Below are 142,758 nucleotides of genomic sequence, written 5' to 3'. Positions count from 1 at the left end.
TGAAATGTTCGAATTTAGCCACAATAGGACGCGGGCGCTGGTGGTCGGACCTTCTTCCTCCGAGGCGGTGAACCCTGTGGAAAGAGATCTTCTGCACCTCCTCCTTGGGGAGCTTCAGGTGGACCTCTAAAAAGGACCTCACGGTGGCCTCGGGGTCTTCCCCTGCCTCCTCTGGAACCCCCGCGATCACTAGATTGTCCCTCATGCTCCTCGACTGAAGATCCAGGAGGGTTTCCTTGATGGATCGGTTCTCCTCGGAGAGACGGGCGGTGTCATTGCATTCAGGTTTTATATGTCAAGAGTTTTTAATCACTTGCTTCTTACCAAATACACAAAATTTGACAACTTCTATCTATAAAAAGAATAATAAGAGTAGCCTTAATTAGGGTAAATGTTTTTTAGCAAAAAACAGACAACATAAAAAAAAGTGTTTCAAAGATATATTTATTGAACATACAATAAAAATGAAAGTCACATGGATTCAATAATAGCCGGTCAACCTAAATCGCTCTCCTTGATGATGAAGAGGAAATTTCAAATGCTATTGACAAAAATAAAATGTGCATCTGGAACTTTTGTTTACCCAAAAAAAACGTTTGACAAACCAAATCATGAAATCCTACTTCACAAACTGGAGGTATGTTAGAGAAGTAGTTTGAAGTTAGGCATTTAACTGGAAGAAAACAAATTTTCAAAGAGGGTGAAATTGTTTCTAATACCAAGGAAATTGTTAGTGGTGTACCTCAAGGATCAGTTCTGAGTTTGTTACTGTTTAACCCTTGTGCTATCTTAGATGACCCCACCCTTACATTGACGTGTTCTCCCCACCATAAAAAAGGTGGATAAAGGTGGAAAGATTTCATGTAATCCATGGACACCAGTGAAGATCACAAATGATTAAGGCAAAAAGGTTAAGAGCTCTGTCTAGTGGGTCTAGATGACCCAACTCCCAACGTTAAAGTGCCTAGGATAGCACAAGGGTTAATGCAGTAATGACACATTCAAAGTATGAATGATGAACTGATATTACGTGCTAATGATACAAATATTTCTAAATAAAACATTAATTCATGCAATTTTGGCAATTTTCAGTAATGTAAAGTAACTCTTCTGCTATCCTAGGCACTTTAACATTAGGAGTTGGATCATCTAGACCTACTAGACAGTGCTCTGAACCTTTTTTCTTCAATGATTTGTGATCCTCACTGGTTTCCATGGATTACATGAAATCTTTCCACCTTTATCCACCTTTGTCATGGTAGGGAGAACACGTCAATGTAAGGGTGGGTCATCTAAGATAGCACAAGGGTTTTAAGAGGGGAAAAACAGACATTTTTTGTCATTCAGAAAAGAATCCATATGTGTTTCATAGAAAACGTCTATGAGAATGTTAATCCTTTGACAAAAGTTTAATAAAGCAAACATAAAGTTATTGAGCTTTAGCAAAGTTAGATTGCCCGAGCTATGTTTCACAGTTCCTTTACAAAATAGTGACATCCAGCTTAGAAAAATCTGTTTTTTTATATATATTTTTAAGACCTTCAAACTACAGATGAACAAAAAATAAAAAAAAATAAAACACTGTCAACAATATTGACCTAAAATCTTTTGGGTAAAACTTTATTTAACGAGTCGTCTGCAGCCAGATAGTTGACAATTTTAACTAAAAAAAAAACCCCAAAACATCAAGCCTTTTCTGTGGAGCTTGAACCAATTTTACTGGTTGCATCTTGCAATAATAAAGTTTTTTTTGTTTCCGTTTTTACAATATTTAGGTTCCCCTAAACCATATAATGCAACAAAATTAAAAGGAGCCCACTCAAAAAATCTACATAAACAGTAAACCAGTGAGGCATTACCAGCTTTTGCACCTTTCTAACACTAACTCAGTAATTTCAGAAAGATGCAAAAGGCAAATTGATCATTTGGCTTGAAAATCTATCTAATAATGCGTTGGAGGTTCTGTGCTTCTATAATGTTGCCGGGCTGATTCCAGGAATCCTGCTTATGGCTGAACTTTCTCTCATCTATATCCCCTTTCACATCCTTCACGTGTCTGCTGTGGCTCAGGTAAATGTGATTCAATTGATGTGGTCTGTGGAAATATCAAACTAATCTTTAGCCAAATGAATGAATATAGAGATTAAGGATGGAAATTGCTTTAGTATGAAGCGCAATGTGCTGCAGACCCAATATGGGGATAAACTGAAGTCAGCAGTGACAGCTGGATACCGTATTTCTTCGTCATTGCATTATAATTGGAAGATATATATTTTTTTGTCTGCTGAGTACAGACAGATGGAACACAGTTCTGGAAAAAGGGAAAAAGAACTTTTCGAAGGACTGAGTCTAACTTCTATTGCTATATTTCTATTAGTAAAGTTTAGTAAAGTAAACTGAGTTTTAAATACATGCAAAGTTTATTTTTTTATTTATTTTAAGCATATGTCTTACTTTTAGAAGTTTTTTTGATCTATTCTTCAATGTACTAAGTGAAGGCTTTGGGAAATCTCTAAATAAAACTTAAGAAATGTTGTTTTGTAACAGTATTTAAAAAAGTTTTTTAAAAAGACACTTTTTTATAGATCATATCACTATGACACATTTTAAGATAACTTGCTTTTGATGAACAACACAACCACTATATTTCTAAACGTTCTTTGAGTCTGCAAAAACTTTTGGTGATGACATCCCGAACAAAAACATGCTAATCACTGTTAACATGCCAAAAGTAGGACTGGCAGCATCCAGGCGTTAAACAAATTCGACAGACAGGACAATAAAAAGACATGAATGCACAACGCCCAAGAGAAACGCCATGCAGTTGTTCATGTTTCAGTTGATGTTGAAGAGTAGGTGGATTAGAAATTCTGTTTTTGTTAAAGCGACTTAATCTTTTTTTTTTTTGGTATACACATCAGCACCTTGTTTCACACCCACCCCTCAACAGGAAGTTCACTGTCCCAGCTGTCAGAAACACAGTGAGTTCAGTGATTTTTGCTCAAGGACAGTTGGACAGTTTCACAGGTTTAGGAAGGCATCACACAGACTGACTACTCTGAATTATCAGATGTTGTTGAATCACAACAATAAACTGCATGGTTGTCAATTACTTGATGATTGCACATGTTTTTATTTTTCATTTATTTTTGCCTTTATCTTACAAGTGAGACTTCCTCCATTTGTGAAATGTATAAATGGTTTTGCAACGTTAGATTGTAGTTTTAACTCGCTTTTTTTGTCACAGTTTTTTTTTTATTAATTTCTTTTGTTCACAGTTTAAACAGCCTTTTAGCATAAAACAACTGAGAGCTTGCTGTCTTATCTGCACATTTGCAGACTAGCTGAAGATTCAGATCAGTAAGACACAAAGTGGCAACACTTTCATTTCCAACTTGATTTAATAAAAATAAAATAAAAAAACGTTTTTTCATGGTGTTTATGGTTTGGCAGCGGAGCCGCCATCAATCAGTGTGTGAATTTGTGTGTGCATAGGTGTAAGGGACTATTGTACTTTTGTACCTTCCAAAAAAGTGCTATACAAGTAAACACCATATACAGTGTAGTTAATAAAACAGGGCATCACCATTCAACCAGGAACCAACAACCAAAAGGGCCAGGTGTCAGTGTAATATGTAAGAAATTATTTAGAACACAGGGAGGACATATTGGTAAATTACTACTGAAACAATTATATGAATGTGGTGTAATATGAACTACTAAATCTGCTGCCTCCAGATGATACGATTCCCCCACAAACTTTGCTTGTATTACGTAAACAGAAGGATCAATTTGTGATATAAAAAGGAGGGATAAAAATTAGATCTTAATTCTGTATTAAAACAAATTTGTATTGATTCTTATTGGAGGAAACCCCAAGATAAGAAGACATCATATTAAGTCTTGTTCTACTCTCCTTTACTGTAGCCAACCATATCAATAACACAATTATTTCAGTACACTAGTAGAAACAGACACGTTAACAGTGAAATACAATTCAGTCTTTTTTTTTTAATAACTGTTTAGTTTGAAGTTATTTTGATTGTTGATGGAGTCAATAATTAACTTCAGGAAGATTCCTTGGAAACACATCAAGATCACTGAGAATGGAGAAAATTAACTGGCATAGTTTCCTTTGGTCTTCGATGGGATATTAACCTGTGCTGGTCAGTAAATACTGCTGCTGCAGTGAAAAAGGCCCAGAAGCTGATTGGTTTCATCAGGCTGCTAAGAAAAGATAGGGTGAGCCTTCTCCTCCTCCTTACATAAGTCTGCCAAAGGCTTGTGGGGATCATGCACACCACTGGCATCACTTCCTAGTATGTTAACGCCTCCCTGATCAGACATACACTAACCAGCTCACTTTTTTTTAACTAAGAAGCAGAAAAGCAGATTTGAAGAAGCTAGTAGCACAAACCTAAAATCATCTAAAAAAAAAAAAAAAAACAGCTATCTCAATCCCTGTGTAAATCTGCAACCTTCAATGTCAAACTAGGATGAGCAATTGGCACCAGTCAAGCAAAACTACCTTCCAAGGTGAAGCCTTGTCATCTGTCTGCAAAATTAACTCACAAAAGCAACTAATTTTACTGCATCTAGACTGATTTTTTTCCCTGCTGTTATATTATACGTGTTTTCTGAATGTTCTGCGAATAGCCTCTCTTTTTATTAATACGTTTTCACATTCTGATAATTATAAAAGCACTAAAAATAACACCTGCCAATGTAAACAATGTCATCAATGTTATTTAAAAATCTTGTTTATCTGTACTTTTACTGCGACATGACGTTTGTATACAATTTTTTTCCAAAGTTTTTTAAACTAATTAGACTTAGTTAAATTTTCCCTTTGAATTTTAATCCATGTTTATTTTGGATTAAGAAATTCAAATTGCCTACCTATGACAGAAAAAGTACAGAGCAGTATCGCAATTAAATATTGGGTCAATACAAGGCTTTTCTTAAAGTCAAAGTGCTAACCAATTCAAGAAAAGCAACAGAATGTGAAACTTTGCTTCCCACATCTGGCTTTGTTGACACTGAATAATTCGTAGGAAAAAGTGCCTGTAAAAGTTGCTAAAGTTGGATTTTTTTAAGCAAATAAAAAAACAGTGTAGAAAAGCATCACATGCTTCATCATGGGTCCAACTAAGTTGAGTTATAAGTAATATAAAGCTCAGGCACAGCAGGAGTATTATAACATACTTAAAACATACCAAAACAAGTATAAAGTCAAAGATTTGTGTCCAAAAACTGTCTGGAAAGAAATTAATAAAGTTATCTAATTTAATGTTATTTTAAACACCTTTATAACTTTTAGATAAAAGCACACATCTCACATGAGAGATGCTCATGTGTAATTTTGTTATTTTATGAATGCCACAATATCATGACATGTCCTGTGAATGAACTTATTTGCAAAGAATGTTTCATAATTCAATATAAAAATACATTCGGCTTATACAGGGCATTTGCTCCCTATTTGGTTCCCAACATCTCGCTTGGGAATAGTCTATAGCAGAAAGACAGATGTGGTCAATTCTTGGTGCATTCTGATAATATTTTGAATGAGAGGGTGCTAGCATATTTCAAATGTGATGTTTTGTTCTGACAAGGAAAAGGAAAAAAATCTCACAGATAGACTGCAAATATCAATATTCTTTATCCCTTGTGCTATCCTAGGTACTATAACATTGGGAGTTGGGTCATCTAGACCCACTAGACAGTGCTCTGAACCTTTTTTCTTCAATGATTTGTGATCTTCACTGGTGTCCATTAATTACATGAAATCTTTTATCCACCTTTGTCATGGTATGGAGAAAACGTCAATGTAAGGGCGGGGTCATCTAAGATAGCACAAGGGTTAAATAAGACATTCAAATAAACAACAAACATCTTTGCATGACAGTGAGGGTGTGAAATCCAGCGAAAATGTTCTACAGCTAAAGTTTGGCCTCAAACTGGGTCAGCTGCCTTTCTGCAGTGGTCCCCTGTGCGGACACAGCTCCAAAAGCTTGTTTTAATCTCCAACATCACACACACCTGCATTAAAAATACTACATCAAAGTGCACGATGTTCTCTTTTATTCTGTTACCTTTAAGACACCCCCCCCCCCGCCCTGACTTTTGTGCCTGTATTTGTGAACTGTTTAATACAAACAGCTATACAAAGATTCAGTTACCGAGCAAGAAGCTGATATGTCAGACTATCAAAGCTGAAAATTAAAAGTAAAAAAGTAAAATCAAATAGGGGATGAGAGGGTGCTAATGTGTTTACAGTCTCCAACCAGTTCTTAAGAGGTTCTAAATGCCCCAATAACATATGGATATTTCAGAATAATGTGTCTGACAAGCGTAATTTATTGCTGACCAAAGTTCCATAAAGATGTGTGATGCTGGCAGTGAAAGCTACTCTTGAAATCCCTTCTTAGGTCATTTCCAGGCCGGTCTGTTCCAGGCAGGTCTTTTGCTACAGTGCAAATGCTTTATTGACCATCAATACAGACAATATATCCCACTTTCTTCGAGCTGGCAATGTCTCAAGCCCTTATACTTTTATTTTTTCAATATGGACGCATCAACAATATCAACTGTTTAAAGGTTCAATTTAAAAAAAATGTCCCAATTTCATTTGCAGATGAAGTTGTCCTGAATACCAGTTTGAATATTTTAACCTTTTATTTAAACTCTCTCTGATCATATTTTGATCTGTTTTTAAAGCGTTCCCACTGGTCTTTTAAATATGAATATGCCATTTAATGTCATTTTCTAGGACATAGTTTCTGCAGAACGGCAGGAGTTTATTAGGAATTCATCTCTGAGTTGGGGGTTGATTCATAGGAAGCCCGCTTCCGCTTCCTGTCATCCATCTGTTTACACTCTCTCCCCGCCAACATGCAGCCCCTTATAACCCCAACCTAACATTACTAGAGCAACAAATAGCAAAAACATTGTAGCTATCCAGAAGTACAGTTTTGAGCCAGACGCCAGCTTGTATGAGGAAAACGAAGACTCACATGGATCTATTTGTCTACACACAGTTGCATCCCAATGGAGTGAAGCAGGAATCTTGTGACTTGCTGTTATAGGTCCTATGTCACATCTACCAGTTTTTTCTGATGGTATTTTTTCATCTGCATCTGTTTTACAATGATTTGAATAAAGAAATACTCAGAAATGCAGTTTAAATCTTAATTTTCTTGATATATGTTCTCCATAATGAGTAAAAATGCAATAAAAGAACATTAAAAACACAAAAAGCATGATTCTCATCGAAGTTGGTCTTTAAAGATCATGTTAGTGTTGTTAAATTCAGAAAAGGGTGTTGATGAAATATATTTGTCTGCTTGTTTTTCAAAGTTCTGGGCTTTAAAAATCCTTAAAAATGAATTTGTCCTGGTAACAGCCCCATTAGTTCTGCATTTAGTTAACCGTGAACTGTATTTTCTCCTTTCATCAGTACAGTTTAATGATCCCTGAAAATTTGTCATCTTTTTTGCAAATTCTTTAATGTGATCTACCCATAAAAACTGGAAGGACTGATTTAAACCATTCAGTAAATACGTTAAAGTTAGGTTAAAGTTGCATTAGCTGTCATACACCTAGGCGTGTGAAAGTTGTTCTCCACATTTGACCCATCCCCTGCCAGTGGTGAGCTTCAGACACAGCTGTGCTCTGAACCATTTGGTGGTTTAACCCTTTAGGTTTTAAACTTAACTTGAATAAATAACTTGATTTCTAGTAAATACTGTTATATAGAAAACATTCAAAAGAATACTCTGAGACTGTTTTTCAAATCAAACAATCAGAGGCCCTATAGTTCACGCTTTTCTTAAACCTTTGAGAGTAAACTATATATATATATGATCATATCTTTTGTTTAAATAAAATTCATAAATTAAATACGAGTTATTTTGACATTTAATTTTCCTACTCAAAAGTAAGACGACTCAATCTCTGAGGCACCATCTTTCCACGTGGGAGCCGCCCATTTCACGACTTCAACCTAGAGCCGGCCTCGGCAGTGTTTCTGTGTTCCACCAAACAACAAAGACGGATGTGCATATTGTGCATAAGAAAGGAAGGCATTTTTGCAAATCCCTGCTAGCTCTGCAGCAAAAGTGTATGCATGTGTGTTAGCCTGGGGATGGTGCTGGCAGCGCAAACTCTTCCTGGAAGGGGTCGTTCTCACTTGCATACATCTGAATGTGAGAAACCACTTGTTTTCCTGGATTGGGGGGTGCTGGTGCTCAGAGCACAGATTTTCAGAAGAATACTCATAAATGGATAAATGGGACAAAATACTGCTTTGGGGTTGTTTATGTTGAGGAATGTCTATGAAGACTCTCATTCATCCAGGTAGATTCCATCATAGTAGTAGGTTTAAGGCCCGTTCACACCGGGACGAATTTCGCCGGCGATTTTCGCCGACGTTTAACGCCGCGTGACTAAACAAAGGGCACCAATGAGAGTGTGCACACCGACGCGAAAAAACGCCACGCGTCAAAGCGTCAAAAAAAAAAAACGCCTCGGGTTCGTTTTTTTTTTTCGACGCGTCGCGTCGAAATCTATTCGACCAATGAGAATGACGCTTTTGCACACGTGTCTGGAGCTTCTGAAGTTACAGTAAAACACAACTTGGGGGCGCTCAAACACAAAACTGCCTTGCTGAGCACACATACCAGCGAAGAAGATAGACGCCAAGTAGCATCTACACTGCTGCGAAGAAATAATGACGGACATTCTAAAATATCCCCGAACCAAGCACCAGTTGGAGCTACTGGTGCTTGAAATATTCATGTTTTCTTTGTATTATTCTGACAAGCGGGTAAATACTTGCTCTCTTCTTCTGAGTAAAAAGCGACTTTAAGAAGCGTAAAGTTGCACAGCGCCACCTTGTGTACAGGAGTATTTCTGTTTACATTAAGCGCCATCTAATGTCAGGGAAGGAAATTGCATGTTCGCTCGGCTCATCGTCAGCGAAAATCGCCTGGGTGTGAACACCCAAAAAACGTGGCGAAAAACGCTGGCGAATAACGCCTGGCGAATATTCGTCCCGGTGTGTACGGGCCTTTACAGGTTGACATCTGGACTTGGTTTGTAAAGTTGAAGACGTTTCACCTCTCATCCAAAAGGCTTTGTAAATTATGTTGAGGAATGAATATTATAATACACTTAACAGCTAAAAAAAGTTGATTTGCATTAAATAGGTCCCTTAAGCCAGTGTTTTTCAACCAGTGTGCGAGAAGGTCAGGTGTGCCATGAGATATGGTCAGGTGTGCCGTGGAAAATTATTATCCATTTTCACTGATCTAAAAACATTTACCATCTCCAGGATATCAGCTCCTTGTTCATCCAAACAGGCCCCGATAAAACAATGAGTTCTTAGAAATATAAAAGATCATAAAATACTTTTTTCTTTCTGGTTTTTGGATTCTAGTAAAGACACTTTGATAAGAATGACGGTACTGCGATTTAGCCATATCTTCAGCTTTGTTTTCGGAAAAGTCCCCCCCCTTCAATTGTCTCTGCCAATAATTTTTGGACCCCTAATCAAACGTCATTAGTCTAACCAATCAGAAGTGGTTTAAATCCTTACTTCCTTGTTCCGATTTAGCTCTTTAAGTCAATCAGTTCCAAGAAAAATAACAGCTGAAACTTGTCTTTAGCGGTGTAGTTTTTTGCGGAATCCGGTATCAGACCGTAGAAAAGTGATCAAAGCAATAAAGCTCAGAGAAGCGAATCTATCTGGCATTAGCATCAGTTTTTGCACTTCATCTCCCATGATGCACTGTGTTAAAGTGACAGCATCTCTGCGCTACCATAAGTCTTCCCTGTTAAACGTCTTGAAACCACAACGAACACACATCAAACAGTTTTTATATCTTCTTGACGACATCAGAGGTCAACAGTTTAGTTCTCCTTTAAGGTTTGTGATTTTTAATAACAGCCAAACATCCTAGAGTTTGGTCCAAGTCATCTTTCTAACTGAAACACTTTTCTAATAAAAGGTCTGGATTAAAGGACAAATTAGCTTTCAGACTTCAGTCACTTTCGAAAAATTAAAGGTTAAGCTTAAATAGAAGAAGTAATAACATTTAAGAAACAAGATTAAAGTGACGAGGCCAACAGACATAATTAAACTAAATTGAAACAATTTAATCATCTAAAAAGAAATAAAACATTTTTGATAAATAAGATAAATGCCTCTAGACATTAAAGTAAAAAATCACAATTAGAAATAACCAACCACAAAAAGAATCAAGTTTTTCATGCACAAGGGAGAAAAAGCAAGTGTGACAAAAGACGTCCATCACGCTTCTCTTCTCCAAGGACTGCTTCTCCCTGTGCTGCTTTTATTAAGAATTCAAGCGGGATGTCACAATTTCCAAACAAAGAGAAGATAATGAACCATTTGGGTGGATTCTAAGTTCAAACAGTATCCTTATCAGCTAAGGACAGTGTGTCGTAAAAACCTTCCTATCCTAGCTGGGATGAGAAACAGATGAACAAACACACAACTGTTTTCTAAAAAGGTAAAAAGGTCAATCTGAGTTAACATTTAAACATACATTTAAACAAATACATTTAAACAATGATAATAATAAAACAATTTCCTTCACAGTGAGGTTATATAAAATTGCATGTTAATAAACTGGAGAGAAAAACCACTACCAGGGTGAAATTTCAAATAATTTAGTTGAAATTATTACTGAAAACTAACTTAACTTTTATTACAACTTTTAGAAAAAACAGCTGAAATTTCCAGCCTTTTCTGCCACAATTATCACAAAATTGCATGTGAGAGTGTGGAGGGACTGTACATCAATACAGACTATGAGTTTCTCCTTTTTTCATTTTTGGATGTTGGTGTGCCGCGGGATTTTTGTCAAGGAGAAAGTGCGAGATCATGTATTGTGGAAGGAAATTCTAAGTAACATGCATAAGAACAAGTGTGGCATAAAAAAAAACACTAAATGACAGTTTTATTACTGTTTTAAAGGACAAACGTATGGCACTACTGTATAGATACCAATACAGAATTGTTAAATCAAGAATTTAAATTAAATCAATTAGAGATCTAACCTAAATACCAACTTCTACAATACCAACCTAGAGTAATAAAGTCAAAATATCTTGATCAGAGTCTAACATTCTAATGAAGACTTTACGCTTGTCCTTAAAAGACAGTGGAAATCCCATGATTTGATGGATTTCAATCCCCACAACATGACATATGAGTAAACAAACACACATCTGTTACTCATCAATTCCTCGTTTCAGATGTTCCTGAAGCTTAAATGTTTAATCCAGTTAAATGTGAACTTCTCCGATTATTAAATCGAGAATGTCAGCTGAATGTTCAAGGTCAACAAAACATGAAAAGTAATTATCAGTCACACAATAACTTGCCACTCACTCATAGCAAAGATCTGCCTAAATTGCCCTTAGGAGGCTCTGCATTCCTTTACCTCCAAAATAAAATAAATAAGGCTTTGTTGTCTTTATTATCTGCCTTTGCTGAGTTTTTTTTTCCAACAACAGGAAAACAAAAATGGAGTGAAAACTTGACAAGAGGCTAGAGCAAGAAGACTCTTTGATGTGGCTGTAAATTGTTCATACAAACCAAGGCAACAAATCAATGAAAAGTCTCCTTGTATTCTTCAATTTTACTCACAACCTTCAAAAGTTTTCTTACGAAGCAATAGTTTACCAAGCTCTTTGAAAGCTCTAAAAAATATTTATTTGCTTTTGGCTCCCTTATTACACTTGAGTGAAGTCCTTGCAGTTGACCTCTAGGAAGTACATGTGCTTTCTTATTTGATAAGCCACTTGATAGTGACCCATGAATCATTCAAGCATGAAAACAGCCCTATAATATTTTTATTTTACCTCAAAGAGTGCATCTTTGAAACTTGTTTTGCACTCTGTTTTCACATGTGCATTGTGATTTTGAGTCCACGATCTGAGATAAACAAAATGTTATAATGATAATGTTCATGAATTTTATGATGTATGACTCATTGATGATCATATTTCATGGGCCAGTTGTTGTCCCAATGAAGGTTGCACATTAAAGTTATAATACACACACAAAACCTATCATTAAAGATATACAACATTTAGACAAAAATGCTTCATATGTGACACAAAGACAGCATGTCCAACTTCATTTGGTCAAAATTGTGAGTAGCAAATTTTGAAGAATTACTTTTTCAATTATCTAATGAACATTTGTGAACATGTGAACCTCTGGATTATAGATATTTACAAATGACATGTGATGGTAAGGGATCTGATTTAGGCTACGTTCACACTGCAGGGCTTAATGCTCAATTCTGATTTTTTGAAGAAAAATTGTTATTTTTGCAAGGCCGTTCACATTTCCAATTAAATGCAAACTTCTGTGACCTCCTGTGTGACTGTGAAATGACCCAGAAGTGACCCGCATGCGCAGAAGAGTACTCAACGGTAAACGACGTCACTCGTTGTTTGCGGAAGTAGCTAACATTAACAATGGATGTCAACAACAGTGTTGTCAACAGCGGAGCTCTTTTTGCATTATTAAATTTATTTTCACAAATGAGCCAGCACAATTACAATCTTCTCATTTTAAGAAGGCATTGGAGCCAGGATCGTCTGTATCCACTGTTGTGGAATGGGGATGTGAATGTGCTGGGTGTAAGAGACAGGAGAGAGCATGTGCAGCGCAGGAGGGAGTGAGAGGGGGCAGCGGAAGTGAGTTGGGGGTGCGCATTCATGTAGTGTGTTATGGAGGAAGGAGAACGATAATAAAAGGTTTCCCCAAGAATAACTGCTACTGACTCTTTATTAACCCGCTCTGGAGAATCTGAGGGTCAGAACGGGGAAGTGAACCCGAAGGAGGATCCGCCTACGGCCCTGGAAAAGGTCTCCCCTGCACTTCTGACCACGGTCGGAAAGGAAAAAAGTAATCGCGGGAAATGTTCAACACCATGCTTGGCCATGTCGCTGGAAATTTTTTCAAAAACCGCCCGGTTGCGATAAGAGCCCTCAAGTTAGGCCTGAATGGAGCTGTCACACCAAAAAATTAATCCAATCGGTGACCTCGCTTTCCTTCCACTGACTGGTCTCAGCAGCATCGTCTGGCATGGTTGATGTTTATGTTCTAGTTCCCACTACTTCAACACAGAATGATGACGTTTGTAGCATATTAATGATGTACGGGTCAGATACATGAGGCCTGGCCGTTCAGACGGCGTACGCATTTCAAAAGATCGGATTCAGGACCACATACCCAAGTGGCCTGGGTCACATTTGAAAAGATCGGATCTGTGGCGTACAGACTGTCAAGAAAAGATCAGATACAGGTCGCATAGGGGCAAAATAATCAGAATTGGGTCGTTTTGGCCTGCAGTGTGAACGTAGCCTAAGTTGATAGACAATAAACTTTTGAACAAAACCTTGGAACTTTTAGTCTAGAAAAAAAAACGAGGCATTTGTTTATTTATGCATTTAATTGTTGTGAAAATATATATTGTAAATGGTAAGTGTCTGTATGATTTGTGGAAGAAAAAAAACATCAGGGGTAAGAGATTGGACACGCATTGTAATTCATTCATGCTATAACAAGCTTAATATCATGTTGCTCTCATTGAAACTTGTCTCCCTCACTCATGCTTCATAAGACCTACAACTAACTGGACTGTTATCCTGTGTAGCAATGACATGATTATGCAGGGGAAAACTGGATCTTTATGTCAAACAATGAAATCATTTTACTGTCACTTGTGATATTTATCTCAACACGCTGTGGACTTGGAGAAAGAAGACAATGATCATCAGAGGTTTTTTTTTTTTCATTAGGTTTGCCCCTGCGGGCAACAAATGCTTCTCCTTGGTCTCAGACATATATTTCATGGTACATGGAAGCAAGTTCAGAAAAAAAAAGAGTAAGTGCAAAAAAAATGACTCCAAGTTCAAAAGGAAAATAAAAAATAGCAACAAAAAAATTCTGCCAAAGACAAATATTTTTAAAGGGCCTTTTTTTAAAAAGAACCATCAATAGAAGTTAATACATTTTTAAAAACAGATAAATATGTTTTCATCTTTACTTGATTAACGCTTAGTCATAAATTGGTTTGTCAGGTTGAAATGTGTGCATACTGAACATTTGTCATTCACTGGCACAGAACTTTGTGGGAGATTCAGTAAATGCCAGCCTCTCTAGTGAGTTGTTACATGTCCAGAGTCTGATCACAAAAAAATTATAATGTTATTAGAAAATGATCATAAACATAAGACTCATAGAGGTTGAGTTCCACATTAAAGCCAGTTAAGCAAACTGGTGTTAAAGTTAAGTAGATGAGATCAATAAAATTCATCTCTTTGTCAAAATGTTGTGTTTATGCATAAAGAGATTAGTTTACATTATTTAGAACATTAATTCTTGCAAAAGTGCCAACCCAAACAGAAGGAAAAAAATAGGATTTTGATGTTGATGTTATTACTTCACTGCTGGCATAAATGATAGATTTTGCTCTTGCAGTCAGCAGTTCGAATACATGTTTCTGTCCTGATCTAATGCAGACCTGGCAGAGTGCAGATAGTTTGGCAGATGGTGTTCAGCAGGGACATGTTGTTAAGGTGAAAGAGGCAGATCAATTCCATCTGCTAGCATTCAGTGTAACACACTCATGTCTAGATCTAAGGGGTTATTGCAACATGGCCAGGTGTGCAAGGGCAAAATAATACAAAAAAGTGGAAGGCAAAAAACAGCAAGAGCAGATTTGTATTTATTTGTTTAGTAGAACCAAGTGGAAAGTAAATTTTGACCTTAGCTGAAGGTCCGAGATGAGACTAAACTTCAAATTAGTGTAATCAATCATCACTTTTCATATACAAAAATATAAAATTGGAATATTAGTCAGAATATTATTAAAGATGCCATGGTGCGGGTAAATACTCGATCCTGATTGGCTGCTGGATGTGGATTAAAAGTGATAATCCACACGGCTAAAAAAGAAGTTCCGGTCACATAGCATACATGTTCTATATCACTGCGCTGGCTTCTGTAACCCTATCCTAGGCACTTTAACATTGGGAGTTGGGTCATCTAGACCAGTGTTTTTCAACCAGTGTGCCGCGGCACACTAGTGTGCCGTGGGAGATGGTCAAGTGTGCCGTGGGAAATTGCCCTCATTAACTGATTTAACAACATTTCCCATCTCCAGGATTTCAGCTCTCTGTTCATTCAAACAGGCCCTGATAAAACACTGAGGAGTTAGGAATATAAAAGATCGTAAAATACTTTTTCTTTGCGTTTATTTTATTTTATTAAAGACATTTTGATAAGAATGACGTTACCACGATTCAGCTGCAGCTCCGGCTGTATTTTGGAAAAGTCCCGTCGCTTTAACTGTCTCCACCAATCATTCTTGGGGAGCTTAATCACATGTCATCAGTCTGACCATTCAAAAGTGGTTAAAGTCTTCACTTCCTTGCTCTTGATTTAGCTCGTAAAGTCGCTCAGTTATAACAAAAATACCAGCTAAAGCTCGTCTTTAGCGGTGTAGCTTTGCACAGAATCCGGTGTCAGACCGTGGAACAAGTGAACAAAACAATGAAGCTCCGAAAAGCGATCTTTTGCCGTTTTATGCACTACATTTCCCATGATGCATTGGGTTGTGAGAGTGACAGCGCACAAGGAGATCTGTTGTTAAACGTCTTGAAACCAACAAACACACATTAAACTGTTTTTAAATCTTCTGACTTAACTTTTATTGCATCTTTTAGAAAAAAACAGCTGCAGTTTCCAGCTTTTTCTGTAACAATTATCTCAAAAATGCATGTGAGATTGTGGAGGGGCTGTAGATCAATACAGACTGAGTTTCTCCTTTTTTTTTTAATTTTTGGATGCTGGTGTGCCGCAGGATTTTTTTTAAGGTTAAAGTGTGCTGTGGCTCAGAAAAGGTTGAAAAACACTGATCTAGACCCACTAGACAGTGCGCTGAACTTTTTTTCTTCAATGATTTGTGATCTTCACTGGTGTCCATGGATTACATGAAATCGTTCCACCTTTATCCACCTTCATCAAGGTAGGGAGAACACGTCAATGTAAGGGTGGGTTCATCTAAGATAGCACAAGGGTTAACCGTTGTGAGGTTCACAAATCATTGAAGAAAAAAGGTTTAACGCACTGTCTACATGACCCAACTCCCAATGTTAAAGTGGCTAGGATAGCACAAGGGTTAAAACAACCTTTTACTTCATCATCTGGACAAAAACAAGCGGTAAGAGGTGAACTTTCTCTGAACTGACGCTTTATATAACACATAATGACAATCAGCGCATTTATCACCTTCTTTTGCTGCTGCAGTCAAGCCGGGGATCACATCACACCTGAGCCAGGGGTGTCCGTGTCCCTGTGGTGTGGGTTCTGGTCCTTGCCCCTGGGTGCTGGGCCTCGCCAAATTTCCAACTGTTGCCCAGCCTGGTCGGGCCATCTTTACAACACCCCTCGTGGGCCCCCATTTTCCCCTGGGTGCCCCCCTCCTAGGCGGGGACGGCTGGCCCCTGCCTTGCTCCTTCCTGGACCAACCGTGGGCCTGGTGGGTGGCTGTGTGGAGCGCGGAGCGGGTCACCCTTGGGGTGTCCTGGCTCGTACCTGGGGTTGGGGTGGGGGGATGCCCAGAACTCCTGGGTGGTGATGAGGTGCTTGTCTGAGGCTGTGGGCACACCCGGCGTTGGGCCCTCCCGGCGTTGGGCCCTCCCAGCGCGGCGGCTGCTCTCCTGGTTGGGGCGGGGCTGCGCTCTCTGTCCTCCCGTGCCTCCCTGCTCTCTGGCTCTGGGGGCCCCGCCGCGGTCCTGCTGGCCCCGGCCTGGGTGGCGGATGTGATCGCCCGGGGGGCGGTTGTTCTCTGCTTGCTGCCGTGTGGCGTTGGGGGGTTCTGGCTGCCGCGGCTGCTGCGGCGGGGGTCTTGGTGTGGGGATGGCTGGGCACCCTCCCTCCTTCTTTTCACATTCCACCATCCATTTTAGAAGAACATAAACACTCAATTGAGCACAGTTGTTAGCTCATCTTTGCACTAATAGTTTTTGTGATTGAATGAAATATTTCACACTAGTTGGCTTGAAGGCGTAAGTATGCATGTGTGAACACTATCTGTATTGTGTACATGTTGACATGTGGACATTTTTGCAGCTAACAGGTGGGTTTATAACATTTGAGTGTGTGTGTGGAGTGGACAGGCCCCGCCCTTTGAGATTTGTATTACATCTGAATCTTACCGTAATGATAAACATCCAGTAGCTTGTTGCTTTATGCTGCTTCTTGGTTTGACCCCCCCACTCCTATAATCACCCTCCTATCCCCCCTCTCTAACATCCCTCTCTTTTCTTCCCTTCTTTCCTTTTCCGTCCGGTCCAACACAAAAGATTTTCAAATATGATTAAAATGAATAAAGTTTGGCCTCGATTACAAAAGGGGTTTATTCAGATATACCTCTGGTTTGTCAGAAGATTAATAACCCCTGTTGTTAAAGTAAAATATGTCCAACACAAGAGGCCTTCAGCTCTCATCTGTTTGCCCAGCTGTTGGACAGGACAAAAAAAAAGGTCGGTGCCGGCTTAGCTGGCCAAGTGGCGCGTTGTCATGGTAACGGGACAATGCGCCAAACCACATAACAAATAGTCTGCTTTTTGTGAAAAGACCTATCCACACCGAAAAAATAAGAATAAAATCCTAAAAACTGAATAGTTTTTCTTTTATAAGTGACCATGATATGGGCGGGATAATTGTCTTTAAGTGTGCATTATCAGAAATTAACATAGGCTTCCACGGCGTGCATTATTTCTGACAATACAGACTTTGTCGGCCATCAACCCTTACTTATAAGATGAAAACAAATTAAAGACAAAATATCAGGGTTAACTAGAAAAAAATAGACTGAATTATCCAAGTTACAAGAATCCTGAAAGAATCTTAAATACTAGTCTTTTTGTGGCTGATTAGAGGACAGACCACATATGCCGACAAAAGTAAATATCTTATGCATGACAAAATTTCAGTCCTTACCAAAAAAAGTTCATATAAGTTTGGATCATTTCCTAATATGCTTGTTGCCATTGCCACCAAATTATTCTTATTATTCTTAATTTGTTTTCAATCAGAAACCATCTATATTTGGTGTTTCAACAGCCCTGAGTCCCAGATATTTGCTCTGTTTGCAAATCTCTAAGCAGGGGCTGGGGCTGTAAACAGCTCCGGTCTACTTCCCTGACGTGTCTGTGAGCCGCGACTCTAGTCTCGTGGGTCGCGACTCGCGAAAGCTTGAGCTGTGAGCTGTGACCCGCGAGCTGGCTCACTAAAGCTTCAATATAATTTTTGCCTTAAATTGAGCGTCGCAGCGGCTTTTGGGCTTGTAAATTCAGAATCAGAATCAGAAATACTTTATTGATCCCACATGTGGGTATTTTCTTTGTCACCATAGCAACTGACAGCAGAGGAAAAAAAAAGACTTAAGGCCTGTTCACACCGGGACGAATTTCGCCGGCGATTTTCGCCGACGTTTAACGCCTCGTGACTAAACAAAGGGCACCAATGTGAGTGTGCACACCGACGCGAAAAAACGCCACGCGCCGAAGCGTCAAAAAAAAAAAAAAACGCCTCGGGTTCGTTTTTTTTTTTCTACGCGTTGCGTCGAAATCTATTCAACCAATGAGAATGGCGCTTTTGCACACGTGTCTGGAGCTTCTGAAGTTACAGTAAAACACAACTTGACCACACATACCAGCGAAGAAGATAGACGCCAAGTAGCGTCTACACCGCCGTGAAGAAATAATGACGGACATTATAAAATATCCCCTTACCAAGTACCAGTTGGAGCTACTGATGCTTGAAATATTCATGTTTTCTTTGTATGATTCTGACAAGCACGTAAATTCTTGCTCTCTTCTTCTGAGTGAAAAGCGACTTTAAGAATCGTAAAGTTGCGCAGCGCCACCTTGTGTACAGGAGTATTTCTGTTTACATTAAGCGCCATCTAATGTCAGGGAATGAAATTGCATGTTCGCTCGGCTCATCGTCAGCGAAAATCGCCTGGGTGTGAACACAAAAAACGTGGCGAAAAACGCTGCCGAATAACGCCTGGCGAATATTCGTCCCGGTGTGTACGGGCCTTTAGAATGATATAAAAAAACAAGAACAAAGAAAATGTAGCATTAATGCAAACATCAAGGTAGTCAGCTGCGACCCACGAGTGGCTCTGCGCGCGGACTTCTGCCGTGGAATGCTTATTGATATCATGTTGACAACCACAGTTTATTATAACAGCATGACAGTAGAAAAGTCACGACTATAACCTCCTCTGCTGCAGTGCGTGCTCTGTTACCACGACAACGTATGCACTGCGTATCAAATAGGTAGTAGTCTGCTTTTCGTGAAAAACTATTTCAACTTAAAACATATTTATGAAAATACTAATATTTGATCTTATTCTTTTCCTTCTGCAATTAAACTATTAACGGAGTTAACCAAGTATTTAAGTACGATGCTGATATACTTTGTTACCTGAAGCGGTAGACAGAATGCTTTCCCCCCTTTTGTTGTCAGCAGAACTAAGAAACGGTAAATAACGTATCTATGGGTTCAAGACCAATGATCACATGATTTGGGGAATAAAACTGAATGCATAATGTTTCTCTCAAAAATGATTCCCCAAAATTAATACAACAATTGCACCACGCATGAAGTAAACAACTAAATAACTCACTATTACTAATTTAAACTGTTTTCTTAAATGTTATAAGTGTAAAAAATCAAATCTAAAAGATTCTGTCATTTTAGATGATAGATATTTTGGTTTAAATAATTGCTTTATCTTCAGTAGAAGCCTTTCAATAGTGTTAACGTTTAGTTCTTGATAGCACTAACACCCCAAAGGACAAAAGCAAATTCACAGAAAAAAAAGAATGATGGTGAAGGGTTGTGAACTTTCACACATTTGGTGTGAGGAACCTGCTTTCAGGTTCTGTCTCCTTTTCTGACACAATTCAGACTGTGAAAAACAAACCAAAAACAACTCTATTACTTCTCTGTAAACTGTTAAATTAACCATCAGCATACAAGATGTGTGTTCTATTAGGTTTAGGGAGGTCATATTCTTCTACACCAATTATGGACCATGATTTGTTATCTGATGTTCAGTCATGTTGGAGTAGAAGGGGTCCATCCCCAAACTCCTCCATCAGATTACCCGTTAAAGACGTGTGCTTTGTCTCTTCAGACAATATGTCTCTGATGCTCCAGTGGCATCTACCGGTAATTGAAGTACCACTCTGGAGTCATGTATCTCTGTTGATAGGACTGATCTGCCACAAATATTTATTGGGGCAATTACGGTAAGGGTATTTAAATACAAGAGAAAAAAAGAGAAATAAGATGAAGCTGGGTTCTTTATTTCATCCAGTATATTTGTGTCTGATCATCTTTTTTTTTATAACTTCTGTAATTAATGATTTATCTGTATTTAATAGGTGAGTTATGTTGATTCGCTGTAGCAACCCCTGAAGGGAAAAGCTGAAAAGAAAAGACAAAGTGATTGAGAGCAGGGTTCAAACTGTTCTACCATGGTTTGGATGGCAAGAGGAGCAGAGTTGGACTGATCCTGGCATTTTGCTGAAAAAATTCTGGAGGTGAAGAGAATGTCATGAGGTGAAGAAAAAGAGTTGAAGAATTGATGTTGATGGGAAAGTTTGTTTTTTAGGACAAACAGATGGTGGGAAGCTTTGATAAAAAGATGGAAATGTCAGTGGTGAATATATTTTCCAAAAAACAGAGGACAATATGATCTCAAATCAGTGGTGGGCGAAGAACACAGGTTGATCAAATCTCATGCAGATGTCATGATCTGAAAGAGCGCAGTGACTGCAACAATGTGGCCGGGGCAGTATAGTCAGCCGTGATAGGACGGTGGTGTGTAGAAGGACTCTGGTAGTGAGAAAGATGAAGAGCCACAACAGAAAAACAAGTTTTGGAAGCTAAATAATAAAGATTGCTGTTTGTTTTTTAGGGAGGAGTTAAATCTGGCTTTGATAAATCAGGGGATTCTCTCAGATGACTGAGCAGCAACACCTAAAGTGATCAGGAAGACTGGGAGGAAGATACTTGCTGAATAAAGAAAACAAATAAGGAGAATTGGTGGTGGAATCAAGAAACTTTGAAAGTATGTGAGAGGAAAATGTTAGCTGAGAAAGCGTGGGACACAGAGAGGACAAAAGAAAGAAAACAGGAACACACAGAGATGGAGAACAAAGTGAAGGGGGGGGGGGGGGGGGGGTCAAATGAAGGGCATCTGAGGACTTGATAGGTTGGACACAAAAGAGGTAAAAGTGGATTTGTACAAGTTGGCAAAACAGAGTAACAGAGATGGAAATAACGTGCAGCAGGTTATGGAGGATCAATGACAGGGATGGAAATGTAGTGACAGATTTCACAAGTGTGATGGAAAGATGACGATCTTTGAAGAGCTGATAAATGAGGAAAATGTTAGAAAGCCAGAGGTTTCTGTGGTGAAGCAGGAAATAGAAAGCATCAGTAAGGATGAAGTGAGAAAGATGTTGAAGAGGAGGAAGAGTTGAAAGGCAGTTGGTCCTGACAACGTATCAGTGGAGATGGGGAAGTGTTCAGAAGAGGTGACAGTAGGGACTGGGTTGTTTAACAAGATCTTGGAGAGTTAGAAGATGCTTTAGGCGTGGAGAAGTGCTCTGGTGTCCATTTTTAAGACCAAGGGAGAAGTGCTGAAATCTGGAAACTACAGAAAATAAAGCTGATGAATCACATGAAGGAAATTATGAGAAGTAATAGTAGAAGCAAAGCTGAAGTTAGAAGTGAGTATGTGTGAGCAGCAGTATGGTTTCAAGCAAAGGTGAGTCTGATGCAAAGACTGACAGATGAAGTTAGACAGGAACTGTGGACCATGATCAGCGTAAAAAAACATGTTGGGTAACACCATTACATTTTTTACATATGGGTAATCTATCTCGTGACAGTTTTTTGTTGTTAAAATGCCATTTTCTGAGTGATAAACCCACTTCATTACTATGAATTAATTAAATAAACTGTACTAACCAAACCCACCTCTGTTGAGCTGTAAAGGGACTGTCAGAAAGGGAAATATGGGTGGATAAACAGGATAAGGGATTATAATAGGTTAAGGCTGTGTTTTTTTCAAGGTAGCCAATCAGAGGCAATGTTGGTTTACATGAAAGTCAGGACACTCGTCACACACACATCAAATTGTAGAGGCTGCTGAAAGAGGTGAGAGCAGCTGAAAATCAAAGACGTCCCATGCAGTAGGACTGAATGACTCAGTTGTGTTATTCTGAATTATTTTTATTTTAAATTTACATTACACTTCTGAACAAATTATATACCCTTGAGTAGATGCACTTTACACTTTTCATTTAATTCTTTATATTTCATGACCCAAAAAAAAGTATGTAAACAGTATCACAGTGCATCTGAAAGATAACTGACAACTATTATAATAATTTAATAACCTTAATCTTTTTTTTAAATATTTCAAGTTAAACGTAGCTTTTCATATTTGAACATGTGCACATCACATTCAATCTTGTTTGCGTCTTATACAAAGGGGAGTCAGAGTCTACAAAACTTATGATGTGAGTCATCTGCTGTGGGTATAGTCATACAGTCTGCTCCAAAGCTGAAAATCTCCTGAGGACAAGATGTTTTCTATTCAAAAGAAAGATGTTTAGCGATTCAATAAACTTTCAATTTATTCCTGCGTCTTCCTGATCATATTCAGCTTTATAAATAGTGGATTAGAGTTTGTATTTAAACAGTATTTTTGTGCAAACGGATTTGAATTTGAATCTATTTAATTGTTACATAAATAGTTTGTCCTGATTTAGAGGCTTGCTTTCAAAATAAGATTAGGAAAATCATTGTCGAGTTTCCAGCTAATGTGCTGACAAATACGATTCTGATCCAACAAGAAGAAGACATTTGTCAAAGACTGATATAGGGGGCTTTTATCTGCACCGATGGCAGCAGCACAGCTCAATTCAAGGGATAATCATATCTGCTTCAAGCCTCATGAACACTCCTGCTACATCATCACTGTGGTTATTTAAAGTTATCTTAGCATTTTGGTGCCAAATACCTTTGCATTTCGGTAACAATACATGTTTAAATCTCCTAATTCAATTCTATCAACAAAATGCATTCTGGTATAAATCCGAACTAAACATATACTGATAATCGTATAGAGATGATTGACTTTTAATGAATTAAAATGTGGTTTATGTCTTTTTTTTCTTGTGGTTCTGCCAATATTTGCCCAAAATTATGACCAAAAGGTCAAGAATGCATTTAGATACTTTTGTCGCAATTTTTATTTGTTGTTGTTGGAGGGGAAAGCACAAAGGTACTTTTTTGGATTACATATAATGCTTCTTCCTCAAAACCATTGAATGAAGATAAAAACTTTTGTTAATTTGATGGGAATGTTCCTCAGTCTAACCCAGGTTATTGTACCAGAGCGTTTATAGAAAACTAGCTTTTCCAGATAGTGCTGCTTGCCTAGCTTGTGTTTTTACAGGAAACTGTACATGTGCAAAGGCAAATGGTCATGTCATGACAAATTTAAAGCGCTCAAGGAGAATGGATTCCAGCTCCAGCCTGAAAATTCAAAGACCCTGCAGCTATTTTGCACCAAAATGTCATAATGGGGAAAAAAAATGTCAAACCCTTTGAATGTGAACAGCCGGAAACTGAAACAACATTAGGAAATAAGACCCATCTTCCCCATTTCAAGACGCAGCAAGAATCTCTATTTTGGTTGGTATTTATGTATAATCTAGGAATTTGGCATTGTACAAGCACATCATATGTACATATTTGCAAGCAGGCAACAACAATATTAACAGCATGTCGAGCAACTGTAACAGCTAAAACCAGTGTAAATGACCCAGGTGGGAATGGCTAATATTACAAAATACACAGGTACATACTTTTCTAATATGAATAGAATACAATACAATAAAAAAAAAAAAAATCACAGGCAGATCTTTTCACAGTTTTTCTGGTTTGTTCATCCATCTTTTCCCACATTTTCCACTTAAAAGCCTCTCCAGCTCAAAACCTCAAGCCAAGTCTTTGATATGTATGCTCGGTTCATGTTGACCTGCATATTGGTAGAAAAATAAGAGTGTCCAAAACAGCACATTGGCTTTGATGAATATAAAGGTAATTGTAGCCTTTGGCTGCAGCATGACAAGCACAACGTTCTTGTTGCATTGCACTGGTCATTTATTCTGTTCCAGTCTGCATGAAATCATGTGAGGGGTAGGTTCAACCGTTCTGCACTTATTCTGGGAGGTTGGAATCATGTCTTGTACTGTAAGTAGCTTATCTCATCCTGTACCATCCGAACTGTTTCAGATCACAAGCTGTCAGATACATCCTGTCTATGAAAAGTTTAAGACAGCCATCCTGCTTTACTGCATTGACTAAAGCACATCTGCTCAAAGGTCTGTTTGCCTCCAAAAATGGTCCTTATTGTTACAGCAGTGAGATTTTCACAAGTAGCTCCATGCGTCATCCGAAAGGAACCCTGCCTTCAAACAGCCCGAGGCATCTTTCATTCTATCTCACATCCCAGTAATTCTCACTTGATTTTCACAAGTTTGCACTGAGGTTTGAAGAATGTTTATGGTAGATAACAGTTGATATCATTAGACTGCTTTTATACACCTGTCATTTAAACCTCTTTTTTGTTTTCTTTTTAAGATTTGAAATTTAAAAATGACAACCACAGGTTGAGTAGTTTACTTTACCAGTGAAGATCACAAATCATTGAAGAAAAAAGGTTCAGCGCACTGTCTAGTGGGTCTAGATGACCCAACTCCCAATGTTCAAGTGCCTAGGATAGCACAAGGGTTAAATCAACTGAGATTCTTTAATTAGTGTGAACACCCTGCTTTCATTGAACACTGAGGCAGTCTGTGAACATTGAACCGATTGAGTAAAAACACAGGTTATCAACTAAAAGTTAGACTTTATTTTTTTATTAACTTGCAAGAAAATGCTGGAAGAAAGACTTTTAGTAATGAAAAGTTCAAACTCTGACAACAATGATGATAGCAATAGTCTTTATCCTCCATTTAGAGCTAAAGAGGTAGAAATGATTCTTTGTGGTTGGCGACGATTTGCATTTGAGAGCAGGTCAAAAGTAATCTAAGTGTTGCTAGACATCGCTTTAATATAACTGAGCTGTTTTTGAAAATCTACTACTTAAGTGCAATAGCTGAGTGAAAAAAGGCAGCTTTATTCTTTATGCAGAGTTAATAACTGCTGGAGCACTTTAGTCCTTAGCAAACAATGATAAAAGCCCTGTACGCATGAGGATCTGACCCTCCAGCCACGTGCAGTGTTAAAAGCCCAAGTTGCCTGTTAGTTCAGATGATAATGATAACTTAGATTTTTCCACAGTCTCCTTGAGTGTAACCCAAGGAGTGGGGCAACCACAAAGACCTGATTGTTTTAGCATGATATATTATGGCAGTCAGAGAGTGAAAAAAAAAAAAAGGTCTGTGTTAAGGTAGTTTGTGGGAACTGAATAGAGCAGTCCTCTCCCCTCTAAACACAAAATAAAGAAGAATCATGAAAACCACAGTATTCAACCAGCCCATGTAATCGAATAGATCAGCTTTATCTTGTATGTCTAATCTCATTTTGTTCCCCAGTTTGGTGACTTATGCTGCCAGAGGAAAACAGAAAAAGTGCTTTGGGGCAAATACTGCCATGAAGCTCATTTTCCTTCATGGGCGTTTTCTTTCAGAACAATGTTGGCATGTGCTGAGGAAAAGCTTCCCCGTTGTTACAGTTTTAATAAACTACAGGCAGTAAAAGCACTAAAGGCAGGTGTTCAATGTTCATGCATAGCCGTGACATACTAGATCCTGCTCCTTTTTTTTTGGTGGGAATAAATAAGTGTTAAAAGCCCATTTTAGAGTTCCCTTTTGTGCTGAATTCTGTCAAAGAATTGCTGCTATTCTTTTCCTCATTGCTGCATATACGTAGTTATGCCAATAAAGCAAAAAGAAGCATTTTAGAAAAATGCACAAGATTTGAAAAAAAAAAGTTCCTCTGATCTGACTTTAATTAGTTAAAATTGTTGGACTGAGGAAAAAACCTCAAAATCTGTGGTAATATGTAAGCTATTAAATAAGCTATTTGATAGAATTTAAGAAGCTGTTAACCTTTTCCAGAGATATCAAGAAGATATCCCAATAGATTCGTAAATTGTTAAATCACATACTCCAACATGACTAGATTTAACTATACTTTTAATAACCCATAAATTGTCATACTGAGAATATCCATAAGCACAATAAATAAATAAATACATAAAAACAAAAATAGAATGGCATAATTACTACTATGCCTGCATGTTTGTCCAGCTCCATCTACCTCTTATTGTCTTTGTCCAGCTGTCTGAATGAACCACACTTCAGGCTTTTTTATATTTTATAAGAATTTTCAGGTTCTGTAAATAATTACAAGGTAATTTACTACTGGTGAGAGTTGCAAGTTTGTAAGTCTTTTTTTTAAGATTAAAAAAAATTAATTGACAGAACTGGCACGTCTTCTTTGTGAGGCATCAATACAAGCCTCTGGCCACACTTTACAGGTAACATGGGGGTGATAAAGCAGAATCTTACCCTGTATGCATTTTTTTTTAAATCTTCTCAAATCGGTTTCGTTTTTTCATTTTTTTATGAATTTCCTTTTGTTTAGTTCATTGCTTTAGAAAAAGGTGAGCAGTAAAAACTTTTTTCTGTTGGAAAATGAAAACAACTAAGTGGTCCTTTTAGTTTGCATGCATATTAAAATACATATACATCAACAATCATAAAAAGCACATAAAGGGCTGTTGAGGGAGTCAAAAGTGTCAGTGTCCCTTCCTCTATCTGAAAAAGCAAACATCAAAAATAAAAATGCATTGAAATTTGTCAGTCTTGTTTCCTCGATACTGATTGTTAAGATAAGATATTTCTTTTTTTTTTTTGCTTGTAACTTATTTAAACCCTAATGTTTACATTTGTGAACAGTTTGGCTTTTGTATTGTCCTATTTTGACTTTTAACTTCTTTTGTTTGCTGTTCTATCCTTTTTTATTCTTCTTCGGCACATATTTGAGGCATGACACAAGCTTGGATTTTCCAAAATCATGACACTTCTGAGGTCTCTGCTCATCTTTATGTTTGATATGTTTCACGTTTTTTTCTTCTATTTCTTTAAATGTCTTCATGGTTCAATTGTCTTGCAGTGTCTTTTCTGTTCACTTAAAGGAAGTCGCTCTGCATTTCATTAGAGAGCTGACTGACAGCCATCTCGCTGTGCAGAGATCCTTTCAGGATTCTGGCTGTTTGTTGGGGGCTATAGTCTCCACAATTTTCCCTGGCACCCGTGTCTGTTTCAGGGCAAGGACAGTGTCTGCAGGTCCTGTGATTCTCAGGTAGTCCATTGGACAACCGGGTTGAATTGCACTCTTCATTATGAGACTGTCTACATGTTCCCTTCTGTGCAGAGCTGTGCCAGCACACACATCCAAATAGTGTGCTTCTGCATTTGGCCACATCCCGACATAGTGACTTGCGAAAATTGGGTTTGAACGCCAGGTAAACAACTGGATTGTAAATGGTGGAGGACTTGGCAAAGATAGCTGCCAAAGCAAAAGCCATGGGTGGCACTTCTGTTGAGTTACCAAATGCTGCCCACATGGAAACCACAGCATATGGACTCCATGCTGTCAGGAAACCGATGCAAACCGCCACAGAGAGCTGCAAGGGTAGAACAAAATGCTCAAAAACAGTTTTCATATCAGTCAAAAACTCATTTCATGGCTAATACATGAGTGGTGTAGTATAATGCAAAGTCAGAATAAGTATTTACCTTAACAATAAGTGCATGAGCGTTGGTGATCTTGTTCTGTGGTGACATATGCTGCTGTACAGCCTGCCGAGACCCTCTTACTGTCAGCAGGATGAACGTGTAAGACAGAAAGATGACAGTGCAGGGCACAATGTAGCAGAAGAAGAAGAGGCAAATGATGTAGCTCATAGCTGCAGAACTTTGGCTGGGAGCATGCCAGTCAATGCAGCACGCTGTTCCATAAGGTTCAGCCCCGTACTGCCCCCAGCCTGACAATGGACCAACAGCAAACACTCCAGCGTAGCACCAGACACAAGCCACCAGCAGGCAGGCATGGCTGTATGAAAACTTGTTACCTGTAAAGAACATAATAATGCAGAGTTTCAAATGAACACCACACCAACAACAGACTGCTGAAACATGTAGCAACATGGAGACACATTCACCAAGAAATGTTAAAAAATGTTGCATTTGCTTTCAGCCATCGGATAAGCTTAGGGAGAAGAGTCAGTTTCCCGAAAAACAGAAAATTTCTATTGTCCATTGGCCATGCATATTTGACCTCAGGCATGTTCCTGATTAGAAGTCACATGGTCTGCAGAGATGTTCGAGTGGATTTAATTATTGAAATATATCTAGCAACTCAAGAACAAACAAAAGCACAGGACATTTGCTTGGGGGGGAGAACATGTGAGATAAACCACAACAGAAATACAGATAGAGAAGAAGAGCTCCCCACTGCTTTAGACCTGTGCACACAAAATCATAGCAAAAAGTCACATCTGTTCTATTGGGTGACCATTGCTCTAAGCATCTGCCTGAAAGCACATTTATCCATGAATGGAGCACCTTTTTATCTTTCTACATCAAAGCTTTTGTTTAAATTACCAATGTCAATGATTGTGTAGCAGAAATTGTAAAGAGTGAATCTCTTGCTCCTTGTATATTTTTTGGAAGGATTTCGTGATTTTCCATGTTTTAAACATTACAATCTGCAATGTTGTAGAGCTCTAACTTGCTATTGTACTTGTACCAAAGTATGAATAAGAGGATCCACGGGGAAAAAAAAAAACATTGAAGCAGTCCTCTCTAAATCTGCTGTAATTGATTTAAGCAAGGACTTCTTCAGTGCACAATCGGAGGAGGACGAGAACACAGGCAGTCTTATCTGACACCACCCAGCCTCTTCAGCAGGATGTCAGTTCCTTTTAGTCTTCAAGCTGTGGGTGAGAGGAAGTGATTACACCCAGTGGCACTCATGGAACTGTGTGGCGCTAAGGCAGCATAGTTAGTTATTATAGATGGCTTTTATTTGATGTGAAGCATCTCTGCTCTCATCAAAAAACTCAAGCTATTAATGTGGCTTATCGAGGATCCACAGAGGGAAACTAATTTCAAAGAAAAGTGTATTAAAACAGTATGCGCTCAGATATTTTAACGGGAGATACACCAACTCTTTCTGATTTCATCATCTCAGAAATGATCGGTTAGGCTCTCATAGAAACTGCTCAAATGATACCAACCCTCTCTTTTGAATCCATAAACCTTATTGCATTGAACTCGTTTGAATAATTGCTCATTTATACATTATCTAAGACAATAAATAACTTTTGGTGGCATGTTGCGCCTGGGGTAATACAATACATAATGGTGGTCGGGAACTTCAATGATGTTCGCCATCTAAGAGCCGTGAAATAAGATATTTTTATAATTAATACATAAATGTACGGAAGAGAATTAGGGCCACGGAGAAAGAAAAAAAGAAAATTCTGACTTTAATCTCAGAGTTCTGACTTTAATCTCAGAATTCTGACTTTAATCTCAGAATTATGCGCTACTGCCGCATGTGAGCCATCCTTCAGCACTGCAGAGTCCGAGGAGCTGCAGGAGTGAAACCAACAAAATTGAGATCTGTAAGTGTCTTTTTGCACGCTCAAGGCTTACCGGAGGAGGTCATTTTGCTAATGGATGAACGGAAGGTAAGTAAAAAAGAAACGGTTTTAAACTGGATCTTGTAAATGAAAAGGCAGCAGGCTATGCTAGCATTTTGCAACAGCCATGCGGGGCTTTGCATTGCTGCTGCAAAAAGGGCTGTGTCTAGATGTATTTAGCACCCCCCATTGTCATGCCTGTTTATATCAACAACTACCTTGTAATCTCGTTTTTTATAGCCTTCAGAAAATTCTTTCTACATTTGTCAAACAGATTGTCGTGTTTTACTATGCATGACACCCACCGATCTTTACACTCCATTAATAACATTCAGTTTTCAGCCTTCTCCTCGCGTGACACTTTCTCTCTTTCTATTATCTCATTGCCAAACAAACACTCTGCAAACGACAGTCCCCCGTCATTGAATCATACCCTTTCATAACATTTAATACGATATAGTTTTTGTTATTCTGTATCTGCGTGAGTTTAAATAAAGTTCAGGTGGTGGAAGTCACGTGACACCTCAGAGTAGTGTTGCGTATCCATGGCAACCGCCGTTTCTTCTTTGTGGAACAGAGAACCGCAGCAATGTGTTTACTATGTTCAAAGCACATTAGCACCCACATTAGCGAATCTATCGACACCGCTACAAACTTTACAGGGTACAGTTTATTATATTTCTACAGGGCGGGGTTTATCTGTTTTTTTCGGGAGTGGTTTTTTGAAGCACCGGAAAGCTTGAACGTCACGTCATTATGTTCGTAGTTCTGCAGAATCAGATGATTGACTCTTTTGTAGTCTACTATTTCCTCTCAGCTGCATTTTCATAGTCTGTTCGGATTACCTACGAAAACAAGATAATTTAACTGTTATAGAAACAATCAAGTTTTATTTCATTCTGTTCTATTTTATCCATTTTATCTAACTTTTGTTTTTTGTTTGTTGCTATCACTGCTGTCAAATGATCTTGATTTTTATTTATTTTGTCGTTTTTTTTCTAATTTATATATGCAATGGTACATATCTGAGAAAACCTGCAGATAACTGACATACCTTTTTTCAGTATTTCCATAATAGATGCGTCAAATGCATCTGTTATGGAAATACAGACCTACCTTTTTAATTTAGCTTTTAGTTGAATTTTAGGAATTTATTTGATATTTTAATTATTTATTTTCTCTTTTTACTGGTTTTATGTGTGTATGTATATACATTTATTTATTTGTATTTATTTTATTTATTTTTAATTTTTTAGTCACACCATTTTATATGTCTATTATGGTTTATGTAATTATTTGTTTCTTGTTCATGTTTTAAATATATTTCAATTTTAATTTTATTTCTTTTACATTTTATTTGTAACTCCAGTATGTTCCTCTGAGGGACCCTCCACATCGGTGACTGACTCTTCTCAGTGAACAGGGTCGTTGCAATAGGATCTCCCGGGTCTGACTCTTTTGATCGGATCTGGGGGGTTCTGTGGTAGTGTTCTCCGTGAACTTGGGTGGGGGGTCACTGATGTGGACATGTCCCCAAAATATTGTTTCCCCACTTCAGGAGGAAGCCAGGTCTCTACATTCCATAATTTTATCACTTTTTTATCATGGTGTGTCTCTGTGTGTGTGTTTTTTGCATAGCACTTTGAGTGACATGTGTTGTTGTTAAAGTGCTATATAAATAAAGGTTGATTTGATTTGATCAAATGATAGTAGAAAGTATTAAATCAACTAAATTTCCATTACATGATTCATTTAAATCCTTATGAAATATTCCGTCGCTTGCGTTACATGTATTAGTTCTGCCCTTGTAAATAATGTTTGCAACTCCTATTTAATTTACCCATATGGTAAAAAAGGTATTTTTGACGTAATACTTAAGTAACTCATCTTTGTCATGTGCTTTATCGATATCTTATGATTCTTAATTCTGTCTGATAAAAGCTAGGAACCGGATATTGATAAATCATGTAATAAAATGGTTATAGTATAACGGGGTGGGATTATATAAGTTCGCTTCCTTCCACTCCCTTTCAAGCAATATTTATTAATATGTCTAATTATCCTAAGTTTGATTAGTTACTGTATGAATGTATAACTGATGATTATATTGCTGTTGTGTATTATTTCTACTTAATTGCTTGAAATAAACCATTTCAAAAAAATTAAAATAAAAAATTCATACAAAAACATTTTAGAAGAAAAACCTTTATTCATACATTTTTTATAGAAATATTATAGTTTATAATTTTTAACATAGCAACCATTTATCATTGTTAAGTTATGCATATAATAATAGGGAACGAATTAAATAAGTTTGCTTCTTCCCTTCCCGTTTCAAGCATTAACGGTTTAGTTTGTATTATGACAAGTAAGATACAAGGATGTATACTCACAGATTGTGACTTGTTTTTATTTATTTATATTGGAATACTTTATACAAGTTATCTCATATTTGCTTTTATGCATTACCTTGCTATATAGGTGAGATCATCATGTTTGCAGAAGTGTGTGGTGTGTCCAACTATGTTTCACCGGAAGGTGGAGGTGAAACCCTTGGGGGGTAACCAACTATCTTTGCCTCTTCCCAGCATTAGCATGAGAACTTGCGTGTTAGCTGTGTCTAGACTTGAATCGAAGTACACTCTGTGTTAGTTATCCGTGACAAAAGGCTTTGCAGGTCCGAAGATTGATTTTTTTTGATTTATTGATTTATTTCAAGCATTGTAGTCAAAGCAATAAAAAAAAAAAATTTACACATATTTATCAAACTCATTACAGAAATGATGAAATGCATAGATTAAAAAGACAGAAAACAAAACAAAAATGTCATTTAAATCACATTTGCTTAATTAAATACAGTGATCATTAACTGAAGTATAAGTAGAGTTTGATTTATTGCTTGAAAAGGAGTGGGAAGAAGCAAGCTTATATAATCCCACCCAAGATGATGTGGGAAGGCTGTGAAAAGACAGACATGTCGCAATTAATGTTTTCTGATCGCGCTGAAGCTGTGCTTTTATGTTTCCCCCTCACTTTAGAGCACAGCGCATGTGTAACTTAGGGAAAACCCAACAAACGTAATAAAGGAGGAAGCGACAGAATATGTGCCAGAGTGGAGAGAGCTTGTTGCTGGGTATTATCTCTGTTCGTTCTCCTCGTAAAAGGTACCTTGGTCTGTTGTCTTTCTTTCCTTAAGTTGTTATTCTGATGTTGTATGTAGGTTGGTTTAACCCAACAATTGATATATGTGCTGTTCCTGTGTTGAAGGAAGCATGTTCCAATTGACCATGCTTGAAACAATAAACTGAAATTAATATTGTTTCTAACAACTGCTTTTAACTTAGAATGGTCTTATTTTCCAATATAAACTTGTCACAGCTGCACAATGACGTACTGGTTAGCAGGCGTGCCTCATAGAAAGATGGCTCTGGTTCAAATCCCAAAAGGGTCCTTTCTGTGTGGAGTTAGCATGTTCTCCTGGATGCATCAGTGGGTTTTCTGCAGCTTCTTCCATCAGTCCAAAAAAACGTGATTAATGTAAAGTGTGTGAATGGTGATTGTGTGTGTGTGTTGTCTCTGTCCGAGAGCTGCATCATCCTCCAAAGCGATGACATCACGGTCAATCTGCACAAAAGAAAAATAAATTGATAATACTAATCATTTTTAAAAAGTAAATAAGTATTATTTGATGTCACACAGTAAAAATATAAGAAAATAACTATCTACTTTGTCTTAAAATTAAGTCTTGGCACCTGGAGTTCCATCTTTTTTTTCCAAGAAAGATTTGAAATCCAGATGCCAAGACTCAACTTCAAGACATCACCTGGATAAATGAGAACTTTCACCAACATGGAGCCTCCATATTGCTGTGCGCAAACATTTGACATTTGATACCTGGGAGAAATCAGGTGCATCCAAAATCCTGATCTACACTGAGTCAATTATCGGATTTATTTTGGAGAACTACCTGATGATGTTGCATTGAAACTGTCCCTAACTCTCAAAACTACACCTGTCAAAAAATTAAAGTATATTCTCTGTAAACATTGTAGCAGCATTGATAGACATGAAGTGGTAACGCTTTCTTTTGCAGTACAGTACTTACAGTGTATACTTATAGTGTAACTACTTGGTACTTACAGGGTATTCATATGGTACTTTTTATGGAATTTACTGGGTACTTACAGGATATTTACATGGTACTTTTAATGACTATATCAAAGTTGTTATGCTTTTTATGTCAATTTGAGCTTGTATTGGGATTTTTATTGCAGTTACCACCCCTGAAGAAGTCCTGCACCGTTACCAAACTCTGCTGAAGGAATTTCGACGGACAAACAACACGACCCTCACATGTGGCCAGTGTAATATGGACAAAAATACAATAGATTTGACTGCAACTATTGCAGAAATGACTTTGGTTGGAAAAGGTGAGAATCTGGGGCCATTTCCTGTTTTCACGGTGGGTGACAAACTCATGAGCTATGCAAAGGAGTGTGAATCATTTCTGGAACAACACAAAACTCTGGAAGAAAAGATAAATAATATGAAAAATAATCTGTTCTGTGGAATGCTCCTTTTTACTGTTTTGTTGAGAACTTAAAACAAATTTCATTGTGATGACACTTTGTATGCTGCAGAAGTGTGTCATATTAAAGATTTTTGTTTTCACTGCTGTCTTGTTTCTCTTTAAATTTGCCACATGTTACAAGAAGTAATCAGGCCAGAATATGTTTTTTCAATGCAGTTACTTCACCCTTCCCAACAAGTTAGCATTGTCTCATTTGGTAAGGTCAGAAGACCAAGTGTGTATGTACACTGTACGGGAAGGTAATACGTGAACATACCCAGCATTTACTACTGAAAGTACCAATTAATAGAGTGGAAATAGGGCTGACTTTCTTTTACAGTCCAGTTTCATTGTACTTAAGGGGTAGTTTCTGTAGTAAATTCATGGTAAATACCATGAAACAAACAACAAGTGCAGACTTAAATTCAGGGTACTTTATTTGTACTTACCTTGTTCTTACATGTGGTTAGTGCCACAAAAGACACCTTTGCACAGCATGTAAATACCCAGTAGGTATATTATAAATACCCAGGATGTACCACATAAGTATGAACCAAATAGTACCACATGTACAAAATAAAGATTGGTGGCCATTACAGTCACCCATACTTAGAAAACACAACAATCTGTCGGATAAAAACAAGTACAGTAGTATTTTCAGAACGTAAATCATCTGTAACCCTTGTGCTATCCTAGGCACTTTAACATTAGAAGTTGGGTCATCTAGACCCACTACAGTGCGCTGAACCTTTTTTCTTCAATGATCTTCACTGGTTTCCATGGATTACATGAAATCTTTCCACCTTTATCCATCTTTGTTATGGTAGGAATAACACGTCAATGTAAGATAGCACAAGAGTTAAATTGTCTTTAAATCTCCAGAAATAAAATGATCAGGTAGCTGAATGTAAACAGGCTGCATGCAAACAAAACTTCAGTGTGCACAAATGCACAACTTGAAACTCTGTGAGACTATGTGGCAGTCACAGATGTTTACCTTGATATTTCAACGGCATACGTACGTTTTAAAATACGTTTTACAGTTACAAAATGCTAGCACAGTATGTCGCGGTTTTATTAACAAATTCCAAATATATAAATCTCTTTTTACTCACCTTGTGTTGTGCTGTTAACACAGTGGCCTCCTCTGGTAAACTTCAAGGACTCAACAAGAAACTTTTCGTTAGTTCCACTCGCCATGTATGACTCCACAGTGCTGCTAATGCTAACTGAATGAAGTAGCTCACAGGCCTCCGTAGTTCTGAGATTAAAGTCAGAATTCTGACTTTTTTCTCAGAATTCTGAGTTTGAAGTCAGAATTTTCTATGCCATTCTTTTCCTTCTCCATGGCCCTAATCCTTTTCCACATAAATGGGATCTAAGACTGGAGATGCAGTATTATCTGATCAAAGCAGAGACAAGAAAAATTCTTTAGCATATAGCTTTTGCTTTATTGGTTTTCACTCAGCCTCGTCATAAATTACAAAATGGTTATAACATTGCACAGCCAATGATTAGTTGAAAAAAAAAATCATTATTTTTTTCAAATGTGACTAATGGATGATGTCTCTAACAAACAAACAAATGCTAATGACCAACATCTTGGCAGATGTGGGAGATAACCCACACTGACCAAAAATATAAACGCAACACTTTTGTTATTGCTCCCATTTTTTATGGTATGAACTCAAAGATGTGAAACATTTTCCACATACACAAAATAACCAGTTCTCTGAAATATTGTTCAGAAATCTGTCTAAATCATTGATAGTGAGCACTTCTCCTTTGCCAAGACAATCCATTCCACCTCGCAGGTGTGCCATATCAAGATGCTGATTAGACAGCATGATTATTGCACAGGTGTGCCTTAGACTGGCCACAAGAAAAGGCCACTCTGAAATCTTCAGTTTTCATAAATAAACAAATCCTCTTAAAATTAAGAAACTGCAGTGATTAAAAAATAATAATTTTGCACCGTCTGCCTTATACTGTGATAAATAATATATCTGTTGTAATTGTTTTTATTTATGACTCCTTTCTTGTGATTTTCTTTGTATTAGACGTCAGTTGTTGTTTTTTTAAGTTCCCAAGTTTAAACCCTATTGTTTTAAATTGTAGTTTAAATCCATTTTTGTTCTTCATTGTTTAACTATTTAACTGTTTTAACTTGGTAGATTGACACAGTCAATTTTGGTTTTTACTTAACTTAAATGCAATTATTAATTGTTTTTCTGATGGTTTTGATGATTTTACCCATGATTTGGAAAGCTTTTTTTGTTGAGTGTCTTTATGTTATTGTTTTCTTTCTCAATCTAATGGTGTTGAAATCTTTATGAGCATAACTGCAGAGCAGTGTAGTATGACGTTACTCAAAAATAACATTTAAACATCTTCACTTGACATTGTGACTTCATAAGTCTAAGCAAAATCTCATTATTTCTTTTATCCAAATAAAAATCATCTGACAACCTCAACCCATGACAATTGAAGCATTTTAACAGATTTCTTGCTTGACAGTTTAAAAAAATCTATCCATTTCTATAAAGCTGTATTTAATAATATAATAAATTGATTATTTACAATTTAATAGATAATTAATTATCATAATAGTATTATTTTGGTCTCATAAATCTGAGTTATTCTAGTTTCATGAGAAAATCATCTGCTTTAAAATATTTACCATTATTAACACATACAGGTTAATATAGAACCTTTTTTTTAACCAGGTAGGTCAACTGAGAACTATTTTTTATTTACAATGACACCCAGGCCAAAAAGACCAGTCAAGATGGAAATGTACAGCAAACTATAAATATTATATACATTACAGCAAAGTGTTACATGATTAGTCTAATAGTTCATGACAAGTATAGCAATCTTGGCTTGTAGGGAGTTTTCAAAAGTGGACAGTGGTTTAAATGGGCTAAGACCTTATTGTCCCTTTTTGGTCAAACTTTGACGTGGTTTAACTTTTGACTTCCGTTCAAGGGGCGTGGACTTTGCTGCAAATGATTAGTTAGTGCTGGTGCAAAACCCATGCAGGGAAAGTCAAGCAGGTCCGAGCTTTAGCTTATGTGCTGAAAGACAAATGAAAGGAGCGCGTCATAGAAACCTCAAAGTGACAGACAGCAGTTCTCACAAGCAGAATTATGTCATTAAATGTGGTTTATTAAACATTCGATCCATTTCCTCCAAGTCCCTCTTAGTCAATGAGTTAATCATTGATAACAATCTTAGTCTTTTAGCCTTAACAGAAACTTGGCTCCAACAGGATGACTATGTTAGATTGAATGAAGCACCCCCCCCCCCCCCCCACTTATGCTAACTATCAGAAATCCAGGATTTCAGGGAAAGGAGGTGGTTTGGCAGTAATATCACAGTCTAGCTTACTTCTCAGCTCTAAAGTTAAAAATGCTTATAATTCATTTGAAAACATCATATTGTCTATAAATCACCCACACAGGAAGACTCGAAAACCTGTTTTATTCATAATTATTTATCGCCCCCCCCGGCCCGTATTCAGAATTTTTAACTGAGTTTTCCGACTTCCTATCGACTATTGTCTTAGATTCTGATCAAACTATAATAATAGGGGATTTCACTATTCATGTTGATGACCCCAGTGATTGTCTAGGAAAGGCCTTTGCAGCTTTATTAGATGATGTTGGTTTCACCCAAAGTGTGAATGAACCCACTCACTGTCATAAGCACACCCTGGACCTTGTTCTAACCCCTGGCATAGAGATCAACCAGCTGAGTGTCCTTCCTCTTAACCCCATAATTTATGATCACTTTATGATTACCTTCCGGTTTACACTGGAACATCCTTCTGTCCCAGTGAATAAGAAACAGCTTAGAAGAACCTTAACTGACCGTTCTGTGTCTGAGTTTAAACACACAGTTCAGCCAGTACTTAGAGATATTCTGAGAAAATACTCTGAGTCCAGCTCCCATAGCATCAGTCCTAGTATAAATGACCACTTTGTTAATGATGCCTTACAAGCCCTCAGGAGTACACTCGATGTTGTTGCCCCCTTGAAACCTAAGTTCGTCAGACAAAACCGAGTAGCACTGTGGTTTAACGCTGAAACTCGTTCTCTTAAACAAGAAACCCGTAAGTTGGAAAGAGAATGGCGCCGCTCAGGTTCAGAGCAGTCTCTGGATATCTGGAAACATAGCCTATTAAATTATAAAAAAGCTCTGCGTAGAGCTAGAAGCCAGTACTATTCAACCTTAATATCAGAGAATGGAAACAATCCAAGATTTCTTTTTAGCACTATTGCTAAATTAACTCGCAGTCAGAGCTCATTAGAACCACAAGTTCCTGTTTCTCTCAGCTCTGATGATTTTCTTACATTTTTCGATAGTAAAATCTCAAATATTAGACATAAGTTAAATCAAGTTATTCCTACTATCAGCCCAGAACAGGCTGAAGCGGTAGAAATGGAGGCATCCATAGAAACCTCTGTAACATTGGACTGCTTCACTATTGTGGATCAAGCGGAAATAACATCAATTATTACATCCTCCAAATCCTCAACTTGTCTGTTAGACCCAATTCCCACTAGACTTTTTAAAGAAACTTTTCCCCTAATTAATGATCCCATATTAACAATGATAAATACCTCTCTGGAAACGGGTTACGTGCCACAGTCTTTTAAATATGCAGTTGTTAAACCTCTTCTGAAAAAGCCCAGTTTGGATCCTAGCATCTTGGCCAACTATAGACCGATATCAAACCTGCCCTTTATTTCTAAAATCCTAGAAAGAGTTGTAGTTAAGCAGCTTTACTGCCACCTACAGGACAACAGCCACTTTGAAGACTTTCAGTCGGGGTTTAGACCCCACCACAGTACGGAAACTGCGCTAGTTAGAGTCTCTAATGACTTATTACTGGCCTCAGAAAAGGGACTACTTTCTATTCTTGTCCTGTTAGACCTCAGTGCTGCCTTTGACACTATCGACCACGGTATTTTACTCCATAGACTAGAGCAGGACATAGGGATCAGAGGATCTGCTCTCCACTGGTTTAAATCCCATCTGTCCGATAGGTATCAGTTCGTCAATGTAAATGGCCATTCCTCTCAGTGCACTCAAGTCAACTATGGAGTCCGACAGGGCTCAGTCTTGGGACCGATCCTGTTTACGCTTTATATGCTACCCCTAGGAAACATAATCAGGAAACACAGCATTAATTTTCATTGTTATGCCGACGATACGCAGTTGTATTTATCCATGAAGCCTGACCAGAATGACCAGATAGAGAAAATGAACGCCTGCATCAGTGACATCAAGACCTGGATGACAATCAGTTACCTCCTCTTGAACCCAGAAAAAACTGAGGTCATTATACTTGGTCCTAAAAACCTCAGAGATACTCTGTCTGCTCAGATAGTCTCCCTGGATGGCATAAGTATAGCCCCTAATTCCACAGTTAGAAACCTTGGGGTTTTATTTGACCAGGATTTATCATTTAAGGCTCATATATCTCAGGCGTATAGAACTGCCTTTTTTCACCTACGGAATATTGCTAAGATCAGAAATATACTTTCTAAGAGTGATGCTGAAAAACTCATCCATGCATTTGTTACGTCGAGGCTGGATTACTGTAACTCCTTGTTAGCAGCGTGTCCTAAGAGTTCCTTAAGAAGTCTCCAGCTTGTTCAGAACGCAGCAGCTAGATTGTTAGCTGGAACTAGCAGAAGAGATCACATCACTCCTGTGTTAGTTTCGCTCCATTGGCTCCCAGTTGTTTATAGAATCAAGTTCAAGATCCTCCTGTTAACCTATAAGGCCTTACATGGAATGGCCCCGTCCTATATTAAGGACCTCATAGTCCCTTACCATCCAATGAGAACACTTCGCTCGCAAAATGCAGGACTGCTTGTGGTTCCTAGAATCAGTAAAAGTACGGTTGGAGGTAGAGCGTTTAGCCACCAAGCCCCTGTCTTATGGAATAAACTCCCAGCTCATGTAAGAGAGGCCGACTCAGTTTCTACATTCAAAGTTAGACTGAAAACATTCCTCTTTGGACAGGCTTATTGTCAGACTAGTTAGTATTTAGAGATTATTTAACTTAATGTTAATTTGTTTAAATTAAACTTAAAAACTATTTCTTTTAAAAGGCTGCTAGAAGTTGAAGCTGGAGTAACTATGGTGCACTGGGGTTCTGTCCTCTGTCCTCTTTTCTCTTCTACTTCTACCCTTCCTCTCCTCTATTCTTGACCATAATTTATCATTTAGTTCTCCATGCCTCTGTTTGGTACAGTGCGATTCATGTATTGTCCCTCTTTTCCTCTCCCCTCCTGGGGAGTGGGAGTGCTTCCAGAATCCAGTTGGTTCATCCGTGCTCCAGTTCCTGACCGTTTACCTCGCCTTTGCTCCTGCTCCTACACCTGGCTGTGGATCCTGCCTCTGGCTCATCTCTGCTCTGTACCTGACCGAGTACCTCGTCTCTGCTCCTGCTCCTACACCTGGCTGTGGTTCCTGTCTCCGGCTCGACTCGCGCCTTTGACTGTCCCCCCAACCACGGCTGGATGAAGCTCGTCTGCTGGACTTTAAATGTGTAGTTGTAGATTTAGATAAGTAAATTCTTCTCTTTGAGTTCTGGTAAATCGCCTGTCCGTCCTGGGGGAGGATCCCTCCTTCATGTGGGCACCCCTGAGGTTTCTTCGTTTTTCCGGAATCCGGTTTTTTGGGAGTTTTTCCTTACCGCGAAGGGGGGTCTAAGGGCAGGGATGCCAGTATAGCTTAGTCAGTTTGTTAGTTCATTTTAGTATTTTACTATTGCACTCTTTGTATTCACGATCCTTTTGAGTTCATGTTTCACTTTGAAGCCCATCGAGACGACTGTTGTTGTGATTTTGGGCTATACAAATAAAATTGAATTGAATTGAATTGATTCCAGTAATTAGAAGCAGAGAGCTGAAAAGAAGAGCAACCAAAAGAGGCTCGGAATGGAAGGTTTGGAGTGACAAGACTATGAAACTCCTGGAACAAAGGCTATACAACTACAGTTGTGAATATTAAGAAGGTATTGCAGATATGAAGGAATTTTTCCAATTAGATTTTTGTAGTTAAAATACCAACCAAATTTTCTATGAGAATGTAAGACGGCCAGCTTGATAGAGTGTAGAGATTGTCATAACGGATATTAGAAGAGGCCCAGTTACAAGGTGGTTTTTAGGGGTTGTTCAGCAAGTTGTGTAAATGAAGATTTGTTGCAATTGAAAAAAAAAAACTGTTTTAGATTTGACCTTTACTAATATATCATTTAAATGTGTTAAATGAAAGGGACTAGTCCAGATGCCGAAGTGTTTGTAACAGTCAAAAAAGTTTATCTTAAAACCATCCAAAGAGGATTTTAGCATCATTAAATTAATGAAAGATGTATCTCTCACTGCATGTTTCCACATCATGTTGGAAATTAAAGGAAAAGCACAATCCTCCATGGCAGGTCACCACCATGAGTGCACAAAGGTAAAGCATAAAAACACAAGACTATCTACCCTGCAATCATCGCTACCACTTATATTACTTTATTTTTCACACTGTAGGGCGCACTGGATTATGCACCATCAAGGAATGGTCTATTTTCCGATTATGTCTTATATAAGACACACCGAACTATAAGGCACAGTGACCCTGAGAGAGATAAGTCCATCAGTCAGTCAGGCCTTATTTACTGCATACACAGTAACACTAGAACTTGTTTGTAATACTCTGCTCATTAGCCACGTAAGCCACTTTAGCGGATTCACGATACCTGTAACCCCCAACCCCATTTGCATCATGTAAAAACAGACTGATATCGCTAAAACAAATGTTTCTGTGACTACACTAACTCCCAACCTTGTCAAGAAAATCCTACATAAAACTGACATTTAGACTGAGCGCCGTGTACATCTCAAAATCGCTTTGACATCAGTAAATACAACAAGAATTTATCAATATATAAGGGGCTCCAGGTAATAAGATGCACTGAAAAAACATAAGGCCTTTAAGGGCACATTATAGTGCGGAAAATGTGTTAGTTTTGGTTGCAAGATAAAAATCTTAATTGCTACAGTTATCACAACATCTAGGAAATCCACAAGTGTTTTTATCATTCTATTTTTAAATGAAAAATTCAGTTTATGACAATCATGACTGCTCATTTTATATGCATGTTTCTCTCAGTTTAATTCTGATCCTATTTTGCGAGCCTCATTAGATTGTGTTAGCAGTGTTTCATTGTTTGGTAACATCACAGTGCTCTCTGCTGGAAAGCTGCAAGTAAGCAAATTCATCTAATTAACATTCCAAACAAAAGTAACCAGGGTTTGCATTGAACTGTGACCAAAAGAAGATCTTATTATTCCAATTTTTCTGTCCACTCCATGAGAAGTAAATCTATAACGCTTCTCTTGCAGATCTTTGAAATTCTGGAAAACTTCAGAGCAGACCTGCATAAGTAGGACATGGAAACTGCTGCAAGTCTACCACTGAGGTCTGAAATCAGTCCTCTTGCAAAGGAGACATATATTTAAATTAATCTACTGAACAAAATGCTTTGGTTGTTTCTGGGGTGGTTACGCTGCAGGGTAGAAATTTGAATTCAAAGCAATTTGCAAAACCAATTGAGCATTACCCTTCCTAAAATTTAGAATGAGTTAAAACATTTCTCTTCATCCGATTAATAACCAAGTTATCATTTATTTTAAAGCTGTATTTTTTACTTCAATGACCACAGGTTTGTTCTTTTCTGGTTTTGCAGGATATTAGAGCACAGCGATAGATGGTTGTGTCTCACCTGGACATGAACACATCAGGACATGAAGGAATCGTGCTGTTTGTGACTGTTTATGTTGGGCAAAAACACTGTCACTTTTGAACTATTAAAAGGCAACAAATTACTGATTTCAATGGGTAATATTAGTTCAAATTTTTGGATTGATTGTTCAAACTCTAGAAAAAAATTGTGCATCTAGTGCTACGTTCACACCGGTCATGTGACGCACGTTCAAGAACGGCCAAAGTCTTCACACTGGACAAGTGGGGAAGGGCTTCTTCTTTTTTCTACTGTTTACTAGTGCAAATCCACCACCTGCAGTTGGAAGAGGCTTAGTGCAGTATGTTGAAGCAGTGCAAATCTTGCATATCTTGCTTCAGGCTTTTTCTTACACAGCTTTATTCCTCTCTATTTTATGAAAGACTTGGTGTCATATGAGCAAATATCAATTTCTCCTTCATGATCCATTTTTAAATGATTGGCACTTCCGTGAATTAAAGGGGTCGTCATCCATTCACCACCACCAAATTCAAGCCTCTGATTGATTAAAGTTTGACCTGGTTTAACTTTTAGCACCTGTTTACTACATAGACCCCAAAATGGTCGTAGAAACTTGTGTAGTGACAAGGGAACGCGAAATTTGTAACGCGGAAGCACAGAACGTGCGTTTACATGGACTTCTCATTGGATGTAGTCGCTTGAATGCACATTGCTGGGCCGGTGTAAATGTAGCTTGAATGTTCTTTTGTATTCTGTTTTGCTCAAAAAGATAGTATTTCAATTATCTTTTTGAGAATTTTGCAGAAAATGCACTTTCCATTACAAAAAAATCTTCTTAGAAAAAACTACAGGCACACACAAAAAAACATGCATGGAAAACCATCCAAAGTCTAAAAAGTATTATTTCTACACTGTATAATTTTAACAAATAAAAGTGTCTTTTGAGATGTCATCACAGCTCTACACACCCTACTCATTTCAGTTTTGATTGAAATAGTGCGTTGCTTTACTGTGATGAAGATAGCAAAGCCTGGTGTAATCACAGAAAGAAAGAATGATCCAGCTTAATTTTCATCACTGCTCTGCCTTATATTCTTTCTGATTTTTCTTAGCCAGAGAACAGAGAACAACCTTTTTCTTTCGATTTCTTCACTTAGAATTACTTTTACTTTTAATTAAATTAAACCAACAGTCTAAAAGTTTGCAATGCTGCTACGCAAACTTTTCTCCTCCTCATTGAAATCAAAATTCTGCACATTGGCAAACATCGTCTGATCCATTATTAGAAGCGTTTTCCAGAAACCTGTAATTGTACTTTTATACTAAACAATATATCACATTATAAATATTAAAATGATTGGGTTACCATAGTTGGGGCAGCAGACCTTCAGCCAGCAGACACAAGAGAGCACAGTGAGGTTGGTCAGACTGCACAGTCCAAACAAAACACCACAAAAGGCGTATACAGTGCAGGTCATCCTGTTGAATAACCACCTGCATAGAGAAAGAAGAAGAAAAAAATACCTTTTTTACTGATTGATGACCTAATATTGAAGTGAAGGTTTTTGTCCAGATTCCTTCAGGTGGAATATAATAATTTATATTCAGAAGATGACAGGTGATACATTTTCTGGTGTTCCGTAACGTCACACACAACTGTGGTGATACACTTTGAACCAACACAGGACAGCTGGCACCCACACATCATCATCAGGGGATAAGAATAGGAAGCAGGAAAGGTCATTAAATGAGGTGAAAAACATTGACTGAAGGTAGTTCAGTTGTCTTTTCTACTTATATTACCACAGTGGTGTGGATGGAATCTGTTTGTTCGTTATAGTAAAACACATTTCCACTGTAGCAAGAAATTTACAAACGGGTGTTTGAGTGCATATGGTCACCAATAGCTATCCAATATATATACATACTTTTTACATTATTAAGATGCTAAAAACTGATTTCAAACTTTTAAAGCATGCACATCCAAGAAAAACATTTTTAGTTACCGTTTCTAAAAGCTACAATACAAATAATCGACACTACTGAGAGTAATACCAAATACCAAAAGGTACTTGACAAGAAGTGCATGAATGTTTTTTTTATTTTTTACACCAAGGCTTGTCTGAAAAAAATAAAATAAAACAATTAATTTTCATTAAATTTCAAAAAAAACCTTTCCACTTTTTCAGTTCACTTTATGGTAGATTTGTTAAAGAAAAACAAGAGCCTACACCTAACAGCAATTCAAAATGCTCATAATCACCAATCAGCAGTAACGCAATGACTGTACAGTTGGCCCTCACAGTTAACATCTCAGTACATTTAAACATGTCTGTGATACACTTAAAACTAAATATGCTTTTTTTTAAATGGTCAGAAAAAATGTTTCAATAATTTTGAAATGGTTATACTTGAGGCTGTTGCCACATCTGTATATGTTGTGGTAGCAAAAAAAAAAAAAAACATGTCATCTTGACATCTCTCAATAATTGCCTGAAAGTTTGTTACTTTGTAGAAAGCTGACCTTCAGTTTTTGTGTATGTGTGTAGTGTCTGTGTGTATGAAGGACCCACACAGACACAGTCAGAGAGCATCACAAAAAGGCTCAAACCCACTGTGAGTGGTCGTAGGATTGGCTATAGGAGTTTTGCTTTATCTGCAAATCCCACTGGGCAGGGTACAGATGTGGAGTTGCTCCAAGTACTGTCCATGCAGCAAAAGTCATAAAATCATGAGGGTGCCTCAAGGTTATGTGCGAAGTGTAAATGTACCATTTTATTTTGAAAATCCAGCGGATATTCTCTTTAATCCATACCCAAGTAAGGCATCATGAGCTCTTGTGATTCTGCTTCACAGCAACAGAAGATACTCTATGTCTGTCTTTATCGCAGCAGCTTAGGGTGCTAGTTCTGGGGTGCTTTTAAAACACAACGTTATGATTCTTGTGTGACCACACGAAGAGACTAGAATGAGTCCTTTCCATTGCTGCAAAAACTATGTGCTGTGACCATGCCTAATGTGTCCGGTCCTCGAGGGATGAAGCACAGACAGCAGGGTCAAATGGAAACAGCTGATTTACTGTGGTGACCTTGTAAAAAATATCAGTAGGAAAATAAAAATAAGAAACTCAAAAGTCTGGTGCTGTGTTAAATCTAGTAGTTTCGAATTGTTATTAGTTTTTTTTTCAGTTTTTCTGGTTTTCTAAATTACCCTTTCATTTTGCTGAAGTTCCTCGTGTCAGGCAGTCATCTTCACACAATTGCCTTCAGCTTTTCATCCTAAATCTTCTCATCAACCATGCGGGTCAAGTAAAAAAGAAAGTGTTATCATTCTCTTTTGATGCTGGGAAATGAATCTAAGGATCCAAAGAACCCTCGGCATGAATGGAAACATTGCTGTGCTAGCGGCAGCAGTAATATAAGTGTCAGTGCATTGTGCATCTGACAGTTGTGTTCCACCACTTACATCAGCAGATGATACTTTAGAAGACGCTTTTCTCCATTTTTTCAACAATGAAAAGAGCTGCAAAGAGTTTGCATAAGGAAGTCTTCTTCAGGCCTCATTATCCAGTCAGAAATTATTAAAGAAAGCAGTGTTAATTAGTTTTTTTTTTCCATGGTAATATTCTCTGAACTTGATTTGGTGTCAGAAGTGAGCGTGTAGACCCTTCTAATCTGACCTAACAAAGCCAGTAAAAGCAGTCTTCAACCTTTTCACACAGACAGTCGCTAGCACCTTATTATCCTTACAGTTAATCCACCTCTCAGACTTACAAGATAGCTCTACACAATTGAATCTGTTACTTTAAGTAATTAAGATAATATTTATTCTAGTGATGATACAAGATGGTGAATGAAGCTTTTGTGCCCTATAGAATGAGTGTGCCAAGAACTTTTGCAACTGAAAATGGTTTTCCCTTTCAAAGGGTAATGAGGTCTAAGAGGTGCAAATGAGATTAGAAGTTGGCATCCAACTAAAACAACAACCTCTTCTCTTTCAGTCAGTGGACTTAACAAAAAAAATAAAATATTCACCATAATTTATTTAAAAACTATCACTGGCAGTTTTGGACAAATTGGCACTACCCCATTAAACTTATATTATTGTGAGCCCCTTTGCACATTTAGAAAACTTCTAGGAGTAAAGTTGAAACACTCCAATATAAACTCAAAACCAAGTCCAGTTAACTGCTCTTTTTATACCGACTACATTTATAGAATCAACCTAAATGAATGAGAATCAACACAGATGTGAACAAAGTCAATCTTAACCTAAACCTGGAATCTGAGAGGGAATTTGCTTTCAGATTTAATGCAACCATCTGTCATGGACTTAATGAAAGTCAAATCAGGATAAAACAATAAGTGAGACAAATGCCCATCAGAGTTTGTCTTACCCTTGTTATTTCACTCCGATGTCTATGAGTAAGACCACTGACCCCTGTTCACTTTAGTGGATCTGCTTAGTGGCCTATACATTGATGAATGTATTTTCCTTGAATAAAAATAACAATTATTAAAGACCTAGCTTATTGGTTTTGTTTGGGCACAATATTCTCTGACATACCAGGAATAATTGTAATCGTTATTGAGTACAGATTTAATTTCCAACCTAGAATGCCTTCAGCAGAGCTAGATTTTAGTAAATCTGAGTCTGCACACAGTCTCTGTCCCCTTGTGAGTGTGCCAGAACACTGCACATTGCCTCTAGACTAAGAGGCAAGATGGAAGTGCTTGCCACAATTGCTACCATACCCACATCAATGAAAAAAGAAGTTGCCGTGGCGATGGCTGAGCTGCTCAGAAAGCTTACTTTTCACCTGTAAAGCTTGATAAGCACTCTGGAGAATCTGATCATTGTGCATTGCATCTGGTCCTCTGGCCTACAGAAGAAGAATTGACTCAAGTCTGAACATTGATGCTAAGGAGTGTGTATTTCTAAAGAATGCCTTAGTCAAGCTGGGACAATGTGTATCAAGATTCTTTCCTCCAAAGTCCAGCTGTAAGATTGCACAGCAATCCGTCTCCGGACAGGTAACAACTTCCTCCAAAAACTAAAAAAAGAAATTTCATGACATCCAACAGTATGTGTAGGGGTGGGGGATACTGGGAATTGGGTATTGATCCAATACCAAGTAATAACAGGGCCAGTATCACCGATATCGATACTTTCTTCTTGAAATGTTTGATTACAGAATACTTTTGGAAATACACATTTTTTTGTTGTTAATTAAGTGTATATTAAAACATTTGAACCGTACCGTAATGATAAACAACCAGTAAACCTGTCTGCTCTATGCTGCTTCATGGTCTTACCCCCCTTCCCCTCCTATTATCACCCTCCTACCCCCCCCTCTCTCTAATGTCCCTCTCTCTTCTTCCCTTCTTTCCTTTTCCGTCCGGTCCAACACCAAAGATTTTCAAACATGATTGAAATTAATAAAGTTTGGCCTCAATTACAAAAGGGGTTTATTCAGACATACCTTTGGTTTGTCTGAAGATTAATTACCCCTCTTGTTAAAATAAAATATGTCCAACACAAGAGGCCCTCAGCTCTCATCTGTCTGCCTAGCTGTTGGACAGGACAAGTTTAAAAAAAAAAAAAAAAAAAAAGTGTATATTAAAACACAGGATAGAGACTTTTGGCAAGTAAAATGTTAATTAAATAATAACAACAATCTTAGTTGTCACACCTGGTGTGTGAAACGCTGTATACACAGACAGAAAGTTTGCTGTATTTGCTTTAAAGCTTTATTGCAGTTCACCTTTTGTGGTCTTGCTGTTTCACAAATTGTTTCTTTAATCCTTTATTGCATGCTTTATTTTATTTTATTTTTCTACGGTCCATTGTGGTATGTGATTGGCTGTAATCCAATGTCACTGCCTGTGTCTCCTACACAGAGTTTGTTCAGCCTTCCACACTTCCAATCTTCTAACTCAAGCAGATCTTTGGCTTGATTCTATAAAGGGTTTAACATTGAGAGTATTTGAACAAAAAAGAAAATGTTAATTTGTCTCAGAGAAAAGTCTGTAAAGTGTGTAACGAAGAGTTTTACAACCTTAAAACATCCATGATGACTAAAAAATAAAGATGTCTACTTTGAAATTTCATCTTTAAAGCTCACTTTAAAAATAACTCCTGCAATAAAGGAGGGGCCACTGTATAGACACTGGGCTCGACTTGTTTTTTGTGACTCTTTGGCTTGCTGTTGTTGCATCGTGATACTAATTATTTGAATACCCATAAATTACACCCCAACACAAAAATGGCTAATCCAAAGGCTTACTTGAGTTTCCTTAAGATTTACACTTTCTAAATTAAAATGACTTTATTTTATGTCAGGCTAGGTACAGATCCTTCTTCTGCAGGTCCAAGAGCACTTCAGAATATAAAACTGAGAATGCAATCACAAGCTTTCTGCAGATGCATTAATAACTTCTCCAAGGGACACTGCTCCACTTTTACTTTCACTGCAGAGTTAAACTACACCTCACCATCCCATCTTTCTCTGAATATTCAGGAAACACAAAAGATGAACTAGTGAAAGGCTGGACGAATAAAATGGGAAGATGTTATGAGAACCAAAATTATGATATGTGCATTTATGTAACTTACATGTGCCAAAAAGCTGAAGGAATTGCAAGCGGAAACAGAGTTAGGGTCATGCTCAGGTCACTGATGGCCAGATTGACAACGAAAAACTCTGCTGGCTTTAAGGAAGACTTCTTTCTGTAAGCCACGAACAACAAGATACCATTCCCCAGCAAAGACAGGGCCCCTGTGGAACAAACAATGAACACAAACAAGATCACTCAGATAGTCCACTCTCAGATATGTAAATAACAAATCCAAAACAATTAATTTACCAAAAATGGTGTAGAGAGTTCCCATGAGGAAGTCATTGCTTTTGGATATTCTGGAAACGAACAAATATGATTCAGAGGCATTTCCCATCTGGAAGAAAAATAGAAAGTAGAAAGATGAAAATATATATATATAGAAATATTTTTAACTTAGACAGTTTGAAAAAAATCATTTACAGTAATTCTATTTTTGTGCAAAGCACTTTGAGTGACCTGAATTGTAAAAGTGCAATATAAATAAAGCTTGATTTGATTTGATTTGATTCTCCACCAAACAAAACATCCAGCATTATTCTGCAATCATCTGCTTTTTTTATATAGCATCTTTATACATAGGCAAGGCAAGGCAAGGCAAGTTTATTTGTATAGCACAATTCGTACACAAAGTAATTCAAGGTGCTTCACAAAACAGAAAAATGCATTAAAATCACAATACATCATAGAAATAATCAACATAAAATTCACTTTAAAAGAAAAGAAAAAAAATTTTGAAAATTGATTTAAAAATAAAGGAAGGAAAGGAAAGAAAAGTGCAGATAGGACCTTTCAGTCATATACACGGCTAAACAGAAATGTTTTAAGTCTAGATTTGAACATGAACACAGAAGAGGCCTGTCTTACGACTTCAGGGAGGCTGTTCCAGATTTTAGCTGCAGAATGTTGAAACGCTGATTCCCCTTGTTTAGTTCTGACTCTGGGAATCAACAGGAGGCCGGCCCCTGAGGTCCTCAGAGTACGAGATGGTTCATATGGCACTAACATGTCAGAGATGTACTTTGGTGAGCGGCCATAGAGACTTGTACACAAGCAAAGCTGCTTTGAAGTCTATTATTTGAGGTACAGGGAGCCAGTGTAGAGACCTGAGCACAGGACTAATGTGATCATACTTCCTGGTTCTGGTCAGGACTCGAGCAGCAGCATTCTGGATGTACTGAAGCTGTTTTACAGCTCGTTTGGAGAGGCCGGTGAGCAGGCCGTTACAGTAGTCTAACCTACTGGAGACAAATGCATGAAAAAGTATCTCCAGGTCTGGCTTTGACACTATGTTTTTGATTTTGGCAATGTTTTTCAGATGGTAAAATGCCGCTGATGTTACTGACTTGATATGGCTGTTAAAGTTCAGGTCAGAGTCCATGATTACCCCTAGATTTCTGACTTGATTTGAGGATTTAAGAGACAGAGAGTGAAGGTAGCTGCTGACAACCTGTTGTCAGTGACACATAGATCTGAGTATCATCTGCATAGTTGTGATAAGATATGTTATTACTGCGTATTAACTGCCCTAGTGGCAGCATGTAGAGGTTGAACAGAAGGGGTCCCAGGATCGATCCCTGGGGCACACCACAAGTCAAGGCCATGAAGTCTGAGACACAACTCCCAATTTCAACAAAATATTTCCTGTCTTCCAGATAAGACTTGAGCCAACTTAGGGCAGATCCAGAGATGCCAACCCAGTCTTGGAGTCTGTACAAAAGGATCCCATGATCAACAGTATCAAAAGCAGCACTCAGGTCTAGCAGGATTAAGACAGTGACTTTGCCATCATCAGTGTTTAGGTGGATGTCGTTGGTTACCTTGATAAGAGCAGTTTCTGTGCTATGATGGGGTCTAAAACCTGACTGGAAAACATCAAATGAATTGTTTAATAAGAGAAAATCAGTGAGCTGTTGGTAGACAACTTTTTCAAGGACTTTTCCTAAAAATGGCAGATTAGAGATAGGTCTGTAATTATTCAGTACAGTGGGATCAAGACCGCTTTTCTTCAGGGGAGGTTTAATGACTGCAGTTTTTAAGGCCTCTGGAAATATTCCAGATTGAAGAGACATGTTAACTATTTGAGTAATTGATGGCAACACACTGTTCAGGGCAGACTTTAGAAATCTAGTGGGTAACACATCAAGGCAGCATGTAGACGAGCTCAGACGGGTGATGGTCTCTTGGACAGTTTGGTCAGTGACAGGTACAAAGTGAGTCAGTTTAGAGTGAGTAGGTGGCCGTTCGATAGTTATATGTGTTGTGGAGTTGATAGCTTTTTTAATGCCCTGAACCTTGTCATTAAAAAATACAGCAAACTCATTACATTTAGGTGTGCAAACCAGTTCAATTGGTAGCTGGGTTGGAGGGTTAGTTAATCTGTTTACTGTTGTGAACAGGACACAAGGGTTGCTGCTGCAACTTCCAATGATTTCAGAGAAGTACCTTTCCCTTGTTCTGCATAAGATCTGGTTGTAAGCATACAACTCCCCCTTATACATTTCATATTGAACCTGGAGTTTTGACTTGCGCCACTTTCGCTCAGCTCTGCGGCACTGTTGTTTCTGTGCCCTGACTAGATCATCATTCCTCCAGGGAGCTTTCTGTCTATGTTTTCTCAAATTAACCTTCATAGGGGCAATGGCATCCAGAACATTCAAGATGCTAGAAGTAACAGAATTCAGCATTTCATCAACATTGGCACCAGAGGCGTTTTCAGGGTTTATCATTTCTACAAACTGTGTCCTAGTGCTCTCATTTATTTGTCTCCTTTGGACAACTGCAGGGCCAGGCGGTGGTTTGGGAGCAACAGACAGGTCAAAGAATACACAGAAATGATCAGAGAGGGCGACATCAACCACACTGACATTGTAAATATTTACCCCCTTTGTGATGAGCAGGTCCAGAGTGTGCCCTCTGCTGTGGGTGGGGCAACTTACATGCTGAATTAGATCAAAGGTTTCAAGGACAGCATTGAGCTCTTTTGCATTTCTGTCATTGACATTATCAACATGAACATTAAAATCACCTGTAATGACTAGACCATCAAAGTCTGTGCACACAACTGAGAGCATTTCAGTGAAATCATCAATGAAACTTTGGCTGTGCTGAGGAGGTTTGTACATGACTATGCAGAGTAAGGGAGGAGTTTGTTTTAACTCAATCTTAAAGGACACATACTCAAATGATGAAAACACACCAAATGATAGTCTGCGGGTTGCAATATTACCTCTAAACAGTGCAGAAACGCCTCCACCCTTTTTATTTTCTCGTATTTCCGATACATGTTTGTAGTTGGGGGGAGTTGATTCGACTAGAACTATGTTTCCTGTGTTTTTGTCAAGCCATGTTTCAGTTAAAAACATAAAATCAAGATTAAAAGAAGAGATAAGATTATTGATTAAAAATGATTTGTTGCATAAAGATCTGACATTGAGTGCAGCAAGTTTGAGATTAGTTTCCTTGGGACTGGTCAAAACCTTCTTGCAAGGGATATCAACTAGATTTCTTTGATTGGACAGTCTAACTGCCCTTTTTGCATTCTACGTGGTGCAACTACAGGTATATCACCAGAAGGAAGCTGTTCATCACAGGGCCCCAGTTTGACATAACCTTTCCTAGGACACTGGGGGCCCGTTTCATCCTGGCTCTGGGGGATAGCACGTCTAGAGGCGTGCAGGGGAGGTCGAGTTGAGGGTAGTTTGGGTGATGGACCACATAAAAGCATTTCAAAATTCTTTAAAGACAGTCAGGACCATAAATATTTGGACAGAGACCCATTCTTTCTCATTTTGTTTCTGTACATTACCACAGTGAATTTTAAATAAAACAACTCAGATGTCATTGACGTGCAGACTTTCAGCTTTTATTCCTTGGGTTGAACAAAAAGATTAAAAAGATTAAAGATTAAAAAGATAAAAATTTGAAAAACTAAAGCATTTTTAAACACAATCCCTTCATTTCATTGGCTCTTAGGTTATTGGACAAATGAAATAACTGAAAACAAAATGGTCTTTACTAATATTTGGTTGAAAACCCTTTGTTGGCAACCCTGAAGTCTTGAACTCATGGACATCACCAGATGCTTGGGTTTTCTCCTTCTGAATGCTCTGCCAGGTCTTTACTGCAGCGGCTTTCAGTCGCTGTTTGTTTGTGGGCCTTTCTGTCTGAAGTTTAGTCTTTAACAAGTGAAATGCTCAATTGGGTTCAGATCAGGTAACTGAGTTGGCCATTCAAGAATATTCCACTTCTTTGCTGTAGTACCCTCCTGAGTTGCTTTGGCTGTATGTTTTGGTCGTTGTCCATCTGTATTATGAAACGCCGCCTAATCAGTTTGGCTGCATTCACCTGGATCTGTGCAGACAGTAAGTCTCTGAACACCTCAGTATTCATTGGTCTGCTTCTGTCCTGTGTCACATCATCAATAAACACTAGTGTCCCAGTGCCACTAGCAGCCATGCACGCCCAGACCATCACAATGCCTCCACAGTGTTTTACTGATGATGTAGTGTGCTTTGGGTCATGAGCTTCTCCACGCCTTTTACATACTTTTTCTCTTGCCATCATTCTGGTAGAGGTTGATTTTGGTTTCATCTGTCCAAAGAATGTTTTTCCAGAACTGTGCTGGCTTTTTTAGATGCTTTTTAGCAAAGTCCAATCTACCTTCCTATTCTTGAGGCTTATGAGTGGCCGCATCTTGCAGTGTACCCTCTGTATCTACTTTCATGCAGTCTTCGTTTTATGGTTGACTTGGATATTGATACACCTACCTCCTGGAGTGTGTTGTTCACTGTTGTGAACGGGTTCCTCTTCACCATGGAAATGATTCTGCAATCATCCACCACTGTTTTCCGTTTACGTCCAGGTCTTTTTGCGTTGCTGAGTTCACCAGTGCTTTCTTTCTTTCTCAGGATGTACCACACTGTTGATTTTGTCACTCCTAATCCAGTGGCAAATTCTCGCATGGTTTTTTCTGTTTTCTCAGCTTGATGATGGCTCCTTTTACCTGCATGGAGAGCTGCTTTGACTACATGTTGTCTGTTCACAGCAAAATCTTCAAAATGCAAGCACGAGCCCTCTAATCAACTCCAGGCCTTTTATCTGCTTCACTCATGATGACATAAAGGAATTGCCCACACCTGCCCATGCAATAGCATGGAAGTCCATTGTCCAATTACTTATGAGCCCATGAAATTAAGGGATTGTGTTTAAAAAATGCTTTAGTTTTTCACATTTTTATGCAATCTTTTGTTCAACCCATGGAATAAAAGCTGAAAGTCTGCACTTCAATGGCATCAGAGTTGTTTTATTTAAAATTCACTGTGGTAATGTACAGAAACAAAATTAGAAAAAATGTGTAAGTCCAAATATTTATGGTCCTGACTGTAGATGCAGTAGCTTTGATGCACTGAAAAAAAGTAAAAATAAATAATAAATAAATAACAAAATACATTAAAGGACATTTAATTAAACTATCAGTCATTTAAACAAGCACAGAAAACCTCAACATAATATTTTATGTTGACGTTTAAAAATTATTTGACAGATTGAAATGTAGTTAGACAACATCAGAGTTTATCTGGAACTTGGTTCTATCTGTGAACAGCATGACTGCTGAACGCAGCTGCATCCTGTTTGCTTCTGATTCTAGCTTCTACAGGATGATTGTGTCCTGCAGATCCCAGAGCCCTGCTGAACTTGAGAACCACGAGTAGATGTCCAGAGTGTTTGTAAGTCCAAGTGCAACATATTAACGTTACCGTAATTGTTGTGAGCACATACAGTGTGGAAAAAGTGGGGAAGTACAGTATAAAGAAAGTTGCAGAAGCAATAAATAAATAAAACATCTTCTCTTCCAAGAAGGTGGATCAAAAAGCGTTTATTTTGCAGTGAACTCTGCAGAAACTAACTGAAAAAAAACTTTTAGTTAGAATAAAAAAAATTAGTATTTTTTTTTATATAAAATGACAAACACAAGTTCTTCTCATGCCAAGACACTAACCTGCCACAGTAAAAGAAAAAAAGAGAACTTAATTTATTAATTGTTAATTTATTACAACATTCTTCTCCTCTAATAAAGTTTTATGTTTCAGAGATAGGTTTCATTCAAATAAACATTATTTTGAAATGCTTTTCTTATTTTTTATGAAAATGTAATTATTGTGAGGTAAAATTCTCATTTAGTTAGTCAAATTATCAGAGTCTCAAAAAAAAAGGATTCTCACACACCAATAAATTTCAAAAGGAAAGTTTTTGGGATGGTTGAAAACGTAAACATTTATCAAGTTAACAATCTCTGGGCTCCCAGAAGCAATCTTAGTTGACCTCAGGGTCATACTACAGTAATAAAACAATGCAATCGCATAAACATAACCTTACACATCACCAAAAAGTTATTTTGGTTAATTTTCAGTCCAAGGTTGCTTTTTACAAGTATAAACCCATTGTGATCCAAATATAATGGTCAATGCTCATTTTAACGGTCTGGTCAATTATCTATTCTATAAGATGTTTTGTCACTATTAAAAATGAGAAAAATGACTTAAATCTGAAAGATAGTATAAACAAAAAATACCTCTTTTATAACATGAAACTTTCTTTTAAAACAATTTTCCTAACATTTCAATACTTAACACACTACTTTGATTAGTTTGAACTTTGTAGTTTGACAAGAGAAAAAAATCAAGTCATGGAGCCATGAAGCTTACGGTGTTTCAAAACATAATCTGTTTCATCCTGAAATTCTGGGACTGATTTGCATACAGTGCATGAGCTAATGCCAATATTGTGACCAAGAGACGTTACTGAGGCAAAATTCCAGTTTGACTGATCTTTCAAGTTAAATTTATGACAAGAGATGATATGGAAATATATTCATAGCCATTCTGTTTACTTAATGCTTTCACCTGTATTGCTCGCATTTACATATGAAGGAAGGGGAGACGAATTCAATGTCCTCAAATTAGGCGGACAGCTACGGTACTTTTTGAGAAATTACTGAACAATAAAAAGGAGCATATTCACTGTAGCTAATTTTCGAGAGAAAGCAAAGGTGGTAAACTATTTGCTGTTTTGTGTGAACCTGTGTTATTTTGATTTTATACTGTTTGGATGTTCATCAGTGTACATTGTATAAATACATGAGGTTTTAATTGTGTAATTAACTGTGTAAAATGTTAAGTCAAGTACCGGTATATCAGTCACTATAACTGTGCATGCTTATTACAGAAAGTCAGAAGAATAATCTTTAAAATATCCTTAGCATTTATCAAAAAAAGGGTATTTATTATTCAATTGGGTTTAGTTTGTTTTTCAAAATCTAACTGTGTTGAAGTTGTGGCATTGGAAGAACCAGCAAATAACTGCCCACATGATTTTAAAAAATAGCTTTCTCTACATATTAGTTCACAGCATACACAGCACTAAGCTAGTAGCTAATGTGCTACTAAAGGTTTGAACAGAGAAAGCATGTAATACATTACAGGTCAAACGCTTTAGAACATTTCAAATATCCAAGGTAATTATTCTATTACAGGTGATCGTTTCAATAAATAGCTTGATATGATAAAATTGTTAGCTGCCAGAAGATCCAAGTAAAAGGTTTATTACTGAAAGATCCAAATTTGTGTTCATAATTACAGGTAACACAAAACACAACATCGTTAACAAAGCCTTACAAGTACGGTAACTCAACAGCTGTTCCAAATTTTCTTTATAATGCATCCATCCTGCCTTGTATCAATGGTTCAGGCTGGTGGTGGTGGTATAATGGTGCGGGGAATATTTTCTTGGCACACTTTGGGCCCCCTAGTACCAACTGAGCATGAATACAACACCAGTCTACCCAGGTTTTGTTGCTGACCATCTCCATCTCTTTATGACAACAGTGTACCATCTTCTGATGGCTACTTCCAGCAGGACAACACGCCAGGTCAGAAAGCTAGAATCCTCTCAGACTGGTTTCTTGAACATGACAATGAATTCACTGGACTCAAATGGTTCCACAGTCACCAGATTACAACCCAATAGATCCCCTCTGGGATGTGGTGGAATGGGAGATTGGCATCATGGATGTGCAGCTGACAAATCTGTAACAACTGTGTGATAATGTAATGTCAATATGGACCAAACTTTCTTAGGAATGTTTCCAGTACCTTGTTGCCATAAAAGATTAAGAAGGTTCTGGAGGCAAAAGGAGTCCAACCCAGATACTAGCAATGTGCACCTGATAAACTGAAGCATTATTTTTTTACCATACACTCTTGACGTCATGACATTTAGAGGAAATTGTGCAGGTATGTTAGCTGGACAAATAATTTGATTGCATTAGAGCAGAGGTGTCAAACTCATTTTCACTGAGGGCCACATCAGCATAGCGGCTGTCCTCAAAGGGCCAGATATGACTTATACATGTAACTAAATGTAATGTTGCCCAATACCATATTTCAAGTCTGATTCCCCCAAGATATGAATAAATACACACCAATTTTTATTTTTTATTCTAAGAAATTAAAAACTTTTATGCTGTTGCGGGCCACATAAAATGACATGGCGGGCCACATTTGGCCCGCGGGCCTTGAGTTTGACACTTGCATTAGAGTATGTGTGATATCACATGTTAAAAACCTGAATGAAAATTATCAAAGCAATTATTCAACAAAACTTCACTTGGCCAGTCTAAGGCACACCTGTGCAATAATCATGCTGTCTAATCAGCATCTTGATATAGCACACCTGCGAGGTGGAATGGATTGTCTTGGCAAAGGAGAAGTGCTCACTATCACAGATTTAGACAGATTTGTGAACAATATTTCAGAGAACTGGTTATTTTGTGTATGTGGATAATGTTTCACATCTTTGAGTTTATACCATAAAAAATGGGAGCAATAACAAAAGTGTTGCGTTTATAATTTTGGTCAGTGTAATTTATTGTTATCCCATTTTGTTCTACAGCAGAAGATAGTATGCTATCTAAACTATCTTGAGACTGTTATGAACATAATTTGTCATGATTTACTATTAATTTCCTGTAGTCAATATTAACATCATCTTGTTGATATGATCCGTGAATATTTCAAATGCATCTTTACCTTCCTTAGAGAAAATATAATAACATCTGAGATTACAAGTGTCTCTTTGACTTGTAAAAGTCCCTTTATGTTATGACTGAAGAGTTGTTCAAATGAAAGAAATTGGACAACAGACAGAATTTTGTGAGAATTAACCAATTTAAATGATTCAAAACCACAAAAAGTAAGTTTTTTATTACCATTTCTCATCATGGTTTTCAGAAAATGTTTTCTTCCAGAAGATGTGCTAACCATAATAGGAGCATTAGCCAGTCAGAAAGGAGTGTGTGTCTTTTCTGAGATGCATAACTACTTTTTTTTTTTAATTGAAAAGCTTTCTCCGCCTCAAGTTTACATACATACAGACTCTTTTCTATATCAGACAGAAAATCCTAGATTACTTTTCCTTTTTCTCTTCATGTGTGGTAAAGTTGCATTTATTAAGTTCTCCAAAATATCTAAAGATTTTTCACATTCAAACACATGAAGCAAAACTATAACAATATGTGAATAAAACCGTGAATTAGAACTTAGCTTAATTTCGAACTGAATGAACTGTTGGCTAAGTCCCTTTCTGCTGTCTGTTTTTCTCTGAAGTGTCAGCGGTTCAAGTGGGAAGATCAACAGTCTGCGAAGATGAAAGGAAGAGTGTGAGACACTTTAAAGGACAGAAAAAGGCAGAGGAGTTTAAGGGAAGTCTCCAAAGTCTCTGTGCTCACCCCAATTACTTTAAGAGGGAAAAGTGTCACGCAAAGAGTGTGAAAGTCACAAATTGTCTATAAGCCTGGCTTTGAATTGTGGTATTATGGATAATCATTGCAGCGGACGTCTTTGCCAACTTAACCTTTGCTTTCATGTGAATGGAACTTGCAGTTTGCACACCCTCACGTGTTCGGACACACTTCCAGTTTAAAGAACTGACAGGGAACAGACTTGGCAAGGAGAATGACAGAGATTAAGAATGTTGTGAGAGGACTGACGTCTTAGAAAAAAAAGGTAAGTGAAGACAAAGAGATAAAGAGATCCCTGAAGTGAAACCTGCAGAAGTGAAGGATTGAAAGCTGAATGATGAAGCATCGAAGAAACAAGACAAAAGGAAGTTCTGAGAAAATCCGCACTGCACTCATTTAAAAACCCATTGTGACTAAAAACTGATTATGAATGCAGTAGAATAAATTTATGTTTAGATACATTTGAAAGATAAATTAACATATTTTAGATCACCACGGAGAGTTGGTTTTTTTTCCCCCCCACATTTTTAATTTACTGGTTGGGGTGTTGGGGCTCAGCTTTTTGCCAGTAATTATTGACTCGTTTTAGCTGTTAATAATACGCTGCATTCTTGAAATTAGAGCATCATTTCCAAGCATTTTTAGCCTGTGCTCGATGAAACTACACAGCAAGAAGTTAAATTCTGAAACCAGATTATGATAATGACCCAAATCATACCTCATTCTAATTAAACTTTCTAACAATGGAGACTCCTGGCAGTAAATAATAGTGTCAATAAATTACAGCTTTGAGTGAAATGCTTTAGGTTAACAGATGCTACAAAGAAAAATGATCTTTTAGCTGTCATTAAAAAAAAAATTGTTCAGTGGGATGCAACTAGGAGTCAACACTAAACAAAATGTTTGAATGCATTAAAAATTCAACAGAAGGTAGCAAATAACATGAATATGCAAAAATAATCCATAATTAAAAAAATGATAGATAAATGGATAAATCAATACTTGTTTTTTTTTTGATATTGTGAAATCTATTTTTGTTATAAAATGTATCCTCCTGAGACCCGGCCCATTCACTAATGTCCTCTATAATGGACATTTTGTTTACCTGTATATTTCTAAGGAATTAAGAGATGCCTTTCCAAATCCTATTCTACTCTGTAGAGGACATCCTGGGCTTTCCATTGATGTGTCATGTGATGAGTTTGCATGCTGGAAACTTTAAGTTTTATCTCTACAAAGATGGCTTCCATGCCATTTACCTAATTTTATGGAAAGGTGAAAGGCAAGTCAAATATTATGTATCTATTCCTTTTTTTACCATGATAATTATATATATTCTTGGTCATAAACATGTTAGGAACAATATTTTTAGATCTGAAAAAGGTTTCATGTTTTCGGTTTTAAAACAGCAGGCATTTAATGAATGTCCACTGTAGAGGACACCGGGACCATTTTAATGTATTTAATGGCTGCACATAATGTATGGAGAAAAAAGTGAAGCAGAGAGGATTCTAGACCAGATAGTTGAGAGAGATTCAGATTTGGAGCTTTATGATGATAAAAAGGTTGAGATTCAGGAAGAAATAACTGTTATTTTTCAAAATAACTTGATTTTTTTGTGTTTTTTAATCATAAGAGGTTTACACCTGTGCTACCAGGGCGCCCTGCCTATCAAGATGACGCCAAAGTTTGTGAATACCGGAGTTCAATCTCGTACTATTCACAGTACATTGATAACATTTTTGAGGATCTGTTTTTGATCTAGTTTTGTTCCAACTACCAGGGAATCACACTCCTCAGCCTCTCTAGGAAAGTCTATAGGCCACAGTACTGAAGAAGACAGTCGGTCCGATAGTCGAACCAGGATCCAGGAACAACAGTTAGGTTTTCGTCCTGGTCGTGGAACAGTATAACAGCTCTACACCCGCTCTAGGGTGCTGGAGGGAATGCGGGAGTTCGCTCATTCAGTCCAGATGTGTTTTGTGGATTTGGACAAGGCGTTTGACCACGTCCGTCCCCCGTATCCTGTGGAGGGTGCTATGGGAGTATGGGGTCCGGGGAGCCTTACTGAGGGCTGTCCGGTCTCTGCATGACCGGAGCAAGACCTTGGTTCGCATAGCCGGCAGTAAGTCAAACCTGTTCCCGGTGCACGTTGGAGTCCAGCAGGTCTGCCTTTTATCACCGGTTCTGTTCATAGTTTTTATGGACAGAATTTCTAGGGCACAGGCAGGGGCCAGAGGGGGTCTGGTTTGGGGACCATAGGGTTTCATCTCTGCTCTTTGCAGATGATGTTGTCCTGTTGGCTTCATTAAGCCGGGACCTCCAGCATGCATTGGAGTGGTTTGTGGTAGAGTATGAAATGGCCGGGATGAGGGTCAGCATTTCTAAATCTGAGGCCATGGTTCTCGACCAAAGAAAGGTAGTTTGCCATCTCTCGGTGGGTAGAGTGTCCCTGCCCCAGGTGGAGAAGTTTAAATATCTTGGAGTCTTGTCCATGAGTATGGGAAAACAGGAGCATGAGATTGACAGGCGGATCGGAGCAGCGTCCGTAGTTATGCGGTCGCTGTATCGGTCCGTTGTGGTGAGGAGAGAGCTGAGCCAATAAGCAAAGCTCTCAATTTACCGGTCGATCTTCCTCTGTAGCAGATGGTCCAACAAGTAACAAAAAAGTGATGCAGAATTTCCTTGTTTTAGAACAAAATTTAATGTTTTTTGGGTAAATATCACTCTAAAGATTTAATCTGCTCTTTTTTCTGATTATCCAAATTGACTTCTATTTTCACAGAAATATCGTCCTGTTGTCCTCTACAGTGGACGTGTTGGGAAATTAAAATAAAAAACATTTTTAAAAAAATTAAAATTGTAAGGTGTTTATTTAGGCCCAAATGGATAGGAAATCACAAAAAAACAGAAATTGTAACACTTTTTTTCCTCGGTTCTCAGGAGGGTATTTCTCATTTTTCAGAATTATTTAGTATGTCATTTTATTTTGCATTTTTCTTCACATGTTTTATTTAGTGCTGTCTATCAATTAAAAAATCAATCACGATTAATCACAATGTTTTACTGAATAAATGTCACATGACAAAATGCAACCATTGAACAAAGACTTGCCAGAGATAATTTTTTCTTCATTTTGTTGTCCAAAATTTTAAAATTTGTAACGTTTTATTTGATTAGATTTGTTTTAACTCAGATATCCCAGAAGTGTAATTTGTGTGCACAAAACATATCAACAGTAAGATAAGCACAACTTTAAAGACTTTTATGTCTGCAGTATTAAGAAAACAAAGACACTGACATACAGCCATAAGAAGCAAACATTGTGTTTCTGCATTTTAAATGAACTTATACCACGGTCCAGGTGAATACTTAATTCTGATTGGCATTTTGTCTGGACAATAAAAAAAAAGTTTCAAGAGATGAACTTTCTCTCTGAACTGATGCTTTATTTATCTTATCGTGTCAAGCAGCATATAAATCGCTTTTCTTTGCCTCTGCAGCTGAGGTCGGTGCTGGCTCAGTGATGAGTTGTCGTGTTACCGTGACAACGGGCCGCACTACGTATCAAATAGGCTGCTTTTTGTGAAAATGGGATCTAAATTGAAAAAAATAACAAGAACAAAGTATTAAAAATCGGTTGAACATTTACTTCTTCTGTAAGTTACCATAAGTGGAATAAAGCCAGACGCAGTTTGCATCTTCAGAAATTACGCAAAGCATAAGACGGTTGCTTCGGGAAGTTTAATTAATTTGTGTTAATGAATACTAACCAGTTCATTTTTTTTATTAATCACATGCGTTAAAACATTAATGTTGACAACTCTAGTTTTATTGCACAACCCCGATTAAGAAGATTTTCAGTACTAGCTTGATTCTTGCTGTTTTGCGCTGCGTTTGTTGTACAGGTAAATGCATGTCTCCTGGAATTGTCAGTCATAACCTGTTTCAGATCAAATGAAAAGCAAAAAAAATAAACTTCATTTGGTTGCAAAATGAAAAGAAAATTGTGTCTGCAGAAATTCTGTCAAAAAACTGTTTATTTGCCCTTTATGTCAGTTATTTGTCAAATGTTTCTTACGTCTCATTTAAAAAACAGTAAATCTATTTTGACAAATAATACAAACAAAAACGAATAAATAAAGGGAAATTGCAAAAAGATCTGAACTATAATTGGTACATATATAAATGGCACATCACCCAAACAAACCAGCACAAAAATGACAGAACAGCCTGTATTTTTCTGTTTTTGTCATTTTTCCTTTTTTTTTATTGTACTTTTTTCACTATATTAAATTCTAGGTTACAGTTTCATTTAAACTTTACATATTTTTTCACTCACTTGTATACATTTTCCACCACATTTCAGCTATTCTCATTGTGACTTAATGGCCCATGTCAATCCAGATAAAAGAGCTCATGATTACAAGCTGCATATTTATTTCCCAAAAGCATTCATCACTTAACTGTCATATAAACTCTTCAGTTTAAAACTCATTTATCACTTCACTCTATTTCCTGTTATGATTTAGTGTTATCCTTTAAAGGTACTATTGCTCATGTGCAGTTAGCATATTTGTAGAATCCCTAACATTTGGGGAACGTTTTGGGATGAATCAGCAAGGACACGAGGAACAATAAAAAGAATGACGACTTTCATTAAAGTTGTACAAAAGTAAAGATGTGGAAGAGTAAATGCTTATTTATAGTCTCTTGACATCTGTTTGTAATAAAATCTTGGTAACACTTTATATTAAGATTCCTTAACAAGCTCTGTCAACACATTAACAAGCATTATAAATGAATTTATAGGGTGTTAGTAAGACATTTATTAGTACAATAAGTCTAATAAGGTTTATTAAATTGCTTAGTTAACACATTTACAAGCATTATTATTAGGATGTTTTCAAGATGCTAATGATGCATTTACTGATATTATAGGTGCCTAACAAATGTGTCAGTGTTAATAAGCTTAATAAGATTTATTAACAACCTTTGTTAACAAATTAAGAAGTATTATTTTTGTTTGGGGTTCTAGTAAGATATTTATTAGCATTATAGACGCCTGACACAAGCCTAAGTGTTAATAAGCTTAATAAGTTTTATTAACTAACTTAACAAATTCATAGGCTTTATTAATGTGTCAGATGCTAGTAAGATATCTATTAGCATTATAGATGTCTTGCAAATACCTGAAAGTGTTAATAACATTTAATAACATCTAAAGTCAGACCATTGTCTTCTAAATCCATATTACTAAACTGCTTATAAGCTTTACAAATGTATTAATTAACTTTGTTAATAGTTTATTAATTGTTTTGCAGCACCTCATCTAAAGTGTGGACGTTTTTTACCACAAAAAACCACAAAGCATAAAGATTGTAAAAAGAACTTTATGACATTAAAACAGACTAAACATACACAAATCGTTCTGTAAAAGATATATAATAATTTAATTCAGACAAATATTTAAAAAAAAAAAACATACTGGTGTTGGATGACTAGCATCATAGCTAATAAGGATAAAGTATTAGCATCTATCCTGAGTGAAACATTCATTGCAAATCCCATCACCAAGAGACAATTCTCTGCATTCAATGCCAACTGCATTCAACCACTGTTGCCTTGCTTCAAAGTCCACAAAAAAGTTGCACAAGCCAGTCATTTTTGAAGACCGAAAGCAAAAAACCTACAGGAGCCATGCTAAAGCTAACACGCTAACCTGCCCATCTCTGAATAAAGATGGGCATAAAGATGGGCAGGTTAACTAAGGTCACCATTGGCTAATGAATCTGTCAATCAAACTCATCAGCAAAACAGGCGTGCTCACTTTCAGCCAATTGAATGGCCTCTTAGACTTTGCTTTCACACAGGTGACAAAAAAAGCCCCGCCCATCTTTGATTCTGTACCGGTCGGTCGTTAGCCTGTTAGCTTTAGCATGGCTCCTGTAGGTTTATTGTCTTTGTTCTTCAAAAATTACTGGCTTGTGCAACTTTCTTGTGGACTTTGAAGCAAGGCAACAGGGGTTGAATGCATTTGCAGTGAATGCAGAGAATTGTCTTCTGGTGATGGGATTTGCAATGAATGTTTCACTCAGGATAGATGCTAATACTTATCCTTATTAGCTATGATGCTAGTCATCAAACACCAGTATGTTTTTTTTTTTAAAAATATTTGTCTGAATTAGATTATTATATATCTTTTACAGAACGATTTGTGTATGTTTAGTCTGTTTTAATGTCATAAAGTTCTTTTTACAATCTTTATGCTTTGTGGTTGTTTGTGGTAAAAAACGTCCACACTTTAGATGAGGTGCTGCAAAACAATTAATAAACTATTAACAAAGTTAATTAATACATTTGTAAAGCTTATTAGCAGTTTAGTAATATGGATTCAGAAGACAATGGTCTGACCTCAGATGTTAATAAATCTTATTAACACTTTCAGGTATTTGCAAGACATCTATAATGCTAAGAAATATCTTACTAGCATCTGACACATTAATAAAGCCGATTAATTTGTTAAGTTAGTTAATAAAACTTATTAAGCTTATTAACACTTAGGCTTGTGTCAGGCGTCTATAATGCTAATAAATATCTTACTAGAACCCCAAACAAAAATAATACTTCTTAATTTGTTAACAAAGGTTGTTAATAAATCTTATTAAGCTTATTAACACTGACACATTTGTTTAGCACCTATAATATCAGTAAATGCATCATTAGCATCTTAAAAACATCCTAATAATAATGCTTGTAAATGTGTTAACTAAGTAATTTAATAAACCTTATTAGACTTATTGTACTAATAAATGTCTTACTAACACCCTATAAATTCATTTATAATGCTTGTTAATGTGTTAACAAAGCTTGTGAAGGAATCTTAATATAAAGTGTTACCAAAATCTTCTGTAGATGTTAAATGTGTCAGCCATACTGGGTGTTTATTAACTTTTACACTAAACTTTTTTCATACCTGCAAAGAGAATATTTCATGTGCCTTACAGACAGCCAATTTGAAGATAAACCTGGACACCCACAATAATCTTAAATGAAATTTTCTCTGGTAAGGACTCCCCATGACATTCTCCTTAAATCACAGGATGCTGAACCCATACATCTCCATCTGAGTGTGAGTTTGCACTTTTGGGTGCTTTTTCAGCCAGTACTAAAAAATATTGCTTTTTTTTTGTCAAGCAAATAAGTTAATTTGTTTATTTACTTTTGCCAGGCATAAAAGTAAAGTCAGCGGAAAACTTGACTGTCAAATATACCTTTGCATATGCTGCAAAATCTGTCTTTCTGCAATTCCGCTGTGTAGGTGTATGTGCCCCTTACCTTTGTGGAGGTCAGAGAGCACTTGTATGTGCTTCTTAGTCTCACTCCTCCAATAAAAATAGGATTTCTCATAATACATGTGGGGGTTTTACCACAGACGAGATTCTGTAAGTTCAGGGGTCAAACTTGAGAATTCTCACAGTCATCCTTTAAGAACTGCTTTCGGGAACTTGAAATCGAACAGAAGTGGAGACATGCACAAGCTGCCAAGAGAGGTTTTAACCAGAAAAGAGAAAGCTTCTCTAAACTGCTGCAAGGGATCCATCTGAATCTGCAAACCTTAAAAGTGTGTTAGAAGATTTAGAGAGAAACTTTATTTAAGTTTTTTGTGCCTCACAAAAGGACGACTTAAAAACTCATCCCTTTGGTCAAGGTTTTAACTGAACCTCCATCAAAGACTGGTGACTTGTATTCTACACTGTTCAATGGCATTTTCAATTGAAAACACTAATAATAATTTTCAGTAGCATGGAGTGAAACTTTTTGTTACATGAAATTCTGCATGCACCTTAAAAACAAGGGCACAGTTAGAAAAAACAAACGTCTTAGAAATAGAGGGATCTCAGAAATGAGCAGATTCTGGAGCCAATTTTTACAAATAAGCATGATTATGTAAACAGGACAGGGGTGATTATCTTTTTTTCTCTCCACACATCACAGATGGGAGGATTAAAGACACAAGACCATTCTGTTTTTTGTTTTTTTATCACTATATAAAACATTTTTTAAATAAATTCCAGAAAAACAATTATTAAAAAATAAACATAAATGCATACTTCATTCTTACTCAGCTGGCTAAATAAATATTCCGGTTTTTGTCTTTCAGAGGACGTAGATACAAAATGCCATTCACAGCTGGCTTTTTTAGATTTAAAATGTGAGGGCAGCTCATGTTGGAGCAGCTTAGATGCACAGCAGGGGAGTAAAGCCCATCATAGTCAGAGCATCAATCCCTACAGTTTATTGCTTGAAATGGTGCCACTTAGTGTTGTCACTCATATTTTTAGTGTTGTTTTTTTGTGTTAGCTGCAGCTTGTGACTCCAATTTTATATATAGTCTTTGCCACTTAATCAATATTTTAGTCTCCCTTGGGGCTATTTTGTCCTGTTCTTGTCTCTTACCCCTGTCGTGCTCCACTGCTGTTTTTAAGAGCAGCAGTTATGCAAGTGCAAATGCTACGATATTTATTACTTTTTTTATGAGTACATTTCTTCAGCTTTTGCTCTCACGTTCTACTCAAGGCCTTTCATCCATAATTCTGAATAATTCTGTGCTCGACAGATTTTGAAGTGTCAGGTCACTGTTGAGGTGCTGCAACAATTTGAGATTTTAAAACACATGTGAACAAAGAACAACTGAAGTACCGTGGTTAAGTGGCTATGTTTTTGATTTCTGAATATGAATCCTTTCTTTAAAACTACTTCAAGGACAGTAAAGTGAGCTTTAATCAGCAGGTCTCTCTGATCGTAATGCAATGGGTTTTTTTTATACTTTCCAACTAAATATATTTACAACTCTGTTAAAGGTTAACAATAGAAGCATCTACTTTTCAATGAAAGACACTTGAATCATGCCACACATTTCAAAATTCTTGAAGGCTTAAATTGAACATTTCTTAAAGAAATATAAAGTAATTGCACACTTTTTAACCACCACTAAAAACACTTAAAGACCCACTCCAATGAAAATCGTGTTTTTGCTGTTTTTAACATGTTTAACATTTTTCTCATAATGGAAAATAGGTGGGAAAATTAGGCTTAAATTTGCATGACTGAGTATTTCTTAACTCAAATGTTTGTAAATCAGTAGCAGATGAAAAAATGTCATTGTTAAAAGCCTGTAGCTGTGACTGAGGTGCTACAGTCAGCCGCTCCATTCCAGTGCATTCACTTGTAGACAAATGCATGCATGTACGTCTTCATATTCCTTGTTTGAGCTGGCATCTGGCTTTAAACTGTACAGATGGATGGCTCCAATGTTGTGCTATTGCCCTGGTAATGTTAGTTTGGGGGTGTGAGGGGCTGTAAGCTAGCTGGAGAGAGTGTAAGCAAAGGGATGATGGGAAATGACAACAGGCTTACTCCATGCCAGAAAATTGTATAATCATTATTAAAGAAACACTGGGAACGCTTTTACAATGGATCAAAACATGATTGGAGTGGGACTTTCAGTTCCATGGAGTCAACTCAAAAAATGGAATTACAGTTGGGGGAGAAAATAGCGAAAACAGTGGGAAATGGCATTCAAGATTGAAGAGGCAGCAACACAACAGTATAGGTGATCAGAGGATGAGAACGAATCTGCAACACCCTCCAACTCTAAATCCTTTTTCCACAAACAGCACAGTTTGATTAATGTTACTGAATTTTTCTTTCTGCTGGAAGCTTTTCAAGAGAAATCAAATACAACTTCCCCACTGATTTCCTTCAAACCACAACCATCACCATGCTCACATTCCTTTGTGTAAGTTTCTGTAGCTTTTGTGTGGGCCAGCAGCCGCTCCCCTCAAGGTAAGCAGATGGGAGCAGGTGTTATAGGTTATATTGAAGCTGCTCATGGTTATAATCTAACCAGTGAATGTCATTGTTTGAACTGGATGCTCATGCAGAGAAAAACAGGTAAACACAATGGAATTCAGTGCATAAGGAAAAACAGCAATTTTTCTTTATGTTTTTTAAAGGCTGCATGGAGTAAAACAATGAAAAGAGCATTTTGGGGGGATTTGGTGGATATATTTTTGGTCTATAAAGCCAGTGAGAAATAGTGGACCATTTGAAAATAAAAAAGTCAAGTTAAAGTCATGTGGTCTTTTGCAAAAATGCTGAAAACATGATTTCAGTCAATGTAAGACTTGAACTTAAGTGTACTTTAGGGATTTCCAGCACGAGTCACCCGCACAGTTTACAGCATATTATATAATCACCATCATCACTGTGTTTTACAGGAGATGTGTCTTCCAACTTACTTTAAAATCATCAATAATGTCATGTTTTGTCTTGGCTTTTTAACTTGGTGTCTAAAGACAAGCCTTCATTTAATCTTTCATCAGTTTTGACAAACCCCAATTCCACAGTTTTTGTGTCATGGAGTTAACCACATCTGGTGCCAATCATTGTAATTGTAATGACGCATTTATAATCTGTTGAACATCTACATGAACACTACTTATCTCCAATTTCAAGGGAAACTATTCAGGTAACAACACAGCTGTACCGTGGGATCATCAATGTCCCCACAATAGACAATCTGCACAAGGAACAATAAGAAAACAAAACCATAACATACTTCAATGGAACTGCACCAAAATTGGTTAAGACAAATGGATGAGACATAGGTTGAAATAAAACTCAGAAAGTAGAAAAATTCATTCACCACATCAATGCAATGTACAGATGCATAAGGTTTTCCCCCGAGAATTGCCAAGAACCCTTTTTACCCTTTTCAGACAGCTTTGTACATGCGAAGGCTGGAATCTGAACATTTAGGTGTACAGGAAACTCACTTACACTGACAAGTATCGTATGTCTGACTTCCACCACCCTCTTAGAAATAGGATATTAGTATTCAGTTTATTACAGAATTCAACAGAAACCATATCAACCTCGAAGGAACCAACAGAGAAAAAGAGTCATATTAACAATGCCTTCAGGAGCTGCACTTATCCCAGCTAGACTTTGGTGAAAGTCCAGAAACTGAGAACTTGCAGGACTGAGCCCAGGAAAAAAGGGAGTGACAGAGAAACAACATTATTGTATAACATAATAGATAGTATGTTATGTCTCAGCTTTGTCTGAAAAACTCAGAAGGATCGTCAACAAGATATACCGATGTCTGTACTTTCAAAACTCAAACACAATAAGATGAAAACAGCTCAGAAGAGTAAAAAAAAGGGGGTTGGGAAACAAAACAAGCCCTTCATAAAAGGAGGACACTCTTTTCACACTGTTTTGACACCTTTTTTTAGGAAACTAGCATCCCATTCAGCCCAGTAACACACAAGTCATAAACCACTAAGAAATAGCCCCACCTCTGAGTCACAAGCAAGACCTCCACCAAGACACAGGACATTAATGAGCCGACTGTTCTGATGATCACTGGATCATTGACATTAGCCTCTGCTCACATGGAGTCTAATTGTATAACTTTTTTCTACACCTCTGAGGTAGTTGGCACATAAATTACCTTATTTCCTTCTGAGCAGTTAAAACCAAAGAATCTACTCTGATGAGCAGCCAAACAACTTCTAGACCAGCCTTCAAAGCTCAGTAACATAGAATCCTGTGATGACATGACCTGATTGACTGAGAGCCTTTAACTATGTCTATACCTCTGCGCCTCCCTGCTCTCTGGCTCTGGGGGCCTCGCGGCGGTCCGGCTGGCCCTGGCCTGGGTGGCGGTCTTGGTCGCCCGGGGGGCGGTTGTTCCCTGCCTGTTCCCGTGTGGCGTTGGGGGAATTCCGGCTGCCGCTGCTGCTGCGGCGGGGGTATGGGTGTGGGGGTGGCTGGGCGCTCCTCCTCCTTCTTTTCACATTCCACCATCCATTTTAGAAGAACATAAACACTCACCTGAGCACAGGTGTTAGCTCACCTTTGCACTAATAGTTTGCATGATTGAATGAATGAAAGATTTCACACTAGTTGGTTTAAAGGCATAGGTATGCGTTCGTGAACACTATCTGTTTTGTGTGCATGTTGACATGTGGACATTTTTGCGGCTAGCAGGTGTGTTGATAATATTTGAGTGTGTGTGAACAGGCCCCGCCCTTTTTGTACTACATTTGAACCGTACCGTAACGATAAACAACCAGTAAACCTGTCTGCTCTATGCTGCTTCATGGTCTTACCCCCCTTCCCCTCCTATTATCACCCTCCTACCCCCCCCCTCTCTTTAACGTCCCTCTCTCTTCTTCCCCTCTTTCCTTTTCCGTCCGGTCCAACACCAAAGATTTTCAAACATGATTGAAATTAATAAATTTTGGCCTCAATTACAAAAGGGGTTTATTCAGACATACCTTTGGTTTGTCTGAAGATGAATAACCCCTCTTGTTAAAATAAAATATGTCCAACACAAGAGGCCCTCAGCTCTCATCTGTTTGCCTAGCTGTTGGACAGGACAAGTTAAAAAAAAAAAAAAAAAAAAAAAAAAAAAAAGAAATAGCCCCACCTCTGAGTCACAAGCAAGACCTCCACCAAGACACAGGACATTAATGAGCCGACTGTTCTGATGATCACTGGATCATTGACATTAGCCTCTGCTCACATGGAGTCTAATTGTATAACTTTTTTCTACACCTCTGAGGTAGTTGGCACATAAATTACCTTATTTCCTTCTGAGCAGTTAAAACCAAAGAATCTACTCTGATGAGCAGCCAAACAACTTCTAGACCAGCCTTCAAAGCTCAGTAACATAGAATCCTGTGATGACATGACCTGATTGACTGAGAGCCTTTAACTACAAAATCCTTATGCAGGTAATATTTTTGAGACATTTAGCATCAGAATTTTGCTTAAGACAACCTTATGTATGGTCTTTATATTATGTATGTTTTGGCCTAGGAGGTAATGCCTGATTAAACCAAGTATGATTCAAACAAAATATATATATACAGTATACATCCAAATTGTTTTTTATTCATTTCATTTTTAAAAACATCTTTTTTTCTTCTTCACAATTTTGACATTATGATTTAAGTCAGGCTTGGGAATTGTGACTTGAATAAGACAATCCTTCCTTAATAAATGGTGTGACAATCTTTGAAAAACAAACAATGTACACATTTATATCAGTCAAACGTAAGTCGTTTTCTGCTATGATCCTGCTTTTCTGTCATTATTAACACATAGCATCAGGAGTCGATTGACCATCAATTTTTAATATATTCATTTGCACTCGAGTTTTTGTATGTTATCTTGTTGATTGTTTTATCTCATTATCCAAAACTGTTTGTGAAGTGAAAAAAATAATAATTCAAACAAAAGAAGCAGGTGAACTAATTGTTACTGAAATTAACAAGTATCTAAAGTCATATAATGGTTTGTGATGGGAGACTGACTTAATGGGTCTATCAATGTTCAGACAATGATGCAATTTAACATTTAACAGAAGGCAGTTTTGTTTCATTTTTCTCTGTTCAAACACTGCCCATTCCCACAGCCATGTTAAAACTGCTCTAGCTTGCCTATTCTTTCTCATTTGCTTTTTCAGGTTCTGATATTGAAACTAAAAAGCATCTCAGTACAATAATAGATCAACCTGCAGTCAGTAACATTTGAAAAAAAAAACAACATAATTTTTGTTTTGGTTGGATGTTAATTCTTTTCCATCAGAGCCTTATCTAACTAAAATCATCACTTGATTGGGTGAAAGACATCTGTGCAGTGATTGTGCCTGCATGTTCTGTGATGTCTAACAGACTCCTAACACTCCACAGGGACAGTGCTTGCACATGTGGAAACAGCTTGCAGGCACTGCTGGCTTGGACAGAACAGAGTGGAGGTAGAGAGTAGAGAGAGGTGGTCCTGCTGCAGAAAAAGACTAACTTGCAGAGCAGCAAACTGCTAAGTTGGCAACATGTTGGTGTGTTCTTTTAAGCTTTGGCTTCAGCAGTTGGTGAATTGATTTTCATTGCACGTCTAAGATGTTTGTGACCATTCATGGAAAAAAGGATTTGTTGGTTTAAGCCATGCATTGGAGCAAAATGAAACTACTTAAAAAATGGAAAAGATCTTTCTTTAAAAATGAATAAACAATATAAATAAGATGATGTTTCTTTACAGTTGTTTGTAAATGAAATAACAAAGCTATTAAAGTTTTCTTGTAATAATAATTAAATAACTCCTGTCTGCTTTTATGATGTTGTACCTTGGAGGCTTTTCCAATTAATGCAGTGAATTTATCAAGCTAGAATTAATGAAGCATATGTGTACTCCTGTAAATAAGGAGGTGTGTTCCAACTGATGGTTGGGGCTTTCTATGCACTCCATCTCTAAACCATGTAAAGGGCACGCGTGAGCAGCTTTCATCACCACACAGCACGGCTGTGGAGAATTCTAATGAGGCAGACCTGAAATCCAGTTTAAAGCTCAGTTTGGCAGAGGACATTGCATAAACCCAGTGAAAGAAAAAGGCAGAAAGAAAAAGTAAAAGATCCAACTTTTTTTCTGTAATGTTTTTGTCGACTCTTGATTCTCGCAGCTGGCATGCTGAGATCTCAGAGAAAACCAAGACTTTTGAAACTAAAGCCAGTAAAGAGAAAAGGATCCAAAATAAGAAAGAGAACAAGATTTTCTTGTCGAGTCTGACATGTTTGTTGGAGACAGACGAAGGACCTGGTGGAGCAAACAGACAAAGCAACAAGCAAACACTCACTCCTTTGTACTGTTCTGAGAATATATATGTGTTTAGAAGAATGTTGTGACTGTTACTGCTCCCACAATCCTTGGGTGTGCAATAAATGCCACGACTCAGCATGTGTGACTCTTGCTAATAATGCCTTAATTAAAGGAATTATATTCTAAATAGATGTTTAAGCATGCCTGTACTATCTCATTCCTGCTCTGGCCATCATGCTTCTTTGCATTTGTTGCATAAAAAAATAATAATTAACATTTTTAGCATATCAAACTGAGCTTTCCACTTGCTTCTGATGGAATTACCTTTAGAAAGCTAATGTCAGGGTCATGAAGACGGTAAGAAGAGCAATAATATTTACTGCTAATGAAACTCTCGGGATTTAAGTCAAACAAATCCCCCAACGTTTCATTACTGATTACACACCAAAGCTACTGGAAAAATCTTGATTACAGACAGAATGCCATTGCAGCTCAGTAAGGAGAGAAATTAAGCAAAAGACTTATTATGGCAAATGAGACTTTGGTTGAAGAAATAAATTAAGTAACAAAAGCAAAGCGGCTCTTCATTGTCAAAGAAGAGGAATATAAATAAAACAATTGTTCTCCTGGGGTAAAAGTCTAAACTTTAGTTTCATTCGTTCTTTCTGCTTAAATAAACCTTTTTAAAGGTAGATAATTCAAAACAACAGATCTATTTCATGTTAAAGTAAGGTGTTTTACTCTGAATTTCTTCAGCTAATCATGTCTTTGCTTTACAGACTGCACAAAGGTTTTTTAATTAACCACCAGAGATCTGGACTTTTGCCTGGAGAGCATTTATATTTCTCTAAGCTGTGTCCCCTTTGTGGATACAACCAGTGGATCAAAGGAAAAAAAAAGTTTTTAAATGTTTCTGAACATTGGCTCCTGACCATTTCCCTTCTGATTCTCCACATCCAAAGAGACTCAATAAGAGTCAGAATTAAACAGGAAATGTTATTGTTTCACTGTTTATAAGCTTTGGCTTTAAATCTGACCTGTTTTCTAAAATCATACTTTTTTCATTCTAAAAAGAATTTGCAAAAGTCTACCACTTATAATAATAGTAATAATAATAATTACAATATAGCGTTTTATTTGTGTGCCACTTTTCACAGAACCCAAGACTGCTGTAAAATACATATAACACTAAAGATATTACTTTTTAGATGAGAGAGACGTAGATAATATCTATTGCTAAACTTGTAAAAAGTGACAAATTTTCAGTCAATAAGTAGTTGTTCTCTTTTCTGTCTGTTCCTCACAGCTTCAATCTGACAGTGACAGAAGTTTTTTTCTCACAGTCACATGTGCACAGGGCCGGCCCTGGTCTTCTGGGGGCCCTAAGCGAAATTTAATTTGTGGGCCCTCTAACTGGTCAGCAGCACCAAAAAACGCAACTGTTGTTGTAATATAAATGAGATCTCTCTATTAATACATTTGTGAATTATGGTTGCTGCCAAATAATTGAATACAGTATATTGCCTGCATGTTGGATGCACATTAAGTGGTGCCAAACAAATTTTAAATGCAAAGAAAAAAAATCAATGACAAATGTATATAGATATATAGATATATATGTTTTAATGTATTATTAGGCAGTCAACAAATGACATTCACAAAACTCCAACTTATTAAAAACAGCAACTTAATAGCAAATCAAATGACAATAAAACAATCCAACATAAAGAAAACAACAGCTCAATGAGGGGGAGTTTGGAAAGTCAGAGTCTTTCTCAGTCTGAAAAGGACCTCTTTGCACCAAATCCATTCTTACTGGATCAGAGAGTGTGGTTAGACATTCAGCTGGACCAACTGGATTTGAGGTAGGTGGAATTTTGGATCCAGTCGGCTCCTCTTCCATATACGCCTCTCTTGGAGCCCCTGGAACATAAAAGACAGAACTTCAATAAAAGCAAACAGTGAAAAGTCAAACAGTCAAATGTTTCCCCTTTCAACAGTAGATGTGGTGACAGGAGTTTCTTCTGCAGCTAAAAAACAAGAATTATTATTATACAATAATCAATGATAAAGCTAATAAAATATATTTAGCAGAATACTAATAATACTTTAGTGGCTCATTTAAAATCTGTGTGCAGGTTTTTCACAATTTCATGATCTTTTGATATATTTATGAGAGGTTTATTGTTTGATTGTATATTTGCATAAGGTCATATTTCATTAATTTAATTATGAACAGTTTGGAGCTCCATACTCTTCAGCTGCTGTTTATGAAAAAAAGGGTTTATGCAGACACTGTTTTTTTTATTACTTTACATGCTTTTAAAATTACCTGAGATGACATCTTCAGTGAAGTCAGGAACATCTTGGGATGTGGACGCTGCACCACCTCCAATACTTTTTGATACTTTTTGAGAGCAGAAGAAACTGTCGGCTGAGACGGAACTGTGCAAAACATCATCATTATGTAGAATCAAAACTGCAAAATACAAATAAGAAATAAATGTACCTACTTATAAATAATAAAACGTGAACACTAATTTGAGAATAAGTGGAAATATAAGCCTTTTATACACTTCTTTTTGTATTATTTTGTATGTTCATAATTTTAAAATTAGTACATTTATTTTGTTTGTCATTTATAGATGAGAACCTTTATTTCCTATGTATTTGGTAGTTTTTATTCTCCATATTTCATGCCGATGCAAGATTTATGACACACTCATTGTTGTAAAACTCAGACTACCTGACTACCTGTCTATAACAGATAAACAGCAGTTTTTATGCTGTAATAAACCGGAAAATGCAGAACGCACTAAATATGTGTTAGCAAAACAATGAAACAAAACGATAACGTGAGTTAAAACATTTTTCAGCCACCATATAGTTGTCATTATTTACTTTTCTTTACTTTCCGCCGTTTTAGAAGGTCATGTCCAACCTCATCTTGGAAACTTGGGTATCAAAATTATTTTCGAGTTTTCCATTGGAAATTACGACAAAGGGGGTCGTTTATGTGCAAACTTCACCTCAGATCGCTTCGTATTTTACGTAAATTGCGCAGCTGCACAGAAATGCTGGATAATGTAAAAATAAAGCCCCAACATCCTCCAAACTTACCTTGTTATGGATGTTGAAGTTCTTTATCTTTTTTTAGCTCCTGGTGGTGGATAAAGTCTCTGAGGCATGACGTTTTCTTGTTGTCGCTTTGATCAGCTTGACAAAATGTGCTGTTTTTTTTTCTTTTCCCCAACTTTATTGAAACAAAATGCGCTCGTAAATGCACACCGTGCCAGACTCAGGTGCAATTATGTTGACCAATCGTTGCTAAATAGTGTAACGTCATTATTTGGGTTGCCAAATTGGTTCATGTGTGCTGACAGGGGGGATCATTAAAGTGCAGGCAACTTTCTTTTGCACAACATTCAGAGCACACGTTGGTAAGGAAGTTCTATGAAATGGGTTGCCAGATTTGGGTCTTTTTTAATTTAATTTTTGTCGCCAGTTCGGGGCCCTGCTGGTGACGGGGGCCCTACGCGGCTGCGTAATTCGCGTATAGGGAGGGCCGGCCATGCATGTGCACAAAGCATTCAAACCTCTTTCTTTTTTTCTGTGTCACAGACAACATTACAAATTACTTCTTGCTGCAATGTCTGACTGTAAGTTAAACTATGTTTAAGAAGGTATTTTTAAACTGTTTAAACAGAGCAATTATGAAAACTAAACTCAGAAAACAGTCAAATTGATTTGTGATTTCATTGCATTGTTGTTTTCTTCTGATGCAAAAACTGAAAACCATTTGCAACTCTAAAAAGTATTGACATGGATGTGGTAAATTATGCTCAACAAAGCTTTGATTTCATTTTGATTCGTTGATTTAATTTGTGTAACCCTGATCACAGAGCATGCCGTCGTTAATCCACTTTTCTACAGTGTGAAACTTGTTTAGTATTCAGTGATGCTCACAGCACTCCCTATAGATGTGCACTTTTTAAATACTTTGATACAAAAGCTCATGAGCTAGCTAAAATATGTCTTCAAATTTTTGTAATGAATAACAAAACAGAAAATTTGTCTAAGAGGTTTCTGGGTGTCAGTGGAACACAAACGGGCATCCTGAACTAGACCATCCCAGTGCTAAGAGCTTAATCTATTACTTTAACATTTAATTTCTTGTTACTGTGTGTGGTAAATCCATTGTGTTTTTTCTAAGATGAATATTATTATTTTTCTACTTCGCTGAAACAAGTAGACATTGCTTCTCCATCTGTCTCCTTGAGGCTAAAGGATGTTGTTGCAAGCAACCAACGATGTAACTCACCTTCGGCCTCATGACAGCGGAAAGTCTCCAATCCATTTATGACACTAGCAAGGACAAAGTCAGTTATAAATAATGTATGCTTACAATTACCTAGACTTGATACTGTAGGGAAGGAAACCCAACTGTGAGCCATTTTGGACTCAATTACAACCAGAAACTTTATCATTTGGTAATGGAAACTGTCTTTGAAAAATTTCCAAAGGTTATCTATTCTTTTCCTTCTTAAGGAGTAAAATTTCATGCCATTATGGATGTAACTCAGTTTATGTTTATGGCAGGCCCTACAGTGTTTTCTTTTTTTAAACTTGCCTGTGTTCTCAGTGTTCCTCTTTGTAATGTCTGTTTCCATCAGTGAGACTCCTGGCACACAACTGCCCGCAATCGTCTCATTTCTTCCAATTACTTCATGCGATCAACCCTCCAACTCTTGTTTGTCAGATTGTTGTTTTAGCAACACATATTAGAGTGTCCATGCTGACTGACTCACCCCCCCCCCTCCCCTCTGTGGTCCATGCTCGCCTCTTTTAATCTCCAGGGTCATCGTTGCCTGCAACTCAGTCTCCAATGCCTCACCCACAGACTTTTTAATGAGATTCTTTAGCATTTCTATGAGACTTTGCAAACTTATTTTTTTTTATGCATCGTTGTTGGGGCAGAGGGGAACACTTTTACAATGCCTGTTTCCTTTCCTCCTAAAGGACTTCTGGGGGTTTAAGATCCAACTGCTCTACAGACTCTGCAGGCTCACACTCAACCTCCATCAATATCATCTCCAAACTTTCCCCTTTTATACAGGATTACTTTTCCACTGGTGCTCGGCTTGTACTACACCTTAAGTCTGAAACAAAATTCATGTCTGAGCAGAGATGTGGTTCTTCACCCATTTAGGTGACACCCTCTTTACACCCCCTCACTCCCGCTGGCCCCTTTATCACAGTCAACTTTAATCAGTCTGTCCTCTGGTTTCTCTATTGACACATTTCTCTATATCGTGCTCAGTTTTTTTGAAGTGTGCAGATCAGCAAGTTGTCACTTGGCAGGAGCAAAGTCTTTCAGAAAAAAAGGGTAAAAATAGATTGTGCCCTTGTGTTTAACAGACAGAAAATGAGATTTTCCCCTTTATTTGCCTTCCATGACTGATTAAGTGACCGCGTCCATCTCATTGTGCATGTGTGATGTCACATGGCTACTCCCTCATGCGTTTGGCAAACCGTTGGGAAAAAAAAACCTGCTTGCAGAGCGCAGTCCTCATGCAAAAAGTGCACAGTTTATTGGTGCAGCTTAAAGAATCATAGAATGCATAAGCACTGCATGAAACAGATATTAAATAAGCAGTTTGACATGATACTAATGTCTGATTTGGGTATCAGTCAATAAGTAACAGCAAACATTCTATTTGTATTAAGCTTTTATTTGGCACACGTGAGGAAATACTCAGATGCTAAATGATGCAAAGAAATGTGTGTCCATATACAAGCTTATGTGCTCGCACGCAATATTTTATTTAATAACACTTCAATACCGATTTTGAGGTAAAAATAGCAACATTATTCCTCTTCTTTCAAATGTTTTCCAGTAGTAGCTCAAGTCGACAGAGTATTTATTAGGACCACCATGCAAAAAAAAAAAATTAAGAAACAAGAATAAAGCTGTAGAATTAAAAGAAAAAAGTTATAGTTTTACGAAAATAAAGTTGTAGAATTATGAGGACATTCAAAAGAATTTGGAGGACACTGTGCCTCTTCAGAAGAAGATTCTTAGGCCCACGAGGAGTAAATTTCTGGTGGGCGAACCGTTTACACTGTAGACGGTAACGTTCTAGAGATCCTAATGCATTACGGCACAGAGATTCCTAAACCAAAGCCTTATGGCACAACCATTGATAGATTTAATCAGAATATAATGTAAATGGAGGCTCAATAAGCCAACTTATTTCTTAAAAAAGCATGGCTTTTTACTTGTAAAATTACAATTTTTTTCTCATAATTTTACAACTTTATTTTCATATACTATTTTCTTTTCTTTCATGGTGGCCCTGAATCTCTGTTGTATGAGCAATAACAGAGTATGTCAAAGTGAATACGAATAAGAACAGTTAAGCTTGCAAGAAACTTTTCAATGACAGGATCATGTGAAAAAAAAACAGTTTTTATAAGTCTTACAGCTTTTAGGTTTTTTTTTTTCTCATCAAGCTATACATTTAGCTGCATGGATGTGTGACTCTTCTGTCTACAAAAAACCTTTTACACTGAGAATCCTGCTTTCAGAGTGTGTCTCCATCCCTAAGCAGTTTGCATCCCTAAGTCCCTAAGTGTGTTGCAAATGTAAGTGTGCTTTCATGATGCCTGCAGTTAATAAACAAATTACAGAAAATTACTTCAGTTGATATGTATTACTGCTAATGCACCCAGAACAACAAATCATATTCCAGCAGCAGACGAAAAAAAGATTACAAAAATGTCAAAGGAACACTAGTCAGCTTGAACAAAACATACATAGCTGCCCTAAAAGCTCTTTGAATATTTCTAAGGCTACTCTCGAAAGAAAAAGCCAACACTTGAGTGCAGCGATGAATATTCATGGTTGACTCAGCTGACAGATGCACTTTTTTAAAATGTGTTTCCTTCCCATAATACTTCATTTTAAGGAGAAGCTTAAAAAAGGAAGTAAGGTTAAATTAAAATAACTGATTATGTAGTTGGCTTATTCAAAAGAAGCAACAACAAAAAAGCAGGGAGGTTTTTTTGCAGCGTTAAACATCGGATGTGCTATGGCTAAATGCTTTAAGCTTATAGTAACAGTTATAGTTATAGTTATTAATGGAGCAACTGGCAAAAAAAATCTAAATCAAAGGTCCTATTAAAAAAGTCAAAGTGTCAAATAAAGAGAATGAAGAACAAACTTTGGTTTAATAAAAGGGTCTGAAGAAGCATTTTATTTACTGTATATGCACTTTCATTTCATTTTATGAAACAGCTAAAAGTTATGATATATTTTTTTCTGCTCTCATTAGAAAAGCTGAAAGAAACAAACATCAATCAATGTATTATTGCCAAACATACATAAAAATCACTGCTGATAAAATCTACTACCAAAGTCAAGCTTTGTATTCTGTAGACTGATTATAAGGATTTTAATGGAGCATTTAAAGCGAGTAGCTCCATTTATCAAGTGGGTTTGTCTCTTTATTAGAATTTTATAGAATTATTAACTTCATTAAATCTTTTTTTTTCTAAATTGTTACACATTGGTGAAAATAAAGTTAAAGAATGTCAGACAGCTGCTGACATTTGTCTAGTTCTGCAAAGTACAACTGAAAATGGTTTGCTTAGTTTCTGACACACTAATGTAATTATTCATTCTGAGCTCAAAATCAGCTTGTTGAAGTGCTTGACTAAATTAAATTCTAACTGCAGATCAAGATCAGTGATAAAACATGCATAGAACAAAAAACAAATATAAAAGAAGGCAGACTCATTAAAGATGTTCCATAAATTTAAGATCCAGGCAGAGACAGGAGTTCTGCTGTGTGGTCAGATAATAAAAAATAGTGAATAATTCAGATGGGTTCTGAACTCACCGACTGTTCTAAAAGCCTAACTTTTGGATTGTTTCTTCCTAATAAAAACACAATACTTACAATGGTGGTGTTGTTCCTCTTTTAACACATAATTGCTGAACTGACCAGCGCTTTGGAAAAAAAAGAACCCCTGATCATATAAATGCCTCAATACAAGACACAGTCTTGAATAAAACTGAGCGTAATGCACAAACTGTTTTGGTCTCGCCATCATTAAAGCTTTTGTGTTGGAGAAGACAGGAACGCAGGCTTTGTAATGCCATTAGTACAACTTTGATGGTAAACACATTTTGTGAGGCCTCTAAGCTACCAGCTATCCAATTTGAAATATTGCTAGCAGAACATTTGTTTTACATTGCTTTAATAGTTTTAACAAGTTAGGTTATTATAATTGATTATAATACCTAATTAATTGTGCCACGTGGTCATGAGGCTCTCCAAAAAGGGATTATTCTTTTTTTTTCTTATCATATAGGTGGAATGTAAACATTTGTAATGATTCTTTGCATCACTGTTTTTATTATAGTCTGTCAATTTCATAATAAAAACACAATGTCCAGACTATAGTCGAGGTGTTAGTTTTGCAGTTCATTTCTTTTGGTTTTAAAATAACTCTCGAATTCTGATAAGATTTCAGCATGTGGGTCTTAAAGTAAAATGTTTTGAAAAACATAAGTAAATGCTTAAATAAATGATTGGCAGAGAATGGAAAGGCTATACCATGAGTTAGATTTTAGTTTTAATTTTATTTACATTGACATTACTGTTCAGACTTAAGAATGACTTTTTTTAAAAGTAGACCGGTATACTTGGTTTCTACAGTATGTTAAAATCTTTTTGTCTTTTTTTTTTTTAAATCAAGTTTAGGTTATGTAGTGTTTGTTATGTTGTAACTTTATTCATAAAGGTTTTGGTTTCAGTCACAAGCCTTTTTTTTTTGTTTTGCGTTTGGGCCCATCATCGCCTTACTAACAGTTTGATCAGAAATAAACATCAATTGAAAAAAAAAGTGCAGAGTGATTTGCTCTCGGTTCTACCTTTACAGTTTCAGTTTGCAAATATGGAACAATTAATCAGTCCTTGGCTTTGCAAATCCAAGATTAAGTTGAGTTTTGTTTGCGACTATTGCAGGTGCGCTCATGACTCACAAGACCAACACGAGCTCTGTATCCCCGGCCACAGAAACTACAAAAACTCAAGGGAAAAACAGTTTCCACAAACTAGATCCTCTTGTCTTTCATTACATTTTAGTTTTTAAATAAATGAACTAGGGCAAAGTATGGACCAGGCTCAAGACATAATCTGGCTCCTTTAGAATTTAGACAACAGTGTGAAAAATGACACAAATATAAGTTACAACACATGTGGTCTATGCCACTGCTCAAAATGAGATGTGGAAAAAAGCAGTTAAGCCTTTATTCATATATAGCAAATGTAAAATCAAGCCACTCTTCTGAAAACCAAAAGAACTGTTTAATGCCTCCATGTTCATTTTCTCTGACATCAGGTTTTCCATTACAATGATTTGCACCCGTGTCTCTCTGTATGTCTGCTGCCTTATGTGAACAGTTCTGCGCTGCTGCGAGTAAACCGAACTAAAACAAAGTAAGAAAAGCGCTTGTATTTTCCACCAAAATACAAGCTTTAGAGTCGTTTCATTCGCAATCAACACATCAGTACTTGGGGCGTGTCTCTGCTCTGCTGCTCACCTGCTGCTCCTCTGGGATGAGAAGACTCCTTGCAGCATCTCTTCTTGTCTCATCTTTGAGTCAGTTTGGAAAGCAATGTGACTGCAGCAATGAGGGCATGTCAGTGCTTTAATCGATCCCAACTATGCACGTACATGCATGCGTGTTAGTGCCTCAGATTTTTTACATGAATCTTCAATTTGTTTCATTTAACCGAAAGACAATGTCAGAGCCTACAAAACCTAAAGTAATGAAGTAATTAGGACATCTAAAGTTCAGTATTTTTAATTAATTACCGATATTTTAACTGTAATTTGTAACATTCCTCTGACAAAAGTAAATAAATTACAGTAATTTGTTACATTAGCCACTTTGTTGGAGCAGCACTTTACCAAAGATAATAGTGCAATGTCCACCGCACCTCATCACCAAAAATCTTTATCCCTTGTGCTATCTGAGATGACCCCACCCTTACATTGACGTGTTATTCCTACCATGACAAAGGTGGATAAAGGTGGAAAGATTTCATGGACACCAGTGAAGATCACAAATCATTGAAGAAAAAAGGTTCAGAGCACTGTCTAGTGGGTCTAGATGACCCAACTCCCAATGTTAAAGTGCCTAGGATCGCACAAGGGTTACATGTGCACTCAGGTCTCATGCCTCTGTGCCCTTCACCGAATACCAGCATACCATGAAGACAGTCTTTGAAGTACTGTGAAAATTGCATTAAAACATTTTTAAAGTGTAATATTTTTAGTTTTTATGCAAGTTATTTTTTTCCCCCCAAAATGTAACTTTTCTGTGAATAATTTTACTTCTTTTTGATGGATCCAACTTTTATTTGGTTTACATTAAATTATGTTAGCAGTAACATCAATCTTTAAGGTACTGTACAGATGTTTTCAAACTAATTAAACAATGTTAAACATAGACAGTTATATATTATTTGATCATAAATCACCTTTTTATGATCAAAAAAGGTGATTTTTGATTGCAATTTGAGTTTTTTTGTAAACTCAAAATGCTTGCAATGACTTTTTCAGTTATCTTAGTGCTTGCAAACACTTTTGTAATATAGTAATATCCCTTTCACAATGGGAAGAACTTCTTTGGCTAGAGATGTGAATTCCCATTAGAGACCCTCATCATTTCTTCTGATGTAACTAATCTCACATCCATAATGATGGCTCCATCACACTCATATACAACATTAATTATCTCTTTAATTTTTTTGATTAACTAAAGTGTACTGAACAGTAAGTAGGCTGATTAGATGACATTTTGAATATACAGCCTGGCATAAACTACAGAAGGAACTGTGAACAAAAAAACTAGATGAAAGCAGAGGTCTTCTTATTTAATCAAGGTGCAGTTCTTTATTTCTTTTTCTTTTTAGAAGTCTTCTTCTGCCTTCTTTCTTCTCTGTTCACTCCTCCATGTGTACTTGGTCATTTAATTCATGTGACTGTCAAATCTAGTGTCTTTTTGGTTTGTTTTCTATATTATTCAGCACCGGCATATACATTTTTCCAGCATTTTAATCAATTGAAACTTCAAGGGGGAAATGAGACCTTGTGAAAATAAAGCATGTTAGAGATAATTTGCTCTAAGGTTGCAAAAGGTTACTGTGCCACTAAACCTGCAGTCAACACTTCATAGTCAAATATTCATGATTTTGAGGAGTAAATTTATAGTTAAAAATAATTAAAAACATTGTGTAAGATGAGGATGTAAGTTATTACAGCACATCGAGCAAATAAACTAGAGTTCAAAATTATTAATTTTGTTTTTAACATTTGTTTCAATTTTAAATTGTTGATATACAAACGCTGGTCCAAAACAAACTGTCTCCCATCCATAGTTGACTGGGGAATAATGTCCAGTTAATATACTGCTGCTGTCTCAATGTTCTCCATGCTCAATCACATGTTTTTCAAAGGGAAGGAACACACAGATATGACAGTTGCCTTTCATCAAAAACCCCTTTCTGCTATCATAAAGCTGTGGTTTATGGAGGACAGATTCCAGCCTTGTGGATGATCCTGCCCACCCAGCAAATCCTGGACTTACAATAGCGCTCCTTTAAAAGACTCAGACAGCTTTGGGTTTGTAATATCAAAGCTTCCTAAGCATAAAATAGCTCATAGTGATGCAATTCTAAGAAGATTCTGAGAATCATGACATTATGGAGAATTTCCTCTTAGGGTTAAGACTGAATTCAAGTAAAGATAAAAATGATTCATCCAAAATCTCAGCCTTTGGCAGAACCCCGAGGTGAAACTTGATAGAAGTAGATGAGGGCCAGTAGGAGGCTGAAGGTAATTTTGTTTCCACGTATAAAATAAACGGAGTACAGAAGAAAGGATCTTATTGACAGTGAGTTAAATAAACCCTTCAGATTAGCGCTCACAGGGATAATATTTGTGGTAGAGCTCAGAGATGGGTTCATGCATCCTCTGCCCACAGAAATGATGCCACAACAGCAGCAGCAAAACTAACAAGATTCAGACGTAGTGCACTTAAAAACAAACTCAAAGCTGCTGCAGTGATTACAAAAAATGTATATCAGCCCAAAAAAAAAAAAAACACAGATTTTGCTCCCTAAAAACATATCCACACAAAATTACACAAACTCGATAAATAGGTATATGCTGCATAACAAAATAAACAAACCCTGGAAATATGAAGGAAAATTGTGCTTTTCAGCAAAAAATAAAATAGTGGTTTTTTTTTGCTCTTGTGTCATTTTGTTAGAGCTGGATGCCTGGCATTATTTTTTGTCAACAAGTGGGTTTGGGTTTGTTGTTAGGTTCTGTGTTGTGGAGATTCTCAGGATGGACTGCAGGAGCTCATCAGTGAGACGACACCTGTGTTCTCTTTTGTTAGTCTTCATCAGTCAGGAGAGCTTGACACAAGATATGTGCTACCAAACATGCTCATGGTCTGGGCCGCATGTAGACGGAGCCGGGGCATTTCTGCAGGAATGGAGTGAATAAAATGTGCAGCCCTGCAGTGTCGTACTTTGCCTTCAGTGTGCCAAAACACTGCAGCTCAATCAGCTCCATCCTAATCTGCACAGGTGTAGTTTCTACGAATAACGAAGCAACTCAAAATTCCTTAAGCGTAACCAAAGCGTCAAGCCAAAGTGCATATTTGATGTTTGTCTCATAGCGCCGTCTTAGATGATATTCTTTATTTACAGCCACATTCGCTCCTCAGAGACATGAGACATGCGGGTTTACCAGTAATGTCAGTAAACATTTATTCTGCCTCTAATCGGTTTATAAAGGCTCTGTTTTCAGAATCAACTTTTTCTCTTCTGCAACGCTGCATTAAGGGATTTGTGGTAAATATGTCATTACATTTCATTTGGACATTAACAATAATATAAAATGGCCCACGGGCCTTGACTTTGACACATGTGACCTATAGGATTCTAAATAGTGAAGTCTGAAGGGGCTTGGTCATGTTGACTTGTGACCATAAAGACATAGGAAATTATTCTATTTTGAATTATGCCTTTACTAGTTTCTGAGTAATTCCAGCAGCTAAAAATTGTCAGGGTTTGTAAAAGATTGGAAATGTGCAAACTAGTCATGACACACATTTTGTTTGCTTACTTTAATTTTACGAGAAGTTTTTAAATTACTATGCCTGACATAAAACCAATTTCTGCTCCTCTGCTCAATTTAGTTTTCTCCTTTGTTTTCTCTTTTTTTGTGTGTCTTAGACTGGCGGTTGCATGTCTTCTTAAAGAACAACTTGAATAGACTGACAAGCATTCTTGTTAGAAAATCAGGAAAAGATGGGACTTTGTATTCCCATTATTCTCAGATTGATTGCAAGTCTAGGGATGGTGAATACATGCAAACAAAAACATGTAAGGCAAATGAACCGTATTCTTTTTTTTTCCAAGTCTTTATTCCAAAATAATACTAAAAAATGTCTCTTTTCCAACATTTTTTGAGGAATTTGCTGGTCATTCCACTCTTTTTTGCCTTGAAGAGCATTTCGTTTCTTTGAAGGGTTTTGTTTGATTAAACCAGCTTGGGTCAATTGACTGTAATTACATATCTGAAGAAAGATAAAGACTTTTGTGTTTTTCTTACTCAGAGTTGAACTGAATTATTCACATTTCCAAATGCAGAAAAACACAACAACTTATCAAACTCATCATAGTATATAAACCACTATAGAATAAGGAATTTTTACATTTTTTACACTTTCTGCGGTATAATCTTTTTTTATTATAATCTATTAAACAATCATAGCTTCATTATATAGAGTTAAGCTCATGTGAATTAGCTTGAAAGATACAATGATTCAAGGTTAATTTTAGATTTCACAACACAGTATGTTTTCCTTTTTGATGACAATGTATTGTATGTAGACCACATATTTGCAATTAATTCTATTATCAAATAAATAAAGACAATGTAGTTTTTATTGTAAGTGCTCATGGGGAGAAAAATTGCATTAAAAGGATATAAGTCAAAACTGTCAAAATGTGAGTGCTCTTCTTTCACATTTGCTTGTGGAACTGTAAGCTCTGGTGTGGAGAGAACATATAAAAATTCAGATGGAAATAAAACTTTACTCTGAATAAGTCATATTTTAAAAATCAATATTGGAATGAATTAAAAAAACATTTTGTGTTCCATGAATTTAAAGGTGCATTCTGCAAAATATGAAAGGAAATTGTCTGCTGGTGGAACTGAAATACAATATATTAAAAAGAAGTGTTTGCATAAGCAGCAACAAGAAAAGGAAGCTTTTTAAAAGTATGCATAAAGTATTTTTTTATGCATTATGTTGAACAATGCCATTTTGCACTTTAGGTTAGGATTTTAAACCTAATTTCTTTGAAAGGGGATAGATTTGGATTGGGGATAGAATGGATTCCTGCTTGTGTTTAATGTATATTTTAGTTTTAGTTTTTAGGGGAAAAGTTGCAAGCAGGAAAAATGTTTGGATGCATACTTAAGCAGTCAAGAAAATGTCCAGAAAAATATCCAATCTCCTCAGGTCGTCTGTTCACATCAAAGGCAACCTGTACAGCTCCTTCATTAAGTTGAACAAATATCTCAAAGGTGTCAAATTGTCTACACACTAGAGTATATCTAAACACCCAAGTGATTTACATGAAAGAAACAATCTTACTTGACTGAAAACAAGATGAGAAGATATTGAATCTTGGAAAAAAACATGAAAATGGGAACTAAAGGTTTTTTTGTTTTGTTTCTATTATTAGGGAAAATCCTTTTTATCTTTTAAAGACTTAACAACGGGGTTTAAACCCTTCATGTTCAACTTTATTTCCAATTATATAAATACTGTTCTTTATTGTTGTTTGTTTCCCATTTAAAGGGATAATAAATTAAGTGGAAATAAAATAAAGATGAAATTGTGTCTATTTTAGTAACATACATTTTAAATGGATTCATTGTCTTTTTTTGTTGGTTTGTTTTGTTTTTGTCTGCCGAAATGAACCAGTATTTTTTACATTTCTGCTTGAATGTCTCTTTACTCAGTTGATATTACTGCCTAGTCTTCATGAAAACTGTCAACTTAAGAGTTTAAGGCATTTTGTACAAAATCTCAAAAAATACCTACTTGGCAAAAGGTAATGTGGCCCTGACATTTAGACTCAATGCAGGAGCTCTAACTCTAAATGTGGAAAACACTATGAATTCTAAGAAGTTAATGAAAATCCAAAAATACAGTCTTTCATGTCTACAATGTGAAGTTAGAAGTCATACAAGAGGGTTGCTGGTTTCCCTGTGAAGATTTTAGTCCAACATAGTTTTCATGTACTTTCAAAGCCATTATCTGTGTTTCTGCTAATTATTTTGGGGGGCTAGGGTTGGGTTAGGGTAAACCCCTGATCAGAAGGTTGAAGGTTTACCTGCCCCTGTGTCGAAGTGTTCTTGGGCAAGGCACTAAATCACACATTGCTCCTGGTGGTTAGACGTTGGTGCTGGGCGTGGCAGTGAAAGCCACCGTTTTTGTTTTTTTTTTACTTATAAGAACTACGTTTGAATGAAACCACCAAACTGTTTATAACATTTCTGACAGTGACATTGTTGTTCTGAAAAATAATTTCTTAAATAATCATCTTTACTTTGTGTAGTCCTTTGAAATGACAGTATTTGTGGAAAGTTTTTCAGACCATTTAAAGTTTCCCACTCTATTTTGTGTCAGGACTCCAAAACAATCAATGCTCTCAATTTTGCTTTTCAACTGTCTGCTAACACTGCTTCAGAATGAGAAGGCATGAACATGCTTTTTGAATGCTTTCAACAAACTAAAAAGAGCACATATTTTATGAAAAACAAGGAAACCCAAAATGTACATGACTATTTATTTTGCCAGAGGCACAGTTTCAGTATACAAAGTTAAATATTCCAGCCAACTTTCAAAATAAATCACAAAAGGTAAGAACCAACAAGATGCACATCTATCTATGCAATGTCTGTAAGTTAAAAGTGTTGTAAGTTACAACAAGCAGTAAAGTTTGAGGGCTCTGCAGAAATTTAAAACAGGAAAGTGTTGAAGTGCAGCAATATATTAGGGCCTTGAACGTTTACTGGATTGTTTCACTTTAAATGGACCAGGTTTGTAAATTTTTAAATGTAACCTTCAAAATACAGTTCATGTTTGTCAAAACACTCTTCATCTGTTACATAATTAGTGAAATGACATACTGGCATGTACAAATAAAGTACAGGCCTTAACAGAGACGTGCACTGATGCAGTCCGCAGGGTGCTGGACCACCTGCCCTTTTTGCCTCGTAATAAAAAGTGCCCTTTTTTGTTTTTTTTTGGGTATTTTGTATTATGCATTGTCAAAGATACAAAGAAAACAAATGTGGCTACAAAATCCCCCGGTATTCTATCATACCCATTTTCTTGTAATGCAGGAGTTCTGAACTGCTGCTTCCGTCTTTGCGGCTCTATTCGGACTCAGAGAGGAAGAGACTTACGGACAGCCGGAGAATGGAAGAAACTGCTGCTCTACAGAGAACTGACGTGACAGTGAGGCAAATGAATCTGAGATTTCTGGTTTAACTAGTTTAACTCGCCCACTGATTAAATAGGCTTAAACATGGTTAAATTTTCAGGAAAAGGCTCTATATTAGTCAAGGAGTCACTTTTTACTTTTGCCAGATGTCTCAAGACGGCGGATCTATTCAACACAGGGCGGATCGTGCAGGGAAAGGAAGTTGGGTATTAAATTTCTAAATGAATGAACAGTTTTTATGGCGAAATTTATCTGTTTAACCCAATTTCCCAAGCTGGGATCAATAAAGTATCTTTATTTTATCTTAACGTAGTATTTTCTGATTAGAATCGCCTTCTTTATTCTCTGTATCATTCAGTTTCACTATCTTTTGTATTAAAATCCAAAAGAATGCAAAAGAGAACTTAGCTGTGAATCCCAACATAGAACAAAAGTCACATTGGATGCAACTGTCAGGAACTGGAGGTGTAAAGGCCACAATGCAGGAAACTGGGCTTGGAGGCAGAAACGTAAACATTTAATGAACAGTCTCAGCTTTCTCATGCCATTATTTTATACCATTTTACCCTCTAGAAATCCCAAAATGGATCTGTCCATCCTGGGAGATTACTTCCAAATGGAATGGTATTTGTTTATAAATGCAGACGATCAGTCTTATCTGAAAACACAATGAAGTGTTGTCAGTTTTACACCCATGTCACCAGCTGGTTGGATCTCAGAGTAGCAGGTGTGTGATTTATTTTTTTTTTTTTTAACTTGTCCTGTCCAACAGCTAGGCAGACAGATGAGAGCTGAGGGCCTCTTGGGTTGGACATATTTTACTTTAACAAGAGGGGTTATTAATCTTCAGACAAACCAAAGGTATGTCTGAATAAACCCCTTTTGTAATTGAGCCCAAACTTTATTAATTTCAAACATGTCTGAAAATCTTTGGTGTTGGACCGGACGGAAAAGGAAAGAAGGGAAGAAGAGAGAGGGACGTTAGAGAGAGGGGGGGTAGGGGGTGATAATGGGAGGGGAAGGGGGATAAGACCATGAAGCAGCATAAAGCAACAAGTTTACTGGTTGTTAATCATTATGGTAAGGTTCAAATGTAAAAAAAAAACAAAAAAAAAAGGGCGGAGCCTGTCCACACACACACTCAAATGTTATAAACACACCTGTTAGTTGCAAAAATGTCCACCTGTCGACATGTACACAAAACAGATAGTGTTCACACGCATACTTATGCCTTAAAACCAACTAGTGTGAAATATTTCAGTCATTCAGTCTGTTGAGCTGACACCTGTGCTCAGGTGAGTGTTTATGTTCTTCTAAATCAGGTGTGTGATTTTACTTGGACGTGTTCTTAGAAAAAAAAAAAGTTCTGAAAGATTGGCGGGGTTTGGGATGAAGGTGATTCTTCAGGTAAATGCTGTTTCAGTTTAAAAATTGGAACAAAAAAGGCCCAAATCGCCTATCATATACGGACGCCGTTGCCTCAAGGAAAACAGAAAGAGGGTTTGCATTGCCGATCTTCTCTTGATTCTTTGCTTCCTTATAAGATGCTGCCCTTTTTGTACTGCAGCGTAATTCATAGGAGCGGAAATTAAAGAGGCCCAGTCTTTTAAGTGTCATGACATTTTGATAAACAGTTGCTTAAAGCTGAATAGCAGGTCTAAGTTAAGCATGCAAAAACAGAATTATTATTTATTTTATTTTTTTTTAAACAGAAAATGTTCCATATGATTAGAAATGGGTTCAAGAGTCAATAACAGACAAACAGAATTTCTTCTTCTTAACCCTGTTTTGTATTTTTGATTTAGCCTGACACTTTATTCATTTCCACCCCACTTGTGCAACAAAGCCAGATTTTGTTCACCAGAGAACAACATTTCTCTCTCCTCAGAAGGTTTTATCACTGTGACTTATAAAATGTGACAGTTTATTGGTTGCCACAAGCTCTTATACTAATGACTTTTATTACATTTTCCTGACAATAATAATTCTTTTGTTCTTCCTTTAGATCTGACATGTCAAAAATTCACAATACTACTCGAGTCACAATGTCAGAGTACCGGCTAAGATTTCATGTCTTGTCCTTGCTGACGTTGTTAAATTACGTGGATATCAAGTGTTCTTTGATTAGGCTTTTATAATAGTTCCTGCTGGGAAAAATAGGGTGCACAAGAAAATGTTTCATAGTATTTTGCTGGTCATTGTTAGATATATGAAGCGCAAAGGCTTTAACTGGCACTGGTAAAGTGGTATTTATGATTTCTTGATCTGAAAGTATAGTAATGACTAAACTACCAAGCCATCACATTTTATCCCCTTTTTGACATGAACGCAAAAGTACCAAATGGTACCAGAAGTTGCTTTATCGGCCCCCAGCTCAAAATTTAACAATTTCCTCTTGACTCCTGTGTTTAAGGGTCAAACTTCATATGTAAAACAGTCTGCCGTCAAACATTTTTGTTCAGTCTTTATTTTGCATTTATGATATCTGTAGGGGCAGGTGTTAAATTAATCTTTTTATTTGGCAAATTTCTGCAACTTTAGGAGATTTATTTATCTGTTTTGGCAGGTGGACCGATGGCGTAAAATAAATAAAACACTCACTTTACTTCACTTTGTGCTGCTCTATAGCCGATTTTGGGTGACCTCAAGTCAAAATCCCTTATTTTTTCTGTTTATAATCCTATGGGTGAGCTGTACGGTGGGGTAGTGGTTAGCACATCATCTCACAGCAAGAAGGCCCTGATTCGAATCCCAGCTGGGACTTCTCTTTGTGGAGTGAGCATGCTGTCCTCGTGCATGCATGGGGTTTCCTCCCAATGGTTCAAAAACATGTTTCATTGGTTAATTATTGATTCATATTTGCCTATTTTCTTTGGAGGCAACTTATGTTGGGGCACACATAGACGGAAGCCCTTAGAGAAAAGGTAAAAAATTATCCATTGTTTTTTGACAAACATAATTTATATTTCAGTATCAAAGACTTAAGACAAGGGAGCTGAATCTAAAGCTGTCTTTTTCAAGTTAGAAATGCAACTTTCACATTGCAACTGTTCTCCAAGTCGGAAATTTCACCCCATCACAACAAACTTTCGGCAGTGCTGCCTTTGCTTTTCACTTCACATGCCTCTCCTCCGGTCCGTTTAAAAATTCCCTTGGAAGTGCAGAGCATGTGTTTCGCCATCTCTCTTTAATGATTTGTGACTGTGTTACCTTCAGACCTCACACAATGGCATAATTGTAAGTGTTGAAAGAAGGAAGGTGGTGATGTGGCCTATAGGTTTTCTTATCAGACAGATGTCTGAGGCTCAGATCCACAGGGGAGAGAAACCAAAAGATGCAATTTCATCTTTCAGCACACAAAGAAAGTCTTATTGTCATGATTTGATTTTGTTGTCTTGTTTTTGGTCCTTGTTCTGTCTTGTTTCTGTTTCCTGTTTTATTTTGAAAGTCTCCTGTCTTGTCTGTTTTCTTGAGTTTTACTTCCTTTGGTCCCCATCAGCCCTGATCGTGTCCACCTGTGTCTTGTCTGCCCTGTCTGTATTTAAGTCTTGTCTCTGCCTTCCTCCTGTGTTGGTCCATTAGTTACCCCTGTTATGGTGTTCATGCCATGTTCCTCGTCCATGTTTCATGCCACGCCAAGTAAGTTTTTGTTTCCTTTGTCATCCTGCTCTGCAGCGCTTTTGTTTGTGGTTGTAATTAAAACCCACTAGCCCTGATCCTTGCCTCCTGCCTCTGCATCTGGGTCCAACCGGCTCTCGAGCCACCTCACCGTGACAGAATGGACCAACCATATTTTTTGGACCCAGCAGAGCGGGACATGCAGCTCCTAGAGGCTTACTGCCAGGAAGCCGAGCGCACGAGGTCTTACTGGGTTTTTGACCAGGCCCAGTTTGCCTCGTATGCCTGGAGTGGGAGCCACCTGGACTTCACAGGGAGCCGTCTTGCCCTGAGGGGGGGTCGTCGCCGTCGTCCCCGCCGTCCCCTTCCTGTTCCAGAGGTGGTCCGGCACGCACCACATCGCTTTCCAGTGGTGGTGCCAGATGCACCCCATCCCCGTCATGTTCCGGTGGTGGTCCCGGATGCACCACAACCACGTTCAGTGGTGGTCCCGGACGCACCCCGACCCGTTCCTGCTCCCAGGGGGGTGCCGCCTGCGCCCCGACCCGTTCCTGCTCCCAGGGGGGTGCCGCCTGCGCCCCGACCCGTTCCTGCTCCCAGGGGGGTGCCGCCTGCGCCCCGACCCGTCCCGGCTCCCAGGGGGGTGCCGCCTGCGCCCCGACGGTTCCCCGGTTCCACTGCCACGCCTGACCCGCCTGAGCTCGGCTCCACGCCTGACCCGCCTGAGCTCGGCTCCACGCCTGAGCTCGGCTCCACGCCTGACCCGCCTGAGCTCGGCTCCACGCCTGACCCGCCTGAGCTCGGCTCCACGCCTGACCCGCCTGAGCTCGGCTCCACGCCTGAGCTCGGCTCCACGCCTGACCCGCCTGAGCTCGGCTCCACGCCTGACCCGCCAGAGCTCGACTGCTGGCCCGACCCGGCAGAGCTCGACTGCTGGCCCGACCCGGCAGAGCCTGACTGCTGGCCCGACCCGCCAGAGCCTGACTGCTGGCCCGACCCGCCAGAGCCTGACTGCTGGCCCGACCCGCCAGAGCCTGACTGCTGGCCCGACCCGCCAGAGCCTGACTGCTGGCCCGACCCGCCAGAGCCTGACTGCTGGCCCGACCCGCCAGAGCCTGACTGCTGGCCCGACCCGCCAGAGCCTGACTGCTGGCCCGACCCGCCAGAGCCTGACTGCTGGCCCGACCCGCCAGAGCCTGACTGCTGGCCCGACCCGCCAGAGCCTGACTGCTGGCCCGACCCGCCAGAGCCTGACTGCTGGCCCGACCCGCCAGAGCCTGACTGCTGGCCCGACCCGCCAGAGCCTGACTGCTGGCCCGACCCGCCAGAGCCTGACTGCTGGCCCGACCCGCCAGAGCCTGACTGCTGGCCCGACCCGCCAGAGCCTGACTGCTGGCCCGACCCGCCAGAGCCTGACTGCTGGCCCGACCCGCCAGAGCCTGACTGCTGGCCCGACCCGCCAGAGCCTGACTGCTGGCCCGACCCGCCAGAGCCTGACTGCTGGCCCGACCCGCCAGAGCCTGACTGCTGGCCCGACCCGCCAGAGCCTGACGACGCCTCCGAGCCTGACGACGCCTCCGAGCCTGACGACGCCTCCGAGCCTGACGACGCCTCCGAGCCTGACGACGCCTCCGAGCCTGACGACGCCTCCGAGCCTGACGACGCCTCCGAGCCTGACGACGCCTCCGAGCCTGACGACGCCTCCGAGCCTGACGACGCCTCCAAGCCTGACGACGCCTCCAAGCCTGACGACTCCACGCGTCTCATGCCGGACCTGCCTCGCCGGACCGCTCGGCCCCCCGGCCGTCCTCCGGACCTGCCTCGCCGGACCGCTCGGCCCCCCGGCCGTCCTCCGGACCTGCCTCGCCGGACCGCTCGGCCCCCCGGCCGTCCTCCGGACCTGCCTCGCCGGACGGCGCGGACCCCCGGCCGTCCTCTGGACTCTTGTGTCCGTCGAGGTTTATCCTCCGGGCCCCCCCCTCATGTGACTTTTGGAACCTCGGAGCGGTTCCTTGAGGGGGGGGTACTGTCATGATTTGATTTTGTTGTCTTGTTTTTGGTCCTTGTTCTGTCTTGTTTCTGTTTCCTGTTTTATTTTGAAAGTCTCCTGTCTTGTCTGTTTTCTTGAGTTTTACTTCCTTTGGTCCCCATCAGCCCTGATCGTGTCCACCTGTGTCTTGTCTGCCCTGTCTGTATTTAAGTCTTGTCTCTGCCTTCCTCCTGTGTTGGTCCATTAGTTACCCCTGTTATGGTGTTCATGCCATGTTCCTCGTCCATGTTTCATGCCACGCCAAGTAAGTTTTTGTTTCCTTTGTCATCCTGCTCTGCAGCGCTTTTGTTTGTGGTTGTAATTAAAACCCACTAGCCCTGATCCTTGCCTCCTGCCTCTGCATCTGGGTCCAACCGGCTCTCGAGCCACCTCACCGTGACACTTATGAGAAGTAAAAAGTATCCAATTGTGAAAAACTAGGCCTGTTTAATATTTGATAAAGGATGAGTAATGTTTAAGGCTTCAAAGACATTTTTTTCAAATGTCCATTACGAATAACAAATATTAAAATCTTACCATTGAAAATTGAAAAGGTTTTGACTACATTATATTGTAATGGACGTAATGAAAAGTCGGAGACGGCAATTTCCAAATGAAAAGCCTTGAATGTAGCTTCAATGTTTGCTGTTGGCCGTCGACCATGTCAAACACAGCACAAAACGGAAGACTTGCCCTAAAGGCCCGTACACACCGGGACGAATTTCGCGCGTGATTTTCGCCGACGTTTAACGCCTCGTGACTAAACAAAGGGCACCAATGAGAGTGTGCACACCGACGCGAAAAAACGCCACGCGTCAAAGCATCAAAAAAAACAAAAAAACGCCTCGGGTTCGTTTTTTTTTTTTGACGCGTCGCGTCGAAATCTATTCGACCAATGAGAACGGCGCTTTTGCACACGTGTCTGGAGCTTCTGAAGTTACAGTAAAACACAACTTGGGGGCGCTCAAACACAAAACTGCCTTGCTGAGCACACATACCAGCGAAGAAGATAGACGCCGAGTTGCATCTACACAGCCGCGAAGAAATAATGACGGACATTCTAAAATATCCCCGAACCAAGCACCAGTTGGAGCTACTGGTGCATGAAATATTCATTTTTTCTTTGTTTGATTCTGACAAGCGTGTAAATACTAGCTCTCTTCTTCTGAGGGAAAAGCGAGTTTAAGAAGCGTAAAGTTGCGCAGCGCCACCTTGTGTACAGGAGTATTTCTGTTTACATTAAGCGCCATCTAATGTCAGGGAATGAAATTGCATGTTCACTCGGCTCATCGTCAGCGAAAATCGCCTGGATGTGAACACAAAAAACGTGGCGAAAAACGCTGGCGAATAACGCCTGGCGAATATTCGTCCCGGTGTGTACGGGCCTTAACGCTGTTTTATGTGTGAAATTATTGAAAACACAAAATAGGACATCAAGCAAAAGCGTCAGCAAATAGAGTTTCCTAAATGCAAAATTAGAGAAATGTACATAAAGGACTGGGTTGTTTCCATGTTGATATATTGCAGAATATTATAAAATAATGGTAAATGATGGTAATAATGGTAAAGCGCTTTTTACCTTCTTTCGAATTCAATTCAATTCAATTCAATTTTATTTGTATAGCCCAAAATCAAAACAACAGTCGTCTCGATGGGCTTCGAAGTAAAACATGAAATCAAAAGGATCACGAATACAAAGAGTTCAATAGAAAAATACTAAAATGAACTAACAAACTGACTAAGCTATACTGGCATCCCTGCCCTTAGACCCCCCTTCGCGGTAAGGAAAAACTCCCAAAAAAACCGGATTCCGGTAAAAACGAAGAAACCTCAGGGGTGCCCACATGAAGGAGGGATCCTCCCCCAGGACGGACAGGTGATTTACCAGAACTCTTAGAGAAGAATTAACTTATCTAAATCTACAACTACATATATATATATATATATATATATATATATATATAAAAGTCCAGCAGACGAGCTTCATCCAGCCGTGGTTGTGGGGACAGTCAAAGGCGCGAGTCGAGCCGGAGACAGGAACCACAGCCAGGTGTAGGAGCAGGAGCAGAGACGAGCCAGAGACGAGGTACACGGTCAGGAACAGGAGCACGGATGAAACAACTGGAGTCTGGAAGCACTCCCACTCCCCAGGAGGGGAGAGGAAAAGAGGGACAATACATGAATCGCACTGTACCAAACAGAGGCATGGAGAACTAAATGATAAATTATGATCAAGAATAGAGGAGAGGAAGGGTAGAAGTAAAAAAGGAAAGAGGACAGAACCCCAGTGCACCATAGATACCCCAGCTTCAACTTCTAGCAGCCTTTTAAAAGAAATAGTTATTATTAAGTTTAATTTAAACAAACTAACATTAAGTTAAATAATCTCTGAATACTAACTAGTCTGACAATAAGCCTGTCCAAATAGGAATGTTTTCAGTCTAACTTTGAATGTAGAAACTGAGTCGGCCTCTCCTCGAAGGCCCAAAACACTTTACAGTCACAGTCCCATTCACACACACACATTCACACACTGATGGCGGCTCCTTTGCCAAACACTGGCACCAGCCTCCCACCAGAGGCATGGTGGGGGTTCAGTGTCTTGCCCAAGGACACTTCGACACATGGGCGTGCAAGGCGAGAATCGAACCTGAAATCTTACGATCGTGGGTCGACCGCCCTACTGCTGCACCACGGCCGCCTTATAAAGAGTACATTAAAAAAAAGCTTGTGGAACTAATAAAAAATGAAATTGAATGTAAAAATAAATAGATAAACATACTAACAAATAAAACAGAGTCAGAGGAATTTAGCCAGTACAATCAATTCACAATTTACATCTTGCATGTACAGTCTGACATGTAACATTTATACACCCTCTTTGAGGTTTAAGGATATTTGATATCTATAGTCTCATATTTTCAAGTTATGTCATTTCTCAAGGGATTCCCAACGCTCACAGATAAACACACGTGGGTAAATAAAAATACATTTGAACATGTTAACACATACACATGTACAAACGTGCACACACGCATATGCATGCACACACACACACTGTCATTCATGTTTGTCTTTAAGTTTAGTAAACACAGTTTTAGACAACGTCATTGTTCTATTTAGTCAGCTTATTGTTAGACAGCAAAAATCAGTTTTTTTCTGAAATTAGTACGTATATGGCAGTGAAATACCATGTAGTAAAACTAGGCTGATCTTCACACTGCATAAATTCAGGCTGTGTACTCAAGCACATACAGACACGTAAATAACCCAGCGACAGTGATGGCAAAAGCAGCTGCTCAGCCAGGGTCAGAGCTTAACAGTGCAGTCACACTTTTATTTTTAAGCCAAAGTTTGTTTCACTTAAAGTAAAAAGAAATAGAATGACAGGAATTATGTGAACCCCTCACCCCAAAGCATTGGAAGACATACACCGCCAGATGATGTCCAGGATTCTCCAATAACATGATTTACTTGCTCTAATGTTGAAAAATGATCTACAGCTATTTCCGTTCCGTCAGTCATTGTGTGTATTTTTGGTTAAAGAGATGCAGGAAAGGTTAAGGCTTTGGGTCAGACTTGTGTTTTGGTGCCGCCCTTCTGTGACGATTTTGTTTCAAGTTCATTCTGACTTTAAATAATGTGCATGTTATAGCAGGAATAAACACTGAACTGCTTCTTTTGATTTACAATTTTCCACTTCTACCACATTTGATTTCAGTATATTCAACCAAAACAAAACCTGTTTCTGTTAATCTAAATAATCATTATTTTAAACATGTTTTTGTTTAAGAGATAAGACCATTTCACCATTTTTTTTTTCATTTGTTGTTTGCTTTGGTGCATTCATATGTCAGATGTCCCTGGTAATAAAAAAGATGCACCCACATTAGGTGGCTAATTCATGCTATCTTACTCAAGTCTTATGTACTTGTTCATTTTGACATTTTTCTCAACAGCTCTTTCAATGAATTTGAAGCTTATAAATTTACCTTCAAAACATTCTAAGAATTTGATAAGTTAGAAATGTGTTGCACAAAAAAAAGTAGGAATGTCAGCATTTCAAGTCTTTTATGCAAGTGATCATAGCAACTGAAGGGTTAGACTGTAATGTGGATAACTGCTAAACTTTAATTCTCCTTTTCTCTGTTTATTGTCAATAATTTAAAGACCTGTTGTACATTTTTACTTTGTCTTGTTAACCACTAAACCATTTTTGCACAGCATAGGCCTATAATAGATTAAATAACGCACTTGATATGTAAATATACAGTTTTTGACTGTCTTTTGTCACTCTTTTAAAAAGGGAGCATTCAGTTATTAAAAGAGTAAAAGCTTCACTCAATTGTCAATTGAGTGAACCATCTTGCTTTCACTCATGATCTGAGCTGGTTGGAGTTCAGAAATGCCTAAGAAAGAGTCTAGCGATTGAGCAATTGAGCACCTCTAGGGAGGTGCTCAATTGTTAAAATTTGAATTTTACCAAATTAAATGACATTGCATGGTTTCCTTTAAGGCTCAGTGTGCCTTATGCAGCTATTTATAAAGGAAATAAAGATAATTCTGTGCCATGACTTAATGTGCCTGTGACAGTCAGATTACATTGCAGTTGTATTGATCACCTTTCTCGTAATTAAATCAGCCAAGAAAGTCTGATCAGCCAAGGTTACATATCAAGGATGAAGACTTTAACATATGTCTAGTTCACTGCCTTGACAAATGGCCATTAAAAAGGTGTACTACACCTACAAATTTCCAAAAAAAATGGTGAACTGTTTAAGTCTTTAACTTTATATACTGCCAGGCAGGTGGTATACAACCTGGTGTCATATATTATAATCAATCCATTCAGATGTATTGGCAAAGATAAGTAAGAAAAATTATTCTGGTATAAGGCCACAGACTGATCCCAGTTGGACAGAAATCATCTCTGCATCCTCGACTCTTTGTTCACAAAGGGCGACAAATGAAAGTCCCTCTGGTCAAATTTTGCAGAAAAAGACAAACAAACAATCAACCATTAATTGTTTTTACATTTAACCAAATCTAAAATAGAATTTGCAACACACAAGACAAAATTCTATGGCATCCTTAGTTTGTGAATTTCACAAATGTAATGTACATAAGGGTTACAATAGGGATTTAAAGGGCAGTGACTGACCATGAATTTTTTCAGACAGTCAGTTACAGATGGATGGACTGTTACACTTCATTATAGCGCTTCAAATTATCCCCATGCTCTGGTTTTGCCATTGCAAAGCTGCAGGGAATACAGCTCATCTTCTGTTTAGCTCAGCACTTTAGGCAAGCCCTCAGACTGGATTTGTTTGCTCTTTGTCATATGTATTTATTTATGCCAGGCTGTCAAAGTTATCACTGCTGTCCATCCATCATTCTGAAAATTACATCAATTTTATAAACATTTCCCTTTTACACTCATTGATGATTTGATTAAAACAATCTTGCCAAAAACGAGTCACAGTAAATCCTGAACCATGTGCATCTTTGCTGCATGTCACTAAAAACCACTCCGGTTTGCTCTCTGCCTCCTGCCTGATGACAGCAGGGATAGGCGTCAGCCCACTCAAGGATGAGCAAAGAAAAAAATACAGATGACGCTTTGATTCAACTGTCAGAAAAAAAAAAAGAAAGAAAAAAAAGAGTTATACATTTAATATTTATTTAAGGGTGTGTAGTGTAAGGAAATGCTATTCTTCCATTAGAACACAGCAAATGAGCGGGTTCATTTACATTTTTGCCAAATGTGTAATCTAAACAATAGTTTATTTCACAAAGTTTTACTACTTAGTACTTTTACTAAGTCATAATTTTTAGAATAACTATTCCTGCTTTTCTATATGTTCCAACATGTTCTTACTAATCCTAATTTCTTTTTCATGATATTTTTATTCTTTATTGCAAGTTATTCAAGTCATAAACTGACCAATCAGATGCCTCAATAAAAGTATTTGGTGCCCGCTGGCCGACATGAGCCTGCTTTTAGTGAAAGTGGTGTGGACTTCCAACAAGCTCACTCCTGATTGGAGAGAGTGGTAAGAACGGCTAAGACTGTTCCAGAATAATCACTACTCACTGACATCGTCTGGCTGCAACATTGCAGCCTCCATATCACAAAACTGGCAACTAAATGGACTTAATTTCATTGGAGCAGGAAGTAAGCCATTTTCTAGGGGGTGATGTCACACTCACTTGGTCCACCTTTTTATATAAAGTCAGTGGTTATAAGTAATTCTTTCTTTACTGGTGACTTATTTTATTTTTTTACTTTTTTTTTTTACAAAGAAAGGTCATTGCCCCTCTGAGTTTCAGTTGTGCAAAACAGTACATTTCTGGTAAATAACAAATGTAGTAGTTTTTTTTTCCCCCAATAGCAGTCCATATAACTCCCACACAGCTTTTTTGTTTGAAAATAAGTTGTCCGGTGGAAAGGAGAAAAGTCACCTTTCAACTTATGGTTTACCATTTCATAGCGGCAAGAACAACAGATAGGTTTTTACTGAGAGCACAACCGGTTATTTTTTTAAGATACGTAAAAACAGTGACCAGATGGAACTTTTTTTTGTCCTAAAGATAACTTATACCCCCCGCCCTGCAACATTTCTTTTGAGTCAAGCTCAAATGTCATTTGAACATATAGTTAAACTGAGAAATGTGATTTCTTTATGTGTGGATATAAAGTCCCAATAGTATGCACTATATCTTGGCAGCACATTGCATTGCACTAATCCTGGTTCATTATCACCTTGTCTATGCCTGTCTTGTCCTCGCAATTCTGTTTGCATTCACAAAAGGAAAAACAAAATCATGCACATAAAACTGCACAACCTTGAACTCCAGAAATGAATGTCTTCTCTTATGGATTATTGTTACTTCTTGGAGTTTTTTGTTATTTTTTCACATAATTGTGTTCAAGGTGGATCTGTGAGTGGGATGGATAACAGCCTTCGCTAAAGATGTCAAATACAAACAAAAAAGTGTGTTGGAGTTTTAAAGTTCCACTTATCAATCTAACTACTGTTGGTGTTTCAGATATATTAAATGAAGCCAAGACAATTCACAAAGCCGGTGATCATGAATTACGCCTAGAAAAATGACATGGGTGGGTGGTTGATTTTATTAGTCAGCCTAGAAGAAATGCTTTTAGTAAAGCTGTATTTTACAACAGCATTTGTATGCATGTCTAAGCACTCCCACTGGAGCACATTTAATATATTTTCCTACACAATGTCACTGACCTAGTCCACCTACATTCAAGCTCAATCAGAGCATCTTTTAGATTTAAAGATTTATTCTCAACACACAAAAATAAAAAGGGCAGTACAACCTCAGATACAGTGTTACATTTTATTTCCACACTAACTTGAGAAAAGTTCAGTAAATTTATAGGAGTAATGTGTTAATAAAATAAGTCATTACTACAGTTTATTTTAATTAAATACAACTGTAATACAACTGCGCAAATGGAGCACAAAATATACGTAACTGTGATTATTTTGTTTTTATGTTGTCAAAATATAATGAAACACAACTAATCCTAATAGTTAACATTGGAACATAACTGATCCTGTACATTTAGGTTTTGATTTTCATAGATCTGGAAATTGTTCTTGAGACATTGGTGTTTATTTTCAACATTTCTGAATGTAGATTCTCCAGTACTTTTAAACAATTCAGGAGCTTGACCGGTGCTTCAAAAAGAAAGGAGAAAAAGAAAATTAAAAGTCTTTCCAGATTTATTTAAGTGTGATGCGGCAACATGACAGGGTGAAGGAGAGCACTTTAATGAGGCTAAGACTCTTTATTTACATGACAGTCTGCACGCTGAAGTTAAACACAGATTTTAACAGTCAGCGCCACGACGTTGGCCTTTTATCAGAGCGTTGTACAAATCACTCTGATCCATCAGGTCGCTAAACTAGAATCCATTGCTGTGAGGTTCCGCAGAACTTTGCTCCGCTTTGCCGTCAGCATTTTGGCTGATGCTCCATGCATAAGCCGCTGTGCAGATGCAGTGCTTCACACGTTCTTATCTGAGCTCACTACAAAGCAACGTGGCACAGAGTTTTGGTTCGGTACTCAACCTACGTTAAAAACGAAGTAATAAATAAATATTGTCCTAACAGCATTTTAAATCGACACAAATATCGCCAATTGAAATATTGCGATAACCAACCAATTTTTCTCTACACTCCTAATGAATATTCCTAGAACCTACATCCAAGGGTTTAAGTACATTCCAAGAAAGAACTTCACCAAATTTTTACAAAGATGTAAAAATTGAAATGCAAATTTGTTGTGATGGGTTGTTCAAAGCCCAATCCCCATAATATGTAGAAACCAGCTCTCTAATGTTGCAAGGATCCTGTTGATAAAAATTGCATGCACAGTAGATGCACATTTGTTATCACAATAAGTAAATAATAGTTTTTTGCTGGTTGTATCATTTTATCTCGTTTTTTTTTTTTTTTTTTTACTTATTTATTTTTTTAATCTGCCACACCTTAATTTCTGGCCCATGAAAATATTGTCTGATATTAAACTGGTCCGTCTTGCAAACAAAGTTGGGGACAGCTGTTTTAGAATCTATGAACAAATCTATGAACAAATCTTTAACACATTGGCTGAATAAAGAAGTCAAAGTGTGCCTGACGTTCAAACTCTGTCCTAATCTCAACAATCCAATACTCCTCTGTTAATGCCATACATATATCAATAACATTGAAAGTTATTTGATATTGGAGTGCATTCACTTTTTTAGTCCCTTAGTATACATTCCTGAGTTTTCTTACCAAAAAGTTCTTTTTTTTTCTTCTAAGCCTGAAGGCTCCCATTAGATACTGTTTTTGTGTCCTAATACACAAAGTATTCTCACATGAAAGTAAATCTATATCCAACCATGTCCACATTCTCCACTTCAAGAAACTTTTTTGTTCCAGCAATACATTACTGACCACTTCAAAGTAACCAGTACAGCCAGGAAAACCAAAAAGCCCCCGACAGTGTGCAGTGGCCAATAAGAGTGCATCTTTCTCATCAAAGGTAGCAAAAGGCTTTTCCTCCTTCTCCTCTATAGACATGATTAATTATGGGCTAAGCCTTTCACTCTTATTGGCTTGTCATTTCAAATGCCTTCTCTTTTACTACCTCCATCATATGGCACAGTCTGTATATATATGACATGGGTTATTTATTTCAAGTCAAATCATAAATAAAAAAAAGTGAAGGCATGTTCTATGAAAGTCGTGTTGCACAACAACTAAAACGTGTCTGCAACTTTACCAGCCACTGTCCGTCACAAGGACAGCTGCACACGCACGCTAAAGCAGAAATACTGTTACAGGGCAGACTGCAAAACCAAAGCATGAGATGAACACTTAAAAAGTAATTCAACTCCAAGACTAAAAAGCAAAGTACAAGATGCAAACATCAACATTAGAAATCAAATATGGTTCTGTCTCCAAGATTGTAAAAAAGGGATCCAAGGCATATAGATGGATCAATCTGAATTTTTCAAATTCAGAAAAATTAATTGCTGTTTGAATGTACTTCATACAGCCAACTTAGTTAAATCATAATCAGGGAAATGTGGGTCAGCTAAGGTTTTTTAATTTTCTTCAGGATAATGTGACACATAAGGATAGACAGGACTTTTCAATGAACCATTTAAGAAATTGACTCATTATTCGAGCACTTGAAATTGTGTGTATTTCCAGATTCCCGACCTTTTCCATCTCTGAATTCAGATGTAAAAAAAAAAAAAAAAGATGTGCTATTTTCTTGGGGGGAAAAAATAAGACAGAAAACTTTCCAATGTTACAAAGACCACTTTGTCCTTTGCTCAGTGAAGCCTTTGCTCCCACAGCGGTCCTGACCATCACTTGACTCAAAAATAAACTTGGCAGGGTGCAGTAGCTATTACATTTTTCCTCCAGCAATTATGACAGCATGCATGACAAAGCTCAACATCTAATGTTGAATTTTGGACGTGGGCCACCTAATTATTGCAGTAGCCAGGGTCATGCAGGATACCGGCAGCTATAGATATTGCAACGTGGGATCCTTAGACTTTGGAGAAGTTACATAGCGTAGGATAGAATACCAGTAAAATGACCTGGTGTGCAAATGTCTGGTCATTCTTATACCCTAACTAATTCAACAAATAAAATATACAAATACAATGCACACATGCTGCTTCTCACCCAGCAGTTCCCATAAAATCATTAGCACTTTCTCCAAAGATTCCAGGGAATTATGATTAATTTATAACATAAAATGCTGAAGGCAATCCTATTTGATTCCATGATTTGTGCTTCACTCTGGTGTTCTGCTGCAATTTTAAGAAGCGGCACAGAAACTGTGTATAATTAAATGGATAAATCAGATTAACTCTTAAGTTCTGGCAGCTTTTCAGTTAACCAGTAGATAAGAATTAAGTTTCTCCAATCCAGCAGTTCCCTTCAACACCAAACATGCATCATATTAAAACTAAGATTACAACACAGTTTTAATGTTAGTATTTTGCAATTAAATGTAGTTTTTAAAAGGACATTTTCTGCTTGGTAAAAAAAAAAAACAAAAAAAAAACTATTCAAGATGTTTGAGACAAAAGGTTGAAAATTCAGCTCATGAAGTCCTGTGTTGTAAAAACCTGGCGAAAACTACGGACATGGTAAATCCAATTAGGACATGTACTGACACAAGGCATGTCAAAGGAAACACATAATCACTGAAACTACAGAGCCCACGACAGGCAGTCATTCACTAACACTTCATGCTTATTTAAATAAATTGACCACGGATTCTTGAATAATAAAGCACTTTGTGGGTTTGGAGTTGTTTTTGATGCAAGATAAATCTAATATACAGGCGATTACATTCAGAAATGCTGCTCATGGTCCAATATAGCACTTTATATTCTTACCTTAAGAGGGTATGCCAGAGTTGACTGGAGATCATGGGTGTTCTGTCAAGTCCACAGCATTGCTGGTCAAACCTTCACTCATAATTGACTGTATTAGCACAACTCCAGTAGAATCCTGACTGGTGTGTACTACGAGCTTAGAAGCTGCTTCATGCAGTCCACAAACCAGGAGATTCGCTCGCAGTTCTGCAACAGACCAACAGCTGTGCTCAGGGACATCCGAGAGGCAGCGGAGAGAGGCAGACGTGCAGTTGCTGGTTACAGCTCTCTTTCTGAATCTCCTTCTCTTGTCTCTTCTTCTCTCCGTCTGCCGCTCCCACTCTCCCTTCTCGGCTGCTCCACTCTCCCTCTCCTCCTAAATCTCCTTCTTGCACATGCATTCTCCACACCGCATGTCCTTCCTCTAACACAATCGCACACAGGCAGACACCTCTGTCAGCCTTTGTGCCCCACACGTTTTCCATACTCTTACAAGTTTTTTATGTGTCCGAGTGTTATTTTATAGCACAACATCCACGTCATGCCTGTATTCATTTTAAATGTCGGGGCTTGGATCGTATACTTAAAAGACACAAGTTAGTGAAAGAGGAAAAAAATGAAGAAGTCAGTGAGGTGAGAGGTAAAATTGAAATCTGCTTGTGTGCACTTCTGCAGGGTGGAGTTGGAAAAAGGCACTGCTTTGGACTTTGAAGGGCAACAAAAATCAAAACATCACAGGTAATCTTTTTTATCAAGGTTATTTTTTGGTTACAGATAAGACTTCCTGTGTGTGCATCCTCCATAGCTTGTAAGGGTTCAGTGTGATAATGCAATAGGAAGATTTTTGGCAGCATTATAGCAACAGAAAAAAAATCCCTACAGTATACCTTGATTATATGATGTGTTAATTGATAAATGAGTAAGCATAATACCTCAAAGCAAAAATTGTGTTCTGTTCTTTTTAAAGTTTTTGTTTAAATATATATGTAAATGTGAGCCATTATTCACAGGAGGCTTTTCTGAAGTCTTGCAGGATTTCTGGGATGCTCACAATTATATACTGTACATCTATCATCTTTCCTGCAATATTGTGTTGCGTTTGTTTCTAACAATGAGCAGATGGCTCTGAACACAATACCTTTACGTGAAGGATCAGTAAACAGACAGCAGCCACCAAACCACACTGGTAAAAAGGCTGCCAGCTCACTGGCTTCTATAACACAATAACACTATGAAGCAACAATGTTTTTTTGTTAAATAATTTTATTTTTCCTCCCTAACGGATGTTATTTAAATCAAAGGTACTTTTTTTGGAATTTCTTACAGTAAATAAATATGAAAGCTTTGATTTTTCTTCTTTTTCAATGTCTTTGTTTCGAACGCAAACACAAATAGGTTTACCTTTGCAGGTAATTGGTTCCAGTTAGTTAAGTACTTTTTTATCTTTATGCAAAAGATGGAAAAGTAACAATGAGCCCAGTAAGCTACAACTAAGCAACAGACATCAAATCCCAGTTTAAAGAAGTACAATTTTAGCATGAACATTCAGGTACTTTTTGAGTAATAATGGGGTGGTGAGGGGCTGCTACAATCATTTTGGACCATTTTGGTAGAAAGTGGACGTATTATTTGATAATGAGTGAGCCGTCAACTGTGATAAAAATCTGTACGGTACGGTGCATGTTAAGTACTCAGGTATAATTAATTATGTATTGGATTAATTTGTGTCCAAATAGTTTTTTCTGGTAGAAGGTTGGCTGGCCCCAGTGTTCGGCAGAGGAGCCGCCATCAGTGTGTGAATGTGTGTGGGAATGGGTGAATGGGACTGACTGTAAAGTGCTTTGGGCCTTCGAGGAAGGTAGAAAAGTGATATACAAGTATACGCCATTACCCAAAAGTCATCAAAAAACTGTGGCTGAATTCCCCGTCTTTGGGGCTTACTGGGCACAGATCAATCAGCTTTGTAAGGCACACACAGCACATTAATGTCAAAGGTCACCAATATCAAACTGATAAAAACAAATTGTATTATTTTTTGTTGCAGGATTCATTGCTTGAAAAAGCTCAGGTTTTTTTTGATGATTGTATATTTACCATTGGAAAAAAGCTGGAGGGTGTTCATGCAATTAATTTTTTTTTCCCAATCTGCTGTTGTGTTTGGCCGTTAAACCTTTTTTTGTGAGTCCAGTTTGCCAACTTTCGTTTGTGTTCTTCCCTTTGGCCACATATCTCTGATTTTCTTCAGGGTTGCTCCTCAATTGAAGATTAAATAAGAATTTGAAATTGGCGTGGTATTTTTGTGGCAGAGGAGAAGTTAATGGAGCTTGTTAACTGACGCCCTCTCAACTATATTTTATTCAAAAACATCCAAATCAGAGCCTATAAAGAGCCTAAAAAATCTATGTAACTGGATTTATAGTAAAACTAGTTGAAGTGTTTGAGTGTCTGTTTAGAGGCTATAAATAGGTGAGAATGACTAGCAAGCCCCAGCCATAACCACATCATGCATCTTGATGTATTTGTGTATCAAGAAACTACATCAATTAATATATTAATGTCACCAACACTAAAATATACAACTTAAACCAGTCTAACTTGTCACTTATTTTATTTTTTACTACACCAGACATAATAGAAAATTATTTTCTTACAGTATGTTGAGGTTTTCATGAAATTATTGTGTACATATACATGATGCATGCCATTAGCAATAGCTTTTACTGTGACTCAGTATGATTCTGAATATAAATGTAATGTAATCTACGAGAAATGTAAGAGAATTATATCTAATTAATCCTCAAATACATCAATTCCTTAAGTATTGTCTTTAAGAGTCATCAGGAACCGTTAGAGAAGGATAGAATATGGCAGGAAACCAGGCATGATGGCAGGATCTCAGATTCGTTGATAAATAAAAACATAAACAAACTGAAAAATGAGGGAGAACCAAAGAGTGTGATATAGCCGATTTCCTGACAAGGATGAACTGAAAATGTCACCCCAACCTATCATAATCATCTTAATTTAAAACAGCTGTGGATAGTTCACTTGAACCTGGTGTGGCTGTGATAGGGAGAAACGTTACCACCTGAAGAGAAAACATGGCATAAATCAAAACTATAACTGAAATCAAACAAAAAGGCTAAATCGCATAATTGTGGATAAAAACACCCAAAATGCATGGTTATGTTCAACATGGTTGGACTTTTGGATTTTAATATCCTTTATTTAGTTAGTTTTTATTTACAACCATATTTTATAAAACAGCAGGGAATTGATTTAGCTCTATCTCACAACTTCTGCCACTAGCTGATACTCAGATAACACCATGTGGACTATTCAACACATTAACACTGTTAAGCCCACTGCATCAAATAATTGACAGATTTGATTTTTTGATTAGAAATGGTTTATTTCAAGCAATCAAAAATAATGCACAAAACAATACAATCACCAATTATACATTCATACAAAGATGTATCAAACTTGGGATAATTAGACATTAAATTAATGATTGCTTGAAAGGGAGTGGAAGGAAGCAAACTTAAATAATCCCACCCCTGTTCTACCGTAACCATTTTATTACATGATTTATCATTATTCGGTTCATAACTTTTATTAAATAAATAAATAAATAACAATAGATGAGTTGTTCTCACCATATAATTTTAGAAAAGCCCTTCGACTGCCCCTAGTGAAATGATAATCCACTACAGAGAACATGGACCAAGTTATTTACAATGGGTTTTTAAGGAAAGTTTTGACCCTGCTAATGAGATGAGGGGTCATAGAAATGCCCGTATCAAATATGATACAAATGGTTATACTTGGTTAAGATATCTTATCATCAAAGCTAAGTTAAAAATGTAGAAGAAGGACAGGCTATAGTATGTATATACAAATGTCCCAAGAATAAATGTGCAAACCTCCCTAGAACAAGACAGTGAAGAATCAAATAGCAAATGCATTGGTCTGATCAGCAAAGACATGTTTCATTTTAACTGGAGGTATAAGTACATAAGCCATGGATGAAGTGTGTCATTTGAAATATTTCAAGAAACAAAGTAGTGTTTTTTAAGGTCACATTAAGGCTTTTTGAAGCAAGTCGGAACATAATCACCTGTGGAAAAAAAAAAAAATTTTCCTTAGGTGGTCGCTATACATTAATTGCATCTCTATACAATCCTTTTAGGATAAATAATTCAGCAGTATCTTCTTCATTATAATGAGCCATCAATACAGTCAGCAGGAACCCTTGTGGTGGTGAATCTATATGAAGGTCCATTTCATCGAGTGTAGATCAGCATATGTGATTTTTTTATTTTTTTTTTTTATATTTGTCACCAAGTTTCTTTTTTCCCCAAAACTTTGTTTTCTTTCTTTTCCTTCACTGAAATCTTCATTTTAGTTTGATATCAGCTCTGTGTTACTCCTCTTTGTGGATCTTTCAATGGGTTTAAAGGGTTTTATTATCATATGTACAGTAATGAAACAGGTTTCCCTGTACAATGAGATGCTTACTTTGTTGTTCGCTCTGAATGCCATTTGGTTAAAGATTAGATAAAAGATAGGGCAGGATATTTACAGGATATCTGAAACATTCACATCAAATATAAAGTTTAACTATGCAATAAATGAAAAAAACCTATGATGGGCTGCCTGTCATATTCTCTTTGTTTTGTTCAAGTGTTGGTAAAAACTCAGTGTTTTTTATCACATGAAAGCAAGGAAAAGGAAGGGATGACCCCAGAAATAGTGGGTAGAAAAGAATAGCATTAGATTTCAGTTTGCCTTATAAAATAACAAAATCAACCCCAAAATAACCCCCCACCTCTTGCATTGCCAAACTGGCAGGAGTTTAAAACAGCAGGTGCCTTTCCTTGGACAGTCAGGCATCACTTATAAGAAAACATAAGCAACAGGAAAGTTGACTTTATACAAATTCTAATACTGGCAGCTGCGATTTTACAGATCAGCGCTCATACAAAAGAGCATTAAAAGTTATAAATGTTCAAAATATATATTTCCATAATTCTAGCAATGCATTTAGCCATAATAATTCTTCATCTGGGCCCTTGTAGCAGTACTTATCCTCATTATAGGTCAAGACTTCACTTACTAGTTTTATTACTTCAACCTGGCTCACATTAAATGTACTTAGCTGTTGACGCAGATGTATTAATTACAAAGTTATAAATAATGTCCAAATTAGCAAAATGCTTGCACGACCAAAATCTTTAAGAAAAAAACGAAAATGGACTTGTTCGGTTTGATGGCTGGTTGTATCGTTTTAGAACTTGTGTGTTTCAGGTAATTTAATTAATTTTTCTTAATACACATTGTGTATTAAGGAAAATTAAAAAGGACTCCTGAGTTAAAGCTAAAAGCTTTGATGAATCACTGATTGACGTCTCTATTTACAAGTCTACCCCATCTGTAGAGCTGATCAACAGACTCAGCATGATGAAGAGAAGAATACTCAGCACCAGACGTGTCCTAAAGAGCACCATGACATTCCCCAACATCAGAGCGGACCCCCTCTGTTGATGGATGGTTTGTACAGAATTTCCATCAAAGGATGAATAGCTAGTTAAAAATACATTAATATTTTTGGAAGACATATAAGCAACTACATGAAAATGTTGTAAGATAATCATGCTTTAACCAACAGGAATAATTACGATCCTTTAACAAATTTATATAATTCAATAAGGGAATTCTGTCAACTGATTGTTTTCAAGTTATTTTGTTTTTTTATTTTATTTAACTGCCCTTATGGAGGCTTGTATAGTTGATGAGATGCATTTTAATTTGCTCTTACCCTATTTAGGACATGACAGCACAGCAGGAGTTTGGATGCTTTATGCAAACTTGGGTTTCATCACAAAAGTCAAGGCTGTTTGTTGCTCAAAACTGTTTTCTATAAACAGCAGACGGCAGAGAAAATGCAAATCCCAAAGCAAGTTAGTCAGAAAACAGATTAAAGTTAGGCAACAGTGTATACAAGCAAGACATTTTTTTGTCCAAACCAACAAGATTTCTGTTGTTTTTTTCTCAAATCTGGTGTTTCTACTGTGTTTCTTTTTAGTTAACATCTGTCTGTACATTGAGTTAAAAATCTTTTCTTTTCTTTTTAATTGAACATATGGGAACAATATCTATAAAGTATTCATTCATTCCTAGAGGCTCAAAAACCTTACTAAAGAGGGTAAAAATGCACGCAAAAGATTCTTTGGTCTCCTCAGAGAAATGCTTAAATGCAACATGCAACTGTAGAGTTGGAGCATGATTAATCAATGATTGCAAGCGTAAACATGTACGCAAAGTTCACAGTGTGAGTAAAGACAAGTGGCTTGTACTCAACCGCATTGTAATAGCAGGTGCAAACAGACACACTTTTACCCACGAATGGCTGAACTCATTGTTTTGAGGAGAAGACGTTGAGACAACAAAAGGTGACAGAAAGGGCACATCTGTTCTTGTCACGTAAAATTCTCTGCAACGTCAAATGCAAAGACGGATAACCTAAGAGCTAATATGGGACCAGTCATGTTAATTAAACATCATGACATTGTTCTGTTTAGGTATTTTTCTCTTTAAGTTGATGTCACATTTTAATCTTGGATGTTATTTTGGTGCACAGATCACACCTTTCTTCTGTCTATCCAGCGTTGGTCTCTGAGCTCTGGGTAGCTGATGAGAGCCCTGACCTTCCGCTGTACCCCATCTTTGATCTCTCCTCTGAGGGTGTTGTTGTCCATCGTCAGCACGGACGCAGGTTTACCACCTGCTTAATGTGTGATGCAAAAGCTCAAGAGTCCTTCTCCAAAAGTTTGTGCCATAGACAAAAAGCATAGACCTTGTGTTTTAGGTTTCAAACCACCCCAAAAAGGCTCAAATTAAATAAAAAATAATTGTGTTCAGTCTTCATGTTCATTTTATGAGTAATTCATTGTTTACACTACCCTTCTGTCAATCCTGGAACTGAAGGATTGCACTGCTTCGTAGCTCATCTGTGTACCTCCTAGTTCCTCCTTTTTCTCTTCTTACTCCGAGGCTCAGAAATAAGAGTTTTTTTTGTAGAGATTCTTTTTTCACCCCCCGAAATCTTAGTTTTGAACAAAGCCTTACCTCTGAAAAAGTTCCCAGATAAAAGTATTGCCAGCTTGTGCCAGTGGTCTTTGGCTCGGTTCAGAAATTCCTTTAAAAAGAAATTAACTCATTTTGATCATCTAGAATGCTTCGAGGCTCTTTAAAATGTCCGGGCAAAGTGCCTAAAATGGTAAATCAAAGATTGAGGGAATGCTGCCATTTTACTTTTAGACCAATTTAATCCATTTGTTGATTTAAGGGCATATTCATTTCATCTTTTGAATTAGAAAAATGAAAAAAATAAGACCAAAGTAAAGGATCATTGGCACGTTAGCTCGTGTGAAGTGGATGGTTTTCATCCAAAACAACATTCCATATTGATAGCCTCCTTATGCCTACATTGGTTGGTTTAATGAGGCCAAACACCCACTATCAATACCATTTTAAAAGTTTGTATTTTATCATTTACACCTTTAAACTAAAACCATACGTCATTTATGAAAAATATATAGATGAAAACAACTTTGCACTCTCCTATCTAGTAACATAATGCTTATATATATTATCCTATGATATGCTGTATTATGTGACAAAATATATATTTGAAAAATAGTGAAAGTCTGCAAAAACACTGTCTCTTGAAAACTTTTTCAACTGTCCAATTGTACAAAACCACAGCAAATACATGGATAAACAAACCACCCAGAACAAGCTAAAACAGTAAGCTATGTGTATTTTTGTTCAGGTTTGATAATGCATGCACATGTTTGCTTAACAATGCTTTGTAGGTTTTCATTTTAAAGTCTACCTCATGTTTGCCTTTTCTAATTTATCTTTTTTTTCCATTTACAAGGCACTTTTGATGCCACATAAACACTAGGAGTCAGGAGTCAGTCAAAAGAGTCACATTTTGTAACTTAAGTTAATTTGGAATTTAGAAGGCAGGAAAAAGTGTTTCAAGTAGTAGCATCTTGTCACAAGGGTACAAATTGAAATGTGTAAATGCAGAATTATGCAAAATAATTAACATAATGATGGAGTAAAGTGTGTGTGTGTTTGGGTTGAGATTTTTTTCTTTTAGCAGGGAAGCCCCCTGTGGGAGCACTTTATTCCAGTGCCTTGTCAAAACAACCCTTAACAAGCTTGGAGCTGGTCTGTCGATAAAAGCGCAACACTCATCAGCGACATGTGATGTCAGGGGACTTTTCCTACAAATGAGAGATTTTGTGTTGTGATCAATTATAGCTGACAAATAGTGCAACTCAAGAAAGACTATTTCTTTGCGGGTCGACCGCTTACAAAGAATAACCATTTACAATAAGAGAAGTATTTTTAATACCGCTCATGTAATGTCATAATAATAATGTCAGAATATTGACTGCCACTGCCAGGCTGCTCAGAGCTGCACGTCACAAATTCATAATAGACTTTCCCATTGGTTTTATCTCCATAGCAACCATTTTAGATGTTGGTGCCCTGGTTTACGAACAGGTTTAGGTCATTTTCAGAAGAATCTGCAAAAGTTAACTTTAGGAATTCCTTGGCAACAAAGGCTTTTTTACTTACAGCCACATTCATAATGCATTCATATCACGTCATAATGTTTCATTCAGCTTGAGCCATCAATTTGTGCGTTCAATTTTGACAATACTCCTGTAAGAAATGTGCGAGCAACAGGGGAACGCCACCTTGGCGAGCTTGCCATGCCAACACTGTTCAAAATCTTCAACTTTCAACTCCAACATTCACAGTAGCTTCCCAGAGATGCTTGATGAGTTAGGTGGTGATAGATCAAAATCTTGTAACCTTTGGGCCTAAAGATGATTTTTTTAGAAAATTTAAGATGGCAGTATCTTCCAAATGTCAACACAACTTTGGTGGGGGTATAGACCTAAGATGGCAGCATATTTGTGAAATTTGGTGAAAGCCGCTCCAACAAAAGCTTTCCTGTTCCATCTTGTGGGATATTTTGATAATCAACAAATTTCACATTTTGACATAAAGTGTTGAATTTGCCATAGGTCCTGTGGCCATCCCATAATAATTTCAACAGTTCCTTTGTAGATCTCCTACGCGTGTTATGATTTTGTTACTTGAACTATACTTTTGAACTTTATTTTTGAACCTCATAAGAGATTTTGGTTCCTTTCATTCTTTTGACAGACTCCATTGTAATGTCATCACTCCCTGCCTCAGTCAGACTGATTGAAAAAAAAAAAACAACGGAAAATGTCACCAAACGTACCTCATCGCAATAAAGGTGCAATTTGTCTTTTTGTAATTGGTAATCAGGCACTATTCCAGGTCTGTTTCTGCACTCCTTCCAGCTCTCTGTGTATCTGTACTTGCACACATCTTTTTACTTTTTTGTACTTGTTTTTTTTTATTACCTTTCTGGTGTATTTACTTCTTGATCTTCTTATTCTAACCTGTGATTCCTTTTTGTCGCCTCAATCTAAACTGTGACTCTGAGGACCTTGTAAGAATACCAATATGCTTCAATGTGAGTTGATGTATGCATGACAAATAAAAATAGAATAAAAACCTTGAACCTTGAAACCATTATTTTCTTTTTTCTTTTCTTTTTTTGTTTTTGGGGGGGGGGGGGGGGGGGTCATTTACTATGTTGAAAATTCATTTTCACTGGATAGTAGGTGCGTGGACATTTTGGTGAGTTTTCGAGTATGTGGTGGGGGTCAAATTTTGGTTCAAATGCAGAGTAAGAAAGAAGAATTGCAAAAATAATATGGTTCTTGCAGTCAGGACTGCTGCAGGCCAGAACTAATCTAGTGAATTGCTGAGCAGGAACAAGTCTGTCTCTTTTCATCAATATATTAATCCAAACTGTAGTGCAGCAATGTCAGAAGATATTTAATAAGCACAATTAAAACAAACTAAAGCTCTTTGTATTTCAGTGTAGTTTAAGGTAAAACTATTTCAGAAAAAAACACAAATTTTAGCTTTTTTTTTCCTCTTTAGTTGTCTTTTAGCTTCTCCCTAATTGCAAGGTTTGACCAATCAAAAGTCATCTGCAAAAGTTTTCATTGGCACCTAAACTGTCTGAAAACCTGGTATTTTAAAACAAGAACATCTTGATGATATTCAAAGGCAGCACTCACTGGTTACAAAACATAATAATCGATCTAACGTGCAGTCTTTTGTTCTGAAGCAAACTGCCTTCTCAAATGTTTCTGTCCAGAAAAAATGATTTTAGGCTTTTGTTAAATCCAGTGAATCTGTGTTAAGTAAAAGGTTTGTGTCCTAAAGGCTTACAGATTTTCATCTCATTCATTTTCAATCCTCTCTTCTTTCCAAAACATTTTGAAGTTATTTATCTGTTGTTTTCGAGTGGTTGAACCACTCAACACAGAGCTAATAACAATCTGAGTATTTCCTTTTGTGATGACACCAAAGGCAAGGTTTGGAAAAACAAAAACAGAAAAATGTCTTAATTGCTGCTCAAAACCATTTTTAAAAACCTAACAGATGTATCCATCTGACACTATTTCTTCGTAACAGCCCAGTGAGAGGTTACTTGGGAGTTGAGAGTTCAAGTCATCACTTATGCTTAGTTTCCCATGTGTCTCTACCCTTTTGTGTGCTTTAATTTTCCAGACCCCATGAAGCTTTACCCACACTCACATCCCATCTCTATGTCTGCACTTCTGCGGTTTTCACATAGAACACAAGTATTAAGGGGAAATGAACTTAGACACAGACAAATATTGATTTTGCCCTGCAGTGAACACAGAAGAAACAGCAGTGCTGAGCTTAAAAAATAATGTAGAAGAACAGAAAAATACCAAAACATGTGTAAACATAGTTTATCCTCGTAAACAACATTCAAAGTTTTCCCTTGATCAGCTTTATTGTGCTCCATTAAATCAAATTCACTTCTTTGGCTGACATAACCCTTCAGAGAGACGCCTACTGTCATAATCAGTCTTTTTCAAGAAAAAAAAAAGTTTCAATTATGGTGTGTTGTATCTTGTTTTCTATATTTGTATCCATTTCTTCTCTTCTTTCCTATCAAACTTACAGATGTGGGTTTTTGGCAGACTGGATTTTTTATTCAGAAGTTTTTTTTAACCATTTTTCTCTAATCCTTGAGATTCATATTGTAATTAACTAAACAAGCAGATAATATTGTAAAATTCAAACACATGAATGCATTTTAAAGAATGTTGATATTTTCTCTTTTTATTACCTTATTTGGCTATTATCTTGTCTGTCAAGAAGGCAAGTTTTGCACCTTAGTCAAAAAATACCAAAAAAAAACATCAGTAAATAAAGGGAAATGATTGAAAAGCTTAACGTCAGGTTGTGGGGATTGTCAGTCCTTTTCCTCAGATCCGACATCAGTTCCTACTTTATTTTGACACCACTGTGCAAATATTATTGGACAGTATTCTTGAAATAGTAATTAAAAACCAAGATCAAGCATCTATTCATATACATTACCCTTTATTTGAATCAGAATTGTTTTTAATAGTTTCTTTTTTAAGATCTGTGATTACTTTGGAGCCATTTAAAGGTTTAAAGATCAAATGTAATATTAAAACTTAGTAGCATCCTTTCTTCATGGAAATTTCAAAAACACAGTACTTGCATCAAGTTGAAGTCCTATTTTTTGTGGTTTGGCATATTCATGCTGTAACCTCATGCTAGAAGTAGTTATAATTCTGCTTCCTTACATATGTTAAACATTCACAAATACATTGAAATTATAAAGATTTGGGCTTGGCACATTTAACCAAATGAAAATGATCTTTTACTATTCCAAAAGTCTTGTAGAAAGTGATATTATTGATGCAAATGGGGTGCACGCAATGCCTTATTTCTACTGCCGTCTCACATTTGACTTCCACTTTCTGAACTCTTTTATTATGTCTACTTTAGTTTTAAGGTTTGAATTACTACCCCGTTTCTCTTCAGACTTCCCCAGTTCTCTCACGATCCACAAGAGACTGGAACACATCGCTTTTAAAAAACCAAAGAAAGCCATAATTAGAGCATCATGTTTATTAAAATGTATTCAAATATATTTAAAGTGATTCAGCAGTGCTTTTAGCACGTTGCTCGTTACCCATTGTGACAGTGGATAAGATCACATTTTCTCACAACATGAATTCACAAACACAATTCTACATTTTTTGGTTTCATTAGTAACTCCCCTTTTTTGTCTTGCTTGCAGAATTATTTGATGCCTCTATATGAATACTTCATTTGCTCTTTAATCTAAGCACAATTCATTATTGGGATGAACCGTATTTTTCAGAAAATAAGATAATATTTTTTTTTGCATAGTTTGGTTGCAGGTGCGACTTATACTCAGGAGTGACTTATATGGGATTTCTTTTTTTCTAAATGGTTTATTTCAAGCAATCACAGAAAGATGAACAAAACTATAAAAGAAGCATTGACATACATTCAAAGACGTATCAAACTTAGGTTAATTAGATATGAAATCAAGGATTGCTTGAAAGGGAGTGGAAGGAAGTAAATTTATATAATCCCACCCCTCTTCTACTGTAACCATTTTATTACGTGATTCATCATTATCCGGTTCGTTTAAAAATAAATAAATAGCAACAACCACTAGAGGGCACTGTAGGTGTGTGTATCAGTATTAGCTACTGACAGCAACGCAGAAGAAGCACCGCTCAGTCTTACGCCGGGCTTGGTGGAATTGTTCCAAAGCGACAGAGGATGAAGAATTCAATGGATTTACTTAAAGTGACATAAAGAGTTCAGTTAACATGTTAGTATGTTCTTCACGCTATGGTTATCTGAATAATGATTCATATATTCCACTAATATCCTCCTATGTTTCATGATGCCTCATTTATTCGGTCAGTCTTGCTGTCCACTTTTGAATAATTTACCCAGTTAACTGGTTTTCTGCAGGTGTAAGCAGCTTCAGGGTAATTAAACAAATAAGTGGCTTACCACTTCAGTTCAATAAGGAAGTTCCTTATTTGTGTTTTCCATGGATGTTAAGTCTTCCTCTTCAAATAATTAATTACAAGATAGGAATGCAGTAAGTAAATGTTCAGTGGGGGTTCGAGTAGAACTTGCTTTCCAGACAGTTACAGTGTTTGAAATGTTCCTTGGACACCCCCTTAGAGGTGGATATTAGTGAGGTAACAACTAGGGGAGCTGGAGACTTTCTGGGAAACAGTCAGTTACTTTCCCTGCAAATTTTCCTTGCTTGTGAAAACAGCACAGTGCATGCAATAGCCTAATGGACGTGTTAATATTCAGGGCAAAGTTGTGTGTGCTCAACAGTTTTCCATAGTGCTGATGGGAGTGAACCAGGCCATAAAACAGCTTTTCTTTACATGGATAGTCACATGGAGTTCATCAAAGTAATGGTGGTCTTTTATGGGAAGACTGGAATAGGGGAATGTCGTTAACAGGCAGACTTGTTGGGACAAGTGTGAGGCCTTTAAATTACCAATGACACAGGCACTCCTTGTTTGTTACACACAACACATGACAGATAAGCACAGCTTTGATCTGCATCTCCGATTTGACATTTAAAAAAGGGGGAAACATTTTCTGTGAGACTAACTTTTTAACTTGGAATACCAGGTGATAGACCAAAAACGTCACACATCATGAAGGTCTAACAGAGACCTCCCTTAGTATGCAAGTAAAAACCTTTCAAGTCTCCCAGCAGTTTGCTTCTTATCCCTGGGTGTGGAGATAAAGATGCCATTATCTACCTGTTTCAGATAGACTGACTTCATCAGGACAAAGCGGGCGGTGCTGTGAGAATCATGTTCTCCAAGATCTTCAGTGTGTTTATTATGATTGAGCCTGTCCTCCAGTGTGCTTTATATGCTCTCAAACTATTTCCTGTTATTGGACAAGTTCCAGAAACACAAGTGGTTGGCCCAAAATTGACTAGCTGACAGAGTGACCGCAGCAGGGCACAATACTCTCTTATCCTTGTCAGTCCAGCAGTACAAATGAAACTCCTTTAAAAGAAGGCCAAGGAATCAGTCGGGAGCTTTTTTCTGTTCAAGTACAGATGCTTAAAGACCTAAGATACTCTAAAATGCAAATGTAATTGTCATAACGTTGAAGATGACTACAGGGAGGAGAAGAGCTGACTTTATTTTTTTCAGCTTTCTTAAGCCTTTGAACTTTTAGCATTTGCTTTTGTATATTTAAACCAATTGTGTGGAATTCCTTTTTCAATGCAGTCATGTGTTTGGTACGTAAACACACAAATACTGAATTAAAAAAAAAAGTCAAACAAATATAGAGGTATTTTTGTGTTTTAAATAAAAATTAAAAGACCTAATTTAAGGAGGAAGCACCAACCAAAGTATAATTAAAAGCTCTGCAAACATAAAATGGTTAAAACAATAGATATTTACTGTGTTTTCTGTGCTGTAGGGTGCTCCGAATTATAAGGGGCACTGTGGGTATTTGGAAAAAATTAAGGATTTTAATTGTGCGGAAAATGTGATGATTCATAAATGAATTGATTGGATATGAGGTTTCTGTCCACTGCAACAAAAAAAAAGAACAAAACAAGTCTGCCATGCCAACAGCAACAGTGGATCTTTTTTTCGTTTAATTAAAAAAGAAGTGACACTATAAAATGTAAATTAAAAAAAGAAATACATTTTAAAAAGTCAGACATCTGTAAGTTTTCAGGTTTCTGCTAAAAACATAAAGTGGTTTAATGTGATGACCCCTGCTAAATAACTTATACACATGGGATTTTGTGTTTATCTATATATACTTCTAAACATTTTTGGCCCCTTTACTATGAGACTCTACAGTGATTAAAAGCATCAAATTTATTCAACCACTGGTGTATTCTGTGCTTCTCCCATTCAATGCTTTTAGTAAAGTGTACTTCTTTTGACTTTCCGTTTGATCTTCCTAAATCTGTTCTTGGTTTGAATTTTTTTTTTCTGCTTTTGCTTTTCCATCTCGGGTTTCCTGTCTTTTTTGCTCTCTGTTTGTGCAGGAGTTGGACAGAGAGTTGGATGTTCCTGGTTTTATTTTCCTCAACAAGCCACACCCCTTACACACTTACAGACACTTCTCTTATCATCATCACCAGAATAAGAGCCAGCTTTTTTACTCATTTGCTGCCAGATTGTCAGTTATCCATGGAGCTCATTATGGATTTATTTAAAAGCCAGCTAACCCTGTCTTTCAACCCTCTGCCCAGCTCGGCTCACAAAATTTGGACTCCATTGAATCCTGGAAATCACTTTTTGCCTGCTGTCTTCTCTTTTGATCCACCACATGACTCAATACAACACATTAAAAAAATAAAGATCTTTGTTTATTCCAAAATGAATTGATTTTGAGAAAAATTGTGAGTTTGTTCTCAAATATTTTGCCTCAGTGGATTCTTCAACATAATGTTAGAATGTCTTAGAAAAAACGTTTTACCTTCACAACGGAAAGGCAACGTTTTGATTTACTTATTATTTTTTGAGAATTAAAATGCACGCATGTCAACAAATTTTTAGTCCCCCATTTTTCAACTGAAATACTGCAAACACAATGCATAAATGCACATCTTAAAGCCCTTGTTTTTCAGAATAAAAGACTAACACAGTCAAGACTCAAAGTTATTATTCCCTGGCAAATTTTAATTTTAATTTTTTTGAATGTAAGTAAATGTTGGTATGGTTGTTTTTCACATCCCTTTTGTACATCATCGTGTTACCTTCTGGGATGTGTCTGTCATTTCTAATTGAGAAAACATTTGCTGATTTAATAAAGTGCCCGTAAGTCCATTTTCCTGGGATATATTTGAAAAGTTCAAGGTTGACTGAACCTTAGAAACACTTTCAGGCTTTATATATCGTACTGGCAGCTAAGTACTTGTAAGAAAAATGTCCTTAAAAATACAATGTCCATTCATTTGTATGTAATTTGGATTATATTGCAAACTTCTAAAAGTATTTGAGAGAACAGGAAAAACCCATCAACCCACCAAATGAAAACTACATTAAATTTCCACTCTCACCAAAACATTGGAACCTTTAGAATAAAGCAATAAAGGTTTTACAGCTTCAGAGTGCGTAAAGAAACAAAAAGATAATCGAGCAGGAAAATGTAGCAAACAGTGAATTACGACTTTATGGAGAATATAGTTTGAAAAAAACAAGTTGTATAAACACATAAAAATGCAGAAAATTCATCCAGGTTGTCAGATCTAAAGAACATTTAGGAATTATTAGTTACAAGTAAGATAAAAAACAAATGCATTGTAGTCAGGTAATTGAAGCACCTAACACCACTTCAGACAACAGGAACTGAATGACAGATATAGAGCTGTCCTCACCATCGTTTTCATTATCAGAAATTGGTCAGTACAAGGTCTTTAATGGTGTGAGTTTTGTTCTCTGTTTTGTCCTGCCAACCAGAAATCCTCCATGGTAAAGGATATCCTTACTATTCCCATCATCCTTCATGAACTAAAGATATTCAAGATTTTCTGCTAACGAAAACATATGGGAAGTCTCCTTAAGAGCTGTTTTGTTCTCCTGTGAAATGATGAGCTCATCCAGCTTTGCTATGTCATTAACTAAAACCAGGAATCCTTTCACTTTCTTTTCAACGCAACTATGATGAGTCAGTTTTCTCTTTCGTTTAGCATTTTATGTTGATAATCTTTGGCAGGAAGATTATGCCTTTCCCTGCAATCCAAAAGACATATTGTAGAGTCAACATCAACCAACTGTCTGTGAAGAAAAAACTCTCATCAAGTTTTAAGAATCACTTCTTCACCACTGGAGTTGATGTACCTCCCTATTACCTCTATAAAATCACCAAGATTCACTCCCATTTTCCGTTTTCTTCCATCATGTCTTGAAAAGGGAAATATACTGTAAAGTAAATTTGAGAAATAAGATAAAACCTTGGTAAACTGGTAAACATACCAATTCTAAAATCAATTCCATGATCAAGGGGGTCTGCTCACCAGGCAACTCAACACCAGCCACCCAAATCAGAGTCGGAGGGACCACCACAAGGGCCCCCAGCACCAAAGAGCAAAACACTGGAAATGGCTACAGGAATAGAATGAAACCAGACTAAAAGACATTCCCTGCAGACTTTGTTGGTCAATTGATGACTGAAATTGTCCCTATGTGGTTGTGTGGCTGTGCGACAGACTGGCGACCCAACCAGGGTGTATACCACCTTTCCCTAAAGGTGGGTGGAATAGGTTCCAGTAACTGCATGGCCTTAAAAGGGACCCAGTGGGTTTAGAAAATGAATGGATAGGTTGAATACTGAATGCCCCAAAAGCCTCAATGTTAGGGGTGGGGGGGTGGGGGACACAATTTAGAGGAAGATGTTGCAAGCATTCACTGGGTCATTCTGGGGACTCTGGCTTCCTCCCACTGTCCAAAAACATGCTTCAGAGGTTAATTGGTTACTGAATTGGTTGGCATAAATTGTCCCTAGGTGTGTGATTGTGGCGACAGACTGCCGACCTGTCCAGGGTGTCCCCAGCCTTTGCCTGCAAGTGTTCGGGATAGGCTCTGGCAGCTCTGTGATCCCGAAAGAAAGACCTTATTGTTTGTGTGCATGTGAACAGGGATGCAAACCCAGGCATTAGCAAATTAAAGTGAGAAGGACTTGTAATTGTTTCTTGAATAACATCTATGAGAGAAAAATGCACACCAACTCCTGTTCAACTTGAAAATAAATCTAATTTGAGATTACGGGACCCTGTAATCCTCCTTACTGACAGCAGTGGAGTAAATGTCACCGAACAGAATTTTCCAGAACAGAAACGTAATTAATTTGTAAACCAATCAAACATTCCTGGCACAATAGCAGGGATAAGAAATGGATGTTGGAAAGCCAATGATTAGTGAACTGAACAATTCATTACTAGACTCACTAAGCAAAAAATATGTTCTTCACAGTGTTAACAATTTCAAATTTGAACTCAAAAAATTCTAGGGATGGACCAGAAACACTTTTTTAAAATGATTAACAGTTCACAACATACAGCGGCACACTGTATTATTACTGAAAACAAGGCAAAGTGCACCCCATGAACAAAATGTCGTACTCCTCCTGACATTAGGAAAATTTTCATTTCAGTATTTTATTTACCACTTGCTGGTCACCATCTCATAAACGTTTCATTATGGTCATCCTCCGCACCTGTTCAGTTGGATACTTAACATTCATTCCATTGTTACCCTGGTTCCAGATCTTTGTAGTTTCAATTAGTTTCAGGGTCAAAGTTCATGTGTAGTCACAGATCCATGTAACTGACTCCAACCTGCTATAACCAAAAATTCCCCTTATGGGTCACTTTTTCGAATGTCCTAATTTTTTACATGACGCTCTGCGCTTCATCACTCCACATCATTTTCCAGACTAAAAACATTTTGTTTTTTAAAGCAAAAGTATTTGACGCATTACTGTCTCACTCTGGTTGGGAGGAGCAAGACCTATATCACCTGTATTTATTTCCCTGAACTATATATTCTTTATAAGTGATGTCACAGACTCTTTTCCACTGTATGTGTTGTTTAGGTTGCACACTTTTGCAACATTGATTGACAGACAGTGCCGTGGGAAAAATCAGACAAAAGTCATGGTCTTTCTTTTTTTTTTTTTCATAAAGAAGGTCCAGATGCTATGCATAACCTACAGGTGATCACACTAATTTGCTTCCATAGAAAATTAAGTAATTGGCTGATAGTTGAACTTTTGATTTAAAATGAGCAAAGTGGTTTTCCTCCCTGTTGTGAAACTGCAGATCTGCTCTACACTTATCACACAGTACCCAAAGGTTCAAGGAGAGTCAATTACATGTGTTTTGTGAATTCAGAGAAGTCCGATGCCTTTCCTTTCTGGTGTTTTGTCTGGGCTCTGTAGAATCAGAGCAGCAACCTAGTTCGTATTGCAAATAAGTCAATCCTGTTCCCGATGCATGATGGACACCAGCCTTTGTCGCTGATTCTGTTCACAATTTTCATGGGACAGGTATGTTTTGGGCTCTACATACAAAACGTGCAGCCATTGAATGCACATCAAAAGTTAAACCACTTGAACTTTGACCAATCAGAGTGTCAGGTTTGGTAGGGATGTTAGGGTGGCATCATTTTCAAAACACGGAAGTGCCAACCGTTTGATCATGAGGGAGAAATGAATGATTGCAGTTTGTGGAAATCTGGAATAAGAGCTGTCAAAGAAAAAGTCTAGAGCAAGATTTGCACCACTTTGACATTTTGTACCAAGCCTCTTCCAACTGTGAGTACATGGGCTAGTATTGGTGGCTACAGTCCAGTATGAACATTATAAGCTAAACGTGCTTTTCGGACTTGCGATCAGTGCATTCTTCAACGTGCCACACACGCCTGTGTACGTTGCATAAAAATGAAAACCTGTCACTCAGTGATTGGACTGAAATACAATCATTGCTTCCTGGGCAGACCTACAGAGGACTTTTTAAAGATGCTCTCATGAGGACATAACAAGGTGAAGCAATAAATCCCAAGAACAGATCATTGGTTTTCCCTTCCTCACTTCCTTTATACAGTATTGAGAGCTGCAGGAAAGTATCTTAAGAGGCAAATGTCACCCAGCTCATTCATTTTTCAGGTGATAGAGCTGTGTTACAACCCCAGACACCACAGGTCACTGAGCAGCAAAACTCAAGAGGTTCCTTTATGTATCAATTTCCTCAGCTGTCAAACTGGTTCCACAAAAAACATTGACGATGAAAAAAAGCTTCTTATTCCAACGAAGTTTAGACACGGGTGAACACTTAAGGTCATCAAAAATGTTATTTTTCTTTTACCTAAGAAGCAGACTTTTGCACAAAGTAGACTCATCTAACTGTACTGTAATGGGTAAATGCAATCTTTGTTTTTTTTTTTCAATTGGCTTCTATGCATTCAATACTTTGCCTGCACATGGCTACTGTCAACTTTGATAGGGGGACCTTCAGCTTCATGCCAGGAAATCTTGGTCACTGCTGGCAGATTTTACATAAACATCATTAAGTTCTTCCGCTAAAGGGGCTCGACAATTATGGATCACCATTTTTACAATTCGGCCCTTGATCAGTTTGAACGTCCATGCAAAGCAATCAATTCAATTTAAAATAAATATTGTTCCTCTAAGAAAAATAAACCAGTGAGTTGAAAATATCCTTTGGTGACATAGTTGAGTCATCTCTGACTAAATGCATCGCTGTGGGTAAATCTCTGGGAATTCATTCCGATCATTCATGATTGACCTTTTTCATGAGTCTAATAGAATTTTCAAACAACATCCCTCTAACATCCCTCTCTCTTCTTCCCTTCTTTCCTTTTCCGTCCGGTCCAACACCAAAGATTTTCAAACATGGTTGAAATAAATAAAGTTTGGCCTCAATTACAAAAGGGGTTTATTCAGACATACCTTTGGTTTGTCTGAAGATTAATAACCCCTCTTGTTAAAGTAAAATATGTCCAACACAAGAGGCCCTCAGCTCTCATCTGTCTGCCCAGCTGTTGGACAGGACAAGTTAAAAAAAAAAAAGTCCACTGATGGGGATATAAGAAATTAAAAAGGATGAATGGGTATTACAGGTCATATAGTCTGTGTTTTTGAGTTCAGTCTTCATTTACATTGAATTTTCATTGAAAAAAAGGTTTGTAATATTTTAAAGACTTAATATTCATACACATTTTCAGGTTTTCACGATGTAAGAATGACCTCCTAAAGCAAAGATTTATGACTTAATTTTACCCTAAATAAACATAGTTACTGGAATTGCATTTGTCACATGTGATAAACACACAAATGCATTTTAAGGTGCAAGAAAAAGAATCTTGCCTATCTATAATGAGAACCCATAGCTATTTTTTTACAAATCCACAACGATAAAATTATTTTACTGTCAACGTCTGACTTCATTTTTAACCTTAGTTTTTGGGTTTAGTTTATAAAAAAGGGAAAAACAAGGTAAACACTGGTGTAGTTTATCCTTGCTGGCTCATGAGCATTTTATTTAGCTAAGATCATCAGAGCATCAAAGCATAGACCTGAGGTTGGACAGTTGGACAGCAAAGTTGTGGAAGGTGATAAAAATGGTTACCGTATATAACCATTTTAATGACAATAGGTGAGCAGTTTGGTGATGTTGAACAAATTCCAGGTTTTTTTTCAGTGCAGTCAATTTGAAATGGTCAATTCAATTCAATTCAATTCAATTTTATTTGTATAGCCCAAAATCACAACAACAGTCGTCTCGATGGGCTTCGAAGTAAAACATGAACTCAAAAGGATCGTGAATACAAAGAGTGCAATAGTAGAATACTAAAATGAACTAACAAACTGACTAAGCTATGCTCGCATCCCTGCCCTTAGACCCCCCTTCGCGGTAAGGAAAAACTTCCAAAAAAAACGGATTCCGGAAAAAACGAAGAAACCTCAGGCCCACATGAAGGAGGAATCCTCCCCCAGGACGGACAGGCGATTTACCAGAAATCTTAGAGAAGAATTAACTTATCTAAATCTACAACTACATATATAAAAGTCCAGCAGACGAGCTTCATCCAGCCGTGGTTGTGGGGACAGTCAAAGGCGCGAGTCGAGCCGGAGACAGGAACCACAGCCAGGTGTAGGAGCAGGAGCAGAGACGAGGTACTCGGTCAGGAACAGAGCAGAGATGAGCCAGAGGCAGGATCCACAGCCAGGTGTAGGAGCAGGAGCAAAGGCGAGGTAAACGGTCAGGAACTGGAGCACGGATGAACCAACTGGAATCTGGAAGCACTCCCACTCCCCAGGAGGGGAGAGGAAAAGAGGGACAATACATGAATCGCACTGTACCAAACAGAGGCATGGAGAACTAAATGATGAATTATGATCAAGAATAGAGGAGAGGAAGGGTAGAAGTAAAAAAGGAAAGAGGACAGAACCCCAGTGCACCATAGTTACCCCAGCTTCAACTTCTAGCAGCCTTTTTAAAAGAAATAGTTATTAAGTTTAATTTAAACAAATTAACATTAAGTTAAATAATCTCTGAATACTAACTAGTCTGACAATAAGCCTGTCCAAAGAGGAATGTTTTCAGTCTAACTTTGAATGTAGAAACTGAGTCGGCCTCTCTTTCATGAGCTGGGAGTTTATTCCATAAGACAGGGGCTTGGTGGCTAAACGCTCTACCTCCAACCGTACTTTTACTAATTCTAGGAACCACAAGCAGTCCTGCATTTTGCGAGCGAAGTGTTCTCATTGGATGGTAAGGGACTATGAGGTCCTTAATATAGGACGGGGCCATTCCATGTAAGGCCTTATAGGTTAACAGGAGGATCTTGAACTTGATTCTAGAATCAACTGGGAGCCAATGGAGTGAAACTAACACAGGAGTGATGTGATCTCTTCTGCTAATTCCTGCTAACAATCTAGCTGCTGCGTTCTGAACAAGCTGGAGACTTCTTAAGGAACTCTTAGGACACGCTGCTAACAAGGAGTTACAGTAATCCAGCCTCGACGTAACAAATGCATGGATGAGTTTTTCAGCATCACTCTTAGAAAGTATATTTCTGATCTTAGCAATATTCCGCAGGTGAAAAAAGGCAGTTCTACACACCTGAGATATGTGAGCCTTAAATGATAAATCCTGGTCAAGTCAAACATTTTTTAAATCTGTGTCAGACTTTATTTATTTATAAAACAAAATTATAAAAATACATTTAAAAAAGGGCTTCTCATACAATGCGCAACTCAAAGCGCTTTAACTTTTAAAAAAACAACAACACCATATTGCAACAAAAACCCACCCTTCACCCTTACCACTCCCCTCTGTCAACACATGTGACATATGACCCCGCACACAATGAATACTTATAAAAGTAACTTCCGTAAGCAATGAAAAGCTTGGCTCTACTGTGAGAAAAGAGTATTTGGGAATCCATTCATACCATGTGCCAGTTGGGCCACAGGAACATTGCCACAGAGCCCACCCAGACATTTTTTAATCAGTGTCTTCATCACACGTCTCCCTTACTCTCAGAAAAGATTTTCTCACTTCCAGTAATTTGTGGGTACACTTGTGTAACTACATCTGTTTTCTTTGTGCTGTACAAACACGTCTGTCTACAAATTACAGAGCACTGTTTTTGTGAACAAAAACATCCCTTTTGTTCTCATATGGAGAAGACTCCTCTGATGAAGAATGCAAGCAAATCAGTGTAATACACTTTGAAGTGAAAAAATAACATGCAAAAAATGATGTATTAAAATGTGCATGTGCATGCTTTCTTGTAAATGGGCCTCTGTCAGTTTGAGTCACATCTGTGTCGCTGTTGATGTGAGCAGAGTTACATAATTAAAACCCTAAAGGAGAGAAAAGAAAGAAATGAGGAGACATTGGAACATAGATGATGCTGTGAAGACTCTCTCCTCCTGACAGAGACCCCAGAAAACACTTTGAGCTAGTTAAAACAACCCCCTGTGATGTTCAAAGAGAAAACAGCAACTCACTTCAGGTTTAAATAAAAAAGAAATGGAAAAATAAATGAGTAGCCCGATGTGAGAAAATTTTGACTCAATACTTTAATGAGAAAAAAGAAGCCACCAATATCTCATTGTGATTTCTAGTGTTTGAAATGTCCAAACATAATGATCCTGTGAGGTGAGCTGTACTGTACCCTGTGGCTACCTTTAGATGCTCGTAGAGTGTTATAGGTTTATGTTTGTTGTTCTCTGGGAGAGCTTTGAGCTGAAGCCCTGCAAATATTTCCACCACATCTTAAGAAAATCAGACTTCTTAAAAAAAAAATAAGCAGGGCTTTTTTTTTTCTTTTCGCCAACTTGATCAAATGCACATTGCTGTTGCTTTTAAAGCAGCCTCACAGAAGACTAAAAGGCTTTTGTCATCTGAAATTTTAATTGAAAAAAATGTGGAAAAGAGGCGGTTGGGCTTTTTTTAGGATCATTTTCCTTCTTTAAACAGCTTTTTGTCCACATCTGTTCCAACGCATTGTCTTGACTGACTTAATAATCCCTGGACATGTAACTTAACCATAATGCCTCCATCCATCTGCCAAACAAACAGCACAGCTCCTCACATATCTGGTGTTTATCTGCATTAGTCGCATATAGGAACAAGTGACAGAAAGATTCACAGAGCAAGCTCAGACTCTATAATAAATGATAAGCCAGCACAAATTCTGCAGACATGTACATGAACTGCAACAGAAGCCATCCTCTATCTTTAGACTTCCAGCAAGCCAGGAAATGTTCATGGTTCATTTAAAGGGGCGCTATTTTTATCAGTCACATCATGTGGAAACTCTTTCCCTAACACATAGTCACATATGAGCAAACAATTCACACGTAGCCAGGGAGCACATGACACGACATGACAATTGATAAGTCTCGCAATGTTAGAAGTAGAAACTAAAACTACACCATATTAATATCTGTTCTGTTACCTCTTTGACATTAAAGGTGAAAGGAAAATGTTTGAAACAGAAAAGACAAAATTGTCCTTGTTTTGGACAATTTATGGTTAGGGTTGCATTTCCCGGGGTGACCTAGGGTTGCTGCTACAGTTTTGGACTAGATGAAGGCAAATGTTACTGTGATTTATCTGTTTTACTTGAAATGTCCATTAATTGTTATCATACAACTAATGAAACTAAACTCCCCTGTAGGTTGGATACATGAGGCACAGAAAGGGATGGAGGACTTGTGTTTCACTAAACTATTGGAAAAATAATTTACATACCAGAAGAAAAAAACTGGAATGACCTGTTATAGGATAGTCATAGAGCACCAAAATATGCAATTTAACATAAGTGAAAAATTAGTATATCAACAATAAATGTTTTCATTGACTGAATCAATAACAAGCAACAACTGAGTTTCTTCCGTGTGAGTTAATGAGTTTCCCCCTGTGTTTTAACCTAGTTTATAGATTTCCAGCAGGAACTGGATTGATGTGCAGCAAACTGTGAACCAGCTCAGATGAGAATTGGCATCTTTAAGTCTCAGGTATTAGACTTCAGGCTAAAAAGAGGAGGTTTTAATCTTAAGTGGGTAATGTGTTGATGCCTATAGTGGAAGGGTGTGTTAATGTCAAAATTCTCTTTAAGTCTAAACAAGAGCAGGGGTAGATGAAAAAAAACTACCTGCCCTTAAAGCTGCTTGTAAAGGTTTTATTGAAGAGAATACAGAGCTCAAAAGCAAAGATGTAATTTACAGGTCTATCTATGGTCTTGGAGGTCTGATCACTGGAAGGGTGAGGGAAAAGAAATAGATTTTAATGCATTTGTAAATGTTAATTGTTATTGCAAGGTCAAGCTGACAGACTGGGGAAAAAAGAGTATTCTGTCAAAGCCATGAGTGTAATCAGAAAGATCTTAAGTATAAAAGTATTTATCTGTCACCTGTCACTGTGCATGTGATCTGATGTGCAGTTTATACTTCACAGCGATCGGCCATCGCTTCAATCATACCACATCCAAACTGCGATCATGCGGTCTAGTTCATACTAAGGTTGGCCAGTTTGCTAACTGTGACTGTCTGCGATATACCTGCAGTAAACTTCTGAGGGACATATATACTTTTCAAACCTGATAGCACGATTGTTTCCACCGTTCCAGCGGTTTGGTGTTTTTCTTTTTTTCATTGTCATATAAAAATAGATCTTTGAGATTCTGTTTTTTGTATAAAGCTTTTTTTTTTTGTTACATGTAAAGTTGAAGATGTTTGCATCTACATAAGTAAGTGTTTCGTTAATAAATGATGCGGACAAGACAAGGTGAATCTTGAATTTTATTTTTTATTTTTTTGCATTTTAAAAGCTTCAGCATACCAAATACCTATACATAAAAATCAAATTGAGTTTTAAATAATTTTCCACCTGCTCCATGTCTTAGTTGCATTAGAAAGTAAATATGTAGTGAAAATTTTTATTTTTATTTTTTTGGAACTTAGAATGAAAATGTCTGACCCCTCTTGTATTCAGAATGCATTAATAGCTGTGACTTCAAAATATACTGAGACATAGAAACTACAATCTTTAATACTTGGAGTGGTACAAAAAAATGCATTTCACTACTGCAATGCAATTTAAGTATTTGACAAATAAAACTGGATTGATTGATTCTAATCGGTTGAAAAGAGAACGAATAAGCTAAATCATGACTGTTTTTATTTTTTAAAAGATTAGGAAATAATTTCTAATCATTCATATGTTACTAACACACATTTTTAATCTCCAACAGGCTCCAGCAACCTTCTGACCCCGAACGAGATGTAGCTGGTCAGGAAAATAGATGGATGGAGATCCCACCTTATAGAAATTCATAAAAGTAGTCAACAAAGCTGACAAGCTTTCATTTGGTTGTTTTATTTTACTCATTTTTTTCTTTTATTTTGAAATTAAACATTTATTCTTCTTTAAGATTTACTTTGAAATTTACTCAGTTCGTGGATTTCTTCTACCAAATCCCTAATTATTGGACCTAATTGATATGGACTAATGTTTCCAAAACATGGACTGCCTTTTAAAATAACCTAAATAAGAAATTCCAAGGAGTGCAGGTGATCTACTTCTATGATCACTTTTCTTAGAAATGAACTTTCAACCTTTTCTTTTAAGCTCTTAAAGCATTTCCCATACTTTGATTCACTGTACTGCAGGCCAAGGATTCCACAAGAAAAGAGAAATATCTTTAAAAGAAAAAGGGCAAGGATGTAAATAAAAAGAAAAAAGTACTTCCATTTTTTCACTAATTTGTTAATTTGTTTTTAATTCAGTTGTGTCAAGTTCACAGACAACCACAACAACTGAAAATCAAAGAGGGATGATTTGGTCAAAGTAGAACTGAATGAAAAAGCAGCAGTGAGACCTTTGGATCAGGTGGTGCACACAAGGCATCCAGACCAGATGAGACAGTAGGTTAGTGATGCCACTGGTGGAAACAGAGATGATCATTCATGTAATGTCACCTCCCTCTCAGCACCAGCACTGACCAGCCAGCTGCTAAGCTAAAATTGATAATGTGATTTGGTGCAATTATACAGACTATATGTCCATACCATATATGGAATGACTCATTTCCTGTTACCCCTGCCCACCAAAACCACCACCATAAAAAGTATACAGGATTTTGCAACGCTTTACAAACTGCAATAATTTTACAATATAAACCAAAGAACATTCCAACAAGAAAAAGTAGCTCTCACTATTTGGAAAAGCTCTGCTGCTGAATAAAGCTGTTTGGTGGGAAATGCAAAGGTTGTTTGATATTCAGTTGAGGTTTGTGGTATTAAATGAGATCTTTTTTTACCTACCTAGCAGAACCTCTCAGTCCAGAAGACTTGTCTTTGTTTGAAGTCTGTCAAAAGATGATGTAATGGTCCCGATGACCACATTTATTCCTAACCAATTGTCACACACTCCTGAAAAAAAAGACAAAAACAGACAATTTTTTTAGTTAAAACTTTAGCCAGTGTAAATTTGTTTAACCAAATGCTGTTTTTGCTTCACTGTTAAGCATGAAGCAGTAAAATGAGATTGGAGATCAAAAAGACTCCTTGTAAGGAGAAAACTAAGAATGAAACTGGAGTTAGCGAAACGGCAAAGAACAAGACAGGTTTGAATGCTTCACATTTTCCCCTCTCTGTGATTGAAATAAATACATTCCGCTAGTAATTTAATCACAGGTTTAACCACCATGGCCCCACAAACACTGGCATGCAGAGCTCAGAAAACTCAAGTTCTCCTACTTGTGCCCATTAAAAGAAAAGAAAAAAAAACATCAAGCACAAGAAAAGACCTTTTAAAGATGCACAGTGTGATGCTCAAAGCTATCTTTAAAGGTTTTGCTCTTGTGAAACTGATACAAACAAAACAGAACAAAAAACTTAAGATCATGAGAGCGGATCAAACGTGGAAACCATTCAAAGACGAGACAATTTGAACTTTGCAAGCTTGTACAGTGAAGGCAGTGCCGTTGTCCCATTAATGCAGCTGTATTATTCAACTTCTACACTCTCACAGAGAAAATAACCATCAGGCCATAACTCACAATGGATATGAAATATCACATTCAACAACCCAACTGTGAAATAGCCATGGATAAAGAAAGACTGTGGTTCTACCCACACAACACATGAGAGTTTGACAGCATTTTTGCAGGCTTTTTACTGCAGTTTACTTGCTCTGCAGCCAGATGCCACCAATCATCAGCCCTTGATGGACTGATCATGGACAGGTGTGCAAAGCTGAAGAAAAGCAGAAGCTGTTTACTGTTCTGAAGCTGTCAGGCAAAGCCAAGCCAACAATTAATGTTATATGAAATTACAGAAAACAAATCAATCACAGAAACAAGTGTTTGTGCACATTCTGTTCAAAACGACCTTAAAACAAGTCCTAAATGATATAAAGCCTAACAATAACAGAGAAAAAAAATGTTAAAATTAAAGTAATAATTCACCATAAAGAAAGATCACAACATTTTTCTAAATTTTTCTTTTTTTTTTTTTTAGGAGAGGAAAATGTCAGCCAACTGATGCTTCATGATGTATGAAAAGGAATGTTCTGAGGAAAATTTGCTTTGGTTTCCAAAACAGCCATTCCACTAAGACTCCAGTGAAAAAGCTTCCAACGCAGATGTCTGACATTAAATTGTATACTTGATCACAACTTTGCAAGATTTATTTTGGTTTCATGTGTAAAATAACTTTTCAAATGTGGGAGAAAAGTTCTGATGTCCTCCCTTTGTTTTCTCAGGGGTCAATTTTAGGTCTTCTTTCATTTTGTCATGGGCTTTACTTTTCTTAAAAGATTCTTCTAATATCCTTCAATATTTCAGAGATTTGTTAGCTGTTTGATTTATTAATTTCAGCAATGGCAAAAACTCATCCTTTTTGTTCCTGTTTAAAAAGGTGATGTGAGTAAAAAAAAAAAAAGAAAGAAAGAAAATAGAGTGTCTTTTAGCTTTTCTGTCAGTGCGTGTCAAGTGTATTGTTTTTGTTTCCTCGTGTCCTTGCAATATAATGGTACTCAGCACAACACTATGGTGAATTTGAGAAAATGTAGGACCGTGACCCTGAATACTGCCTCAAATGCCTTTTTTTAGTAGCCCAGTGATGGTGGTTATGATTTATTTCAAATGCATACTTCAGTATACATCATGTAGTGGCAATAGAATACTCTCCCTGCAGGGGTGAAATTCTTTCTTGTTGTTCTGCAAAACAACAGCTTCATCTCAACGATGTGACTGTGTGTGACACTGTGGCCTTCTGAGAGGAAACATTTCTCTGACACTGTTTTTGTCTGTTCTTATCTCTGTGTTTTCCTTTATTCCGCATACTGCCAACTCTTATACTCGCTTCAACACCTCAGCTCCCCCCCACGGACTGGCTTAATGGAGAGGACTGAACTCCTGTCATCACATTACAGCAATTTGATGATGAAGCAAAATTTAAGGTTACCTAAAATCTCTGGATGCTCGGAAGGGGCCTTCAAAATGTCACAGTGAGACTCCAGTGTGAAACAAGGCCAAAAGATGTTTGAATGTTGGAATTTATTCAAATTGATTTAGATTAGAAAAGTAAATTTTGAAATCATACATTTTTTAAAGTTCTCCTGCTGAACAGTGTTCTCTTTGGGGCATTTGAATGTGAACTTTTTTATCATTTTATATTATTGAAAGTCTGTTCTTAATGAAAAGGGTAAGAGCAAAAGATTGGAACAATATGCAGTAAATACCTGTAAGGTATGTTGTTTTTTGCGGGGTCTTCTGCCAGTATCTGCCAGTTTTCTGCAGTCCACACCATCCCACATTAGAGGGGTTTTCCTGCAGCTGTTGAATCATGCCATTCCAATCTGTTCCTCTGCGAGATTGCCAGTGTAGGACAATAATGATGACATCAGACTACGGTAACACCACTTGGACAAACTACGTGGTGCCCATATTTTCATTTCCCCTTTTTCTTTTGTAACCTAAAGTTATTTTCTCTCATAATTAATAATGCCATTTTGAATTTTAAGGTGTCTTACATAATTGTTTGTTACACCAAATGTAAATTATACTTCAATACATTAAAAGAGCATGTCTTCATACTGATAATAAGGGAGACCCATTGGCGATAGAAACATATTTTACCAATGTGAGTAAATTAATGACTATGAAAAACAATATTTATTTATGCTGTGCAGTCTGGTTTAATTGGCCCAAATGTCAGTTTCAGGTTTTTTTTTATCTCAGAAAAATACATTGTCATATTGATAACTACCATCAAAGACAGTTACCTTCAGCTCTAAACATTTATCAAACACTACACAATGGAATTACAGAACCTCATCAGATTTAACAGTATGATTGCAAAGTTTATATTTCTCTTTTAAAACATGTCGAAAGCATTAACAAACTAATTACAAAAAACAGCAAACACCTTTTTTTTTATAGTTTTAATTTATTATTCAAGTGTTGTTAAAATAAACAAACATCCAACAACATATATTGCATCCATGACTGTCATGTTTGTTGGTTTTATTTAGTTCAAAAACGTCATATATTAACTTTGGATTAATTTATATACAAAGACACAGTCTCCAAAATTGAGTACAACCTTTTGCCCTTTGTGGTGGTAGGAAGGAATCAGATCTACCCCAAGCTGTGCAACTGTTTGAAACAAAACCAAGTGCAGGTTGCCCTGACGGTTCTAATACAACTTTTTTGTCCTGTTCACGTTTGTACATTAAATGTTTACATTTATGCCACCAAGCCGGTCTCCCTCACATTGGGTCTTACTCCACCAGGCAGGGAATCAACTAATGTGCGATGGCAGGAATTTTAAACTCAAATGCAAATTTACTGGTATCTCGTGCAAAGAGAAGGTAAGGAAAAAAATGCCAAGCAGCTCAAAGGTTGAGTTTAGTTTATTTCTTTTTTCTTTTTTGCCATAAGTTAAACAAGAAGCATATCCAATTACTGCAAATAATAAACTGCTGGAAGGGCAGGAAAATGAAAGCATACTTAATATTTACATATAAGTCTAATACTTTTTTCTTTTGGATGTGGTTTTTGACCTTTAGGCTAGTGCGTGCTTTGAGTTGCTGCTGAATTGGGTAAACAGCCTGATGGCTGTAATACACTAATGGTTTTTGTTTGCACGCAGAATACATTTCAGGGAGATGTTTTCTGTGACTCATGCAAACCACGTCAATTTTTTAAATTGCTGTCTCTTAGATTAGGGGCTTTATTTAGTTCACTGCATTTCTAAAGAGAACTTAAACAAAAACAAAACACTCACACAAAACTACTTCCTACATATATAACATTGCTGTCTGTAATTCTAATCTCCTTTAAATAAATAGCAAATTCAAGTGAAAAAGTATTTCTTCTGAATTCCTCTTTCCTTGTGGCACAGGTCCTGCTGTGCTTCCAAAGTGTTTGCTTTGCCCCTTCCCTGGAAGTTCTTTTTTTTCCTGGCATTCCTTTGAAATTTGTTTGGCTCTCATGTTAAACATTCAAAATGTTTTTGGAGTTAGGTTATGCAATGGGGTTGTTTGGCTCATCAGAACAATCAGAACAAGTATGGACCCAGCTGCCCCAAAACCAACCCTTTTAAGATCTTTTTACAAGTTATCCACGATGTTTCCAATCTAGCCACAGGGGTTGCGAATCTAGCCACAGGGGTTGCAAGCCAGTTGCCTCTGTGCCGGTCCCAAGCCCGGATAAATAGAGAGGGTTGCGTCAGGAAGGGCATCCGGCGTAAAAATTGCCAAAATAACCATGCGAATCATCCACAACACTTTAGACATACTGGATCGGTCGAGGCCCGGGTTAACAACGACCGCCACCGATGCTGTTAACCTACAGGGTGTCGGTGGAAATTTGACTACTGTTGGTCGAAGAAAGAGGGGAGGCAGAAGGGCCCGTGACCAGAGAGAGAAGGGAAAAGGCAGGAACATAGGTTTGAGAATAGGGACTCTTAACGTTGGCACAATGACAGGGAAAGGCAGAGAGCTGGCAGACATGATGGAGAGAAGGAAGGTAGATGTACTGTGTGTGCAGGAGACAAGGTGGAAGGGCAGCAAGGCACGTAGTATTGGAGGAGGATACAAACTGTTCTATCATGGTGTTGATAGGAAGAGAAACGGGGTAGGAGTGATTCTGAAGGGGGAGTTTGTAAACAGGGTTCTAGAGGTGAAAAGAGTCTCAGACAGGATGATGAGCTTAAAGTTAGAAATCGAAGGGGTGATGGTGAATGTAGTCAGTGGGTATGCGCCACAGGTTGGCTGTGAGTTAGAAGTGAAGGAGAGATTCTGGAGTGAGTTGGATGAGGTCATACAGAGTTTCCCCAGAGGAGAGAGAGTTGTTATTGGAGCAGACTTTAATGGGCATGTTGGTGAGGGCAATAGAGGTGATGAGGAGGTGATGGGCAGGTTTGGTGTGAAGGAAAGGAATCTGGAGGGACAGATGGTGGTGGACTTTGCGAAGAGGATGGAAATGGCTGTAGTCAACACTTACTTCCAGAAGAGAGAGGAACATAGAGTGACATACAGAAGTGGAGGTAGGAGTACCCAGGTGGACTACATCCTATGTAGACGAGGTCATTTGAGAGAGGTTATTGACTGCAAAGTGGTGGTAGGAGAGAGTGTAGCCAGACAGCACCGCATGGTGGTGTGTAAGATGACTCTGGAGGTCAGGAAGAAGAAGATAGGGAAAACAGAAAAGAAGACCAAGTGGTGGAAGCTACAGAATGAAGAAACTTGTGAGGAATTTAGGCAGAAGTTGAGACAGGGTCTGGGTGGTCAGGATGAGCTTCCAGATGACTGGGAAACTACAGCAGAAATTATCAGGGAAACAGGTAGGAAGGTGCTAGGTGTGTCATCTGGAAAGAGGAAAGACGGTAAAGAGACTTGGTGGTGGAATGAGGAAGTACAGGAATGCGTCCAGAGGAAGAGGTTGGCTAAAAAGAAGTGGGATGTAGAAAGGACTGAGGAAGGTAGACAGGAGTACAAGGAAGCGCAGCGTAGAGTGAAGAGAGAGGTGGCAAAGGCCAAACAGAAGGCTTACGATGAGCTATATGACAGGTTAGACACAAAGGAAGGAGAGAAGGACTTGTACAGACTAGCCAGACAGAGAGACAGAGATGGGAAGGACGTGCAACAGATAAGGGTGATTAAGGACAGAGACGGAAAGGTGCTAACAACTCAGGAGAGTGTACAGAAAAGATGGAAGGAGTATTTTGAGGAGCTGATGAACGTGGAAAATGACAGGGAAAGAAGGGAGGAAGATGTGGTTGTTGTGGAGCAGGAAGTAGCAGAGATTGGAAAGGATGAGGTTAGGAAGGCTCTGAAAAGGATGAAGAGCGGAAAGGCCGTTGGTCCTGATGACGTTCCTGTGGAGGTATGGAAGTGCTTAGGAGAGGCAGCAGTGGAATTTCTAACAAGGTTGTTCAATAGGATTTTAGAGAGTGAGAAGATGCCTGAGGAATGGAGGAGAAGCGTTCTGGTTCCGATCTTTAAGAACAAGGGTGACACGCAGAACTGCAGCAACTATAGAGGAATAAAGTTGATGAGCCACACAATGAAGCTGTGGGAAAGAGTAGTGGAAGCCAGGCTTAGGAAGAAGGTGGAGATCTGTGAGCAGCAGTATGGTTTCATGCCCCGTAAGAGCACCACTGATGCCATTTTTGCTTTGAGAATGTTGATGGAAAAGTACAGAGAAGGTCAGAAGGAGCTGCATTGTGTGTTCGTAGATTTAGAGAAGGCGTATGACAGGGTGCCGAGGGAGGAGCTGTGGTACTGTATGAGGTCGTCTGGAGTGGCAGAGAAGTATGTCAGAGTAGTTCAGGACATGTATGAGAGAAGTATGACGGTGGTGAGATGTGCTGTTGGTCAGACAGAGGAGTTCAAGGTGGAGGTGGGACTACACCAAGGATCAGCTTTGAGTCCTTTTTTGTTTGCTATGCTGATGGACAGGCTGACAGATGAGGTAAGACAGGAATCTCCCTGGACAATGATGTTTGCGGATGACATTGTAATTTGCAGTGAGAGTAGAGAGCAGGTGGAGGAACAGCTAGAGAGGTGGAGGTTTGCTCTGGAAAGAAGAGGCATGAAGGTCAGTCGTAGTAAGACAGAATACATGTGTCTGAACGAGAGGGATCAAGGTAGAAGCGTTAGGTTACAGGGGGCTGAGGTGAAGAAGGTGCAGGAGTTTAAGTACTTGGGGTCAACAGTTCAGTGTGATGGGGAGTGTGGAAAAGAGGTGAAGAGGCGAGTGCAGGCAGGTTGGAGCGGGTGGAGGAAAGTGTCAGGAGTGTTGTGTGACAGAAGAGTGCCAGCAAGACTCAAAGGAAAGGTGTACAAGACAGTGGTGAGACCAGCTCTGCTCTATGGGTTAGAGACGGTAGCAGTGAGACAGAGACAAGAGGCTGAGATGGAGGTAGCGGAGATGAAGATGTTGAGGTTCTCCTTAGGAGTGACCAGGTTAGACAGGATAAGGAACGAGTACATCAGAAGGACGGCTCATGTTGCCTGTGTTAGCGACAAAGTCAGAGAAGCCAGACTGAGATGGTTTGGACATGTTCAGAGGAGGGATAGTGGATATATTGGTAGAAGGATGTTGGAGATGGAGCTGCCTGGCAGGAGGGCAAGAGGACGGCCAAAGAGGAGATACATGGATGTCTTAACAGAGGACATGAAGTTGGCTAATGTTAGGGTAGAAGATGTCCATGATAGAGTGAGGTGGAAAAGGATGATTCGCTGTGGCGACCCCTGATGGGAAAAGCCGAAAGAGAAAGAAGAAAGAAGATCCACGATGTTTCCAGATTTTAAATATCTGAATTTTGGCAAAGAATTGCGTAGCGTTAACCAATCTGGGAGTCAGATTTGCCCTATATTGTGTTGAAGACGTGATCAGCAGGTGGAGTCCAAAACTAATATGGAGGAAAATCTGATCTTTCTCCTCTTGGACTTTATAATATTTTTCTTGTTTTCAGAGTCAATAATACAAAGGTCCCCTAATTTTATTTTATTTTATTTTTCTCCTCCCTGGACAAATGCGGGACAGCAAGATGTCAAACTGAGTCACAGAGAGACGGAAGTACCTCCGAAAGCGGCCATCATCATAGATATACTGATATGTAGTTAATGATTCATTGTAGCGATGGGCCTAAAACCTTTGGACAATATAGCTCCTCCCACACAAGTCAACAG

General features: G+C 37.7%; 1 protein-coding gene across 2 annotated transcripts; it reads right to left on the bottom strand.

Annotated features, from left to right (window-relative positions):
• Nucleotides 1–27,058: 27,058 nt before the first annotated feature.
• opn7b (opsin 7, group member b) lies at nucleotides 27,059–135,731 on the bottom strand. 2 transcript variants are annotated; one of them, XM_078950560.1, is made up of 7 exons: nucleotides 135,614–135,731; nucleotides 134,877–134,984; nucleotides 50,077–50,164; nucleotides 49,826–49,988; nucleotides 44,577–44,704; nucleotides 27,961–28,295; nucleotides 27,059–27,848 (listed from the first exon to the last, which is right to left on the bottom strand). In XM_078950560.1, exons 3-7 carry the CDS (start codon nucleotides 50,162–50,164, stop codon nucleotides 27,351–27,353), a joined length of 1,212 nt encoding a protein of 403 aa, XP_078806686.1. In that variant the 5' UTR covers nucleotides 134,877–134,984; nucleotides 135,614–135,731; the 3' UTR covers nucleotides 27,059–27,350. The 2 variants fall into 2 exon arrangements, with proteins under 2 accessions (XP_078806686.1, XP_004070802.1); XM_004070754.5 differs by lacking the exons at nucleotides 134,877–134,984; nucleotides 135,614–135,731 and adding an exon at nucleotides 107,499–107,636.
• Nucleotides 135,732–142,758: the final 7,027 nt, after the last annotated feature.

This window comes from Oryzias latipes, chromosome 7 (assembly GCF_053564925.1).
Source record: "Oryzias latipes strain Hd-rR chromosome 7, Olatipes_Hd-rR_3.1".
NCBI classification, from domain to species: domain Eukaryota; kingdom Metazoa; phylum Chordata; class Actinopteri; order Beloniformes; family Adrianichthyidae; genus Oryzias; species Oryzias latipes.
The sequence above is the reverse complement of the archived record's forward strand: the minus strand, read 5'-3'. Positions and strand labels throughout refer to the sequence as shown.

Excerpts from the sequence above, each read along its gene's own strand:
- opn7b (XM_078950560.1), bottom strand. The coding sequence starts at position 50,164 with ATGGGAAATGCCTCTGAATCATATTTGTTCGTTTCCAGAATATCCAAA. Across the intron at positions 49,989-50,076 it reads AACTCTCTACACCATTTTTG|GGGCCCTGTCTTTGCTGGGG; the intron begins GTAAATTAATTG and ends TTTGTTCCACAG. Across the intron at positions 44,705-49,825 it reads CCTTCAGCTTTTTGGCACAT|GTGGTTATTCAACAGGATGA; the intron begins GTAAGTTACATA and ends TTCTCTATGCAG.